The 142980-nt window shown below is 48.5% G+C and overlaps 3 protein-coding genes and 1 non-coding gene across 7 annotated transcripts; 1 reads left to right on the top strand and 3 right to left on the bottom strand.

Annotated features, from left to right (window-relative positions):
* Positions 1-9352: 9352 nt before the first annotated feature.
* On the top strand, positions 9353-30655 carry CYS1 (cystin 1). Its single transcript, XM_061154808.1, has 3 exons — positions 9353-9673; positions 21992-22044; positions 25259-30655. Exons 1-3 carry the CDS (start codon positions 9353-9355, stop codon positions 25362-25364), a joined length of 480 nt encoding a protein of 159 aa, XP_061010791.1. The 3' UTR covers positions 25365-30655.
* Positions 30656-30750: 95 nt separating this feature from the next.
* KLF11 (KLF transcription factor 11) lies at positions 30751-43500 on the bottom strand. 2 transcript variants are annotated; one of them, XM_061154806.1, is made up of 4 exons: positions 43384-43500; positions 41001-41270; positions 38487-39459; positions 30751-33376 (listed from the first exon to the last, which is right to left on the bottom strand). In XM_061154806.1, the coding sequence occupies exons 1-4, from the start codon at positions 43426-43428 to the stop codon at positions 33096-33098; spliced, it is 1569 nt and encodes a 522-aa protein (XP_061010789.1). In that variant the 5' UTR covers positions 43429-43500; the 3' UTR covers positions 30751-33095. The 2 variants fall into 2 exon arrangements, with proteins under 2 accessions (XP_061010789.1, XP_061010790.1); XM_061154807.1 differs by lacking the exon at positions 43384-43500 and adding an exon at positions 41601-42568.
* A 29642-nt stretch (positions 43501-73142) lies between these two features.
* On the bottom strand, positions 73143-73215 carry TRNAE-CUC (transfer RNA glutamic acid (anticodon CUC)). Its single transcript has one exon. It is a non-coding gene; the product is annotated as a tRNA-Glu (tRNA).
* Positions 73216-73592: 377 nt separating this feature from the next.
* On the bottom strand, positions 73593-126651 carry GRHL1 (grainyhead like transcription factor 1). Of its 3 annotated transcripts, none has more exons than XM_061154803.1 (16): positions 126505-126651; positions 123240-123426; positions 120662-120732; positions 117864-118251; positions 116722-116798; positions 115151-115307; positions 114322-114433; positions 113235-113329; positions 93979-94137; positions 90015-90102; positions 88603-88742; positions 87512-87549; positions 84558-84649; positions 84135-84220; positions 80429-80493; positions 73593-75170 (listed from the first exon to the last, which is right to left on the bottom strand). In XM_061154803.1, the coding sequence occupies exons 1-16, from the start codon at positions 126522-126524 to the stop codon at positions 75056-75058; spliced, it is 1890 nt and encodes a 629-aa protein (XP_061010786.1). In that variant the 5' UTR covers positions 126525-126651; the 3' UTR covers positions 73593-75055. The 3 variants fall into 3 exon arrangements, with proteins under 3 accessions (XP_061010786.1, XP_061010787.1, XP_061010788.1); XM_061154804.1 differs by having other exon boundaries at positions 90051-90102; XM_061154805.1 differs by lacking the exon at positions 126505-126651 and adding an exon at positions 124651-124750.
* Between the last annotated feature and the right edge of the window lie 16329 nt (positions 126652-142980).

Here is a 142980-nt window from a genome sequence, read left to right as displayed (position 1 = left end):
TGGATAAGTATTCCTGAGTAGATTAAAAATAACTCTTAACATATTCCTAGGGTTGATACTTGCAAAAACTTGGAAGACTTTTTTTTTTGTATAAAAAGATTTTTATTTGTCTCTAAATAAGAGAAAGGACAGGAAGGGAAATGCTGATAACATTTTATCTGTAGAGAAAAAATAAAATCTAGAAGTAGAAAAAAAGAGGTGACTTTCAGATCTCATTTCTGGTTCACACAAGAAGGAATTTAAATATTAAGATGGTTTATTTGTCTACAAGAACCTTTTCCCTTGGGTTTCATAACTCTACAATCTCACCTGGGGCCCCAAGTGAGCACGCTGAGTTAGGTATGAAGGCAGAAATAAGTTACTAAAAACTGTAGGTGGTTAATATTAACTTCCTTTTCTTTCATGAATAAACTCTATCATCTGGGACGAAACTCAGAGCACTTTCAACTAAACCAGGGCTCCACGCACTTTGTGTAAAGGGCCAGATGGACATATTTCAGGCTTCATAAGACAAATGATCTACAAGTCTTGAACCTATGCCCTCCATAGTGAAACCACAGAGTCCTAACCACTGGCCCACCAGGGAACTCCTTTTTTTTTTTTTTAACAAATGGTCTTTGAAGCAAACTTTCATACATTAGAAGTGTTAACCCTTTGAGAAATGTAGGAAGTGTTAATCACTCAGTCGTGTCCGACTCTTTGCAACCCCATCGACTGTAACCCACCAGGCTCCTCTGTCCGTGGAATTCTCTAGGCAAGAATACTGGAGTGGATTCCTCCTCCAGGGAGGAATGCAGGAAAGGAATCACTAAAAAGATACATGTGCGTGCAGTGCTAAGCCACTTCAATCGTGTCCAACTCTTTGTCACCCCATGGACTGTATGTAGCCTGCCAGGCTCCTCTGTCTGTGAAATTCTCCAGGCAAGAATACTGGAGTGGGTTGCCAACACAATAAACTGTTAACAGTGATTACCTTGGGAGACCTGGATGGCCTGTGGTGTAGAGCATGCTTTATTTATACATTTATCTTTCTGCACTCATTGTCCTTTTTTTCCTCTGACATGAGCATGCATGCTTTGTAGTCTAAAACACTAGTTAATAAAAAGCTATGTTAAAAAGTGAGAAAAAAAATGTAGGAAAGGAAATATGCCTCTTTTATTACTCAGAGATTTTATGTGACTTATTGCATTAGTCAGGCCTCTCAGAGTAACAGAAACAACAGGATACTTGTGCTCCGTCGTGTCCCACTCTCTGAGGCCCCATGGACTGTAGTCCACCAGGCTTTTCTGTCCATGGAATTTTTCAGGCAAGAATACTGGAGTGGGTTGCCATTTTCTCTTCCAGGGGATCTTCCCGACCCAGAGATTGAACCCATGTCTCCTGCATCTCCTGCATTGCCAGACAGGTTCTTTACCACTGAGCCACCTGGGAAGCCCAAAAGAATACATAAAGAAATGTATATAAGAGGACACATTACAGGAATTGGCTCACAGGGTTATAGAGAACAAGAAGCCCCACAATCTGCCATCTGCAAGCTGGAGACCCAGAAAAGCCAGTGATGTCAGTGAGTCTGGCTCTGAAGGCCTAAGGATAAGGATGGCTGGTGTCCACGGGCAGGAGAAGAAAATGCCCCAGCTCAGGCAGAGAGCGAGAATCTTCCCTTCTCCCACTTTCTGTTCCCTGCAGGCCTTCAACTGCATTGGTGAAGGCCTCGGCTATATTGAGTCCACTGACTCTTCTTGAAACACCCTCCCAGGCACAACCAGAAATAATGTTTTGCCAGCTATCTGGGCATCCCTTAGATCTGTCAAGTTGGCACATAAGATTAACCATCACAGCTACCATTAAAGTAACTTTTACTAAAAAAAAAAAAAAAAACCATACATATATATATAAGACTAACTTGATTATCAAACATATTCATGTTTTAAATCCCCAGGGAAATAGTAGTCTGTGAAAACTACAAACCTGACTTTTTACTCTCTAGGACACCGCCTCATTCACAGAACTGAGTGTCAATATCTTTTATATTTGGGGGGATTTTTTTTATTTTAAAATTATATATTTATTTATTTGGCTGCACTGGGTCTTAGCTGTGGCACATGGGATCTTCCATCTTTGTTGCAGCATGCAGGATCTTTAAGTTGGGGCATGTGGGATCTAGGTCCCTTATCAGGGAACGAACCCCCTGCCCTCAGCATTGGGAGCTCAGAGTTTTAGCCCCTGGACCACCATGGAAGCCCCAAGCGTCAATGTCTTTACTTTAGAGTATCATTGACGGTCGGCTGGATTATGTCACAGGAAGAAACAGCCCCAGTGGAACTGGCTTGGGACAACCAATAGTTATTTCTTAGAACTCAAGATGAGTTCTTTAGCTCATCCATCATGAGCAGGATGCTCCAAACGCTGACTGACAGAGCTGCCACCAACTTGAACCAGGTCCGTCTCCACAATGGAGAAAGAGAATTTGAGGGGCTATTTCAGCAGAATTGACTGCTCTTTTTCTCACACGAGATTGTCCCAGGACCATCCAGTCCCATGAGGGGAAGTCATCCCACTCCTACATCCAGGAGGAAGCGTTTGCAGAGCAGTACTGGGGACCACCAGATACTGCATTCTAGATCTACTATATTTCTCCAGCTTTCTTTCCTATCTGTGACCGGACTAGTTTGTGAAAACATGACTGGGACTTTGTGTTTTGATGCTGTGTGTGTGTGTGTATAGGGATTGGGAGAAATTCTTTGACAAGACAGGGTAAAAAGCTTAGTTTAAAATGAAGTCATTACCTTCATCACTGAACTACTTGAAGTTCTGGGTCAACAGTGTCAGAGGAGCTGGTGGAGTCTTGATGAGCCCATGCTGCCCTTGTCTAGGGGGATGCAACTCTGCTCCCCAGGGGACAGCTTGGCAAATGGAACGTCGCTGGATTGCAGCCTCGACATGCTGCTTGGTCTGGTATTTTTGTTCCATGAGCAACCTGTGCAACCCTACACGGAGGGTGATCTACTTATCTGCTTGAAAATTCCATGACCCGGAAATACCACAAGACCCAGGCAGGCAGGAATGGTTGGTCACCCTCCCTGCACGGTAGCCCTGGGTACCAGAGTAGTAGTTCCTTCTACTCAGAGGTCAACTTGTCTATTCTGCTAGGTTTCTCATTTATTTGGGCATAGTTAGCATAATGAAAAGACCTTGTGGACTAGAGAGACCTGGGTTCAAGTCCCAGCTCTGCTATTTGCTAGCTTTGAGAACTTAGGCATCCCGCTCTTTTAAGCCTCAGCTTTGCATCCATAAAACGGAGGACCTCAGAAGGTTGTTGAGAGGCTCCTTCAGTGAGTTACAACCTGGAAGGGAACTGGGGCAGCCTCTTAGGAAGAGGTGGTTGATGGCCTAGAGGAGGAAGTTGTGTTCCTGAGAGCCTTCTCAGCAGGAGGACTTGTGCAAACAGCTCACCGGTGTTCATCAGGAACAGTTGTGAGCAGGCTAGGACTTCAGCTCCACTTGACAAGTTAAAGAGCTATGAACAAAAAAGTCAAGAGATGTAATGTTTAACCTGAGCTTTAAGCAGAGACCTCTGTCCCTTCAGCTTATTAACCCACTAGTTCGTTCTCAGGTCTCCAGTGGGAAGTGGGGAACTGTATGTTTTTCCAACTCTCTGGGACCATAGGCTGTTTCTGTTCAGAATGGACCATCCAAATAGGAAAACTTCCACATTGCAGAATCGCCATTATTGGTGACAACGTTTGAGCTTAAAGTGGGACATTTCAAGTATGTTACTCTTTTTAAAAAGGTGTTGGAAAAAAAAATGTGTTGATTTACTGGCTGCATCAGGTCTAGTGGCAGCACACTGGGTCTTCATTGTGTCATGCGGGATCTTGGGTTGGGCGCATGGACTCTCTAATTGTTGTGTATGGGCTCAGGAGTTGTAGCACAGGCTTAGTTGCCCTGCACATATGGGATCTTAGGTCCCCGAGCAGGGATCGAACCCACATCCACTGCATTGCAAGGCGGTTCTTAATTACTGGACCACCAGGGAAGTCCCATGTTACACCCTCCTTCTAGCCAGTGGTATTGCAAAGGTTGACTTCTGTGATAAGCAGAGCATGTCAATGGCCACGTTTGCACAGGCTTCCTTGCCCCCTCCCCACCTCCCCTCCTGCTACACAATTTCCTCAGGGTGATCAGTTTAGTTCAGTTCAGCCGTTCAGTCGCCTCCGACTCTTTGCAACCCCATGGACTGCAGCACGCCAGGCCTCCCTGTCCCTCACCAACTCCTGGAGTTTGCTCAGACTCATGTCCATCGAGTCGGTGATGCCATCCAACCATCTCATCCTCTGTCGTCCCCTTCTCCTCCTGCCTTCCATCTTTCCCAGCATCAGGATCTTTTCCAATGAGTCAGGGTGATAAATAACCCTACCAAAGCCTGGAACCTGAGCGTGCTTTGAGTGGTCTCCAAATCTCCAACTCGAAACGATGAGTTCATGGAAAGGAGAGTCAGCCTGTGGCCTCTGGGCAGCGGCTCTGCCAGGAGAGGGGACCGGGCGCACCAAGGCCAGCAGATACCGAACTACGAAGTCAGGAGGCCTGCCCTGTCCACTGCCCCCGGGGAAGGACGGCCCTTCCGCAGGAGCCATCACCACAGTTCAGTGGGCAGGTGTGGGCACCTGAACCTGGGGGAGCCCGACTCTAGAGTGACCATCAAACACCCACCCCCACACACACAGCTCCGCACTCCAGGTAAAAGCTCAGCAGGAAGAGAGTCTTCCTCACACAGAAGCAGAGTGAGCCATGCCGGCCACCTGGTCCCCTTTCCTCATGCATGAAGGGGTTTGGGGGTGATGCACCGTCCACAGGAGGAGTCCCAAGCCTCGTCTGTTAGAAGGCCGACCCCTGTTTCCCCTCCAGCCCCAGACAGCATATCTTAGGTTGTCACTTCTCTTCCTGTTTCATCTGGCAGCTCTCTACCGTCAGCTTTCCATCTTCCAAAAGTGTGTGGAAATCTCTCATTTGTGGATTTCTCTCCCTTTTTCAATTCCTTCCCCAACTCCCCCTCCTTTTTATTCTTTTTCTGAACTTCCTTTTTTAAAACTTCAATATCTTAATTTTAGAGTCACAAAGAACAAGAGAAGCAAATTCTGCCTGCTCTGTCCTTTTGAACTAGAAGCCCGGAGATGTCTCTTTAAGCAGTGAGACCTGGTCAACTAATGGAAAAATCTGCATCAGGAATCCTATTTCCCACCTTTTGTTCAAAAGGATGTAAGTCACCCAGGTTTTACTGCAGGGGGTCAGAATCTTTTACAGTGTTATAGAATGGGCCAAAGCAATCGTGATGCTAACATGCCAGTTCTGAGGACTTAAGATATGTGTTTTTTTTCTATTTTTTAATTTAAATATATGTTTTAAAATTTTTTATAATGTTGTGTCGGTTTCTGCCATACAACAATGCAAATCAGCCATCATTATACACACATCCCCTCTCCCCCTCCCCTCCCCCCTCCCCTCTCCCCACCCCTCCAAGGACATTGCAAAATGCGACTGGGCTCCCCAGCTGGTGTTGCACAGCAACCTCTCACCAGCAAGATATGTTATTTCTGAGTAAATATTGCAAAAGGGTTCTGTAACTCATTAATAGTCCTTAATGAACGGTGTTGACCCTCTTTACAACTTTTCCTACCCCTCTCTGTGGGGAAGCCATGAAACAGGATGCAAATCCTTGGAGCTTTGCAAGAAGACAATAGCAATTATATGAGATGCTGCCCATTGAAAGGTATCAGCAATAATTGATAGCACTGTGGCTCTCTCAAGTTACTGATTAAGCATTAAAAACTGAAATCTGGCTTGCCTGTGTTTCAAATGCTGTCTCATTTCTCATCTGAATACAAACATTATCCTTCTGCATATTCATAATGACCTGCACCCACACAATATCTCTCTCCTATGTAATAGCTTGGGATGGGCAAGAATGGTATGAAATTATACTGGTTCTCAGGAGGGAGAAGAGATCTGGAAGGTCCCGGAGAAAGGGAACTTGAGTGTGGCTTTGAAAAGGAGGCAGGTTTTGGCAGCCTACTGCAATGAGGGTGGTCCCCAGGCTGCAGGAAGGAGGGGACCTCCTTCATCTCCAGATGCCAGGCTAGTCCCGTTGCCAAGAGAAACATCACTCAGGAAACATCTCCTGCAGAAAGTATCAAGAACTGCAGTTCTCTCCCGAAGTTTACTTTGTTCATTGCAGGAAGTTCTTATTTTCCAGGAGTTTAAGCAGACAGCTCCCAAGCCGGGCCTCATCTTCCACCCCCTCACCAGCCACCACTCCAGTCACTACATAAAGAAGTCATAAAGTAGTGACTGATACATAAAGTATCATACATAAAGTATCATACATACATAAAGTATCATACATAAAGTAGTGACTGATGAACCTACATGCTGGGCAGCAATGGAGACACAGACATAGAGAACAGACTGGACACGGCAGGGGGTAGGGGTGGTGGGGTGGAGGGAGGAAGGAGACGGTGGGGTGTATGGAGAGAGTAACATGGAAACATACACTTCACTGTATGTAAAACAGATAGCCAATAGGCATTTGCTCTGTGACTCAGGAAACTCCAATGGGACCTCTGTAACAACCTAGAGGGGTGGGATGGGGAGGGAGGTGGGAGGGAGGTTCCACAAGGAGAGGACATAGATATACCTACGGTTAATTCATGTTGATATTTGGCAGAAACCAACATGATATTGTAAAGCAATGATCCTTCAATTAAAAATAAATAGATTTAATTATATAATTATAAAAAAGAAGTTCTTTAGCTGGAGGAGTGTGGCTGCCAGGATGCTTCCCCGAGAGGGATCAGACCCATTTTCAATGTCCCAATATTCCTTTGTCTCTTTGGGACAGAGAGATTCTTGTTTATTTCTAAATATGATCTTAGACAGCCTTGGTCATGTGGGAAAATTCAGGCTGTTTGCTTGTTATGGGAAGGTGCTAATAAAATCAATCTGGGTTTTAAGCATGAATAAATGGAAGCCAGTCCTGGAATGTGGCTGATTTTAAATGCACTCTCAGAGTGGAAAGAACACAGGCTTTGGCAGTTATGCTCACTGAAGCCCAGTGAGCCAGAGAAGTCTGGGGAAACAGGGTTGGAATCAAGAGCCATCAGAAAAATCAATTGCCCTGGGAGGTGAACACAAGGAGCTCTGGATATATTTAAACTATGAGTCACATGACTAGATGCTACTTAGGCAGAAGTAAAACATGTTTTCCTTTAAATGATTAAACTTAGTTGAACTTAATACAAGAAAAATTTCTTTTCCCTGTGAATGTTTTTTTCCCCAGGCTTAAAGAACTTCAAGATGAGATTTGTTTTCTTAAAGAGAAAGCTTATATCCATAGCTTCAAACTAGATACATCTGTGGACTCAGAACACCCAAATGACACCAGATAAGGTAGCCCATCTCCTGCATCTGGATGGTTAAGACAGTACATTTTTAAAAAAGAAAAAAAAAAAAAAAAGGTGAAGAGGAGTTACAAATACTTCCTTAGTCTCTTGATAGTAAAACATGGATATGGACTTGACTCTCATGTTTATTCCATTTTCTTGGGCATAAAGTTTGCAATGCATACTCCTGAAGTGATAGAATAATAAAAGTTCCAGACTGCGACAAGGAGAGGTTAGCCAAAATTCACCTTAACAGTTATTCTGCAGCCCCATCTAGATTCAGGTTAATGTCAAGATGGGAGTTAAAACTCACCATGTTGGAGTTGTCTTGCTTTGGAGAGGTTAGATTTTTTTTTTAAATAAGTGACAAAGGGAGAGAAAGAAGTCTTAAATAAAATGCAAGCACAACCAACAATTACACCATCAGGTTTCTGTTTGAACTGGACACCTCTGGCCTGTTTGCTGTTCTTATTTTGGGGTTGGTTCACTTAAAAACAATAAACGTTTTTGTTCTTTCTTTTTTACTATCCAGTGACCAAAAGCTAGAATTAATGATGATCAGTACCTACTGGCTTTTTACCTGAGGGAAGAGAGAATACTTTCTGTGTCTCCTTTTAAATGTTTTCTTTCTCAAAAGTGGTTACGTTTCTGATGACGGTTTCTAACGAGGCTCGGCATTCAGGTACCAGATCGCCTTTGGGGCAGGAGCCGAGGGACAGGAAGCCCAGGGCCCCACTGCCTGCTACTCGCGCCCTTGCTGAAAGGCTTGAGGGGACAGTCGGTCCGAGAGACTCGCCCCCTTCCCTCCTGTCCTGTCTTAGGTCTGTCCGTGCGCGCGAGGGAGAAGGGCAGAAATGGAAGGGTGCGAGGCCCTGCACCTGTGTCGTCTTACCCCATCCTCAGAGGTATCTTTACCGCCCGCCCCCCACCCCTCAACTCAACCTTTGAGGAACAGGAGGCTGGGAGAGGTGACGTCCCCATGCGCTCCACACTGGAGCTGGGCCGGACCGTGGAGTCACCTCCGCGCGCATCACCACCGCAGGCAGGCCGGGTTGGCCTCTGCAGTGCTTTCCAAAAAGGAACGAAAAAGGCGGCCGAGTTCGCCGGAGCGCCGGTAGGAGCCCCAGGGTGATCAGTTCTTAACTGGTTGCGGGGACTAGGAGGGTCCCTAGTCCCCAGGAGCCAGGGACTGGAGGGCAGGCCCCCGCAAGGAAGCGCAGGACCCAAGGTGGGGAGGGGCGAGGAGGAAGGAGTCAGAGGAGGAGAGGACGCCGCGCACTAGTGCCCTCGCCCCCCAGCCAGTGCCCCCAGACCCGGCCCTCGCTCCCAGCCCCCGGCCGCCGGCTCCCCCAGAGTGCACACCACCCCGGGTCTCGGGCCCCACCACCAGGCCCAGGCCAGCATCCCGCTCTCAGCCGCCCCCGGCCGCCTCTTCGCCGCGGGATCTCGTCCCCAGCCCGGCCCTTCCTCCTGCCTCCGGCCCGGCTCAGCACCCCGGCCCCAGTCGCGCCCACTCGCACGTTCCCCCCGGTCCCGGGCTCTGGTTGCCCTACCGCGACACCAGGCCCCGCTCTCCCCGCACCGGCGGCTTCGCCCCGCCCCCGGCCTGGCTCGCATCCCCGCCCCCAACCGCGTCCCAGACCCGGGATCACCTCCACCCCCCGAGCCCCGGCCCGGCGCGCCCCCCGCACCTCCCCGCCCCCGGTCCGGCTCGCATCCCCACCCCGAATCGCGTCCCGGCACCGGGATCACCTCCATCCCCCACTCCCGGCCCGGCGCGCCCCCTCCCCTCTCCCCCGGCCGTCCCGCTCCCAATCGCGTCCCGGGCCCGGGATCTCCTTCCCCCCGCCCCCGGCCGGGCGGCGCGCCCCCAGACCTCCTCCCGCCCCGCCGCCGGTCCGCTCCGCCCGCGCGCCATGGGCAGCGGCAGCAGCCGGAGCGGCCGCGCCCTGCGGCGTCTGCGCAGCCCCGACAGCCGGCCGACGGGGCCCGGCGGGGCAGCCCCGGAGGGCGGGACGGGGCCGCCGGTCTCTGCGCCGGCGGTGGCAGCGGCCGGGGAGGAGGCCCCGGAGGCGGCGGCCGGCACCGATCCCGGCCCCGCGGCGCCCCCCGACGGCGGGGAGGAGACCCTGCGTCTGCTGGACCAGCTGTTGGCCGAGTCGGCGGGCTGGGGCCCCGCGGAGCTGGCCCCGCGGGGCCCGGCGCTGCCCAAACCCGCAGCCGGCGCCGGGAGCCCGGTGAGTGTGGGGGCCGCGGCGCCCGTTCCCGCCCGGGGGGGGGAGGTCCTCCCCGCCGGCCCGCACCCCGCGCTCTGTCCCCCAGCCCCTGGCGCCGTCCCGCCTTGCGCTCCCTACTCGCCCCCCTTACTCCCACCGCCCCCGGTCCCTGCCAGACTCCCTGGGCTTGCGCGGTGCCCTGTCCCCGCTGCCCTGTGTCACCCACCGTCTGGCCGTCCCCGAATCCCACCGGGGTCTCTTGCTGATCGCACGGCCTCTCCTTCCCAAACATCCCCTCTGAGTCTCTCTGCCTCCTCTGGGTGCTGGTTTAACTGCCTCCACCTTGGGGGTTGACAGGGAGCGGGACAGGGACCCAGACATCTCTTAGCAGAAAAGCATCTCCTGGGCTTTCTTCTGGCCAGAGGTCACCTTTTGTTGTTGTTGTTGTTGTTTTTGTTTTTTAAACTGTGGCTCCTTCCAGCCTAGGTAGGAGCTGGCCATGGGGCTGCTTGTCTCTTCAGTACCTCCCTCCTCAGCCAGCCTCCAGGGCACTGTCAGAGAAGGATCCTAGGAAGTGGGACCAGGAGCCAAACAGTGGTAGCAAAACCCCGCACCGCACCCGACAGGCGCATCAGGATCTTTGCCACTATGCAAGTTGTCAAGCAACTCGCACCCTGCTGGCTATTTTAAGATGCTGTGCAATTTCTTTTTGGCTTCCCTCTTCTTTCTTCCAGAACACTTGTAATAACATCCCTGCTGTTCTAGAAAAAAGACAATACAAATGAGCACTCTCTTTTGGCAATAGTCACCACTCCCGCAGAACTGAATGGAGACCGGTATAGCATCAGCTCTCGGGCTTGAGGAGGATGTACAAGACGGCCCCCTGCCCTGGAGTCCCACAGGCTCTGCTTAAGACTGTTGGGGATGGGAGGGAAGTATCTTGGGGGCAGCCACCAAGCAGGAGAAAGTGGGAAGCTCCTCCACGAGGTGGAGGTGGGGAGAGGTGGAAAGGACCGAGCCAACCTGGACAGTGCAGGGTCTTCCTCCCCTGATCCCCTCCTGCCCAAGCCCTGCTACCCTCCCAAAGTGAGCTGCAGCAAGAGGGACCGAATTATATAACAAGATTCCTTTAGGATTACATCAGCGTTCCGTTATATAACCCTCAAAAGGGATAACCGGTTGAGAAATTTGGGGGAAATTCTGAGGTGGCATGGAAGCAATCTTTGTGTTCAATTTTCAAGTACTTTGGAAGTTTCAGAAGTGAAAATGAAAACAGAAAGAGAGTTTCCCACCCCACCCCCTGTCCCACCCTCATTGGCTGAGTATTGTAACAACTCCCAGGGTGCTGGGGCTGCCTTATTCACCCTTTAAGTCACTTCTCAGGTATTCTTTGAGCATCTGCTGTGTGCCAGGCATCACTCTGGGTGTTAGAGATGAACACAGATGGCACACAGTCTTTGCCCTAAAGAAGTTCACAGTGTAATGGGCGAGAGAGATCCAAAAACAGAGTGGAACACCGGTGGGCAGTCCGTCTAGAGAGTCCCCTGGAGAAGTCACATCAGCATCCCAGCAGGACAAGACTTGACCTCGATCTGGAAGGGTCTATGGCACTAGCTGGGCAAACAAGCAGTGAAGAGCATTTGCGCAAAGAGAATCCTGAGTACAAGGGCAATGGTGGTCAGCTCACGTGGTACCCAGGGTATGGGTGCTAACAGTGGAGTTGAAGAGGGTGGGAAGGATGAATGCCAGGCTATAGACATGTCATGCTAGAAGTGCTCTGGGCTGAGGAGTTTGGACTTGATCATAAAAACCTTGGGTATTTTGAAGGGCTAAGAGGAGTGGTATTTTGTGTCTTAGGAAGGTTAGGCCAACAGCCATGGGGTGGACAAACTGGGCCCAGTAAGACAAGGGGCAAGATGGCTAACGGGACTGCTGCAGCGGTCCACAGGAGCAGGTCCTGAGTGAAGCAGGGCAGTTAGAGGGCTGAAGGGGAGATGGAGTCAAGAGACATTAGGAGGTGAAGTCCCCAGCCATGTTGCTCTTTTGTGTGTGGATAGTATGTATCTTCTGTGCCATAGATATTTCTTGAATAAATCCTGGAGTCCTAGATTACTATAGCTGAATGGATGCTCCCGAGTCCTATCCATTCTTTTCAGTTCTGGGGAGACTGAGTAAAAAGGCTGAAGGTTCTTCATGTCCTGGCTCTAGAGGTCTCAGGTAGAAAGTTAACTACCTGTATGGCCAAGTGTGGGGGCTTCCCAGGTGGCGTTAGTGGTCAAGAACCCTCCTGCCATTGCAGGAGACATAAGAGACTCAGGTTTGATCCCCGGGTCAGAAAGATACCCTGGAGAAGGAAATGGCAACCCACTGCAGTATTCTCACCTGGAGAGTCCCACAGACAGAGGAGCGTGGTAGGCTGCAGTCCATGGGGTTGCAAAGAGTTGGACACAAATGAAGTGACTTAGCATGCACATATGCATATATGGCCAGGTGTGGAGCCTTAGCCTTTCTGCTTTATAGTTTATGCCCTTTAATTGGGTCTCTGGCAACTGAACATTTTCTAAGACTCTGAGTTATTAATAAATAGGTAAATAATGCTTTCTCTGTTTTATAAACAAAGCCATTTCAGTCCCAGAGAATCATCATGTTCCCAAAACCACACTGCCAGTAAGTGGAGGGAGCAGAGTTTGTAGCAAGTCTGCCGGGCTCCATCAACAGACAACCTGGAATGTTCCATGCCTTTTTCGTTTTCCAGGTGTCTAGCACTTGCAATGCTCTACTCACAGTGATTCTAATGCCTGGCCCATTTTTCTTTACCAAATGACTTTTTTTTTAAACATTCAGTAATCCCGAGTGTTGCTCAAGCAATCTAATCAGAACCTTTATTTTGTCTGATAAAGGTACTCCACCTTGTCATTTTTGGCAGCCTCCTTGTTCATTCAGATGTTTATGTGCTTAGGGGTCATACCATTTTTACTAAAAGTTGTGAGACTCCCAATTATTTACTTAATACATCTGTTACGAGCATCCTTTTCTTTGAGTGTTTTCATGAGCCTGTGCGTGTAAGCATATTGCTGGTCACCCGGGGCAGAGGCAGAAGAACAAAGAGAAAAAAGATCCAGAATGAGGTCTGGTCCCCGTCCTGTACCAGTTTTGATTTCTACTAAACAGAGGGCTCTGCGATTCACTTACAGTTGCTCAGAAACTGTTCATATATTGTAATACAGCCACTATTTACTGGGGCTATTCAGAGAGCCCGCTCCTAACATCCAGTGTTTTACTTAATCCTTGTCAGAATAGGTCCTTGCCGAATTGCTGTCACTTTCCCCTAACTTCATGTCATAGGAGAGGGGAGAAGCCCCAGAGAGGCAGTTAACTTGGCCAAGGCCATGTAGTTGGAAAGAGCGAGTCCGAGTCTTTCTGAACACACTCTCTGCAGAGCCCTAATTGTATATTAGAATTTTTTTCCAGCACTCAGGATCTTTAGTTGCAGCATGTGAACTCTTAGTTGCGGCACATAAGATCTAGTTCCCAAACCAAGGATGGAACCCGGGCCCCCTGCAATGAAAGCACAATACTTAGCCACCGAACCACCAGGGAAGTTCAATTAGAGTTTTGACTGAGCCAATTTGCCATCAGGAGGGATTATCACTTGTTCCCCAACTCCTCTGGGGCTCAGTTTTTCTCTGAAATAAGTCTCCATTCCCTGGGTCTAGGAGCCTTCACCCATTTCCCTGACTGCATAAAATGTGTCCCAGTCACTGAATATGAGTCCAGCCCAGCAAAGGTTATGCTTACTTTTAAGTGTTTGTTTTTGAAGTTAGAATAGGTAATATACATGTGCATGAGAAAAATTTTGTTCTTGGCTGTTCTATCCAATAAAAGAAAAAAAAATTTTAAATGACCTTACTTATGAAAGGATTTCAATAAAGAGGTGAGCCCTATAATTAGCTTCACTTTACAATTGTAAAAGCATGTTTGCTCATTGTAGAAAAGTGAGAAAACTATATATATATATAAAATATATAAAGGAAATAAAGATTTCAGAATAGACTCTGCAGATATTACTGATAATATTTTGATGTAGTTCCTTCCAGTTTTCTCTGTCCCGTTTGTACATATCTTTTATGTCAGTAAGATCATAGTGTGTGTGTGCTCATTCCCTTAGTTGTATCTGACTCTTCGTAGCCCCATGGACTATAGCCCACAAAGCTCCTCTGTCCATGGAATTTTCCAGGCAAGAATACTGGAGTGGGTTGCCATGTCCCATACACATGTCAAAACCTATCAAATTGTATTATTTAAATGTCTACAACTTGTCCCATGTTAATTATATATATTATTGATATGTGTACATATATGCATATAAAACTGTTAAAACCTAAGAGTTAAGAACAAGAGAAGCAGGATATAAAGGTAGTGGTTTAGTCACTCAGTGGTGTCCTACTCTTTGCAACCCCATAGACTGTAGCCTACAAGGCTCCTCTGTCCATGGAATTTCCACATATTGTTAAATAAAATATGCACTGGATTTTCTACAGATACTTCACTTTTTTTCCAAAACCCCTAGTTGTAAGAGTCAGGGGAGGCTTTAAGAAATCATCTTATTCATTTCTTCCACATATGCTTCCTGCTTCTCATTCTGCTGTGGTGTGGTGTGGTTCAGCCTCCCCAAGACCTGGAGTGATGACACATCACACACTCGCACTGAGCTCAGTCCGGTTCCCGTGGCCCCAGCCCAGGTGCCACAGCCTCCCTGGGGTGGGACAGAAGTCTGTCCTACTGACCAGGAGAGGCAGGCAGGCAGGCAGCTGGCTGGAGGCGGCAGCTTGCATCTGCACTCGGCCTGGAGCAGCCACCAGGGGCTGCTGTGTCTTTGCTCTTCATCCAAGCTCCTGCGAAGCTTCCACCAGCTGCATCTTCTGGGAGATCCAGGGTGGGTCAAGCTGGGAGGGTGTGTAACGCGTTTTGCATCTGAGTCAAGTTACAGACATATTAACAAGAGAAAGAACCACACGTGCAAACCACAAGCACAGAAAGAAACACAGGTGAAAAAGTGAAAGAATAAAGCTGAACTGTCAGGAAAGTTATAAAAGAAAGAGTATGGTCTTCCGTTTGAGTGCAGCTTCAGGGTGTCCAGTCCTCGTACGCAATAGACCTCATACGTCTTTGCCATCTTGGTTGGCCAGCAGCATATCCTCTTTAGTATTGAGTAGAACAGCTCAGAGAAGTGGAAACAGGCTGATGATGCAAATGTTTGATTCCAATCTGAGCAGTCTTTCACTCAGTTGCCTTTTTTTTTTTTTTTTTTGCTGCACTAGTAGCTCATGGGATCTTAGTTGCCCAACCAGGGATTGAACCCAGGCCCTCATCAGTGAACGTGTGGAGCTCTAACCACTGAACCACCAGGGAAGTCCCTCAGCTGTCCTCCTGAGGGCAGAAACTATATCTGAACAACGCTTACAAAATCTGGTGATGAAACGGAAAGCTCCATCTGGTGATGACAAAAGCTGGTTCCAGCAGAAATGGTCAAGAAAGAACTAGGGTCCCTACTGGATGACTTCATGAAAAAGATCGCTGAAGAATGGTTGGGTAAAAAGCATTACTTTTCTTCTGTGTTGTCCCTGAGACTATAACTAAGCTCAGAGACTGAAAACTGCAGGGAGGCAGATTGGTGTCAGTAAAAGAGAGCTTTCTTATATGCCTGAGAGAACTGAAGGTAGTATCTCAAAGAGGCTTCATATTCATAAGGGCATTATTCACAATAACCAAAAAGTAGAAGCCACCCAAGTGTCCCTTGACGGATGAATGGATAAACAAAACATGGTATATACGTACAGGGGAATATTACTCCACCCTAAAAAGGAAGTAAGTCCTGGCATAGGCTACAACATGGATGAACCTTGAGGACATTATGCTAAGTGAAGTGAGCCAGTCACCAGATGACAAATATTGCATGTTTCCACTCAGGTCGGGTGTCCAGAGGAGTCACACTTGTAGGACAGAAAGCAGGATGGTGATTGCTGGGGGTTGGGGGGTGAGAGTTGTTTAGTGGGGACAGGTTTCAGTTTTGCAAGATGAAAAGTTTGGGAGGTTGGTTGTAAAACAATGTAAATGCACCTAGTACTGACACGTACACTTAAAAATGGTTAAGATGGTACATTTTAGGTTCTGTGTATTGCACCACAATTAATTTTTTTTAAATAAGTTTAAAAGAATTTTCAGACAGTCTGAACTGCCCGAGCTGAAATGGGCTGTTTCAGGAGGCAGAGGAGGTGAGCATGTGTGTGTGTGTGCAAGTGTGTGTGTGTGTGCAAGTGTGTGTGCATGCACATGATCTCCTCTGCTTGCTCTTGTGTTCATCACCCCCTCTTCCCACTGTGAATTCCTTGCTGATAGGGGAGACATCTCCTCTTCATCTTTGCACTCCCCAGAGGCACGGTGAATTTTCAAAAGACTCTTTGGGGAACACTGACTCCCCCTGGCAGATCTCCAGCGTCCAGCAGCCCCCACGGCCCCTCAGGTGTCCCTGGACCGAGTCCATGCACCTTTGCTGGGCAGCCCGACTCCACGTGGAGAGAACACCAGGCGGGCAGGGCAGGCTCTTATAGCCAGGGCATGGGACGCCCGCAGTAGCGGGTTGGCCACCGTGGACCACGCCGCGGGGCCTGTGTGGCCGGATATACCCAGGGTCAGCTCGCTTCTGTTCACCACCTCGGGTAACAGTTCCCAAGAAACCTAGTTTCTCAGGGAAGAAAGTGCTGTCCTGAACCTCTCAGGCCTCGAACACAAGATCTCCCCTGGGCTCTCCTCCTCTCATGCCTTCAGGTTCTCTTTTCACTGGGCTGGGTCAGAGGCTACTCTGGGCTGGACACTGGGTCAGATGTTTGTCATGGTGTTTGCAGGTATTATACTAAGGATGAGACAGACAATCTGCCTTCTCTCTGTGGCCCTCAAGGCTACGTACCTGTTACACAGATGAGTAAACTGAGGCTCACAGAGCCTCACAGTCCACCCAAAGGCACATCATGATTAAATGGCAAAACTGGGCCTTGAACCCTTTTCTGCATTGTGCTATTTTCACTCTTATACCAACTGCTATATAGACAAACCCAGGATTATGACTACCCATCAAAGTGACATTCAATCCGATTCAGGAACTATTTTATGTTTATTGTGTGCCCTGCTTAGAGATTTGTAAACTTTAGGAGAAGTGATATTCTTGTTGGGGAGGATTAACTGATGTTAATGATAATGGCGCTGGGTTTTTCTCTAGTTGTGTCCTCATGTTAGTTTTTCCTGCCCAGCTGTGGGCTGCTCTGGACAGGGATATCATATCCTGTATGGGCAATGGAACCCCGCGCCCACCAGGGCACGTGAGAGTTAATGAATGAAGACTTATTCATGGCCTTTGATGACTCCACGTATTTGCATATGCTCTTCCTCATCCAGGGTACCCTTCCCTTCCTTTACATCTGGTAAACTCCTGATCTTTCAAAACTCCAGCTAAAATGTTATTCTTGCCACTTTTCTCGGAATAGTTTTTCCCATTCAGAGTTGGTTTCCCCTCCTGTCGCAGAGTGAAGGCTTTCCCAGCACTTCCCAGCACCTTATAACTTGGCTATAGAATTCATCACGTGGCATCACATTGCATCTTTATGAGACTCGCCCCATGCGCTATGGGCTCCTGGAAGACTGGGTCCTTGACAGCCATGGTCTGTATTAAGGATGCTGCTTATGCCAATGGGGAGCTGTTGCACAAAGCAGGCTGACGTCTGGATGGGCCGTGGCCTTGCTCAGCTTCACGGGTCAAAGGCTGGAGTCCACAGTGCCAAGTGCCTTATACTGGGGAACACGGTGAAGAAGCTTATTCAGACAAGCCCCTCTGCTGAAGACAGTTTAATATTCTGGGTATAGTTAATGTGGTAAGAATGTCTTTGAAGCATAAAGTGGCTCATGAGACAGTGAGGAATTACCAGCCCAGATCTAAGGAAGGCAGAATCCAGAGAGGCAGGTGACCCATTGGGCTGTGCTTGCCTCAGGTGAACGTGAGCTCTGGGTCTGACAGTGTCCAACAGTAAAGGGGACAGAGTTTAGGGCCCAATGACAATAGAGACTAAGAGTAGATCCTTCGCTCGTACATTCAGGACCCTCACGGGACTACAAGACAAGTGTCACAGCACACAACAGTGCAGGAGGGTACAAAAGCCACAGTCTAGCTGTCCCTTAGGTCTGCAGCCCCAGTTCCCATCACCTGGCTGGTCCAAAATACCTGAATCCGTCCAGTGCAGTTCAGTTGCTCAGTCGTGTCTGACTCTTTGAGATCCCATGGACTGCAGCACGCCAGGCCTCCCTGTCCCTCACCAACTCGCAGAGCTTACTCAAACTCATGCCCATTGAGTCGGTGATGCCATCCAACCATCTCATCCTCTGTCATCCCCTTCTCCTCCTGCCTTCAATCTTTCCCAGCATCAGGGTCTTTTCAAATGAGTCAGCTCTTCGCATCAGGTGACCAAAGTACTGGAGTTTCAGCTTAAGCATCAGTCCTTCCAATGAATATTCAGGACTGATCTCCTTTAGGATGGACTGGTTGGATCTCCTTGCAGTCCAAGGGACTCTGAAGAGTCTTCTCCAACACCACAGTTCAAAAGCATCAATTCTTTGGCACTCAGCTTTCTTTATAGTCCAAATCTCACATCCATCCATGACTACTGGAAAAACCATAGTTTTGACTAGACAGACCTTTGTTGGAAAGTAACGTCTCTGCTTTTTAATATGCTATCTAGGTTGGTCATAACTTTTCTTCCAAGGAGCAAGCACCTTTTAATTTCATGGCTGCAGTCACCATCTGCAGTAATTTTGGAGCCCAAAAAGATAAAGTCTGTCACTGTTTCCACTGTTTCCCCATCTACTTGCCATGAAGTGATGAGACCAGATGCCATGATCTTAGTTTTCTTAATGTTGAGTTTTAAGCCAACTTTTTCACTCTCCTCTTTCACTTTCATCAAGAGGCTCTTTAGTTCTTTGTTTTCTGCCACAAGCGTTGTGTCATCTGCACATCTGAGGTTATTGATATTTCTCCCTGCAATCTTTTTTTAAAATTTATTTGTTTTAATTGGAGGCTAATTAGTTTACAATATTGTGGTGGTTTTTGCCATACATTCACATGAATCAGCCATGAGTGTATGTGTGTTCCCCATCCTGAGCCCCCCTCCCACCTCCCTCCCCATCCCATCCCTCAGGGTCATCCCAGTGCACCAGCCCTGGGCACCCTGTCTCATGCTTCGAACCTGGACTGGTGATCTATTTCACATGTGATAATATACATGTTTCAATGCTTTTCTCTCAAATCATCCCACCCTCACCTTCTCCAGCTTGCTGGATTTATTTCAAGTGGGCCCAGGTTGAGAGTGCCCCCTAGTGCCTGAACAGAGCAAGTGTATGTCCTCCCCAGAGGAAGGCTTCTTCCTCTCAGGCCTCAGAGAACACCCACAAAGGATTTTCAAGGATAATGAGCATCAGACAAGAAAAAATAATCAACCACCCAGAGAGTTGTTCCTGGTGGCTCAGACGGTAAAGAATCTGCCTGCAATGTGGGAGACCCAGGCTCGATCCCTGGGTCGGGAAGATCCCCTGGAGAAGGGAATGGCAACCCACTCCAGTGTCCTTTGCTGGAGAATTCCATGGACAAAGGAGTCTGGTGGGCTACAGTCCATGGGGTTGCAAAGAGTCAGCCATGACTGAGCAACTAACACTTTCAGAGAGCCAAGTGAAAATCAGAAGAAACAAAAACAACAAAAATAGACTCTTGAGGGCCTCAGTTATTTATTTGGATTACCAAAGATTATTGGCCAACAAAGGTCTGTATAGTGAAGCTATGATTTTTCCAGTAGTTGTGTACGGATGTGAGCGTTGGACCGTAATGAAGTCTGAGTGCCAAAGCATTGATGTTTTCAAACTGTGGTGTTGGAGAAGACTCTAGAGAGTCCCTTGGACTGCATGGAGATCAAACCGGTAAATTCTACAGGAAATCAACCCTGAATATTCATTGGAAGGGCTGATGCTGAAGCTGAAGCTCCAGTACTTTGGCTACCTGATGCAAAGAACTGACTCATTTGAAAAAACCCTGATGCTGTGAACGATTGAAGGCGGGAGGAGAAGGGGACGACAGAGGATGAGATGGTTGGATGGCATCACCAACTCAATGGACATGATTTTGAGCAAACTCGGGGAGATGGTGATGGACAGGGAAGCCTGGCAAGCTGCGGTCCATAGGGTCAAAAAGAGTCGGACACAACTGAGCGACTGAACAAAAATAACAATGTTAAACAATCCACCTGCACTGCAGGGGATGCAGGAGACACAGGTGCCATCCCTGGGATGGGAAGATCCCCTGAGGAGGGCATGACAACCCACTCCAGTATTCTTGCCTGGAGAATCCCATGGATAGAGGAACCTGGTGGGCTGCAGTCCATGGGGTTGCAATAGAGTCAGATATGATTGAAGCGACTGAGCACACATGCATGATTTGTGAAGAAGGACCTATAGAAAGTGACCTAGCATATTTGAAAAACAACCAAATAGAGCTTGTAGAAATAAAAGATACAATAAACAAAATTAAAGATTCTGATGGTTTGGGTGAACAGGAAATTAGAGATTTAGAGAAGATCAGTGCCCTGGAAGACAGAGCTGAAGAAATGACCAGCACAGAGAGACCGGGATCTGATGAAAGACAGCTTGAGGAAAAGCCACAGCAAAACTAATACTATATTTGAAATAATTAAATCTTTCCCTTTCACTACAGGAACAAGGCAGAGATGCCTATTATCATGACTTCTTTTCAAGGTAGTACTGGATGTCCTAGCCAGTGCAGGAAGGCTAGGGGGAAAATATGTAAGGATCAGAAAGGAAAAAAACTGAATGGCCATTATTCCCACATAACGTGAATGGGAAGAAATTAAGTCCAAAAGAATCTACAAATAAATTATTAGGGCTAATTAAGAGAGCTTAGTAAAACTGCTGAACACGAAGTGTATGTGTTTCAGTCGTATCTCTGCACAAACAAGCAGGTAGAAGATAAAATTTTATTTGAAAAAAGATATTATCAAGTATCTAGAAACTGGTTTAAAAAGAGGTGTCTGTGACTTCTCCAGGGAAAATGATTAAGATTTCTTAAAAGACATTAAAGAAATCCTAAATAAATGGAGAGATGTTCCTTGTTTATGAACTGGAAGGCTTGTTATTATAGAGATTATGACACAGGGAAGGGGGAAGGAGAGGGCAGGGTGAATTGACAGAGTGACATTGATATATATATATACACTGTATGCTTCTGTGCTTAGTCGCTCAGTCGTATCCACCTCTTTGCGACACCATGGACTGTAGCCCACTAGGCTCCTCTGTGCATGGGATTCTCCAGGAAAGAGAATATTGCAGTGGGCTGTCATGCCTTCCTCCAGGGGATCTTCCCAACCCATGGATCGCACCCAGGTTTCCTGCGTTGCAGGCAGATTCTTTGCCATCTGAGCCACCAGGGAAGCCCATATCTATACACTACCATGTATAAAACAGATGGCTCGTGGGAAGCTGCTATATAGCACAGGGAGCTCAGCTCGGTGCTCTGCGATGACATAGACAGGGGGTGGGAGGGAGGGAGGCTCAAGAGGCAGAGGATATATGTATACTTATAGCGGATTCGCTTCGTTGTACAGCAGAATCCAACACCACACTATAAAGCAATTATACTCCAATTTTTTAAAAAAGATATCAAGTCTGCCTGAAATGATTTGCATATTGATTCAACCCCAACAAAACCCCCAAGGGGGACAAGCTGACCACAACACACATTTTTGGAAGTGCAAAGAACCAGGACCAGTCCAGCTTCATCTGAAGCTGTGGTCATTGAGACGGGGCAGTGCTGGCGACAGGACAGGCATAGATCATTGGTAGAATTTGCAGACAGACGTGTGCAACGCCCGTGCACTCCTGACTCCGGACAGACAAGGTGTAGCAGAGCAGCAGGGCAGGCTGCCAGGCAAGGGCTTGGATGGAGGTCAGGACCTCCACTCCCAGAGTGAGAGGTAGGGGGCTTGCTGGACGGTAGCTCCCAGGGAAGAAGGTCTCTTAGTGTGAGCTGTGTAGGTCACTCCCCTCAGCCTCAGCTTCCCACCTACAGAACAGGCAGTTGGAGTTAGACACCGGGGGAGACCTTCCACTTTCCAGTGCTCGTTTATTAGCTGTGGGTTGAACGCAGTGGCTCTCTGTCAGCAGGAAGCCAGTGCAAAGGCAGGCTGCAGCACCGACAACCTTCTGATGCCTCTTCGGTTTGTCCTTCTCAAGGTGTCCCCAAAGCAGAGCGCTGAAGACCACCCAGAGGGCAGCCATGTCTCTGAGTAAGTATGGGGCAGGGAGGTGCATCTCTGCAAGAAATCATAGCTCCCCTCCCCTGTCATCCCCCAAGCACCTGCATCTCTGCGCCTGCCCTCACTCATTCACTCGGAAACTGTGTGCAGTGCTCATCTGTGAATGAGGCGCCGTCCTGGCCTTCAGGACTTTCCAGCCTAGAGGGGTGACAGGTGGGTCCCCAGTAATCCTATTACATGTTAGCAGGAAAACACATTTAAACCCCCTGGAAAGTGTCAGCTGAAGACTCCAGGCCTCCACTGTCGGCATGGCCCTGGGCTGTGTGAGGATTCCCAGGGCCTCCAGGGCACCCTGTACCCGGAGGCTGGGCTGGGCTGACCTGGGCCCCGGCCCATCTGCCCTTGCTTTCTCATCTCTAAGGAGTCACCATGATGGCCCTTGTCCCTGGGACGCAGGGGATGGTGGTGCTCAAGACTGTGGATGTGAGAAGCTGTGAAAACGCTGGCTCAACAGCTATTTTTATTACCAGTTCCAAATGGTTGCGGGGCCAGAACCTTGCTGGTTTCCCTTATTTAACAAACATTTGCAAAACCTTTTCCAGAAGAGTGGGGTCTCTTCAGATGGGCTCAAGGGAGGTCCAAGGGGGACAGAAGCAGCCGGAGGGCTCGTGGAGGAGCTGAGGCTTCAATGGCTTGGAGGATGAGTGGTTTCACTGAGGAAGGCAGGAGCGCGCCAGGTGCCGGAGCCACGAGCAAGGTGTGGAGGTGTGAACAGGACCCTGAACATGGGCTGGTGGCATTTGGAACAGGGTCTGGGGGAGAAGGAGGGCTGAAACCAAGAGCTGTGGGTGGCCTGGCCTGGAGATGGGCTGGATCACGGCGTTGAGAGCACCAGTTCCTGGCCACCAGACCAGTGGTCAGTGACAAGGACCCTGGCCCTTCAGCTTTGCAGGAAAAAATATCCACAAAGACGGAAAGTAGTGAAGCAAGTCAAGTATTTATTAACAGGGAAAAGAGTACAGTCCGTGGATAGATACAGGCAGCCTCAGCGGGATAGTCCCTGAGTTGCTGAGCGGTGCTCTCATAGTAGCTTGAATTACTTTTATGGGATGGTGGTGGTGGTGGTGGTTTAGTCGCTCAGTTGTGTCCGGCTCTTTGCGACCCCGTGGGCTGTAGCCCATTAGGCTCCTCTGTCCATGGGATTCTCCAGGCAAGAATACTGGAGTGGGTTGCCATTTCCTTCTCCACATAATAGTAATAATAGTGTAGTGTTAGTCGCTTGGTTGCATCTGACTCTTTGCAACCCCTGGACTGCAGCCTGCCAGACTCCTCTGTCCATAGGACTCTCCAGGCAAGAATACTGGAGTGGATCGCCAATGTTTTCTCCACTTTTATGGGATATTTTCTTCCAATTTTCCTTTGGCCAATCATGCTGATTTGCCTGGTTCACAGTCCATATTTTGTATATCTCAGGATCCTCCCATATGTGCACAGGTTTCTCTTAGCCAGGATGGATCCTACCAGAAAGGTGTCTGGGTAGAGCATCCCTTGACATTGCTCCTCTTTTGACCTCCAAGGAGCCTTTTCTATGCACGTTTGGTTGGGGAGGTCTCCTGACTTTGGGAATGAGAAATATGTGGTTTGTGCAAGGTCCAGCCTCCCCCCTTAATTGCCCTGCTATTCTCGTCTTGGAGTTTCAGAACATAGAGAATGTATCTCAATTGCTTTACCATGGGGAGGGGGCCCATCTGTTTCCTGCCTCAGGGCCACTGCTGTTAAGTAGGAGGCTGGGTGCACACGGGGCCTCCATCGTGGCCCTGGAGGTGGAGTGGTGAGAGCCTGTACACTGACTCAGCCTCCCGCCAAGGCCAAAGCCTCCCTCGGCAGAGTGGAGCATCCCTACCCATCCTCCCTGGCAGCCCCCTGCCCCTCACGCGTTCTGCAGACAGCACTGGCAGCGCCTTGCACACCAGCTCCAGGGGGGCTCGGCCCCGTGGGCTCACATACAGGACCGGGTGCCGGTCCCACTGCAGTGACCAGGTACCAGCGGCCAGCTCTGCTCAGCTGACCCGGAAACCTGTGCCTATGGCCATGCTGAGGACACGGGCCCATCCTGGTGCCCACACTGCTCAGTCCCAGCTGCGTATTTTTACTGATTGTAAAGATAACTGGCAGTGAATTTCAGTGAATTTCATCAACCCAAGGACGTTAGGAGGATTAAATTCCGCCTTGAAAGAATTAGCTATTTATTCTTATTTTGAAACAAATAGGTCCCTTCCCCTCACATGCACATTCCAGGATGTCCTTCACCAGGAGTACTTCATTCATTCATTCAGTCCCTCAATAGACTTCGGTGGGAGCGTGCTGAGTACCGCCCTAGGCCCTGGGCTCAGGGCTGGGTGACTCCCAGGCAGGTCCTGGCACAGTGACTGGAAGGGGAGAGTTTTGCAGGTGTGGTCAGGGCTGTGCCCTCGGGGAGCAGGCTCTGAAGCCACACAGGCCCTCCCCAGGGTCTGGACTGCCGGCCCCTTCCCTCCTCAGGGGAGTCTGGGGTCACAGAGAAGTCCAGAAAGCCGGAGAGGGCGTGGGCTGCGGGTCGAGGCTGGTGGCAACCAGAGTCCAAGCTGTGGGACGAGGAGCCAGGACTTGGTCACTTAATACACTGCCCAGTGAGTAGGGGGCCTGGTCATGATCCAGAGGACCCCGACGCCAAATCCTGTCCTATAGGGGCAGCTCCTGCGAGAGCCCCTGAGGGTGCAGACACAAGGAGTAAGTCAGCTGATAGAGAATCTCGACACAGCTCACCTTTCTGAGGGCTCTGCAGGGTGCAAGATTCAGGGTCACATGCCGTCCACGCATGGTCTCATTTATGCCTCAGAATGAACTTAGGAATGCAGTTCCATTTTAGAGAAAACTGTCACTAAGCTAGTAAGTGGGATGCAAGATGCAAGCAGAGCTGGGATGCAAACCAGGTCTTTCGACCCCCAGGCCCTCACCCTGAAGCACTGCAGTCACTGGCTTCCTCACAGGGTAAGGTCTTGGGTTACACAGCGGGAGATGAAACCAAAGAATGAGTCAGGAGCTGCTCATGGAAGAGGTTGAGGATGTGTCCCCAGGGCAGAGGTTTTCAGTCTGAGTTTGAGGATGGATCAGAATTCCATCCACGGCAACTGCAGCTGTCCAGTAGAGATGTGGAGTTTGAAGGTAACATCTTGCTTTCCGTGTCTGTGTTTCTCACCCACAGGGCCCCAGGCAGCTGCCACAAGAAGCCCGAGAGGCAGTCGGCCATCACATATGACTACTCCGAGGAGGAGCTGATGGCCAGCATTGAGCGGGAGTACTGCTGCTGAGGCCGGTGCAGCAGCAGCCTCACTGTCACCCAGCAACCAACCAACGTGCCATTCCTCCCAGACCCAGCCCCATCTGACCGGAACTGGGCTGGGGGCACACGTTCCAAGATTTTTCACAACTGGCCTCTTCAAATCCACATTCAGACAGTTCTGAACATGGCTGGCTGCTGGCCATCGTGCTTGCTGGCAAGAGATGATCAGCCGTGCAGACCCAGGCAGAAGGAAGGTGCGAGTGCCGGGGAGAGCCATCTACAAGGGTCTCTTGAATCCTGAAACACTTTCCCTTTCTGATGCCCACTCGCCATGTGCTCCAAGGGAGGCTCATTAGCTGAGTGTGGCTCAGACACGAGGCTACAGGGCCTCACACGTGTCCCACAGCGCCCCGGGGAGGTCTCCCACTGGAGGGCACATCTAGGAGGTATGCCTTGCGGAGCTGGAGGGAGTCACCCTCAGGTTTGCGAATGAGTCTCATGGAGATGTTGCAGGTTCTGATTCCATGGGTCTGGGACACGGCCTATGAGTCTGCAGGTCTCAGCAGTTCCCAGGTGAGACCCAGGCTGCTGGGTCCCATCTGCGCCCAGAGCGGCAGGGACTGAGCCCAAGCCTTCTGCCTGGCTGGATCTTCCTTCCCTGGTGCCGGAGGCCGCTCAGAGCCACAGCCCAGCCCCCTCCCCAGAGAGAGGCGTGTGTGCCTACAGCGTGTGTGTTGTGGGGGGACCAGAGCCAGAGTCCCCAGTTCTGATCCTTGCCCTCGAACTAACCTGCAGTCACTTCCCCACTCTGGGCCTCGGGGTCCCTCTCTAGAAAGTGAGTCCCAGAGGTGTGTCCCCCACCCCCCTGCTCTGACCATCTGGGATTACACATCCCAGGTGTCCTTGGTCTCCTTGTTCCCCTGGGGGCACGGGACTGCCTCCCCTGTTGGGGATGAGCCCCAGTCCCACGTGCTCAGGGCCACCTGCTCTTCCACCTGGTAGAAGGAAGAAAATCACAGCAGTGAGGCCAGAAGAGCCTTAGAACATCTCCAGTGGACAAATGAGGAAGCCAATGCCTTGTGAACCAGGGGGCCCTTGGGGGAGACCTGCAGCCTGACTGGAAGGGAGGCCCCTGCTGTGGGCCCAGCGTGGCTGCTGTCTGAAAGTTCAGGGTAGCAGGCGATCAAGAGCCCAGGAGGCGGGAGACCTGGGAGGCAGGCCCTCCAGAGCAGCTGGCCAGGACGTGGGTAAAAAAAGAAGGGCACGTAGAGGATACCTGTTCGCCTCCCGAAGCCAGAACGGGTCTCAGCTTGTCCAGTGTTCCCCACCCACGTACAGGTGATTCCTCCACAGCGTCACCTGCAAGAGCATCTCAGGGCTCGAGGAACGGCCACCTGGCACCGTGCCCAGGCCACAGGCCTGCTGCCCAAATGGGCAAACAGGCATTTCCACAAACCTCTGTGACTTGGCAAGGGTGCCTTTGATCAGATGTTTCATGGCAGGGAGATTTTAAACTTCGAGGCTTTGATGGAACCATGGATCCTTCCAGGAAATGCCCCAGAGGTTGGCTCAGAACCTCCCCCAAACCAGAGCTATTTCTCATCCAAGCCCAAACCATTTGTTTTGATATGAAGATTAAACCTGTTATTATCATAATAATACAGATACTTCTTTTTGAAGTTAAAATTTTGTTTCTCCCTACTAGACAGATCAGGCCTTGACTTTAACAATGTAAATGTTTAGTTTTATATCATTCATTTGGTGAATTAATTCAGCCAGAAAGTTGACACCCGGTACTTTCCCATGGAAACCTCATAAAACCCTTCACGAGACAAAAGCATTAAGGAAAAGAATTCCTCATGACATTTGATGTCACCGATGGGGTGAATACACTTCATCAAAGCTGAGCAGTCACAGCGGTCATTCTCAGGTCTTCATATTTTTTTTATTCCCCCAATTCAGGAAAAAAATGTGTCTTCTGGATGGTGTTTGACAATAAAGCGGCGTGTCCCAGCTTTGAGGTGTTGCCACCCTGTGTCCAGGGGAGGCAGGCCGATCACGCTTGGTGGTGGGGAATCAGGTGCCAGCCTGGTAGCAAGTGCTTCTTGCACTAGGCATGTGGACAGGGCCGCCTGGGTGCCCCGCGCTGCTCCAGGCTTTCTCTTGGTCGCTCGGTGTTGCCTCTGAGCTGCAGCTTTCTGCCGTGGAGCTGAGTGTGGGATCTTCTCATGGACACAGGGAATGTGGCTGAAACAGAGGCAGGAAGAAAAACGTCTCTGTGTTGAAAGTGACAATGACACTTTGATGTCCGGAAAAGTCTCAGTGCCACAGACATGCCTCCTGCTTTGTGTGGTGGCGGGTTCCTCTAAGAGGCTCCCAAGCGCAGGAATTTAGAAAATGCACCCCATCCCCGGCTCTGAGAAATGTCGTGTCCTTCCTCCTGGGGAGGGAGCCATGGCCCTCATTCTGCCAGCCACAGGCCTTCTCAAAGGGGCCCTGCCCAGCTCAGGCTCCCCATCCTCACCTAAAATAAATTTTTCCCAGGACACTCCCCTTGATGTGCCGAAGTCTCAGGTCTGATTCTCACTGGGCTGCCATTCTGGGTGGGCTGAGATTGCAGGGGAGGGTGGATGTTCCCAAGAGCATCTGTTCAACCCACATTCATTCTCATTTTCTGAGCCCCTGCTGCTTTGAGTCCGGCCCTCTATGAGATGCCGGGGTTCCGGTAGCAGTATCTGGTCCCCACCAGTGAGGACGCACTGATTCTAGTGAGGAGAGACACACTCATCAGTGCTCCAGAAAAGCTTGTTTTTCTTCAGTAGCTCAGCCATCTCTAACTCTTTGCGACCCCACGGACTGCAGCCCTCCAGGCTCCTCTGTCCATGGGATTTCCCATGCAGGAATACTGGAGTGGGATACCATTCCCTTCTCCAGGGGATCTTCCCAACCCAGGGATTGAACCTGGTTTTCCCGCGTCTTCTGCATTGGCAGGCAGGTTCTTTACCTCTGTGCCACCTGGGAAGACCCCCCTTGGTAGGGATGTCCCTCAGCAAAACCGTCTGGGCACCTCCTGTCCCAGCTCTCGTGATCCACACACACATAGCCATCTCCCCGGGTTCCAATACCGAGCAGGGGCCGCGAGGGGTCAGGTACCCAGCACACCAAGCCCGAGGCCCAGCCACTGCCCTGGCCCAGCGCCCGCGCCCTGTGGGCTTCTCCACGCAGCCTTAGCCTTGAGCCCCGATCCAACCACGTTGGGTCGCGCTTTGAGAAGTGATGCAAGTAATGACTACTCAGCCCAGAGGATGGACACGTGCCCCTGTGCACACAATTTGCCTTCGGTGTCAAGGTGTTCTCCTCCCCGCTAGACACACCCTCTGTAGATCTCCTGGGTTTTTCTGGGCTGTTTCTCTACCTTGGCACTCTGCCCCACACCCCATCACCTTGGCATCCCTGGACCCTCAGCTCCATCTGCTCAGCTTGGGGACTCTGCTGGGTCTCTCATGAGTTCCCGTCCCTGCATCACAGTCTGGCAATTTCCTCAAAGCCGCAAATCTGGGCAGTTACAGGGTGCACCCCATTTACATCCTGTCTCTCAGGGTCACTGTCTTTCATGAATGACCTAAGGTCTAGTTCCTAGAAAACTCTCGTTTGATAACTTTATTTTGGTTATGTTGGGTGTGAGAGTATATTTGGCTTTTCCTGTAACTCCATCTTGGGTAGAAGTGTAAAATTCCTATTACTATTACGTTCATCTTTAAACTGTCACAGCTTGGCCAGTGGGAGCCCTGTGCCATTTAGCAGTCCCTGACACCCTTGACGGCAGATGGCAACAGAATACTATAAGCCCATTCTGTTATATCTATGCTCCAAGCAGTTACTCTTCAAGGATCCCTGGTTGCTTTTGGTAAACAACTAGGGCTTTTTCTTCTATGTGCAAAATACAAGTGCCAGACCCTGAGACAGGCCCCTGCTCTCTACCTAGTCTTCACTTTATAAATAAGGAAACTAAAGGTCCAGTATCTTTCTCAGCCAAACACAGCTAGATGGAGTCAGATCTGCACCCAGGCCTGTCTCAGGTGCTCCAAGGTTTTGCACCTGAACAGCTAGAAGGATAGACTCCCTATTTTTAAAGACAGTGGGGTCAACTGTTAGAAAAGCAAGTGTCTGGGTAGGGGGAGTTGAGGAGTTTGATCATTTATAGGTTGGGATGCTGGTTAGACAGGTATCAAGCAGACAGATGGATATAGGAATTTGAAGCCAGGTGCACAAGTGTAAAGGAGAGACAAAAATGCGGGGGTCTTTATGGTAGAGAGATCATTTTGATCTAAATCACAAGGTTGGAAAAGCTCACCAAGGTTGTGAAGAGAGTACAAGAGGGGTCAGGGAGAGGAACGAAGACAGAGAAGGAGCGGTGAGATTAAGAGGACAGTAGGGTGGTGTGGTTTGCAGGGGAGCCATCGACCCTGTCCAGGGCTGCTGACAGATGAGCCTGAGGAGGACCAGGAACCGAGGCCACCGGGCCACCTCTCGTGGGGTGTGGACACACAGCCCCAGCACAGTGGCTTAGCAAGAACGTACTCACATTACTTTGCCAACAAAGGTCCGTCTGGTCAAAGATACGGTTTTTCCAGTAGTGATGTATGGATGTGAGAGTTGGACCATAAAGCTGAGCGCCAAAGAATTGGTGCTTTTGAACTGTGGTGTTGGAGAAGACTCTTGAGAGAGTCCCTTGAACTCCAAGGAGATCCAACCAGTACATCCTAAAGGAAATCAGTCCTGAATATTCATTGGAAGAAGGACTGATGCTGAAGCTGAAACTCCAACCCTTTGGCCACCTGATGAGAAGAACTGACTCATTTGAAAAGACCCTGATGCTGGGAAAGATTGAAGGCGGGAAGAGAAGGGGACAACAGAGGATGAGATGGTTGGATGGCATCACCGACTCAACGGACATGAGATTGAGTAAACTCCGGGAGTTGGTGATGGACAGGGAGGGCTGGCGTGCTGCAGTCCATGGGGTCGCAGAGTCGGACACGACTGAGCGACTGAACTGCACTGACTCCAGTAGCAGGCGTGAAGGCTGTGGCTCCTGGATGTTCTTTGGAAGCCTGGGCTGGGGGTCGGGGGAGGGCGGGAAGTGACTGCCTCCCATCCCCACTCTTGGCACACAGAGAGCCTGAGGACAAGGGTCGCGGGTTACCCGGCACCCATGGTCCTGTTCTGCCAAGACCAGTCCCGACGTCAGAGCAGCCAACACGGAAACTGCCTCTTCACATGATTTCTTTCAGAAAGAATCCTCCGAAGAACCCAAAGGCCGAACAGAATCCCAGAAAACAAAGATGGAGGGTGGTAGTCAGGCACTGGGTACATCACAGTGCAGTGAAACAGTATATCACAGTTCAGGACACAGGTCCAGTTTGCAAATCGAAAGTTTTATATGATTCAAAGAAAAGTGTTACATCACACATATTCATTTAAATAATATGTCAAAGTCTGTTACATAAAACATAATTCTGAAACATTTAAAATTTTATCATTGAAACTACTTTAAAAGGCTCAAAGTCAAAAAAAGAACAAGCAAAACTGCTTGGGCAGTAAAGTGCACTAGGGGCCGTGCCTCCCGCGTGCTCCTCCGACGCCATGGCACACGGAGGGACCTCATGATGAACACGCCCTGCGAGGCTCTGGTTCTCACGTTGCGTGTTTTAGGTGAAGCTGTTTCCCAACTTACAATCTTTCCATCAACAACAGAGGGCCCAAAATGTTTACAGAAGGTATTTCAAAGTCTCATCAGGAAATGGAAGTGTAAATCAAAACCTTTTTTCCTTTTTAGCACATGTATTCTTCAAAAACGACACTGTTCAGAGAATGAACTTCATTCAGTGTGACAAGCAACCAAACACTCAGAGATGTATTATGCACCAGAACCTTAGTCGGACCCATATTATTTTGTGTTAGCTATGAAAAATATCCGAATTTAATGCCATTTACAGCATACACATAGCAATGTTTATGCTGATCTAGGGCATGAGTGGGAGAAAGGATGGGGTGGTGGGGAAACAAGAGCTATGTACATTGAATTCTGGTTCTCTTGTAACTACAGTATGTCTCATAACCAGTAGGAATACTTAGCTATAGAAGTGATCAAAGACACGGAAGCCTCTGAAACACAGCCAGCACTTACAGACCTGTATGTCAATCAGCGGTTGATACTAAAGGGTAACTTAATGGGTATCAAGTGACATACAATGAATGACCAGGTGAGGGCTATCAGGACTAAAAAAGACCTGAACACAAAGCCTAATTGTACTTACTCAATATTTCACCTTACCATCATTTTAATAAAGGCAAATGCAAATAAATAAGCAGCAAAGACAGAATCTGATTACATACAGCATGATAAAAACCATTCCCAGGCTCAAAGGGCAGAGTGACATTGCCATGGTCCTTAGACATCTTCTCTTGCCTGAGTTCCCAAGGCTGCCCAGTGGAGGCAGTCTCTACAATGCTGGGACCTGTGCTCCCGGCTTCAGTGAGGCCCGTGGTCTCTTCTCTAAGCAAAATACCCCATTCCAAGTACTGTTCTGTTTGATCAAAACAACTCCCTTCCAACAATGTGAATGAAAGGACAGCTTGGTAGGATTATTGCTGTTTCATGTTACTGACATTCCTCATCACCAATACTTAATAAACAAAGAAATTGGAACACGGCAGCTGGATCGCACACACAGCTACTTCACCTCACATAAGCTTTCCTTCGATGGAAAGTTCCTCCAACCACTAAGGACATCTTTTTCTCTAAGAAGTGATTCTACCCACAAAACACTTGGGTAAGGCCACAGCAAAGGAAGTCAAGCGGACAGAGCAGCTGGGTCTGAGTGCTTAAGTCATCTTTTCTTGGTGTCTGAGGTACAGACAGGAGACTGTGAATTGATCACAGACACTTAGATGCTGCAGCAGCTCTCTGCTCACTGGATATCTACCGATTATTTTAAGCTCATCTCTGGGGCACAATCTTCACAAGTCACACCACAGACACAGGTGACTAAGTTCTACTTAAAGAAAATTCTAATTCCTTGGGCTACATAAAGCCTTAAAAGAAACTCTTGTCTGGAATTTCCCTTGAGAGTATTAGGAAGAAGCTGCCTGAAAGGTTTTCCCCCGCACCCATTTCTTTAAGAGGCCCCTATTCAACTAGTTCTGATTTTAAAACCTCATAGATCTAAAAGGCCTGATTGCAGAGCTATAAATTTTTTTTTTTTGCCTGAATAATGTGCCAACTTTACCAAAAGCAGGGTTATTCTAAAAATGTTAAACACTGAAAAGAAGACTGTAAAATCATCTATATAGAAATCGGTGATCTGAGAACCAACAATATAAGTATCTTTTTTATAAAAAACAGTATAAAAATTAGTACCCTGTCTCAATCCTACAAAACAGGAATAGGAAGGTTGTAAAAATCCAAATTTTGCAAAATTTATTGCCAAACTGTGTGTCTGAATGCTGGTGATTTAGATTACCAAATTTTCTTCCATTTCCTTAAAAGAACTTCTGAAACTACAAAAGATACTTAACAGGGTCCCAACCTAAAAAAAGACAAGTTAACATAACATTCATCAGAACCAGCTCCCCTGGCCCTTAGACAACTTTTTGTTGTTGTTTTTGGAGAGAAAACCATCACTTCCATGATTCCTGAAAAAAAAAAAAAAAAGGCTTTGGAAAATTCCCGTCCATCACCCACCCTTCTGCGGCCCTTTCAGGCGGAGGCCAGCGCACGCTCCGGCGGGCCCCCAGGGTCCTCCGCAGAGGCCACTCTGTTCAGCCTGCCGACAGCCGCCTGCCAGCCGGGGACCCTCTTGGTGGCCACGTGGCGCCGGGCGTGTTTCGTCAGGTGGTCGCTGCGCATGAAACGCCGGTCGCACACTGGGCACACGAACTTCTTCTCCCCAGTGTGAGTTCTGCGGTGGCGAGAGAGTTCATCCGAACGAGCAAATTTCTTGTCGCAGCCGTCCCAGCTGCAGCTGAAAGGCTTTTCTCCTGAGGGGCGAGAAAACACATGAGAAACGTAAATGCCCAGCACCTTAATGGACACGTTAAGTCATGTCGTTTTAAAATTCTGTTCATGAAAACCTAAGAGACAAGTAATCCCTATTATTCCGGTAACAGGTTATTTGGAAGAAAAGAAATTGTCCAAGACGTGTTTCTTCCTGCCACACCTAAGACGCAACATGTCACGGCCCCAGGATGTTGAATTAATCTAATCTTTATTGTTATCTTTGAACATTTATTTTGCATTGGGGTGCAGCCGATTAACAATGCTGTGATGGTTTCAGGTGAACAGCAAAGGGACTCAGCCACACTTATACATTTATTCATTCTCCCCCAAACCGCCCTCCCATCCAGGCTGCCACGTAACTGAGCAGAGTTCCCTGTGCTGTCCAGCAGGACCCTGGTGCTCATGCATTCTGAACAGAGCAGTGTGTACATGTCCATCCCAAACTCCCTAACCATTCCGCCCCGCTGGCAACCACAAGTTCCTTTTCTACGTCTCTTTCTGTTTCGTAAGTAAGTTCATTTGTATCATTTCTTTTCAGAATCCACATATAAGGGATGCCACACCATGTTTTCAAATTAAAATCTTTGACTGTGAACTTGGGGTAGGAAGAAGATTCTTGAAAACAATTCCTAAAAAAAATAAAAAAATAAAAGAAGAATTCCTTTGCTCACTGAAGCTGCACATCTTTTAAAAAAACCCTCCCAGGACCTTCACGACTTCTCAGAATCATTAAATCCATCTTCATGTCTGTTATTACACTGATGATGAGGTTAATTACAAGACTGGTTAGAATTCTAATAGCTAACTTCTTGTTGTCACAAGCCTCATGCTTCTGTCATTCACTTCATTTCAGAGCACCCGGCAGGTGTCCCACCTATACTGTGTCTCCCTGGAGGTACGGAGGTGAGCCAGGGAGCACCTGTCTGCAAAGTCCTTCTGGGCCTTTCCAGCCAGCAGGAGTGCGCCCTTTCTTGCCTCCCGAAGCCCTCACCTTGACCAGGCTGTGACCATCATACACTGCTTGTGCATCCTTGTGAACGGATATGTTAAATGATGTTGCGTGCTGTCATGACCTTCCTCCTTAGAAGGTTTACGACTTGTCTAGTTCGTCCATCTATGTAGTTTAGCCCCCCCGCACAGCAGTTTGTATGATAGGTGGTGAATAAATGGTTCTGAGTGAATGAGTGCTGAAGAGACATCAACTAAATATTTGGTATTTTCAAAGCAGATTTAACAGGAAAATTCGGCATCCCAATGGTTTTTATGAACCACTCTAAAAAAAGGGCTCACACTTGGATTTCAAAGACCCCGTGTTGAAAACATAAATAAGGTTACCCGTTTCCAGGAAACCACCACCGGTGGCAGCGTATCAGGTGGCCAGATGTTGGAGACAACCCTTTGGTGTGGGATTTATAAAGTGTCCCATGTTTTCAACTTAGCAAAAATGTAGCCTTTGCCCACTCTACCTTATGCTAAGGAAAACATTTTCAGGTTGGTACAGTGAAAAATCATCTTATCTAATGTAAACTTAGCCAAGGTTTCTATTTCTTACAAAAACTCCAATTCAGTGTGTACAAAGTAGCACCGGAACTTGATTCTTCAGAACCTTTATGGTTACTGACACTTAAGAACTTTGGGAAACCTGAAGACAGCTTGCTTGATCACCTTATTTCATGCCATCCTGTCAGTATTTCTACCAAGGGAAGCTGACCGAATGAACAGTAAGACATCATCCCACTGCATCCCCAGATGTGGAATCTGTGTTTGGACGTGATCTGAAGCTCACCTCAGTAGTGTCAGTGAGAAGTAGAGCTTGCCAAGTCAAGGAGCCCCTTAGAGATACCTGTTCACACTGACCCTGCAGCACCAATAATCAATCATGACTTACTAGAGTCAGGCTCCTGTGACAGACACCGAGTGTATATTCAGTGAGATCAGACAAGTACACAAGTAACTAAAACACAAAGGGAGAACATGGTAAAAAACACAGCAAACCACTAGGGGCAAAGAAAGGCGGAGAGATGAGGAAATACTTTAAGAACTGGCTCTTACAGGGTTTTCAGTAAGTAGAGATGGGCAGAGGGTGAACAGGGGCATTGTGGGGCTGCCACAATGAAGCCAGAGAGGCAAATTCTTCATGGGCCAGGTGTGGGGCTCATCCCTGAAGCACACAGCCCCTCCACAGCAGGAAGGGTGGTAGAGCTCCTATAAGGCCTGCGTTCCAGATGCAACTTCATTCTACAAGTGGGAGCTACCACGGTTAGACTTTTAATGTGTGAATTACAAACCGCTCTACCTCAAATGCATCTCAGAGTAAACTGCCATAACCACTCTCTTCAGTTCAGCTTTTCCTCAGCTGTATTCCACAATTCACTGCCGACCCCCGGGCCACCAGCAGACACCTGGGTTCCATGATCAAGAGCGCTTATGAAACACATCTTGACTACAGAACCTGTGACCTCTTACTGTGCTTTCATGTATGAATGTGTGTGAATCTTTGTAAGCTGAGTTTAGTGAGCAGACTATTTAGCCACAGGACCCTTGAAAACAGAACTGACACTAACTCAAAGAGTAAGAGAACCACTGAGCCACTCAGGTCAAATCAATCAAAAAACAGAAGTTCCATCTACCAGCAACCTCACACCCCAGGTAAACAACGTGGTAGCCATCAGCGCCATGCTGCTGCTGCTGCTAAGTCACTTCAGTCGTGTCTGACTCTGTGCGACCCCACAGACAGCAGCCCACCAGGCTCCTCTGTCCCTGGGATTCTCCAGGCAAGAACACTGGAGTGGGTTGCCATTTCCTTCTCCGATGCATGAAAGTGAAAAGTGAAAGTGAAATTGCTCGGTCGTGTCGGAACTCTTCGTGACCCCATGGACTGTAGCCCACCAGGCTCCTCCACCCATGGGATTTTCCAGGCAAGAGTACTGGAGTGGGTTGCCATTTCCTTCTCCACACCAGCGCCACATAGCTATATAAACGCAAACTCCATGAAAACGTAAAACTAGGTTCCTCAGACACATTGTTCACATTTCAAGTGTGTGTCACTGGTAGCTACCCTCCTGATGACCAGAAAACTTTCCATCACTGCCAAAAATCCTTCTGGACAGAATGAACAGGACTGTAGAGGCAAGAATATACAATGGAAAAAAGACAACCTCTTTAACAAGTAGTGCTGGGAAAACTGGTCAACCACTTATAAAAGAATGAAACTAGAACACTTTCTAACACCATACACAAAAATAAACTCAAAATGGATTAAGGATCTAAATGTAAGACCAGAAACTATAAAACTCCTAGAGGAGAACATAGGCAAAACACTCTCCAACATGAATCACAGCAGGATCCTCTATGACCCACCTCCCAGAATATTGGAAATAAAAGCAAAAATAAACAAATGGGACCTAATTAAACTTAAAAGCTTTTGCACAACAAAGGAAACTATAAGCAAGGTGAAAAGACAGCCCTCAGATTGGGAGAAAACAATAGCAAACGAAGAAACAGACAAAGGATTAATCTCAAAAATACACAAGCAACTCCTGCAGCTCAATTCCAGAAAAATAAATGACCCAATCAAAAAATGGGCCAAAGATCTAAACAGACATTTCTCCAAAGAAGACATACGGATAGCTAACAAACACACGAAAAGATGCTCAACATCACTCATTTATCAGAGAAATGCAAATCAAAACCTCAATGAGGTACCATTACACACCAGTCAGAATGGCTGCTATCCAAAAGTCTGCAAGCAATAAATGCTGGAGAGGGTATGAAGAAAAGGGAACCCTCTTACACTGTTGGTGGGAATGCAAACTAGTACAGCCACTATGGAGAACAGAGTGGAGATTCCTTAAAAAACTGGAAATAGAACTGCCATATGACCCAGCAATCCCACTGCTGGGCATACATACCGAGGAAACCAGAATTGAAAGAGACACATGTACCCCAATGTTCATCGCAGCACTGTTTATAATTGCCAGGACATGGAAGCAACCTAGATGCCCATGAGCAGACGAATGGATGAGAAAACTGTGGTACATGCACAATGGAATATTACTCAGCCATTAAAAAGAATTCATTTGAATCAGTTCTAATGAGATGGATGAAACTGGAGCCCATTATACAGAGTGAAGTAAGCCAGAAAGATAAAGACCAATACAGTATACTAACGCATATATATGGAATTTAAAAAGATGGTAACGATAACCCAATATGCAAAACAGAAAAAGAGACACAGATGTACAGAACAGACTTTGGGACTCTGTGGGAAAAGGCGAGGGTGGGACGTTCTGAGAGAACAGCACTGAAACAGGTATACTATCAAGGGTGAAACAGACCACCAGCCCAGGTTGGATGTATGAGACAAGTGCTCAGGGCTGGTGCACTGGGAAGACCCAGAGGGATGGGATGGGGAGGGAGGCGGGAGGGGGGAGGGGGGATCGGGATGGGGAACACATGTAAATCCATGGCTGATTCATGTCAATGTATGGCAAAAACCACTACAATATTGCAATTAGCCTCCAACTAATAAAAATAAATGGAAAAAAAAATAAAATTACCAAAAAATGAAAAAAAAAAAAAAAAAAAGGACTGTAGAGAGATCACTAGGTCACTACAGTTAGTTTTCTTCTGTGACTTCTGAGCTAAAACTATGTATTTTCAAAAATAAAAAACCGACATTTCTTTAAAGTTCAAATATTCTAGAATTTTCCACACTTTGGCGAGCTCTTTCCCCACAGTAAGCCTAAGTCGCACTGATAAGAGTGTTTAGTGAACATGAACAGACATTTTCTAAAATGCAAAGAAAAGCGTCCATTGCAATATGAAGAGAAAGAGAGTACGTGAGCCTCACCCTAAAAGCCTATCAATCACAGGTTCAGAGAACGACACTACAGATGGAAGGTTCTAGAAAAAACACTGACAGATGTACTAACATTCACCCTAAGACGATGAAGGCTTTTCAAAACCAAAGAAAAATGGTTACTTCCTCCAATGGGTTCCAGCTTTGCTCCCACTAAGAGAAGGCTGGATGTGTGTTTCCTAACCACAGGATCTGACCTCCCCACGCCCTACCTACCCTGCAGTACTCACCTGTGTGAGTGCGGAGATGAGCCTTGAGGTGGGAACTTTTGAAGTAGGTTTTCCGGCAGCCTGGGAAGTGGCAAACATAGTTCCTCCTTCGGGAAAAGTCTACCTGAGGGGCACAGCTCTGACTGGATGCAATGAACACTGGAGCAGGCGCAAGGGGCAGGAACCTGGAGTTCCCAACAGGCATGCTGCTGGCTGAGCACGACGTGGCAGGTTGGGGGAGGGCCCCCTGGGGCAGAAGCAGCATCACGGTTCCCTGAGGCACAGACGGTCCCACGAACACAGGTGGGGGCGCGGGAGCCACGTGGGGCAAGACGGGCTTGACAAGCCCCCCAGACACCTGGGGAGGTGGCTTTAGAACAGCTGGTAACAGGCCACTGGGTCCAGTCACAGGGATCATTTGGCAGAGGACAGGGGGACTAGGAATGGGGATGGAAATCAGAGGGGTGGCTTTCCTTGCCAAGTCGTTTTCATAACTCTTTGGTGAGCAGGTCTGAACTGCAATGGGCCACCCTGCCTGCTGGCCTTTATCGGTGGGGATCAGGCCACTGGACTTGTGCGAGCAAGGTTGACAGGACACTGAGTTCATGCTAAGTAAACTGTCTGTGAGGTGCATGTCCCGCAAAGTTTCAACGTGCCCCAGGAACTGTGCTTCTCCTTCTGTGCAAGCTGGAAGCTGGTGTTCTTGAGTCTGGGCGGTGGGACAGGAGTGGTGGGCAGGAGCAGGACTCCCGCCAGCGTGGCCAGTGATACCCGTCACCGTGGCCCTGCAGGGCGGGCTGGCAGCTGACTCCAGCAACTCCGGTTTCGGACCAGGCAGGCCCCCATCCGCCATCCTGCTCAGCACTCTGGCAGCCCCAGCAGAGGCTGGGGGGACCACCATGACCACGGGGGCTTTGGAAGCAGTTACTTGGGAAGGAACAACTGTCCCTGTCAATGGTTCCAGGAGGTCAGGGCTCTGAGGAGGAGTCATGCACTTAAAAAAAAAAACAAACAAAATTACCACGTGAAAAGGTTGTTCTGGTTAAATTTTAAGAAACTTACTTTGATCATGTTGGCTCCCCAAGGCCTTTACAAAGACGTATCTAGAAAAGACTGGTCGAGGTCTGCTCACAGTAGCACCCAGTGGATACAAAGGCTGCATCAGTGCTCTACTTCCTAGCTTTCTCCCCTTTTCCTGCCCTCTCTCTCAAAGGCATCCATTTGCTCAGTTGTAGGATAACCAATGCCATGCTTGGCCTCGCACATCAACAGAAATGGACAATTTAAATATTAGGACTACAAATGAGAGATAAAAATCTATGTTCAAGATGAGTGCTTTATATGATAATTCTAGATTCTCAAGAAACTTTTAAAAATTCTAGTGGAAATCATCACACTTATCCATCAATCACACATGTATCCTGTGCCTACTGAATGCAAAGTAAAACCTAACTGAATGATCCCTAAAAGGTCATGTTCCAATCAGGGGTTCTGTCTAAACGAAGCCTCTCTTTGTGTAACAGACCCCTTGCTGCAACAATTTCCACTTATTTTCAGCCTCCGAGTGGAAAATTCCAATGCCAAATAACTCTGAGAGCATGTGGCAAGGCACCTCAACCCAGGTGGGTGGGTGTGTGTGTGTGTCGAAAGGCTTGACGGAGAAGTGGTATCTAGGTAGAGGTGGAGGAGAAAGGAGAAGGAACCAGCATAAGCTAAGACCTGTATGTCTGTCATGTGGATACACATGGAAAGGACAAGAAAGTGGACACAGGGGTGACCAGGCATTGGGGGGCTGAGCCAGAGGAACTGTGTGGGGAGTTGGGGGCCCAAGGCAGACCAGCACTTCACCCTAGAGTCAGACCTGTCTGGGTAGCGAGGCCCACTACCTGGACAACCCTCTCTACTACCCACAAGTTCCTTCTCATCCCTCCATGTCAGTTTTCCACGCTCCTTTCAATACAAGCTTCCAGCCCAGGACAATCAGATTATAACCTTCAGTTTTGTTGGCAACTGACAGCTCCCAACATCTCCAAGTTGACAAGCAAGTTTTCTCCGGGAACTTCATAGCTGTAGCAAGTTAAGAAAACCAAAACCAGTGCCTGACTGCACCCAACTCACCCAAGAAAGAAGCTGGCTGCCACAGAGAGGCCAGGCTTTCAATCCAGCTAACAAAGGCCACCTGGCATCAGAGCACAGGCCTTCCCCAGCTGCAGCAGTCGATCCTGATCCTGGACTGGGGTTATCTGCGGGAACCGAAGCCCTGCCCTGTAGTTTCCCAGGAAAATCAGTACACTTCGCTTTCTCCCATGAAACTGCAGGTTTCAGTCGCTGGACATTTTCACCCCATGGCTACAAACTACCATCAACAGAAAGCTATTTTCAAGAGAAAAAGGAAGTTTTCACCCTCTGGACCCACATAGCGGGAAGACATGAACTTGCTAGCCAGCATCAGGCAAATCTACCTAGGATCTCTTCAGCACATTTAATAAACGTACTTCAGTCATTGCAATAATTGCTCCTCTCCTTCCGTCTTACCAGAGTTGATAGAGAATGGAAGTCCTTTGGTAGCTCGGATGGGGCCGTGTCCACATGCACTGACGTGGTGACATCCCCAGAGTCAGAGACAGGTGTGAGGGGTCTGATCTTCAACAGGTCGGCTTTCTGGGATCTCTGACCCCAGGAGCTCATGCAAACAAGAGCCTCCACAGCTTCCATATCATTCTGCTCCAAGATACTGCATGTGGACCTCTCGCTGTCGTGTCGCTTCCTCTCCAGGATTGACTCACATATGTCCATGATGTCAACCTAAAGGCAGAACAACAGGATGGCTCCTCAGTCCCCGGAAACACAGGGAGGGGCACCCCGACAGACAGGATGGGGACGCGCAAGGCAGCCCGCCAAGCACCACGGGCAGCATGTGGATGCACACTGGCTTTCAGGAAGGATGCCCACAGAAACACCCGAGGACCACCGAGCCCCAAGATAGCATTCTGCCGAAGGGAGGAGGAGGAATGAACTCAGCTGGCCAGTGGCTTCCACAGGAAACTCTGAGGCTTAACAAAGATTAAGTTCCTGTCTTCCGTCAGTAAAATGAATACTACGACTTATTTCTAGAGGTGTGAGCCTGTCTAGTACCTAATTGTCCCCGGCCGAGAAGAAAGGACACCCACGGCTCAGGTCGGCTGAGATGAGAGCCACAGCTGGCGAAGCCATCCGAGTATCCCCGCAGATGCATCTGTGACAACCCTGGAGGATCCACACCAGGCAGGGCATCCATTGCTCAGCAGAGCTCGGGGCAGGACAGCCTGTGCTGTTCGGCTTGGGTCCCCACACCCGGGGGCACCGAGTCACTTCTGAGGCCACCAGGCCAGCGAGGGGACGAAAGAAAGTGTAAGATCCGCCACCAGCCCGGGGCCTGAGGGCTTTCCAGCGCAGCACCCTGTCTTTTTAAGCAAAAGAGGGACAGGAAGAGACTGGAACGGATCTGTTCCCAAAGAAACTTTACATCTAGGAAGATACACACTTCTAGTCATTTCAGTTGCTCAGTCATGTCCGACTCTTCGAGACCCCATGAAATGCAGGACGCCAGGCCTCCCTGTCCATCACCAACTCCCCGAGCTTGCTCAAACTCATGTCCATCACACTGGTGATGTCTTCCAACCATCTCATCCTCTGTCGTCCCCTTCTCCTCCTGCCTTCAATCTTTGCCAGGACCAGAGTCTTTTCCAATGAGTCAGTTCTTCGCATCAGGTGGCCAAAATATTGGAGTTTCTAGTCAGTTTGCCTCAATATCCCACCTGTCCTGCCCAGGTTGCCCCCCACCCGACCGCCAGGACCCAGGTAACGCTGCTGCCTTTTACAAAGGCCGCTCTGGCCCCGCTTCTGCCCGAAGCTTCGGCCCGCCGCTCCGGGCCTCCTCGGAAAGAGCTGCAAACTCACAGACGTGGGGCCTGTCGCCTGCTTGGCGAGGAGGAACAGGGCGGTGCGGGGCCCCCGGACCTCTCTCTCGGCTCCTCAGCGGACCGCGCGGTTCGACGACTAGGCCCCAGGTGCAGCCAGCGAAATCCGCGCGACCCTCAAGCCTGGACGGGAGCACCCCCGGGGTAGAGGCGCAGCGCCCCGCCCCCCGCGTGCTGCCTTCCCACCAGCCCTCGCCCCGCCTCCACCTTCCCGCCAGCTGTTGCCCCGCCCCCTCGGCCTTCTCACCGCCCAAGGGTCGCCTTCCCACAGTCCCCGCCCCTCCTCCGGCACCCCGCCCCCGCAGCCCTCTCCCCGCCAGCTGTTGCCCCGCCCCATCGGCCTTTTCACCGCCGGCGGGCCGCGTTCCCAGTCCCCGCACCTCGGATAGCACCCAGCCCCGCTAAAGCCTTGCTCCGCCCCCTCGGTATTGCCCCGCCCCTTTCCCCGCCCCACCCTCCGGCCAGCTTTTGCACCGCCCCCTCGGCCTTTTCACCGCCTGCAGGCCGCGTTCCCACAGTCCCAGCCCCTCCACCGGCGCCCCGCCCCCGCAGCCCTCGCCCCGCCCCTCGGCATTTCCCCGCCCCTCCGCCGGCGCCCCGCCCCCCGCAGCCCTGGCCTCGCGTTCCCGCCGGTCGCGCCCTGCCCAACGGCCCCCTCCTCACCGGATCTGGTGACGTCATGGCTGGAAATAGCCCCGCACCTGGGGGCTGGCAGGGCGGGGCCGCTGCGGCAGCGCCGGACAAAGCTGTGCGTGGAGCAGCGCGAAGCACACGCCCCCTTCCCGCCCCTCCTGCCGCGGCCTCACACGGCCGCCTCCCCTCCCGGCAGCCGAACCCGCCGGGGTTCCTAGCTGTGCGCGCGCGGCGGCGGCGAGGCCCCGGGCCCTCCTCCACTCGGCGGGCCCCCACAAGGCCTCGCGTCCCCGCCTCGCCCCTCGCACCGATGGGCGGCCACTCACCACGCGCGGCGCGTCGCCCGGGCCCGCGGAGTCCGGCGTGTGCATCGTGCCGGCGGCCCGGAGGCAACAAAGCGCCCGCGAGGCAGGAGCTCGGGGGCTCGGCAGCTGCCGCACGTGCGCGGCGGGCGGCGGCGGCGACCACCCGGAGCACCGGCGGCCGGCGCGCGCCTCCGCCCGCCCGTGCGTCTCTGCCCTGGCGCGGCCCTCGCGGCGCGGGCGGGGCGGGGCCGGGGCCGGGGCCGGGGCTGGAGCGGCGCGGGGGCGGAGCGCGGAGGCGAACCAAAACACGCCCCGCCCTGGAGGGGGCGGGGCCGCAAGAGCGGCAGCCAATCCTCGCCCGGCCCGTTCGCCGCCGGCCAATCGGCGCCACGCCGGGCCGCGTGATCAGAGCCTGGCCTCGGCGTGATCGGGCAGGGCGGGACGCGGCACGTGTTTTGGTCGCGGCGACGGGGCGGGGCCTGAGGCCCTGGAAAGTAGGGGAAAGGTCCCGGCGGCGGCGGCGGTGCTGGGATGCGATGTGTCTGCCACGGCTGCGGCGGCCCGCCGGGCGAACAGGCGCTGGGGACTGACCGCGCAGCTGGGGCCGGGGCAGTCCCTGAGCCTAAGGAGCTGGCTAGGGAGAAGGTCTGGGCTTAAAGGCGTGGGAGGTGGGGCACTGCCCGCAGCCTGCTAGAGCGCAGGTCCCCACCGAGTGAATCCGCACTGTGGAGGCGGCTCACCTAGAGGCCTCTACCCAGATTTTGCTTTCTTGAGCCCCAGGTTACGTTTCCTGCATCTGCTCTTTGCAGCAGATGTCCAGAGCCCAAGCTTCTAGACTTGTGTCTGCTGGACGCGCCACCCTCCCCCCATCCCCTGTCTCCAGGCAGCTCCGTGCTGCAGCTTCCGCTTAGTTCAGGGGGAGTGGGGAATTGAGGGCAAGACGGATGCCCACCCAAAAGTCACCTGGTGAAACCCATTCTCCCCAGACCAGGTGTGAGCGTCACTCCCCTCTGGGACGTCTTCAGGCCTGAATGAGAGATGCCAATCCCCCACCCCCACCCCCGCTCCCTTCGCCTACCCCACCTCCCACCAGCATTTCGGTTTCCTGTATCTCGTTGGGTGTGGTTTATCCATTCGGCAGCTCAAAGTTCCTTAAGAACAGGCTCAGTTTATTTGTACTCCCACCCACCCACCCCCCCCGCAGCCTGCAGCGAGGCATGAGACCACCTTTCATCCACTCACGTGACCCATGCTTGCTGAGCTCGGATATGGGTTGGCACAGTTCACGGTCCAGAGGCCACGGTCGGGAAACCTCGGCCCTAAAAGCTGAGAGCAGGTGAAAGGAAAGAAAACCTTCCCAGTGGGGACTGGCTCCTAGGAAAAGAATCCCGGAGCCTAAGGAACAGGCCACCAGAGCACCAGGCCCTCCGGCTTGTACGGATAAGTAAGCAGATGGGGCCCAGGGCTCTGGCCAGCTTGTTCCGCGACAGGCCTGCTCTGTTGGGCAGAGGGATGATAAGCTGGCCTCCGGCTTCTGTCCATTTCATCTTCAGGTCATTCCCAGTACCTTTCATGGCCTGTAACCTTTCTGTTTCTTTAGTTATTTGTTAACTGTCTCTCGACCAGAAGGAACCCTCCTCCCAAGTAGTTAGGGACCCTTGTCTGATTCACCATGAACCTCCGGTGCCAGGTTCAGTGCAAGCACAGTAACCATTGGTTGAATGAGTGAATGAAGGCCAACACCATCCCCACCACACCCACTCGAACCTTGGACATCCTGCAGACACCTCTAATTAAATGTCCTTGAAACAGAATTTCCGTTCTACCACAGTCTGGATTTCTCATCTCCGGAAGGAAACCCACCAGGTACCTCATCCCTTCATCCAGAAATCTGAGAGTCACCTTTGACCCTTCCCTTACCTACACTTGCTTTCTTCTGCCAGTTACTTTGTGTTGTTGTTCTTTCTAAATACCCCTCAAACTCTTAACTTCTCTCCATTGCCTACTCCTGCTGTGGTTCAAGCCACCATCTTTTCTCCTTTTCTCACCTGAATTATTCCACTGCTTCCCACTGGGTCTCTCTGCCCTTAGCTTCATCGCCTGCAGCCTGCCTCTCGTCTCACTGCCAGAATGATCTTCCAGAAGTAGAGATGTTATGAAACCCTCAGTTTGGAATTCAAAGAGCTATGGGACTGAGGCTTACTCCTTAGGTGGGACTCCATGAGTCTGCGTAACCAGGCCCTTGCCAGAGCTTCCTGCACCATTCAAACCAGTTCCCCAAATCCTTTTCCCTCCTGACCCGTAGCCCCAGTACAGAGTCCCGTGTCCCCTACACCACATGAAGTCACTCTCTTCTACTTTGTAAGTGGCATTCCCTCTGCATGGAACACCCCTTCCCTTCTCCACTTTTACTTTCTAAGACTTCAGTGTGACTCCTCAGTGAAGCCCTTCTTGACCCCTGAATGGCAAGTCAGCTCAGCCAGGTGCTAAGTGCAGGATTTTGAAGTCAAACCTGGATGCAAACACCAGCTCTGCCAGTGTGGCCAGGCCACATGGCTGGGTGTGTCGCTGTAGAAGAGGAGGTGGCAGCCGCCCTCTGGAAATCTACAGTAGCAGCTCCTCTCACCAGCAGCTCAGTGCCTGCTCCCTGGACAGCAGGCTGGCACAGGGCTCTGCAGGCATAAGGCATTGTCCTTCCTATGTGTGTCCATGTGACGGACAGACAGGTCTTATGCTCGTCCCTCTTCCTTTCTCCACCCCCTTTACCCAGTTGCTGCTTTTCCATGAAGCATTTGTATTCATCCCCGCACACACGTGCATAAGCACGCGCGTGCACACACACAAACACACTCACCCCAAGCTGAGGTTGCTGCCAGACCCCACATTCTGGTCCTTCTTATAGTCAGTGAGATATTGACATGCTTATAAACTGAAGACAGGCACAAGTCATTCACTCTGAGCCATCACCAAATCCCTCATTGGCACCAGGCCCCACACTGTCTAGGGGAGGGCGCAGTCCAGCAGGCAGACTGGGCCTCCTGTATACAGCGGAGCGTGTTGCCACCAGCTAGACTCCCACCACTTCTCGTGGGTCCTCCCAGAATCTGTGTATATACAGAAATACTTTTACACAGAGGATAATGATCTATGCACCTGCTGAATCTTGCTGGCTGATTTCACAATGCGTCTTGGAGGCTGTTGCATGTCTGTGAACAAAGATCACTCTTGTGTTTTATCATGGTTAAGTAACTATTCCGTTATACGGCTGTTGTACTTAACCACTCCTGCTTAAATCACCAGGGAATTTAGGCTATTTCCAGTTTTCCAGGACATCATCCACATGCAAGAATAATTTCCTAGAATTGGAATTGCTGAACATGCCCTTGGATTTCTTTTTTAAAATAATTATTTGGCTGCACTGGGTCTTAGTTGCAGCATATGGGATCTTTAGTTGAGGCGTGCTAATTCTTAGCTGCGGCTTGTGGGATCTAGTTCCCTGACCAAATATTGGACCTGGGCCCCCTGCATTGGGAGCGTGGACCCAGCCAGTGGACCACCAGGAAAGTCCCTTGCATTTCTTTTCCCATTTTTTTCCCCTTTTGATAAATTTTGTCAAAGTATAGCTTAGATATCAGAAAATGCAAAAACTTAGATGTATGAGGCAAACACACATGTGTCATGGCATGAAGCTCAAGAAACAGAGTGTTAGCAGAGTTGTGGATGCCCCCTCCCTGACTCCACCCAGGATAATGCCTGTCTTGACTTCTAACACCATCGGATGCCTTTGCCTGTATTGAAACTTGTATCAAGTGAATCATAACAGTTTGTTCTCTTTGAGGTATGGCATGGAGTTGTGTGTAGTTGAGATCATTTATTATTCTTGCTGTAAAATACAGCACGATCTATCCACCTGTTCTTCTTCTTCTTTTTTTTTTTTTTTTTGTTATGTAGGAATTTTATTACTGACTTGACTTGAAGGCAGTTGTTTTATAGAAGACTTTTTCTTTGTAAGATCCCACTTCCCACATCTTCCTTTCTTGGCTGCATACTTTCTCATGTTCTTAATGATGTATTCTTTTTTTTTTTTTATTAGTTGGAGACTAATTACTTTACAATATTGTAGTGGTTTTTGCCATACATTGACATGAATCAGCCATGGATTTACATGTGTTCCCCATCCCAATCCCCCCTCCCACCTCCCTCTCCATCCCATCCCTCTGGGTCTTCCCAGTGAACCAGCCCTGAGCACTTGTCTCATGCATCCAACCTGGGCTGGTGGTCTGTTTCACCCTTGATAGTATACCTGTTTCAATGCTAGTCTCTCAGAACATCCCACCCTCGACTTCTCCCACAGAGTCCCAAAGTCTGTTCTGTACATCTGTGTCTCTTTTTCTGTTTTGCATATTGGGTTATCGTTACCATCTTTTTTAAATTCCATATGTATGTGTTAGTATACTGTATTGGTCTTTATCTTTCTGGCTTACTTCACTCTGTATAATGGGCTCCAGTTTCATCCATCTCATTAGAACTGATTCAAATGAATTCTTTTTAATGGCTGAGTAATATTCCATTGTGTACATGTACCATAGCTTCCTTATCCATTCGTCTGCTGATGGGCATCTAGGTTGCTTCCATGTCCTGGCTATTATAAACAGTGCTACGATGAACATTGGGGTGCACATGTCTCTTTCAGATCTAGTGTCCTCGGTGTGTATGCCCAGCCACCTGTTCTTCTGTCCATTGGCATCAGCACTGTTTCCAGTCTGGGGCTGTTATGACTAAAGCGGCTTTGAGAATTCTGATACCTCAGTTCAGTTCAGTTGCTCAGTCATGTCTGACTCTTTGCAACCCCATGAACCGCAGCACACCAGGCCTCCCTGTCCATCACCAACTCCCAGAGTTTACCGAAATTCATGTCCATTGACTCAGTGATGCCATCTAACCATCTCATCCTCTGTCGTCCCCTTCTCCTCCTGCCTTCAATCTTTCGCAACATCAGGGTCTTTCCAAATGAGTCAGCTCTTGCATCAAGTGGCCAAAATATTGGAGTTTCAGCTTCAACATCAGTCCTTCCAATGAACACCCAGGACTGATCTCCTTTAGAATGAACTAGTTGAATCTCCTTGCAGTCCAAGGGACTCTCAAGAGTCTTCTCCAACACCACAGTTCAAAAGCATCAATTCTGCGCTCAGCTTTCTTTATAGTCCAACTCTCACATCCATACATAACTACTGGAAAAACCATAGCCTTGACTAGACGGACCTTTGTCGACAAAGTAATGTCTCTGCTTTTTAATATGCTGTCTAGGTTGGTCATAACTTTCCTTCCAAGGAGTAAGCGTCTTTTAATTTCATGGCTGCAGTCACCATCTGCAGTGATTTTGGAGCCCCCAAAAATAAAGTCAGCCACTGTTTCCACTGTCTCCCCATCTATTTCCCATGAGGTGATGGGACCAGATGCCATGATCTTAGTTTTCTGAATGTTGAGATTTAAGCCAACTTTTTCACTCTCCTCTTTCACTTTCATCAAGAAGCTTGTTAGTTCTTCTTCACTTTCTGCCATAAGGGTGGTGTCATCTGCATATCTGACGTTATTGATATTTCTCCCGGCAATCTTGATTCCAGCTTGTGCTTCTTCCAGCCCAGCGTTTCTCATATGTACTCTGCATATAAGTTGAATAAGCAGGGTGACAATATACAGCCTTGGCGTACTCCTTTTCCTATTTGGAACCAGTCTGTTGTTCCATGTCCAGTTCTAACTGTTGCTTCCTGACCTGCATACAGATTTCTCAAGAGGGAAGTTAGGTGGTCTGGTATTCCCATTTCTTGAAGAATTTTCCACAGTTTATTGTGATCTACACAGTCAACGGCTTTGGCAGAGTCAATGAAGCAGAAATAGATGTTTTTCTGGAACTCTGTTGCTTTTTCGATGATCCAGCAAATGTTGGCAATTTGATCTCTGGTTCCTCTGCCTTTTCTAAAACCAGCTTGAACATCTGGAAGGTCATGGTTCATGTATTGCTGAAGCCTGGCTTGGAGAATTTTGAGCATTACTTTACTAGCATGGGTAGGTGCACTTTTAATTGAGGGAAATTGTCAAATTGCCCTAGCAAACATGCTTTTGTGTCCATTGACCCTGTCAAAAATAAGCTGGAAAGACGTTCCCCTATGCTTCACTAATAATGGGCCTTCTCAAATATTCTGACTTCTACCAAGCTAAGTTGAAAAAATGACAACTCGTAACAGTTGATTGCATTTCTTTGGTGGAGTTTTCTTGACGGTTTTTCATGTATTTAAAAGCCATCATGGACTTCCCTGGTGGCACAGTGGATAAGAAAACGCCGGCCAGTGCAAGGGCTCCATCCCTAGTCCAGGAAGATCCCACATGCCACAAAGCAGCAGCCCATGGATCACAACTGCTGAGCCCCATGCTCAAGGGCCCAGTAGCTACAACTGATGAGCCCCTGAGCCACAAGTGCTGAAGCCTGAGCACCTTTGAGTGTGTGCTCCACAACAAGAAAAGCCACCATAATGAGAAGCCTGTGCACCGCAACGAAGAGTAGCCCTCACTATCCACATCTCGAGACAAGCTCGCACACAGCAAAGAAGACCCAGAACAACCAAAAGTTAATGAATTTTTAAAAAGAGTCTAAAACAAGATATTATATTAAAAAAGCCATCTTGATTTCAAAAAGCTCTTTGATTCTAATCAGCCGTGAATTGTGATCAAGTTAGTTTTCATTGTTTGGTTATGAATGAGAAAAATAAGTGCAAGAAATGCATTTTTTTCATATAGTCAAGTACAGAAGGACTATGGTTTATTCAGACTATCATTAATTTGTTATTAAACCTGTTTTTTTTCTTGTGAGATGTCATGTCTTTTAGGAAGAGCTGCTGATAGTAGATGGTACATCATACTCTAACTTGTGAGAACAAAACACTGGCAACCCTAAGACAGCGCCCTCAAAATTGTTCTGAAATTTTATGGTCAGTGAAATGCCCACATCTGGGAATTTCTGGACTAGATGCTTCCGAAGCACCATTCCACCTTGGGTAACCATGGTTCTACAAGGGCTGGTCCTCTTTTCATGTTGAAATGGAAGGAGCTGATTTGAAGGCCTAGTCAGAAACAGATGGTTGGCACTTCACCCTGCTCTGGGCCTGGCAGCCACGAAGAGTCAAGGACCCACAGCAGAGGCGGTGGGGGCGTGGACTCTTTCTTTCTCCTGACCCTCAGCATCCCCTCCTTGGGTTGCAGACTGGCTGGTCCAGGCTCTGCCAGCCCTTGAGTATTTCAGTCTTTGGCCTGAGCCCAGCTGCAGAGCCAAGAGGAACAAAGCAAGTCTGGAGACTGCTCTCCCTGCCCGCAGTGCGGCAGGGTGGGTGGGAGGACAGGGAAGAGCAGACTTGGGAGGGGAGAGCTGGCCGCCTGTGAGGCCTGAGTCCAGCCCATCCTTCCTGCTTTTCTTCCTGGCTGAGCCCACTGGCTGGAAGCCACACAAGGACCAGAACATGCTATAAACTGACCAGTAGCTTTACCCGCAAGCTGGTTGACCAAATGACCTCATTGATGATTGACTAGTGGATGATTCATGAATCACTGACCCACCAATCTCCCACCTGTTGAGTGACTGACCCACCAACCTGACAGCAGGCATCTAACACCTTTGGTTTCTTCATCTATAAAATGGGGCAGAAACTGAGGACTAGGGACGTGAAGCAGCCGTGGCTGGCAGAGGTGGAGCCAGGCTCATGTCTCAGACTCATGGCCCCTGCTTCTTTCTCCCAACCATCTCCTCCTGCAAATGGGCCCTAAGAGCACGTGTGAGTTCAATGAATGGACTTGGGAGGGGGCCTCTGCAGCTCCCAGCAGACAAAGGGGACAGTCAGCTCCTTCTGTACGTGCTTGTGCGCACACGCACACACACACGCACACACACACACACACACTCCTTCATGCTGTGCTCTGTCGTCTCTGTGTGTCCTCAGGAGGCCAGGATACACCTCTGTGTATTGCATCTTCAAACCTAAGAGGGAGAACTGGGCTCTGTGTATGTCAGGCCCCTGGTCCTGGGGTAGAGTGGCCACGTAGTCTACAACCTGCACCATTTGCCAAAGGAGAGCTCCAGGGTGGGACTGTGGGCACACTGGGCCCTTGGAGGCTTCCCTTAGGAGACGGTGGTGGGGTCTTGAGAGAGCGGGCTGGGCAGCCTGCGGAGCCGTGGGGAAGGAGGGCCCTGCTGTCTGCCTGGTGCAGGGGGACCGTCGGGGGGACCAGACCCACCCCTGCTCTTTGGTCCCACCATTTGGCAGGAAAGACTGACCCATGAATGAGGACCATGTGGGGAGCGGGGGAGCGGGCAGGCAGAGGGGACCCTGCAGGCTCTGCCTGCGAGCTAGCGGGAGGGCTGTTTCCGTAAGAGGTTATCGGAGCTGGTGTTAAGGGACACGGGGGAAGTAGCTGTCCAGGGAATGGAGGTGCCATCTCACTGCTGATGACACACCTCACCTGTGCATATGCAGAGGGTGCTAAAGGTGGAAATAGGCTTGGCAGAAGGCCTGAGACCTGGGGAGAGTGGCCAGTCCAGCGGCTCTCACACGTGAGCAGCACCGGTATGCCCTGGGGGCTGTGTCAAAACAGAGTGCCGGGTCCACCCCATGTGTCTGATACAGCAGGTCTCCAATGGTGTCGGAGAACCAGCATTTCTGATAAGTTCCCGGATGTTGTTGCTGTCACTGGTCCAGGGACCCAGCTGCGAGAAGCAGTCCTCTTGTCCACCCTCCTCATTTTGTAGGAAGAGAAACAGACCCAGAGAATGGAAACCACTCATCCAGATCACTCTCAAATGACCAGAACCCACACATCCCGGCTCCATGCCCTCCACCACCTTACAAGGCCCCCTGCATGGATGCCACAAGGCCACTGTCCTGAGAACAGCCAGCCCCAGAAAAAAAGCCCTCGGAGGTCAGTGCAGCATTAGGCAACAGCACAACGAACCTGCTGGCCGGGCAGGCAGTCTCCCAAGTGTCCTGTGGCCGCCCAGCCTGTCTGCCTGGCCAGCGGCCTGTACCTGGGTATGCTGCCAGCCCGGCTTCCCCAATGGTCCAGTGTGATGCTGGCAACAGCCCAGGTGGGCAGCAAGGTCAGCTGGACAGCAGCTCGACACGTTGGCAGAGTGGCCAGTTGAGAAGTGTCTCACAGGGGGCTTGTGTTGGCCCTGCAAGGGTCCTGCCCGGATGCCCGCTTCTGACTGCTGCCCTCCAGCAGTGCCAGATCCAGCCTCAGTTGCATTATATCACCTCAGTGGTCCCAAGCTGGCATGACTCAACATAGGAATGGATTTTAATCCTCGAAGGAGTTGTCAGCTTCCAGCTCAGAGCTGAGTACAGCGGCACCAGGGGGTGTTGCCGCCATCCCTCAGGTGGGCTGGCCCCACTGCCAGCCGCTTCCTGGGGAACCAGGGGACCCCTGGGCGGCAGCTCCTGCTCCCCATGGCTTCTTCTCTGCCCTGAAGCCCCTCGTCTCCCCCATGAAGCCCCTGACCCAGGTTCAGGCAGTGCCCCTCCCCCTCAGTGTCCCGCATGGCATCTCTTTGGTGACAGTTGCTGTGTTTACCACTTCCCGTCTATCTCTTTCCTGAACCCAGACCTCTGACCTCACAGCAGGCCCATGTGGACGGGGCTGAAACAGGAGTAAACTGCTTATCCAGGATGAGTTAGAAAATGCCTTGTGCTTGGTTTGCCTGGAGCCCCTGCCCCGACGCCTTTCCAGTTCTGTGTCACTGTCGGATCCCCCGGCTCCCTTGCGTCCCTGCCCGTCGTGGGCTCTGAGGGACACACTGGCTCAGGCTCACAGTGTACGAGCCATCTTCACTGCCTTTCTATCTCCCTCCTGCTGGGCAGGGATGCTGAGTGGTGGGAGCCTTCTCTCCCGGAACCCTGACTCTGCTGGGGCCAGCGCCATGGGAGCCTCCAGAGACCCAGGGCGGGGAGATGGGAGGACTTGACCCCTGCGCTTAGCTCCCCGGGGCAGGGACAACAACAGGCTCAGAGTTTTGCTGTTTCTGTTGAAGTGCAAGCAAGTTCACATTGAAGCCTGATGCTCTGTCAGCCACTGGGAAGAGATGAGTGTGACACACTTCCAGCTCTCATGGACTTAGCTCAGTACCTGTGTGACCTTAGGCAGGTTGCTTAGCCTCTCTGAGCCCCAGGTTGCTCTTCTGTAAAATGGGGATGGTAAAATATTTACTTCTAGGAATGTCTTGGGGATTACATGAGCTGATGCTTATGTAACTATTCGTCAAAGATGCCTGCCACATGACTACTCATAAATGGTGATTAAAAAGCTGTCTTGTGTCCAACCAGTCGATCCTAAAGGAAATCAGTTCTAAGTATTAATTAGAAGGACTGATGCTGAAGCTGAAACTCCAATCCTTTGGCCACCTGATGTGAAGAACTGACTCATTTGAAAAGACCCTGATACTGGGAAAGATTGAAGGCAGGAGGAGAAGGGGACAACAGAGGATGAAATGGTTTGGATGGCATCACCGACTCAATGGACATGAGTTTGAGTAAACTCCGGCAGTTGGAGATGGACAGGGAGGCCTGGCGTGCTGCAGTCCATGGGGTCGCAAGCAGTCAGACACGACTGAGTGATTGAACTGAACTGAACTGATAAAGGAGGCTCACAAGGAAAGTGGTGATAATGGTGTTGCTGTTTAGTCGCTAAGTCGTGTCTGACTCTTTGTGACCCTTGAACTGCAGCATGCCAGGCGTCCCTGTCCTTCACCATCGCCCAGAGTTTGCTCAAACTCATGTCCATTGAGTCGGTGATGCCATCCAACGGTCTCGTCCTCTGTCGTCCCCTTCCCCTGCCTTCCTACAGCGAATGGGAATATGTGTTAGGATTGTAACAAATGCAGGAACTGCCCTGCGAAGGGTGAGCTCCCCAACTTGAGATGCACCCACACCAGACAGGGCAGAAATCCACTGGGGTGTGGATTCCCGCCGACAGTGGGCTGGCTGCTGGGGCCCCAGGGCCAGTCCTGAGATTCTAGGGGCTCAGGGCCACACTGACTCCACAACCTTGGGCGGTTCCTCCCAAGGACCCCTCGGTGCCTACAGACTGTCTTACTGCCCACGGCAGCCCTTCCTCACAGGGAGCAGCAGCCTCCGCATCAGCGTGTCTTTACCAAGCTCTTGCCCAAGTGGCCACACTGTCTGCTGTTAGCAGGTACCACAAGTCCTTGAGAGGCAGGCTTAGCTTGGCACCCCCACTCCAGCATATGTGCCAACCGTGTAAGTGCAGAGCCTGCCAGGGAGTCATTCTGAAGGTCATGCATGGCCTCACTTCAGGGGTCTACCAAGTTGGTGGCCCCACTTGCTGGCCAAGGATTCTGGGAGAAACTCAAGTTCCTCCTCTGCATTACTTTGACCGGCTCATGCAGGGGTTAACCCCCAGGGAAGTGAGCCTCAGCAGGAAATCCTAACTCACCGGCCCAGCCAAGCCCTCCGGGGCCTTGCTTGCCTTCACACTTCCGGACTGCATCCAGCATGTGGTCCACTCCGCTCGTTTCCTCCTGGGCTCCTTTACGGGGCTTCCTGAGGGCTCGGGCCCTCCAGGCACCTGGACGCCTTAGCTGTCGGGCTCAGGAGGAAATTTGAGGAGCCATGGTGTCTGCCAGGTGACATAGCTCCTCCATCCCTGTGGGAGGATGGCTTGCCAGGGTCTGGGCCCCCGGCCTGGGCAGTGATCACAGACTTAAGGAGGCCTGAGTCTCTCCTGAGAAGGGACCTCTTGACCTCTGCTTTGTCTGATCTCCAGGCCTGACCCCAGATCTTAGGCCGCTTGAGTCAAGAGTGGGGCATGTGGGCTGTAGCGATAATCTCTTATACACACACATTTACAAATGCTTTCCCCTCATTTTCTCCTCGTGATCCCCTAGGCAGGGACCACTGTCTTTAGGAGGTCAGTTTCTTCAACTAAAATGGGAGCAATCACACTTCCCTAGCAGGGTTGTGTTAGGAATTAGAGGTGATGCTCACAAAGCATGGTCCTTACAGGGCGTCAGATGAGCCCCCATCCAGAGAGGTGATTTCTCTGGTTTGGCTGGGCCCAAACTCACCCTCATGTCAGACCCATTTATGATGCTGGGGGAGAGGGGGAACTTTTTATTCTATGTCTGGGGGAGAGGGGGCAGCTGGGATCCCCACACTGGGCCAGCACCCATCACCCTGGACGCGGGACCCCCAGAAACCCTGGCAGGGGCAGGGGCCAGAGTCCCCGGGGATAGAGGAAGGCACCGAGATCCCTGGTGTAGGGCAGGAGGCCACTGAGCTTGCATCCCCAGGGTGGGCGGCCTGGTGGGGAGGCCAGGGTGTCAGGCCGGCCTCAGCTGGGATGGTCCCAGGGCACTCTCGGAGGGCACCCCATCCTACAGCCAGGCCTTTGAGCTGTTTTGGACACACATGCACTTCATTGCTCAGCCATTTCAATTTCTTTTTGGCAGCGCCATGCAGCATGTGGGATCTTAGTTCCCCGACCAAGGATCAAACCCACGCCCTGTGCACTGGGAGTGTGGAGTCTTAGCTGCTGGACTGCCAGGGAAGGCCCTTAGCTGTCTCAGAGCAAAGCTGGGAGATCATGTAAGCTCCCCACCCTCCGGCTTCCTGGCTCCCTTCACAGTTCCGGGCCGGGAAGGAAGGGAGGGACAAGGGTGTCACAGGCCCAGAGCATTACTCAAGGCGGAGGCAGGTGGGAAGGGGCCCTGGAAGCCCCTGGTCCCGCAGGGCCCTCTGAGGGCTTTGTCTGGTACCCCGAAAGCAGGAAGCGCCCCACCCTGGGCAATCCCTCCGCAGCCTCTGGGTGGGCTTGGCCCACTTCCCCTGCCAAGGGACACACCCGGGCTGTTGGGCTCTGCAGCCACTGGGGAGAGGTTAGCGAGGCAGGCTCCTTTTGGCCTCAGCCTCTGGGGTTTCCCTCTCTGGGGTAGGAGAGGACTTGGTTGGTATGGTGGTAGTAGACTGGCAGAAGCACAGATAAAATAGTCCAGCCAGCCTCTGTGGATTCCAGCAAGCATCAGCTAAACCCCAGATGCTCTGGCAGTCCGAACAGGAGAGGAGGGTTGGGAAGCATTTGTTCCCAAGATCATACTCCATTCACATGGAGATGCTGTTCTTCCTTCAGAAGACACAAAAGGGTTCAATGACCCCCACTCCCATCCAGAAAGTGACACGTTATTCATTTATTCATTTCAACAGACCCTTGCTGACAGCCAGCCCGGAACTGGTCTCAGGGTTCCGGAGAGTGAGCCTTGCTGGTGTCCCAGAGTCCACAGTCTGGAGGACACGGGGTGACCAGGTGTTGGAGTCTGGGCCAGAGGAACTGTGTGGGGAGTGTGGAGCCCAAGGCAGATCAGCACTTCATCCTGGGGTCAGAACCCTACCTCTTGGCCTTGTTTGAGCTGAGCCTCAAAGAGGAAAGAAAAAAGGAAGCATAAAGGAGTGTGTGTGTGTGTGTGTGTGTGTGTGTGTGTGTGTGTGTGGTTGGGTATGGGTGTGTTGGCGTGGGAGGGAGGGGTGGGAGACAGACAATAATTTGGGCTTTTTTTTTTGTTTTCTGCTGAAAAGTATACCAACATAAGGGCTTTCCAGGTGGCACTAGTAGTAAAAAACCCGCCTGCCAATGCAGGAGATGTAAGAGACATGAGTTCAATCTCAGATCTGGGAAGATCCCCTGGAGGAGGAAATGGCAACCCACTCCAGTATTCTTGCCTGGAGCATCCCATGGACAGAGGAGCCTGGCGGGCTGCAGTCCATGGGGTGGCAAAGAGTCAGACACAACTTAGCAACTAAAACAACAACGAGTATGAGATTTCCACATACAGTATATTATTATTAATATGTATTATCATGTATGATATATATTGTGTAATATTACATATATATATGGAGAGAGAGAGAACACGAGAGATATTTGTTACAAGGAGGTGACTTGCACAATTGTGGGGGCTGGTTAAGTGAGTTAGAAATTCACAGGATAGGTGGCAGGCTGGACCCTCTTGGGCACGACCGACCACTGCAGACACAGGTGGAATTTCTTCTTCTTCAGGGTGACCTCAGCTTTGCTATAAGGCCTTTCGCTGGTTGGAAGAGACCCACTCATATTACGGAGGGCAACCTCCTTTGCTTAAAGCCACCTGACTGTGGACATTAACCACATGGACAAAATCCCTTCCCAGCAACCCTCTAGGTTAGTGTTGATGGACTAACTGGTGATGAGAGTCTGGCCAAGTTGACAGGGAAGACGAACCATCACACCCAAAGGCCGAGAGCTGCTGAGGATCTGGTGGCGAGAGGCAAGGGGCAGTCTCAGCCTCAGTGACTGCAGCTTTCAGGGGCCACCAGCCTCCCCCAGACCGTTGCCCTGGTTCAGTCCTCCCTGCTCCTGTCCCTCTCCCTTTAGGCCTCTGTGCCTGTGTGTTGGGCAGTGGTGGTGGGGTCTGGGGGTCAAGGCAGGCTCCCCCATCTCCAGGGCTTCACACAGATGTGTGCCCTTTGCTCCCGCAGGCCCCATGGAACCCAGGGGCTGAGCTAACAGCTGGTGCTCAGAGCTGCCTCCTCTGGGCAGCCCTGGCACCCTGGCCTTAGAGACCGCCTATCTGCTGCTCCCTAAGCATCTGCCTGCCCACAGGGGGCGAAGAGGAGCCCCAGTTCTCACGCCGAGGGCCCTGCTTCCACACCACAGAGGGCAAGAAGCAGCTGATGCAGGGCATAGCCCAAGTTCTTTCCCCATGTGCAACAAAGAAGCACAGCAAACAGACAATACATGCCAAGACATGCGGGCTCCACTTTCTAAGGTAAGGCTGAGCGGGAACTCTGAGTGCCTGTGAAAAAAGGGCTCCTGGCCACACACGTCACCTGCCTGGAGCCCACTCACCTCAGACCTCTGCGGTTGTCGCCTGCCAGAAGGAGGAGAGCCACGGTGGCCGGAGCCAGCTGGCACTCCGAGTGTGCACACCCCCTCCAGCCCACGTTTGGTGATGTCATATCGTAGCTTGAGGTCAGCCCTCATGAGAATACTTACACCACAGAAACTGGAAAAGTGAAAAAAGTGTTAGTCACTCAGTTGTATCCGACTCTTTGTGACCCCATGAACTGTAGCCTGCCAGGCTCTTGTGTCCATGGGATCCTCCAGGCAAGAATACCGGAGTGGGTTGTCATTTCCTTTTCCAGGGGATCTTCCCGACCCAGAGATTGAATTTGCATCTCCTGCATTGGCAGGTGGATTCTTTACCACCGAGCCACCTGGGAAGTCCTTGAGCTAGATTTAGGAGAAAATAAAAAGACAATTCAAAAGTCAGAAATTGACTAGAACATCAGCAGTGATCACATTTGGGTAATGGGATTGATGGTTTTATGAGTGATTGAAAAAACTATTCTTAAAACTTTACTCATAAAAACAAGTAGTGGGCTGAACTTGGCTCTTAGGCTGTAACTTGCTGACCCCTGGTCAAATGGGCATTATTGTAGCTAGATCATGGTTACATAGTTCACCACACTGTTCTGTCTACTTCTGCGTATGTTTAGTGTCTTCCTCAATAAAGTATTTAAATCAACAACAATTAACAAAAACGACTTTCCTTCCCAACTATCTTTAAGTTTAATTATATATTTTTTATCCAATTTTATGGAGGTGTAAGAGAGTTGGGACCAAATCCATCCCGAGTCCCCCACTCCTGCCCTGTGCTTCAGGGTCCAGGCGGGTGTGGGGCTGCGGTCACCAGGCTCAGGCTCTCTGGCTCCTGCTTACCTCTATGTGCCTCGGTTTCTCCATCTGCATCTCAGGCTGTGGCTGGGGCTGTGTTTTCACCTGGCCCTGCCGCCTGGTCGTGGCTCTCTGGCAAAGCCCCCCATCCCTGAGGGGTCACGGGCCTGACGGGAAGAGAATCACTGTCTCTGTCTGTCTCAGGGACAGGGTCTGGACAGTGAGGATTTGGGGAGCCCTGCGGCGCTGTGACCCTGGATGAGGAGCCGAGAGTTGGGCCTGGGAGTGTTCAGGGAACTCTAAGCAGATGACAGAGGCTCGAGCCGCCGGGAGGGTCCTAGGAGGAGGACCACCCACAGCGTGGGCAGCGTGAGAACATGGGTCACTGAGCCCGCCCTCAGGACTGACACCCGAGAGAGGAGGACTTCAGGGGCCGAAGGAGCCCAACGGTGGTGGGGCAGGTGCTGGATGGAGGGGGGCACTGGGGTGGTCCAAATCCTGCAGGCCTGCGACCAGGCCCTTCCTGTTCACTCGTGCCGCCGCCAGGCCCAAGCCTAAGAGGGGAGGCAGGAGCCGGCCGCACGTGATTCCTGTTGGCTTCGGGGACCTGGAAGCATCTGGAGGCTGGATCGGGAAGTGGGGGAAAGGTCAGAGCGTCGCGCCGGCGATGGCCTCACTCCAGGGCCGAGGTGGAGGATGGCTGGCGGCCAGCTGGGCCAGACACCCACAGGCCGGCCCTGGGCTGGCTGTCAGCCACCCAGGGGAGGCCGCGCGACCTCGAGGAGGCCAGGGCTGCATCTGCTGTGCTGGCGGGCAGGTGGGCGGAGGCCCCGGGGCTGCTGCTGTCTCTGACCCAGGCTTCTGCAGCCTCGGGGACTGGCTTCACAATGGGAGGGCTTTCTGGGGACGGAGACTCAGGTGGATGGGGGTGCGATAGGGGATCCATGGATGTGAGGCCCCTCAGAGCTAATCATCCATTCCTCCATGCAAAGGGCAGAGGCTCTTGGCGGAGATACGGGACAGAAAGGAGAGGTGGGTCAGGGCTCAGTTTGAGAGTTTCCCCCCAGTGGGTCTGTCCACCTCTGTTTCCCTGCTAATGGGCCTGCCCACCCCTTCCAGGCCACTGCGCGCAAGGAGAGGAAGCTGATTGCCCAAGGAACCAAGTTTTATTATAAAAAATGCTCAGTTTCAGCAACAAAATAAATTGTAAGACATGAGAAGAAATAAGAAAGTATGGCTCATACAGAGGCCCCCAAAAAAGAAAACCCATTCGATAGAAACTGTCTCTGGGGAATCCCAGGCTTCCCAGGTGGCACTTGTGGTAAAGAACCCGCCTGCCAATGCAGGAGATGAAGGAGACATGGGTAAGATCCCTAGTCAGGGAGATCCCCCAGAGGAGGAAATGGCAGCCCACTCCAGTATTGTTGCCTGGAGAATGCCATGAACAGAGGAGACTGGGGGGCTGCAGTCCACAGGGTCGCAAAGAGTCGGACACGATGCATACAATCAACTGAGGAATCCCAGACGTTGGCCTGACTAGATGGAGACTTTCGCTCAGCTATTTCAAATACAATCACAGACCTTCAGGAAACCCTGTCTAAAGAGTAAAGGCGGGAGGATCATGTCTCCCCAGACAGCACCCTCCTGGGGTGGGCGGCCCGGGGCCACCTGCTCCTCCTGCCGACCCGCACCCTCTGTGGGCTACCCAGAGATGGTTGCCATTGGAAATCAGAGCTGGGGGTCACTAGATACCCCTCACGGCCCCCACGCAACCCAGAGGGAGTGGGAAGGGAAGCAGCTGGTTCAGACTGAAGGGGCGTCCGGCCCGCTTCTGCTGAGCTGGGCCCACCCAGGTTGGAGGACAGACTCCATGAGAATAGAAATGGAAAATGGGAGTCAGCTATGGGGAGCAGGGTGGAAACTGGAGAGGAGGGTCACAGCCATCTTCAGAAACCCGGTGCCTTGTGGCTCTGGGGAGGGCCACAGGCTGGCCAGCCGTGTCCACTGCGGTGTGGTGGGGCCTGGCCGCTGAGCCTCTCTGAGCCTGTTGGTTCCTCTGTGAAGTGGATGAGGACGCCTGCCCTCCCATCTCACAGCATGGCCTGTGAGAATCAAAGGCAGAACCGACCCTAAGGGTGGTTCCTCCTCTCCCATGGCTTCTACCCCGGGGAACCCTCCTGGAGGGGAGGAGCCTCTGTCCCTGGGGCACCTTCTCCCTTGGGAGCCGCAGCCTCCAGCCGTCGTGGCCTGCAGGATGTTTGCCTACTCTTATCACAACCCACATGCACACAGCAGTGGAGAGTTCCATGTGGGCGCCTGGTAACTGGGCCATCCGTGCTGGCTGCCAGGCTTGGGCTGGCCACTGCCCCTGTCTGGTCCAGCAGGATGTGGACATGGCAGGGTGAGGTTCGGGGGACCATCTGGCTTGCTGAGAGGTCCGGAACTTCAACAGAGAGCTGACTTAGCCTCAAAATCCCAGGAGGCCAAGAGGTTTGTCCACCTGGACCACCTGAACTGTTGAGCCCAAGATCTGGGTGCACAGGCCGGCCGCAGTGCCCACCTTGGGGACAGGGTCACTCCCGACACCGCCCAGGGTGGGGGCCCAGGACAGGCGGTCAGCACAGCCCCAGAGGAGCGTTCTTTGGCTTTGGCTGCAGGTCTGTGCATTTTTTTGGGTGAACAAAAGTTTTTTATTAGGATTTTATTTTTTAAGAGCAATTTTGGGTTTGTAGCAAAACTGAGAGGAAAGTACAGAGATTTTCCATATATTTGCCCACCTGGCTCACATATGCCCAGTCAACCCCTCACCCCCATGATTAGTGGGACATTTGTCACCATAGATGAGCCTCTATGCTACATCATTGTCCCCCTGCGAGTCTATATGATGATTCACACTCGGCGATGTGCATTCCACAGGCTTGGACAGCCTATAATAGCATGTCAACATGTATCCATCATTACTGTATCACACAGAATATTTTTGCTGTCCCAAGCATCCTCCGTGTTCTGGTTTTTCATCCATCCCCCGGAAACCCTGGGAACCACTGCTATTTTTACTGTCCGTATTGCTTTTTTCTTTTCCAGAATGTCATACAGGTAATGTAGCATTTTCAGATTGACACCTTTCCCTTAGTAATGCATTGGTTTTTAGCGCCGAGTAACACTCCATTGACTGGATGTATCACAGCTGATTTATTCATTCATTTGCTGAAGGACATGTGGGTTGCTCCAAGTTTTGGAAGTTATGAATAGAGCTGCTGTAAACATCTATGCACGGGGCTTTGCGTGGGTATGTTTTCAGCTCTTTTGGGTAAATACCAAGGAGTGTGATTGCTGGATCATATCTATGCTAAGAGTACGGTTTCGTAATAAACTGCCGAACTGTCTTCCCAAGTGGCCGTACCATTTTGCATCCCCGCCAGCAACATCTGGGGGTTCCTGTTGCCCTGCATCCTTGCCAGCATTTGGTGCCGTCCGTGTTTTTCTGGATTTTGGGCATTCTCATGGGTGTGTGATGGCATTTCTCGGTTGTTTTAATTTGCACTCCCTTAATGTCAGATGATGTGAAGCATCTTTTCCTATGTGTATTTGCTGTTGACATGTCCTTTTTTGGTGAGGTGCCTGTAAAGGTCTTTGACCTGTTTCTTAGTTTGGTAGTTTGTTTTCTTCTTATTGAGTTTTTAAAGTCCTCTGTGTATTTTAGATAGCAGTCCTTTATCAGAGATGCTTTTTGCAACTGTTTTTCCCCCAGCCAATGACTTGTCTTCTCATTCTCATGACATTGTCTTTTGCAAAGTCAATGTTTTAAAATTCAATGAAGTCTAGCTGATCAATTATTTCTCTCGTGGTTCATACCTAAAAATTCATCATCATATCCGAAGTCATCTAGATTTTCTCCTGTGTTGTCTTCTATGGATGTTAGGGGTTTTTTTGTATTTATATTTAGGCCTGTGATCCAGTTTTAGCTAAATTTTGTGAAAGATTTACAGTCTGTGTAGATTCATCTTGGGGAAAAGATTCTATATCCATTCCAGGGGGCAAAATCCACCCTCCTGCCCCCCTTTAAAGTGGCCTAGACAGAGCAGTCTGTGTGCTAAACAGCCTGGTGAATTTTGAGCTTCTGGGATCAGAAAGGTTCATGCCTTGCCCCTGCAGAAGGTTATCTCCAGGGAGAGACCTCTCTTCCCGCTTAGGTAGCAGGTCAGGGGACTCTCAAGCGTTTTCTCTTCCTATAACTAACCCCCTGGTCAGCAGTTGAGTTCTTAACATATGGGATGGAATGAAGGAAAGAAAGAAGGAAGGAAGGAAAGAATGAAGGCAGTGGGGAGGGAGGAGGAGAGGGGAGAGAGATAGGAAGGAAGAAAATCCTCAAAAGAAATCAAGAGTAAAAAAAAATTTTTTTTGTATTACTTTAGTTTTTATCTTCTATGCTTTTCCTGAAAAATAAGTGAAAGTGAAGCAAAAGTCACTCAGTCGTGTCAGACTCTTTGTGACCCCGTGGACTATACAGTCCATGGAATTTTCCAGGCCAGAATACTGGAGTGGGTAACCTTTCCCTTCTCCAGGGGACTTTCCCAACCCAGGGATAGAACCCACTGGGTCTCCCGCATTGCAGGCAGATTTTTACCAGCTGAGTCACCAGGGAAGCCCTAAGTAAATGTGTGGGTGTTTTTTTTTTCAGAGGAGAGACGTGACCAGGAGTGTCTGTGTCATTTGCTGTCTGGCCTCAGAGACTTCTGATCGCAGGGGCTGGTGTACGCATGAGTGTGAGGCGGCTCCCCAGGGCCCTGGACTTAATTTTCCGTAAAAAGCAACAGGAGAATCACGCATGGAAAGGAGTAGAGGCCAGCAGTAAAAACCCACTCAGACCCTTGAAATGATCTTCTTTCAAGTACATAATGAAACCTGAACACAGGCATGCTGGCTGGGAATATTTCTGGGAAAGAAAGTCAAACTTTCTTTTCTAATCCCTACAAGAATCGCACCCCACCCCAGGCCCCAACCCCAGGTGCATGACTCTCCAAAAAACCTGCCTAGCCTTCCTCAGCATTTCATACTAGAGATCGCGAGGGAGCACCTCTTCAGTAGTATCATACAGGAGAACATGCAAAGGAAGAACAGTCGGAGGACTTCCCTGGCTGTCCAGTGGTTATGAATCTGCCTGTCAATGCAGGGAATATGGGTTCGCTGTCTGGTTGGGAAACTAAGATTCCCACATGCCTTGGAGCAATTAAGCCCAAGTGCCACAACTACTGCTGGAATCAAGATTGCTGGGAGAAATACCAATAACCTCAGATATGCAGATGACACCACCCTTATGGCAGAAAGTGAAGAAGAACTAAAGAGACTCTTGATGAAAGTGAGAGAGGAGAGTGAAAAAGTTGGCTTAAAGCTCAACATTCAGAAAACTAAGATCATGGTATCTGGTCCCATCACTTCAGGACAAATAGATGGAGAAACAGTGGAAACAGTGGCAGACTTTATTTTTTTGGGCTCCAAAATAACTGCAGATGGTGATTGCAGCCATGAAATCAAAAGACGCTTAATCCTTGGAAGAAAAGTTATGACCAACCTAGACACGCAAAGAGTCAGACACGACTGAGCGACTTCACTTTCACTTTTCAGACAGCATATTAAAAAGCAGAGACATTACTTTGCCAGCAAAGGTCCATCTAGTTAAGCCTATGGTTTTTGCAGTAGTCATGTATGGATGTGAGAGTTGGACTATAAAGAAAGCTGAGTGCTGAAGAATTGATGCTCTTGAACTGTGGTGTTGGAAAAGACTCTTGAGAGTCCCTTGGACTGCAAGGAGATCCAACCAGTCCATCCTAAAGGAAATCAGTCCTGAATATTCATTGGAAGGACTGATGTTAAAGCTGAAACTCCATTACTTTGGCCACCTCATGCGAAGAGATGACTCATTTGAAAAGACCCTGATGCTGGGAAACATTGAAGGCAGGAGAAGAGGTTGACAGAGGATGAGATGGTCAGATGGCATCACCAACTCAATGGACATGAGTTTGAGTAAACTCTGGGAGTTGGTGATGGACAGGGAGACCTGGCGTGTTGCAGTCCATGGGCTCGCAGAGTCGACTGAGCGACTGAACTGAACTGAACTGCCACAAATACGGAAGCCCGCATGCTGTAAGTAGGACCCGTCACAACCAAATAAATAAAAATTTTTAAAAAGGAAAAAAAGAAAGAACAGTCAGGATCACAAAGTCCCGTGGTCTGTGATCCAGTTATCTTACGGCAGTGGAGCCTTTCAGTCATTCAGTGGAAGTGTATTGATCATTGTATCAATCGGGGTCTCAAGAGGAATCAGATGACACATTCAAAATAATGCTATTCAAAGACAGACAGTGGCAGCCTGGAGGGGTAGGGAGTCTGGAGGAGAGTGGATACATGTAGATGTATGACTGAGTCCCTGAGCTGATCACCTGAAACTGTCACTGCATTGTTAATCAGCTATACTTCAGTGTAAAATAAAAAGTTAAAAAAAAAGGGATTGTTTATCAAGATGGAATGTAAGCGGTCCTGGGGGACAGTTTGTGACCTGCAGTGAGTAGCAGCTTACCCCTGAAGGAACAAGGAAGTGATCCCATGCTTGAGAGAAAGAGCATGTGGAGGAGACCACGTGCTTGGGGGTCAGCCTGCTTGAGGTGGCTTGTGGGGAGTCAGAAATCGGTCCCCGACCTTAAGGTTCCTGCCCGAGGCTCTTCTCCCTGACCATACAGGCTGCGTGTTCCCACAGGTGTGTCCCCGGGAAGAGAGCTGGGCGGGGGTGAAGGATGGGTCTAGGATGGCTGATACAAGACCCCCGCGTAAGGGTCCACAAGGCACCAGCATTCCTGGAGGCTCTTGGAACTCATTAGGGACCAAGTCAGACAAAACCCTTGTTCTGATGGAGGGGACATTCTAGTGAAGGAGGTGAACGACAAACAATAAGCATAATAATCAAGTAGAATATATGGTAGGTTAGGTTACTTCCCGGGTGGTCCAGTGGCTAAGATTTGGCACTCCCAGTGCAGGGGGCCTGGGTTTGATCCCAGGTCAGGAAACTAGATCCCGCATGCCACAACTAAGGTCCTGTAGGCCAGACTTTCCTGGTGGTCCAGTGGTTAAGAATCCGCCTGTCACTGCAGGCGCCACAGGTTCAATCCTGGTCTGGGAAGATTCCACTTGCCTGAAATGTTGAGTTTCCCCAGTGGCTCAGTGCTAAAGAATCTGCCTGCAGTGAGGAGGCACAGGCAACTCAGGTTCGATCCCTGGGTCAGGAAGATCCCCTGGGTTGCATGGCAACCCACTCCAGTATTCTTGCCTGGAGAATCCCCATGGACAGAGGAGTCTGGTGGGCTATGATCCATGGGGCTAGAGAGTCAAACACTACTGAAGCAAATGAACACAGCACCTGGTAGGTTAGAAAGCAACAAGTGCTATGAAGAAAGAAACAGAGAAGGAGCCTGGGGGGCAGGGGATGAGGGGTGGGGAGCATGAACGGGGAGGACCTTCACCCTGGAGGGGTGTCTTGTCACTGGATCACTGGACCCCGAGGAATTTTAGAGACAGACCCCTGAATTCCTGTGGTTTTCTCCCCTTTGCACACAGGTACTCACCAGTTTTCCGGAGAAGCTATTTCCTGCCATTTCTATTTCATCAATGGAATGGCAAGGTGAGCGAGGTCCCTGTAGACTAGACCTGACTGAGGGCTGGAGACTCAGGATACCCCTGAGCTCCACAGCAAAGGTGTGATGTTGGTCCTGGCAGCTGGAAGTAAAGCGCTTCTGACGGTCTTTTCTAACAGTTATGGAGAAAAAAATACTTGCTGACAAGGGCAAGCCTGACACTCAGCCTGCACTCATTTTATTAATGCCATGACATCCCTTCGGGCTCATAAATAGGTCTTTCTTCCTGAGACTGAGATTGGGCAGGTATCTCCAGTGGAGATGGGCGGAATTTCAGCAGTGGAAAACTGGTGGTTTATTATCTGTGTGCTGCTGACATCACGTAACCTTGTGAGACATTGCTGAGCAGTATCTTCGGCAAGAGGGCCAGGATGGCTGAAGAGGAATGGGGGGCGGGGAGTAGTGAGAAGTGAGGTCAGAGGGTGAGGGCCGTGGACCCCATCCACATTTAGGGAACTTGGCTTTTCCTCTGAGTGGGACAGGGAGCCGCTGTAGGGTTTTAAGCAGAAGAAGCTTAATCTAGATTCATATTTTATTTTATTTATTTATTTTTTTTAAACCACAGTTCATTGGCCAATCTGCACGCATTCAGTATTACCGTGGAGCTGGGGTTCTTGCTGGAGCCCCCAGCAGCAGCACTGGGCAGCGTCCTGTACGGGATGGCCCTGGGCCCAACCATTGAACATTTGGCCCTTGGCCCTTATGGGGGAGTGGGGGCTGGGCACCCACAGTCCGCTCTCCTCTCTCATCTTTCTCTTCTTCCGATCTTGCGGAAGAAGGGTTTTCAAAACCCAATTTAGTTTCCAAAAGGTGTACATTTGTGGGGAGGGAGGGGGGGTCTATTTGAGAGAGAGTGTGTATGTGTGTATGTGTCTGTAAGTGTGTGGATTTTTTTATCATTTTTTTAAAATGCAGTACTCTTTGTATCTGTCTGTCATGGGGCTATAGCTGTTTCAGATTTTTTTCAGCTGTACTTGAGCATCTGAAACTGCAAGAAAGAAACTCATTAAATGTGATTCTTCTTACTAAACAGGCCTGACTGCTGTAGCTGTGTAACTTCTCCCCCACCTCCTCTTTCCCATCACCTTCCCACCTCGGAGAAATCTCCCCAGTTTGGCCCCTACCCTGTCAGCTGTGTCCTGGCAGGTGGGAGGGAAGCCCATGCTAGGTACTAGGGAGGTACAGGTGTCTTGCTCAGCCTGTGTGTTCAGCCCACAGCTTCTTGGCTGAATGTAGAGTGTGTCTTTTCCCCACCCCATGTACTTGTCTCTTCCTAGTGATTCTGTTTTGCCGTTTCAGCAAGAATAATATTTTGTTCTGTTTTTTAAGAGAAAGTATTCAACATGAATGTGGAGAGAACGAACACAAAGATATAGGTTGCAGATGTTACAAGCATGTGCAGTTCTGTGTGTGTGTATACATATATATGGTAAGCATATATATTGTTGTGCAGCTAGGGTGAAGCCAGCAAAGAAGTATGTATGTCTTTATAAAATGTTTGCAAAGAGATAAGCTGACTGCTTGATAATCATTCTCAGGTGTAAAGCTCCAAGTGTAAATAAAAGTGGCATTTAACAAATCTTTTCAGAACAAAGTACAGCTGACTATATAAAACAAGAACTAAGCTAAAGGAACAGCTGAGAGCTGCTGATTCCCACAAGAGGGAGAGGAATCTCAAAGCCCTGCTTTGTATCTCTTCACCCTACTTTCTATAAGAAAGTGGGATGATGGGAAATCATGGATTAAGTTGTATTTAAACAAAAAGGAACTTGGTAACTCTTCTGGGTTTAGTAGAGCCTCAGTGTTGCTTTAACTTAGTTTACACTTTTTTTATTTAAAAAAAAATAAAAAGCAGCAATCAAATGTTTTTTTAAAAAGAATTGTGACTGTAAAATTGATAAATATGACTGTAACACAGCTATATGGTGGCTGTGACAGTTCAGTTGGGCAAAGGAGTGGAGGTGGACTCATTAAAATCGTATATACTTGAATAGATTCATATTTTAGAAGAATCATTTCTTTCTAGATTGAAAATAGAATGAATGTGGAAACAATGAGTCTAGTTGTGTTGCACTGTGCTAAGTCATTTCAGTCATATCCAACTCTTTGGGATGCTATGGGCTGTAGCCCGTCAGGCTCCTCTGTCCATGGGATTCTCTGGGCAAGGATACTGGAGTGGGTTGCCATGCCCTCCTTCAGGGGATCTTTCTGAGCTAGGGATCTAACGTGCATCTCTTACGTCTTCTCCATTGGCAGGCTGGTTCTTTGCTACTAGCACCACCTGGGAAGCCCCGATGAGTCTAGTTAGGCTACTGCAGACACAGGTGAGAGTTGAGGTGGTGAGAGATGGTTGGACTCTGGATATATTTTGAAGAATATAACAACAGGGTTTGGGGAAGAGACTGGATACAGGATGTGGAAGAAAGGGAAACTGATGATGACTTCAAGGCTTTTGTTCAGGGCAACTAAAAGCATGAATTAGCATCACTGTTTGCTAGGGAACTTCTTTATGCCAAGCACCGTGCTAGACTTCAGAGTGGGGTAAGAAAGCATGGTGTGTACCCCTATCCTGCCCCCCCGGCCCCTTGCCCCCTGCACTCCTGTGCTCTGGAACAGGGCCAGAGAGGAGAATGGACAGACATCTCAACAGGTAACTACATAGGATGCTGGAGAGGCCAAAGGAGGGTGTCCACACTTCAGCGGGGAAAGTGGAATGCCAAGGAAAGGTCTGAGTTGGTGATGGGTGAGCTGAGTCTCAGAGAATGGGTGAACATGCTCAGCCAAAGCAGAGAGGAGGGCTCCAGGAAACGGGACAGGGAAGGACTCATGTGCTCGGAGATATGCAGATAGCGTGGACTCACGAGTCAGTCTGGACAAGCCGTCCGTTGTTTATCCTGACAACTCTGCACTGTTGAAGAGTGGCTGAGGGGTGGGTGGGCTACATACCGGTGGGCAGGAAGCTGTTTCAGCAGTGGAGAAGTGGAAGAAGACAAGCCAGGCCCAAAGGTCTGGAGTGGATGCGGGAACGAGAGAGGTGGCAGAGTCAAAGGTGACCCTGCTTTCCAGCTTGGGTGCCATGTACAACAGGAACCATGACGAGGAGAGGAGCTCAGTTTGGGGTACGAGCCGGGCAGAGAATGTCCAATACAGTTTGGATCTGGAGCAAAAGGGGGAGGCTGGATTAGAGAAATCCGGGAGAAATCCGGGAGTAGTCTGTGCTCAAGACATTAGAATCTGAGGATGGAGAGGAGATAACAACAGCACTTCCAGGGCAGGTGTGGGGTCACAGAGAGTCAGCCAGATGTAGGAGAATCAGAGGATGCTGCCTGGTAAGCGCGTCTTATTCTTTTTCTGACCCGTGTCCCCTCTCCAGTCTCCCCAAAGCCCTGATTTCAATTTTCCAAGCTGTGTGGTTGAGGGGAGGAGACTTTTTTTGGGGGATCTAATGACAGTTCACCAGTGGATGGATAAACTGAGATGTTCTGATCCAAATGAATTTCAGGACATTTGCTGGGAGTCCTGCACCTCTGGACTTGAACCAGGAGACACACGGATTTAGGAATTGTTGGCAGTCATCTCGAGACCACACAGGGAGAGTAAAAGTTAGGATGGAGCCCCTAAAGGAGGCAAGAAATTAGGCTGCCAGTGACATCAAGGTCCAGGACTAACCTGGGCCACCTTCAGTTTCAGCGTTAGGAAAGCAACACATTTCCTTTATTGTTTAACCAGCTTGTTGTTTCTGATTTTGCAACCGAAACTTTCTAGCTGATATACCCATCCCGAAAGCCAAAGAAATTGAGAAGGTTTTCTTTATGGTCAAATATCCGAGAGAGAAAGAAAAGATGAGCAGCTAGGTCATCCGCAGCCTTGGCTGGAGCATTTGCAGTGGACGCAGCCATGACAGTGGACAGAACTGGAGGTTTGGAGTTGGACACACTGCTTCTCTCCCTAGCAGTGAGATCTCCTGGGCCGCAGCTGTGAAATGGAGCGACGCCCGCTCACTGGCCCCGGGAGGATTAAAGGAGACCATCCAGCATCCAGCACTGAGCTCATTGCACGGTGTTGCAGGGACGGACGTCAGGCTGCCCCGGGCTGAGCGCGTAAGAAATGAGGAAGCGGGACCATAAACAGACTAGTCCTTCAAGGAGGTAAACACAGTTCACAAAGAACAAAGAACAAACAGCCCCCGAACAAGAAGTTACGCTCAACTGCCCTCCAACAGACACAACGAATCAAAGCGCTGAGACGTCAAGAGAGACTCATACTCAGCCGTCAAGAGATACTCATACTCAGTGGGCAGGAATGAAAGCGATTCTCTCTGGATAGCAGTTTCATAGTCTCTACAGAATGTTTACTGACCACTGTCTTTGACTCGGTACTCCTCTGCTAAGAATTCACTGTGCAGTTCTACTTCACAGGTATGGAAGGACAGACCTGTCCACACTTTTTTGTAGCAATGTTTGCAATGGCAAAATCTTGGTCTAAATGTCTGTCGGTAGGTACTGATTTATTGTTCAGCCACTCAGTCGTGTTCCACTCTATGTGACCCCATGGACGGTAGCCCACCAGGCTCCTCTGTCCATGGGATTCTCCAGGCAAGAATACTGGAATCTCCTCTAGGGAATCTTCCCGACCCAGGGATCGAACCCACATCTCCTGCATTGCAGGCAGATTCTTTACCATTTGAGCCACCAGGGAAGCCCTGGGTACTGATTAGATGGTGGTCATTTCTATAATGGAATACAATGCAGTCACTAAAAAGAATTCATGTCTAAAGAATAGTGATAAATGAAAACACCTGCAAAGAATAGCATGACCCTACCTGCAAAATAATATGCACAGTGCACCTGAGTTTGCTGGAGGACTCTGGTGTGGCTTTGGAGAAATGGATGGCTGGTTCTCTCTGGGGCGTCGGACCGGGTGTCAGAAAACTCACCTCTCAGAGAGATGCTCTCATGGAGCTCTTCTCATTCCTTCTCATGGCATGTGTTTTTTTTTTCTTGGCATGAGTTACATTTATAAAATTTTCTAAAATTTGACTAAAAGATTTGAAGGGGGTCATGGCTAAAGGAGTTCAGGATCAAAGGTGTGTGTGTAAGACAGGAGTGATCGGAGCAGAGAAGGGACTGTGGCCTGTTGGTGCACACCCGCTGTGACGCCCTCGGGGCAGCGAAGGTATGGGTTCAAGGCCTGGTCACACCGCTCACCAGCCCATGCTTGTACACTGGTGGCAGTGCTTACAGGTGAGACGCAGATGTTGCTGATACCAGATGACAGTAATATGCCAGCTCCACAGGGTGGACAGAGGACAGTGACCTTGAACGACTGCACACCTGGTTGGTGGGAGCAGGCATGGTGACCCCACCTCTGCACCTGTGGGCCGCATGCACCCCCTGCGACTCTGTCCCCATGACGTCCAGTCAGCTCCTTGAGACCCCCTCCATGATGTCCAGTCAACTCCTTGAGACCCCTGCTTCTCGGGCGCTGCTTTGCTGACTGTCACCAGGTGAGGCAGACCATCCCCACTGTGTGCCGTGGGGCCAGGTCCAGCCACGCTCACTTCTGAGCTTCTGACTTCTAACCCGTCTCCCTGCTGATGTCCTGCAAGGGGCGGGGCTTGTCAAGGGCACCAGCTTGTCACCTCATCATCGCAGGGTCATTGACTGAGCACCTGCCACGTGACCAGCACCAGGCGGGGTGCCAGCGATCCAGGGAGACAAGAGGCTGGGGAGGGCGGCGGGCAAGTTAGGGTCACCAGGTGCGGGGGGTGTGTGTGTGCAGGGTCAGGGGACCTGGGCTCTCCACTGGGGAGACGGGAGAAGCCCCTTGCCTCCAGGGCAAAGCCAAGCTCTGAGACAAAAGGCAAAAGCTAAGTGACCGAGGGAGAAAGAAAAAAAGACGGAGGGAAGGCAGGAAGTGTGAGGGGCCGGGGCAGCAGAGTCCAGGAAGGGTCCCCTGGGGAAGGACACACAGGCCCCACCCCATAGGCTCTGGGGCCTCAGGGGACCACAGGCGGGGTCTCCCTCTCAGGAGTTCTGACCTGTGGCCCCAGGATTAAACCTCTTCGGGAGGTTTCCTGTAACGCCTGTGGACCTCTCACTCTAATCCTGGGGCCACAGGTGTTGCAGGAAACCTCCCTGGGAGTTACTTCATTTGTGCGATCATGTGTTCACTAGGAATATACTTCAGTGTCTATCACATTTAGGCCCTGGATTACCGGCGTGTACTTAACAACAGCCGTTTGATTTAGAAATTCTGATGATCTGAAACATTACTGGTAGATTTTTGTTCCTTGTTTTTGGCCAAGCTACACAGCTTACAGGTTCTTACTTCCCTGACCAGGAATGGAACCTGGGCCCTCGGCAGTGAGAGTGCAGAGTCCCAACCACTGGACCACCAGGGAAGTCCCTGGTAGATTTTTAAACCAAATGTTTTCTGTTAAGCTTTAAACTAGGAACCCTGAGATGTCAGGTCTGAAAGCATTTACCTCAAGCTTTGGTGGTTAAATTTTGGTAGTAGTTAAAAACTCAGTTGGGTCTCCCTCGGTTAACAATTACTCAGATCGTTTCAGACCCTCTAAGGCAAGACTAAGAAGGAAGGAAGAGAGTTTTCCCAAGTTTACATGCTGGGAAACAAGGAGAAAACACGAAGGTGATTCTTTTCAGGTCTGCTTTTTAAGATCACAGATTCTGCTTTTACTGACTAACGAAAGGAAAAGCCAAGCTAAATAACAGGAAAGGACGTATTACGAAATAGACATACAAAATTTAATCCCTTTGGTTTAAAATACATCTTCAATTATACAATTAAAAACAAGACAAAATCAATTTCATAAAACAAAATACAAAATATTGTTATATGACCCGTGTCCCATAACATCTTATCTTAGAAAGCCAGCAATTTAGTTCACATACTTCATTAGAATATTTTAATGGAAGAATGTAACTATCAATCCTATGTATACAAATAGCCTATTCTACTTCCCTGAACCTAGAGATACCTGCGATTTTTATTTCCATTACAAAATTACACTCTTTAGTATTTTTATATATTTAAACACGTATAAAAATGTTCCCCATAGTAATACAGTCTCATAAACTCATGAATGCTTTTTAGAGATGTTAGCATACAAGACCATCAAAGCCTGGAGGTTCTGAAACGTGATAAAACAGAAGTCATTTCCTGTAGCACAGAGATCTGGAAGCACTCCATCTCAAGTTGCATCTCCTGGTTCACGGTGACGACAGTATGTGCCGTGATCACTGTGTTTATTCCCACTCGTATCAGTCGGGGACACCTGACTAATAGGAGCAGACACAGCAGACGTGAGCTGCAGTAGTGCTTTTTCCTTTACTTCATTTGTTAAACAGTGCAGACATCCAAATAACAACCTTCTCAAGAGCGTGCAGCATCTCTGTCATCTGAGGTTTTGCTATGCTACGGAATGGTGGCTGTGTTTGGGAAAACCCAGAGAAAGCGCATGAGCGGGGTTCACGAAGCACAGCATGCTACCTGCTGGGTGTAGGTGGTCAGAAATAACTTATCCTCTCGTCTCAAGAAAGTCCTTAGGGTAGATCTCATCGCGTCTCTTCACTGTATGTACAGACACCACATGTATATATTATCTATTTATATAAGACAGGTATGTACACATTTACAGACACAGGCCTTCAAGACGTATTGCACTTACATACACGCAGCTTTAGCCTGACGGAGGCACACTGTCACCGTTCGGGTTCTTCATAAGAGAGGCAGTTGATATGTTCAAGACAGTCGCAAAGGAAGATGTCGGTAACCTGCCCTGTTGGAGTAAACACTTACTGGGGAATGAGAGGCCGAGGAGAGAAGCGCCCCTGTCCGTTGGGGGCACCCCACCCGTGACCTGAGGCGGTCAGAGTCACATCGAGTCTGACGTGCACCCGTGCTGAAGAGACAGTTCCATAAATAATGTAGCAGATATCCTAAAGGTACCCAGGTAACCTAGCAAATCTTGGAACAAAGTTCCACTTTTAATCCTAAGTATTTATAGCAGAAAATTCAAATATGCTTTCTGGGGTCATCTGAAAAACGCCAATGCAATACATTCAATGCTATCTCCAAGCCAAAAGCAGCGCCACCTCCAATATCCACTGACATCCACCCACATTTGGAAGGTGGCTGACTGGCGAACCTGTGGCCTGCCAACCCCAAAGGCCCAGGTGACAGCTTCGCTGAGCTTGCTGGGAGTCATGGACGTGGCGTCCTCAGATCTCAGTGAGGGTGAGCTTGAACGATCCCCCAGACTCTTCCATCTGCAGCTGGAAGGTGTCTTCGTTGGAATAATGCTTCACGATATTGTCGTCCATGTTCACCAGGATCCTGGAAAAGGCAGATGAGACAGGCCTGCTCACTCCTGCCTGCTCTGCAGTCACACCCAAACTTCACAGCTAGCGCTGCCACTTGCTAACTGTACCACGTGAAGCCAACTAGTTACACTCTCTATGCCTCACTTTCCTCATCTGTGAAATGGGTATAATAGTAGGGTCAATCTTATATTGTTGTTGAAGGGGTGAAATGAGCAGCTCGGGTAAAGCACCTCACGTGCAGGGTGTATGATAAAGAAAACACGCTAGCTGGGTTATTATTTCCGTGTGCAGTAATCATTCAATAAACAGTACTTATTACAGTGAACAAAGTCAGTCTACAGAAGAAGCACATGGTCCAGCTACAGAAGGCACATCAGTCAAGTCAACCTATGCTATTAGAAGCCATAGCTCCCTGACGACTATTTTCCCCAGCAAGTTACCCTCAAAGTTTAGTCGATCTACTATCAAGGCCAACCCTTCCCACTAGACCCATCGAAGACATTCCACATGCTTTAGAATTAAGCCAAAGAATGCTTACTCTGTACCCTGCTTACCCAGGCCAAACAGTACTGACACTTAAGTAACACAGTTCTAAAAATATTAACTTCTGAACAAAGAAGCAACATTCCATGATTGAAAACATGACTCTGGGCAGGAGGGTGGAGGGAGACGGAGCAAAGGCTTTGATGTTGGTCAAAACAGAACCTGAAGCTTGGCCTTGGCACTAAGATGCCCCCTGATCCTGGAAAAGCCTCCTAGGCTCTCTGGGCCTCAGCTGCCTCATCCAGAAACTGAGTAGTAATCCCTGTCTTAGAGTAATGGTAACATGAGAATTAAGTAACACACGTGTGCCTGGTCCAGCACCCGACTCATGATGGGGGCTCAATAAATGGGACAGCGACTGTTGTCACCCTTGGTAAATTTTATCATGCGCTCTGGAATTCGGAGCCACTGCACTGCTGCCAAGCATGGGAGAAGCAAAGATTCTACTTGGAAAAAATCCACAAAGATGCCCTAGAAAAGCAAATCAACTTTATGTGGATAATCTAGTAAGAAAAACTGTAGTTTTGCACTGATATTTCTATAACTCGTTCTTGACTGGGCACAAATTCAGGTGGACAAAATTAATTTTCTATGACACTGACATTACTCAGAGGTTCTGTTCTATGACACTGACATCACTCACAGAGGTTGTTCTACAACACTGACATCACTCAGAGGGGCTGTTCTGTGAGACTGACATCACTCAGAGGGGCTCTTCTGTGACACTGACATCACTCAGAGGGGCTGTTCTGTGACACTGACATCACTCCTAGTCTCTGTTCTATGACACTGACATCACTCAGAGAGGTTGTTCTGTGACACCGACATCACTCAGACGGGCTGTTCTGTGACACTGACATCACTCCTAGTCTCTGTTCCATGACACTGACATCACTCCTAGTCTCTGTTCTATGACACTGACATCACACAGAGGGGCTCTTCTGTGACACTGACATCACTCAGAGGGGCTGTTCTGTGACACTGACATCACTCATAGTCTCTGTTCCATGACACTGACATCACTCCTAGTCTCTGTTCTGTGACACTGACATCACTCAGAGAGGTTGTTCTGTGACACTGACATCACTCAGAGGGGCTGTTCTGTGACACTGACATCACTCCTAGTCTCTGTTCTGTGACACTGATATCACTCAGAGAGGTTGTTCTGTGACACTGACATCACTCAGAGGGGCTCTTCTGTGACACTGACATCACTCAGAGGGGCTGTTCTGTGACACTGACATCACTCATAGTCTCTGTTCCATGACACTGACATCACTCCTAGTCTCTGTTCTGTGACACTGACATCACTCAGAGAGGTTGTTCTGTGACACTGACATCACTCAGAGGGGCTGTTCTGTGACACTGACATCACTCCTAGTCTCTGTTCTGTGACACTGACATCACTCAGAGGGGCTGTTCTGTGACACTGACATCACTCATAGTCTCTGTTCCATGACACTGACATCACTCCTAGTCTCTGTTCTATGACACTGACATCACTCAGAGGGGCTCTTCTGTGACACTGACATCACTCCTAGTCTCTGTTCTGTGACACTGACATCACTCCTAGTCTCTGTTCTATGACACTGACATCACTCCTAGTCTCTCTTCTATGACACTGACATCACTCAGAGAGGTTGTTCTGTGACACTGACATCACTCAGAGGGGCTCGTCTGTGACACTGACATCACTCCTAGTCTCCGTTCTATGACACTGACATCACTCCTAGTCTCTGTTCTATGACACTGACATCACTCAGAGGGGCTGTTCTGTGACACTGACATCACTCAGAGGGGCTGTTCTGTGACACTGACATCACTCCTAGTCTCTGTTCTGTGACACTGACATCACTCCTAGTCTCTGTTCTGTGACACTGACATCACTCAGAGAGGTTGTTCTATGACACTGACATCACTCAGAGAAGGTGTTCTATGACACTGACATCACTCCTAGTCTCTGTTCTGTGACACTGACATGACTCCTAGTCTCTGTTCTATGACACTGACATCACTCAGAGGGGCTCTTCTGTGACACTGACATCACTCAGAGGGGCTGTTCTGTGACACTGACATCACTCAGAGGGGCTGTTCTGTGACACTGACATCACTCAGAGGGGCTGTTCTGTGACACTGACATCACTCCTAGTCTCTGTTCTGTGACACTGACATCACTCAGAGAGGTTGTTCTATGACACTGACATCACTCAGAGAAGGTGTTCTATGACACTGACATCACTTCTAGTCTCTGTTCTGTGACACTGACATGACTCCTAGTCTCTGTTCTATGACACTGACATCACTCAGAGGGGCTCTTCTGTGACACTGACATCACTCAGAGGGGCTGTTCTGTGACACTGACATCACTCAGAGGGGCTGTTCTGTGACACTGACATCACTCCTAGTCTCTGTTCTGTGACACTGACATCACTCAGAGAGGTTGTTCTATGACACTGACATCACTCAGAGAAGGTGTTCTATGACACTGACATCACTCCTAGCCTCTGTTCTATGACACTGACATCACTCAGAGGGGCTGTTCTGTGACACTGACATCACTCAGAGGGATTGTTTATAACACTGACATCACTCAGAGGGGCTGTTCTATGACACTGACATCACTCAGAGAAGCTCTTCTGTGACACTGACATCACTCAGAGGGGCTCTTCTGTGACACTGACATCACTCCTAGTCTCCGTTCTATGACACTGACATCACTCCTAGTCTCTGTTCTATGACACTGACATCACTCAGAGGGGCTGTTCTGTGACACTGACATCACACAGAGGGGCTGTTCTGTGACACTGACATCACTCCTAGTCTCTGTTCTGTGACACTGACATCACTCCTAGTCTCTGTTCTGTGACACTGACATCACTCAGAGAGGTTGTTCTATGACACTGACATCACTCAGAGAAGGTGTTCTATGACACTGACATCACTCCTAGTCTCTGTTCTGTGACACTGACATCACTCAGAGGGGCTGTTCTGTGACACTGACATCACTCAGAGGGATTGTTTATAACACTGACATCACTCAGAGGGGCTGTTCTATGACACTGACATGACTCAGAGAAGCTCTTCTGTGACACTGACATCACTCAGAGGGGCTCTTCTGTGACACTGACATCACTCCTAGTCTCTGTTCTATGACACTGACATCACTCCTAGTCTCTGTTCTATGACACTGACATCACTCCTAGTCTCTGTTCTGTGACACTGACATCACTCAGAGAGGTTGTTCTGTGACACTGACATCACTCAGAGGGGCTGTTCTGTGACACTGACATCACTCCTAGTCTCTGTTCTATGACACTGACATCACTCAGAGGGGCTCTTCTGTGACACTGACATCACTCAGAGGGGCTGTTCTGTGACACTGACATCACTCAGAGGGGCTCTCCTGTGACACTGACATCACTCCTAGTCTCTGTTCTGTGACACTGATATCACTCAGAGAGGTTGTTCTGTGACACTGACATCACTCAGAGGGGCTGTTCTGTGACACTGACATCACTCAGAGGGGCTGTTCTGTGACACTGACATCACTCAGAGGGGCTGTTCTGTGACACTGACATCACTCCTAGTCTCTGTTCTGTGACACTGACATCACTCCTAGTCTCTGTTCTGTGACACTGACATCACTCAGAGAGGTTGTTCTATGACACTGACATCACTCAGAGAAGGTGTTCTATGACACTGACATCACTCCTAGTCTCTGTTCTATGACACTGACATCAGAGAGGTTGTTCTGTGACACTGACATCACTCAGAGGGGCTGTTCTGTGACACTGACATCACTCCTAGTCTCTGTTCTGTGACACTGACATCACTCCTAGTCTCTGTTCTATGACACTGACATCACTCAGAGGGGCTCTTCTGTGACACTGACATCACTCAGAGGGGCTCTTCTGTGACACTGACATCACTCCTAGTCTCTGTTCTATGACACTGACATCACTCCTAGTCTCTGTTCTATGACACTGACATCACTCCTAGTCTCTGTTCTGTGACACTGACATCACTCCTAGTCTCTGTTCTGTGACACTGACATCACTCAGAGGGGCTCTTCTGTGACACTGACATCACTCAGAGTGGCTGTTCTGTGACACTGACATCACTCCTAGTCTCTGTTCTGTGACACTGACATCACTCCTAGTCTCTGTTCTGTGACACTGACATCACTCAGAGGGGCTGTTCTGTGACACTGACATCACTCAGAGGGGCTCTTCTGTGACACTGACATCACTCCTAGTCTCTGTTCTGTGACACTGACATCACTCAGAGAAGTTGTTCTATGACACTGACATCACTCAGAGAAGGTGTTCTATGACACTAACATCACTCCTAGTCTCTGTTCTATGACACTGACATCACTCAGAGGGGCTGCTCTATGACACTGACATCACTCATAGTCTATGTTCTGTGACACTGACATCACTCAGAGGGTTGTTCTGTGACACTGACATCACTCAGAGGGATTGTTTATAACACTGACATCACTCAGAGGGGTTGCTCTATGACACTGATGTCACTCACAGGGGCTGTTCTGTGACACTGACATCACTCAGAGAAGGTGTTCTATGACACTGACATCACTCATAGGGGCTGCTCTATGACACTGACATCACTCCTAGTCTCTGTTCTGTGACACTGACATCACTCAGAGGGGCTGTTCTGTGACACTGACATCACTCAGAGGCTCTAAGGCTGCCAGTCAGCACTCACCCTTTTTTACATTTCTTGAAGATTTTCCCAATCTTTTCTTGGGGAACATCATATTTGTCAGAGATCTAAAAGAACAAAAAAAAATATTACAAAGTTCTATGTTCATGACTTGACAAAACAATACATTCACAGAGTGGTACAGACACTCAGCTTTCTGTTTCTCACATATGCACACACAAAGACACCGATGAGGACCTGTCTATCCTGGGGAAGGGGGGCTACCTGCCTTTGGAGAGAGCTGGAATCAGGGGTCTGTTGCTTCCCAAAGTCACAGGTGTCACAGCTCTATTATATGGCCATGGTTTTTTGAAATTAATACCTTACAGAGCAGTGTTAGGTTTACAGAGAAAGTACAGAGCTGCTCTCTCCACCCAACATCCGTGCACTGCACTTGTCCTGTCTGCTGAGCGGATGCTGCTGCAACAAGAAAACTAAAGTCCTCTGCCCACCTCTCTGAGCTGAGCACTGCATGCGTGCTGACATCCATGTGTGCCCCTCTCTTGAGCTGGGAGCTCCATGCGTGTTGACATTCATGTTGGCCCCTCTCTGAGCTGTGCGCTCCAAGTGTGCTGACGTCCACGTGGGCCCCTCTCTGAGCTGGGAGCTCCAAGTGTGCTGACGTCCATTTGGGCCCCTCTCTGAGCTGCAGGCTCCATGCATGTTGACGTCCACGTGGGTCCCTCTCTGAGCTGTGTGCTCCAGGTATGCTGACATCCACGTGGGCCCCTCTCCGAGCTGCAGGCTCCATGCTTATTGACAAGCATCCTGTCCAGGCACTTTACTCAGCACACAAAGGCCTCACTCTGGAGTCAGACACGCCTAAACGGCGTCAGTTTTGACTCAGTTTCCACTGGCAGGTGACCGTTCTAACCCTTGGCCTCCTCTCAACAGGAAAGAGAGACCCTCACCTCACATACCCCATGACTATCGTGGGATTAAGGCGTGTCCAGCACAAAGCAGGAGTTCATTTCAGATATGGAATCACCGGAAGGAAGGAACTGTGATTCTACAGCTCAGAAGGAACATCCAAGGGCCCTGGCCACAGCCAGGCCGGCGCCTTGCCAAGGGCAGAGCCTCTTTGGAGGGCAGTGGGCTCTGGCTGAGGCGTCGCTGCGGGCCCCAGTGCCAGCCCACCTCCCCTCCTGACCAGGGGCGCGGGGTCCACACAGTGCAGTGAGCTCTGGAGGTTTCCTCTCGGACATGGAGCTGGTCTGCACAGGGAGGGGACAGCTACTCCAAGGACCAAGGGCTGATCCAGTCTAGGTCAGACACTGTCATCTGAGCAGCTATCTAGACTGCTCCCACCCAGGGGTCACCGCCCTGCCTACCCTCAATCTGAAGAGCACGCCTCTGGGCGGCCCTGAAATCAGGGCCTCAGAAGACCAGCCTGTAGATCACTTTCAATCTAACAAATATATACCATACACATCGAACCACATCCAAGATGCCATCATACACATTCACCTCTTTTCGGTACCACTGAACAATCACTGTGTTTAAGAAACCCCCAGCCCAGGAGATGGGAGGCTGGGATGAATTCCTTAAGCGCTGTGAATGAGTTATATTTGGCACAGTGAGTCCCAGTCTTTTCCACACTCTCCTCTCTCTCCATCATCAGGAAGTGAGGAAGGGCTGTCAGGAGACAAGAAAGTCGGAGGAGCTGGGATAAGTCACAGGAAGCCGAATGACCCAGAGCAGAGGGCGACAGGTGGCGCTGGGGGCCGCTGGGCACCGTTGGCTGAGGTGTAAGCGAGGAGCCGCCGTGGCGCCCGGTTCCCTGAGACTGAGCAACAGCACCCCCTGGCGGCCATCCCCTGCACTGCCTCAGTTCTCCCCTCAGCGTCCGTGAGTTCAGTCCAGTTCAGTCGCTCAGTCGCATCCGACTTTGTGACCCCATGGACTGCAGCAAGCCAGGCCTCCCTGTCCATCACCAACTCCTGAAGCTTACTCAAACTCATGCCCATCAAGTCGGTGATGCCATCCAACCATCTCATCCTCTGTCATCCCCTTCTCCTCCTGTCTTCAATCTTTCCCAGCTTCAGGGTCTTTTCAAATGAGTCTGTTCTTTGCATCAGGTGGCCAAAGTGTTGGAGTTTCAGCTTCAGCATCAGTCCTTCCAATGAACACCCAGGACTGATCTCCTATAGGATAGACTGGTTGGATCTCCTTGCAGTCCAAGGGACTCTCAAGAGTCTTCTCCAACACCACAGTTCAAAAGCATCAATTCTTTGGCGCTCAGCTTTCTTGATAGTCCAACTCTCACATCCATACGTGACCACTGGGAAAACCATAGCCTTGACTAGATGGACCTTTGCTGGCAAAGTAATGTCTCTGCTTTTTAATATGCTGTCTAGGTTGGTCATAACTTTTCTTCAAAGGAGCAAGTGTCTTTTAATTTCATGGCTGCTGTCACCACGTGCAGTGATTTTGGAGCCTCAAAAAATAAAGTCTCTCACTGTTTCCCCATCTATTTGCCATGAAGTGATGGGACCAGATGCCATGATCTTAGTTTTCTGAATGTTGAGCTTTAAGCCTACTTTTCCACTCTCCTTTTTCACTTTCATCAACAGTTTCTTTAGTTATTCTTCGCTTTCTGCCATAAGGGTGGTTTCATCTGCATATCTGAGGTTACGGATATTTCTCCCGGCATCCATCAGTGCTACCTGGCAAATTACACAGTGGCCTCTGCCGATTTCACTGTAGCCATCTTCCTAACCAGAACCTAAACTCCATTCAGTACTGGGTCACGTACTCCTGTACCTCCAGTGCCAAGAACAGTGCCTGGCACAAAGTAAGCCCCTCAGAAACATTTGTTAAATGAATTCAACATTTGACAGTAATCAGGGGAAACCTGCTTCCAGCCAAGTTACAGACTCACTTTGAGCTCAAAGATTCTGATGATTTATAGGGGCCCGAGGTGGATACATATCAAGATACAGTGCTGATCCCTTGAATTTCACTCTGGGGCAAAGCCAAAACAGGGATCAGCCTGGCAGCCTTCTTGTGTCTTTCTATGGTGTCCCCAAGGGCAGGCTGGGGTCAGTGTGCTCTTGGGCCATTTGCTGAGATGCTGCAGCAAAAGGATCTCCAAGCCACCAAAGTCGTATGGGCCCGTTCTCAAGCTACACATGCAGGTGATCAGAAGTGTGCAACTAGTGACTTCACTTTAAATCACCTGGCTGTGGTCACCTCTGGTCACAACTCTGCCTTTTCACAAACAGGCTTCGGGTAAGATCTTGACACAAATTCAGTCATTCCCCAAGATCAGGAGTTCCAAAGGCCGATGTGAGGAGCCACTTTTGTTTTATGTGTGGAAGTTTTTAAGATTTTGATAGAAATAATTTTTGTTGGCTTCTAAGTAGTCTGTTAAGTGACAATCTCTCTTTAACCAAGCAAAGGAAAGTTAAACCATTCCAAGGGTCATCACAAATCCACTCAGTTCAGTGGACTAGACACTGCTGGGTGATTACTATCTACCAATGGGTGCGCTGGGCACAGTGATGTGAGGTAGGCACAGCCCTGCAGCTGCTGAAGACTAAGTTGGGGGGTGGGGTCGGGGTGAAACGTGGCACATGCCTCGGCCACAGACAAGGTGCTGGGACTCAGGAAAGGCTTCAGCACCACCAAGGAACCCGGACAGGCTGGTAAAATTTGTTCTGATCGAATTCTATGCAAGTAAAAGGATTACAAAGCTCCTACTACTTACAGCTTCCATCAGGCCTTTCAAGGATGGAGTCTTGAGCATCAGGGCATCGAAGACTTCTTCTGACTCCTTCCGCACATAGAGAAGCACTGATCCCCAATGGGGAAGAAGGAGGGAAAAGTGTAATTCATTGATGGGAGCAAAACAAGAAAACAAATTGTGGGTATTGGGAAAAATAAAAAGAGACATCTACATTAAGGACGGCAAACATGAACCAATATAAAAATCTGTCTCAAGGAATACAGCTTTCAGCTTCTTTTTAACTCTGCTGGAAGTCCCAGCTCAAGTCAGGAGGAGCTGCTCTGATGGAGGAACACTCAAGGGAAGTCAACACCGATGAGGTCTGTTTGAGGAATTCATGCTTTGTCTGGATTCAGAGCTCACTTTCCACTGAAAACTCCCACTACGAAACGTAAACCAACACACCTCTCTTTGGTTCTTCTACCCGGGTCAGCTTAGCGGGAGGCGGGATCACAAAGTCGTCTTCCGAGCTGTACGGCCCCCTCTTCAGGCTGGACCTGCAGGCGATCCGAGGTGTGCAATTAGTGACTTCACTTTCAATCACTTGCAGAAGCAAAAGGAGTTTCGGGGTGTTATCACTGGATTTTACATTTAAAATGTCCTTCGTCCTTTACCTGGGCCAGCTGCCTTTATTTTGTGGATGAAAATCTGGGGCTCAAGGGAAGAAGCTGACTGACCCGGGCTCGTGCGACTGAATGGCAGAGGGCGAGCACACTCAGGAGCCTGCCAGACACCCCTGCTGCTCCCACACAGCTCCAGCTGCCCTCCCGGGAATGCGGTTTCTCTTCAGGAAAAAAAACTTACGAAGGAGGTGGGATGTGAGATACGCGTGAGGGTGGTAACAGAGGAGAGAGCATGTCAAAAGAGGGAGGACGTGTGAGCAGGAAAATGTTAAGCCAGGCTGGCTGAGACAGAAAGTCCCAGAGGAAGATGAATCTAATCTGGAAAACCTCCATCACTCAGCTCTCAGGAAGTTTAGACTTTTATGTTGCAGTGATCAGGCAGTCGATCGTTCTGAGCATCAAGAAGCCTACATTGGGGTATGGCAGAGACTGAAGTGGACACCAGGATCTACCAGCAGAAGACGAGCGACTCTGGAGACAATCACAGCATCAAACCCCAGAGGATCGGAAAAAATATGGCAGTGCCGGCGGAAATACAAAGGGAGGGGAAACATTTGCAGTTGCATATGAAGAAAGAAGGGCTTCCCTGATAGCTCAGTTGGTAAAGAATCTGCCTGCAATGCAGGAGACCCTGGTTCGATTCCTGGGTCAGAAAGATCCCCTGGAGAAGGGAAAGGCTACCCGCTCCAGTATCCTGGTTTGGAGAATTACATGAACTACAGTCCATGGGGTCGCAAACAGTGGGACACGACTGAGCGACTTTCACTTTCCTGAAGAAAGAAGTGAAGAGAGCGGCGGGACTGGCTGTCAAAGGCTAAGTCACAGTGAGCTCACTGTTGTGAGGTTCAGTGAGTAAGCAAGAAAATAGTAAAAAAAAAAAAAAAAAAAAACCAAAAAACTGAAAATGAAGTAAGTGCGAGCTTCTGAGCAGAACCATCACTTTAAGAAAAGCAGCTGGACCTTAAAATGCTGTGTCTCAGCTTCCAGCACAGAACAGGCCTCCAGTGAAAGCACCTGCAGAACTCAGGTCTGAGAACACGAGTTAGAGAGGCTGCCGAGAGCCCGCCTTCTGCGAGGCCCGTGGCTCATGCGGGTCGGCGTGGGGAGCCAGGATGGCCCGCAGAAGGTGACCGCACCGTCACCTGGTGGAGCGCTGGGCGGGAGGGCTGCCGGCGAGGCTGAGAAGGGTGCCCCTGGGGGCAGGGGGCATTGACACCATCAGAGCAACCAGCACACAGGGGCCTCCTCCAGCGTTCTGAAGCCTGATCTCTACAAGGAACCCGGGCTTCTTAGAGCAGAGGCTGATTTTGGGGCCAGAGCAGGGGAGAAAAACAAGTGCCTGGAACACGCCATGCCTGAAGGTGAGGAAGTGCTGGAGCGGTGAGGGCAGGACGGTCGTGCTGTGCTGGAGTGATCCAGGAGCAGGCGAGAGGGACCCCGCTGGCCCTGGGACCAGGTGAGCAGAGCAACTGACGATGGCGAATCACAGTGTATTGAATCCAGTGGGAAACCACAAGCCGCTGATGTAATGCAAATGAGAAATTAAAAGCTTGACAAGGAGTGAGATGTTTACAAAGCACCTCCCCTCAAAACACCTACTATAAAAGGAGAAAGAGTTTCACCCCACAGCAGAGAAGCCTGGCAGAGCATGCCTGAATCAAGTGACCAGAGCGAACATCGCCAGCGGGGGTGCCCTGAAAACACGTGCCCCTGATAGGATACGCTGAGAGCAGGGCCTCGTCCGTGCCAGTCATGCCCAGACGCATCATCCACCTCAAGAGAAAACCACGGCCAGACCCAGACAGAGGGACAGCCTACACAATGGCGGGACTGTGACCTGCAGAAGCTTTAGCTCAGGAAAGCCAAGGAGAGGCGGAGGTTGTTCCCGATGGAAGGAGATTCAGGAGCCAGGACAACAAAAGACCCTGTGTGAGTCTGAAAGGGACCCTTTTTTGCCATAAAGGATGTTTTTGGAACAATTAGCAAAGCCTGGACTGGCTGGTACTGTGCTAAGGCCTTGATGTCAACATTCTGACTGTGTTCTGCAGGGGAACATCCTCATTTGTGGAAACATACAAACCTAGACAGAGTATTAAAAAGCAGAGACATCACTTTGCCTACAGAGGTTCGTCTAGTCAAAGCTATGGTTTTTCCAGTAGTCATGTATGGGTATGAGAGTTGGACTATAAATAAGGCTGAGGGCCAAAGAATTGATGCCTTTGAACTGTGGTGTTGGAGAAGACTCTTAAGAGTCCCTTGGACTGCAAGGAGATCAAACCAGTCTATCCTAAAGGAAATCAGTCCTGAATATTCATTGGAAGGACTGATGCTGAAGCTGAAGCTCCAACACTTTGACCACCGGATTTGAAGAACGGACTCACTGGAAAAGACCCTGATGCTGGGAAAAGATTGAAGGCAGGAGGAGAAGGGGATGACAGAGGATGAGATGGCTGGATGGTATCACTGACTCAATGCACATGAGTTTGAACAAGTTCCGGGAGTTTGTGATGGACAGGAAGACCTGGCGTGCTGCAGTCCACGGGGTCGCAAAGAGTCGGACACGGCTGAGCGACTGAACAACCACCACCACCAAGGACTCAGGGGTGTTGGGTCACTGCCAGCAACTTACTCTCCAGTGGCTCAGGCAAAAGCGAGTTCTTTGTACTGGAATTATTCTAGAGGTTTGAGAATGTTTCAAAATAAAAAGAATTTAGTAAAACAAAACATAAACCTTACCCTTCACCCTCTAGTTCTTCTGAGGCAATGGGAAGGACCTAAGACCAAGGGAAAAAAAAAAAAAAGATTGCTTTTCAAGCATATGCTAAAATATTTCAGACTTTAAACAAATTATTCCTAAAACGAAAGTAATTTGGAATGTGACCAATCTCACACAATGACCAGATTCTTAAAGATGTCTTGAACTCCTCCAGTTCAGGAGCTGGCAAACAACAGCCCATGAACTAAGTCTGGCCTGATGCCCGTTTATGTAAATACGGTATTTACTGGGGCACAGCCACGCCCATTCCTGGCACAGTGTGTACAGTGATTTTGGCCCCACAACAGCAGAGTCGAGTCACAACAGAGAGCCCTCAACCCCAAAAGCTTAAGATGTTTATTCTTGGGCCCTTTACAGCACAAGATTACCGAGCCCTGCTCACCCTAGACTCGTGAGAAACTGAATACCCTGATAGTGCCTTTCCTGAAGAATGCTGCAAACACATCTGTCTGTCAGAATCTGTGTACAAAGCTCCTGGCGTACATCTCTGGGGCATCTACCTGAACTCAGGCGGAGGGCATGCTTTACTTTGCCCGAGTCCAACCTCCACTGAGCTTCTACTCCAAGAAGAGTGTAACTGCACCTCTGATAAATTTCAGATTAGTGGCCGAGATTTGACCAAACATGTGCCTGTGACGGTCCCCTAACTGAAACTGTGAGGAAAGCGCTCAGACATCCTTCATCCTATTAAGGCTCCCACGCCTGGTATTCCTCTGGCTTTCCCCTCCTGTCCAGACGCATGGAAGTGAAATTCACACGATCACAGACTCAACTCCACATGTTATTATTCCAGTGTCTTTTAAAGAGCTGAAGACACCAACAGATAACATCCATACAGAATTAAGTCGGCAGGTCTGGGGCTACGGTTCCACGGCAGTGATGCTTACACACAGCTGACTGTGAGGACGTCACGTCACCCGAACCAGACACTCCAAAGAGCTGACCCCTAACCCTGGCCAGACCTCATCAAGCTCTGGCTTCTGTTTGCCAAAGACTCTCCTTCTGTGGCCTGTCACCTCCTAGCAGCCACTCTGGGATCCGGGTTACCTACGTGAGCACCCCGCTGAAGGCCTGCAAAGTGCACATCGGGGATGAAGAGGACAGGCTGGGTGTCGAGATCAATGAAGGGCTTGAAAACCGTGATGTCCATGCGCTTGTGAGATGGAAGAAGTGGCACTTTGACGTCGGAAACTGAAAAAAAAAAAAAAAATAACACAAAGACACCATAGTCAGCAGCTTCCATTCCCAGACTGCAGGCAGGCTACAGAGCATCTTCCTTGTTTAAGAAACTTAAACTATAGCAGAACAGCAGATACAGGTCATGCTGCCTGAACTGCGAAAAATTACACTTAATGTGTTTGCATTTGCACTAAAATCAATCGCACATCTTACCAAAGGCAGGAGAGAAAAAGCCATGTTTAAACACAAAGACACACATACACAGAAAGATCCAGAACAGAGGCAAAGCACGTGAAGTTTCTGCCTGAGAGGCTAAAACTTAACGATTGTATAAACATAATTTTTAGAGGTAATTTCACCCTGGCTCTCCTCATTAGATAATCTGTTCTGATAGTGGTGTACTCTTGACATCAGAACAGGCACCTCAACTCCAGACCTTCGGCTTCAGAATCGAACCCCAGGGAGGCGGAGAGACAACGTGAGTGTCTAACTCTTTATTTACTGAATTACAGACTCCACCGTCCCCCAGCCCCTGGCCCTGAGGTGCTTAGCAATGAGCTGTCCGAGCCGCTGAGTGGCTCTCTGAAGGGGACATCTCCTGAGCTGCAGTGTGAGGCCAGCAGCAGAGCCCGGACGGGCGTCCTCAGGCCGGGCGCCGGCCGGGCAGAGAGCAGGTGCAGCCGTCCGCGCTCCAGCCGCGCAGAGCGTGTGCCCCAGCTCCAGCTGTGCCGAGTGCGGGCTTTTTTCCTTCCTTTTAGCTGAGAGCTATGGGATTCTGTGAATATGAATGCTGGCCATATTAAAAAGGAAAAAGAAAAAAAAAAAAAGCTTTCCCGGCGCAACATCCAAACAGAAGCCCTATAGATTCTGCATATGTTAAGAATATCTGATAGAAGAACACCACGCTTATTTCAAATTGAGACAACCTGAATTCCAAAGGGTGTTACTATTACTCTTAAAAATCTAGGCCAGTTCCAATCTCATCATCAGCTATTCGGGTGGAACATGTGTTATTTGTCAGGAACGGGAGCCAGCAACCTGAACCAGAACTGAGGGCCAAAAATCGTCTGACCTCTGGAAAAACTCAGGACTCCTTCCTGGAGTTCCCTGAGCACGACTTAGTCCAGGCCCTCGTTGGGTCTTTGCTTCCTGGTTAAAGGAAGCAAAGCTATCACTTCACAGCAATAAGAAGAAAATATCCACTACGCTAGCTTCTGTTTACAAACTTGAGTTACTGTTGGAACGAAAAGGTCTAAAACGCTTGGCAGAAACACTTCTACTTACAGGCGTTCAACTGGGAGCTGGGGTCAGTGCACTTGCCTTTTCTTTTGCTTTGTTTTCGTTCTTCATCTCTGATCTTCCGTTCGGCTCCCTGGGCGGAGAGAAGACAAGATGTGGCTCTGTTTACTGACCCTCTTGAAAATGCTTAGCTCTCATCCTGACCTTCGGTGGGAAAATACCTCCTCTTTGGAGATGAGTGCTTTTTATACTTGTGGAGCTTGTCATGGTAGTTTCCTCTAAAAAAGCCCTTTCTTAAAACTATTTTTAAACTAGAAAAGAATCACAGGGAAACACTCGTTTAAAAAACTAAGAGAGCAGAATTCCCCTCAACAATGGATGAGGCCAGGTCAAATGAAAGCCAAGAAAATCAGCTAACGTACTGCACACTGGCTTCCAAGACACAAGTGACTTTTCTTGTCGTCTAATAACAAGAAAATTGAGAGAAAAATATACAAGCTGATCCCACTTTGAGTATACTGTCCTGTACAGTCAATGTGGTTATTACTGAAAACTGTGATTCTGTCCAAGGTCTTGGCATTGACTAAGTGATAGAGCCAACCAACTATGACTCACAAGAGCAAATATTTAGCTAGAAATCTGTAGTCACTTAAAAGGAAAACTTTACTCCCAGGCCTACAAAGAGGATATACACATACGGTGCACGGAACTACACAAAGAACAGCAGTGCTGCACAAGTGGACCCACATAGGAACAAACACAACCTGAAATCAAGCAAGTAAGCAAAACGAAAACAAAATTATTCATTAGCTATTTTGCTTGACTTACTTGCATTTATTTCTAGATGGTGCAGATTTGTTTACAAAGTTATTCAGGTTCCCTGGTAGCTCCACGGTAAAGAATCTGCCTGCAATGCAGGAGATCTGGGTTTGATCCCTGGGTTGGGAAGATCCCCTGGAGAAGGGAATGGCAATCCACTCCAGTATTTTTGCCTGGAGAATCCCACGGACAGAGGAGCCAAGCAAGCAATAGTCCATGGAGTTGCAAGTGAGACACGACTGAGTGAGTAGCACTTTTATGTTTTAAAGAACTGGTTATTTACTCTTCAGTAAATACATTCCCTGACAGCAAACAGTGGCGATAAAAATCATCCTGTTGATTTGGCACGATTATACAATAAAACCACATTTTAAAATATGGAATGAAAAACCACCTTCTACATTTATCGATACATCACTAATGTATCAGTACACACAAACTTGCCCATCACCACTGCTACGTGACACTGATGCAAACACTACATCCCTGACAGAAAAACAGGCAATGGTCACCAGGCTCCTCGCCGTTACCGTCTGGGGTTGGTCTGGGTCTTGCTCAGTTCCTTCTGATGGTCTAAAAATAACTCCATGTCAGTCTTTGTACCCCAAGGACGGGAGCCTGCCAGGCTCCTCTCTCTGTGGGATGTCCCAGGCAAGACTACTGGAGTGGGTTGCCATTTCCTTCTCCAGGGGGATCTTCACAACCCAGGTATCAAACCTGAGACTCCTGCCATTAGCAGGAGGGTTCTTTACCACTGGGCCATCAGGGAAGCCCCCAGACCTGCCTAGCAGACCTGGAAGATCCAAGAGAAGACCTGGAAGATCCAACTGTTTCCAAGAAGGTTCGCCAGATCTCAGGATAAGGCTCAGGAAGACTGACGGCTGACAGGCACACCTGACAGCCAGCAAGGTCAAGGTCACAGCCTTTGGTGTCCTCTGAGATCCCAGGAGCCAGGAAACCCCGAGTGCGGAGGAGGGTGGAACCACTGCAACAACCCAGAACTGACACGGGAATCCATGGCTAGGCTACCGAAGCCACGGTTCATGTGCTAAGAAAGCCTGTGGGAAAAACTGAACGTGGTAAGCAGAGTCTTGGAAGACATAAAATAGATCCAAACTGACCTTCCAGAGATGTAAACTACACAGGCGGGACTGCAGCAGTGTGGACAAGACACAGGGAAAGATGGTTAGCACACGTGAAAAAAAATTTTTTTTAATTAAATGGATAAAACTTTAACCTCTCCCTACAATTTTTAGGAAAAGGACATGATAACGATCGTTTTTCTTTGGGCTCTAAGGAAGAATGTGGCATGAAGAAAGAAAATCTGAGTCAGGGTCAGAGACCTCTGCTCCAGAGCAGATGTGACTTGCCACCAGTTAAGATGCAGCATGTGAGAAAGCAGGGGGCAGGAGCCGGGGAAAGGAGGAGGAATGAGTCCCCTAAGAGATGCCCACGTCTGATGCCCAGAGCTTGGGCCTCCATTGCTTCTACAGCAAGAGGAGGAGGCTGGGCTGACTGCAAGACAGGGAGAGTCACAAGTGTCCACACAGCGGAAGAGCCAGAGGAGGAGGAGGCAGGATGGCTCGCAAGGCAGGCGGGGCCACGAGCCAAGAACTGCGGGCAGCCCTAGACAGAGGAAAGGCAGGGGAACGGGTTCTCCATGACACTGCAGACGGAATCAGGCTTCTGGCGCCCTAACTTTTGCCCAGTAATACTTGGGTCAGACTCCCTGACCTACAGAACTGGAAGATGACAGACGCGTGTCGTTTCAAGCCACTAAGTCTGTGGTCATTTGTCAACAGCAAATTAGAAGACTAATACAACTGATACAACATGACAAGTCACACGGCAGGTACTCGATAAACATCACTGGACCTGCCCTCTGGACCTGGAAGGTCTCAGGCTCACCCCCTGGAGCCGACGCAGTGCTCCATGCACCCAAAGCACAAGTCAGGACACCAGACCTCTGATGGCAAATTCACTTCCGGGTTCTTAGCACCTTCTAAAAAAATCTTCGTAACACAGAGGTTCAAACAGGATGAAAAGAGGAGACTGGCAAGAAAAAAAATACAACCCGGGATTTCTGAGTGGGAAAAGTCAGAGTCATCTTCAATCTTAGTTCAGTGGACAGTTCTGCCCCATTCTGGAGGACACTACTGTCTCCAATCCCCAGGGCACCAGGGACTGCCAGCTTCTTTCTGGATTTAATCCAGCTGAGCGCTGCACCCGGCAAAAGTGCCCATCGATCTCCAGAAAACAAGGAGTCACAGCAGAGGAAAGGAATGACACTGACATCATGTGGGCCCGTGCTCTTGCTTCCCACCCACCTGCTGCTGTCAGCAAGAATCTGAAGCTCACCTTCCCCTGCCTTAGTGAGCTGCCGGACAACCTGCCAAACAGCCTGGAAGGAGTTGTGCCAGTGACGACGCAGACCGGGGGGCCTCGGACACAGAACTCGGGAAGAGCTCCACCTCCAGGCCACTGCCCGCAGGCCCCTGCAAGCTGAGGGCCCACCCAGGACTGGGCGCAATGTCCCTGCATCCCACCTGTCAGGCACGGCCAACAGAACGCGCTTATCCACCCTTCTGGTTTTTCAGTCAAAAGGAGATTAGTTTTCTCTCCTCTATAATGTGACTTTGCATGGCTAAAACATGAACTGCTAATTTAAGATCAGCTTTTTATATTATCAGCAATACATGCTTCAGTTCTGTTAGTTGCTCAGTCGTGTCGGACTCTGCAACCCCATGGACTGCAGCACGCCAGGCCTCCCTGTCCATCACTAACTCGCGGAGCTTGCTCAAACTCATGTCCATCGAGTCGGTGATGCCATCCAACCATCTCATCTTCTGTTGTCCCCTTCTCCTCCTGCCTTCCATCTTTCCCAGCTTCAGGGTCTTTTCAAATGAGTCACTTCTTCCCATCAGGTGGCCAAAGTATTGGAGTTTCAGCATCGGCATCAGTCCTTCCAATGAATATTCAGGACTGATCTCCTTTAGGATGGACTGGTTGGATCTCCTTGCAGTCCAAGGGACTCTCAAGAGTCTTCTCCAAGACCACAGTTCAAAAGCATCACCACTTCTCCAACACCACAGTTCAAAGTCCTCACTGGACTTAAGAACAAGGAAGGCCCTGGTCTTTTCCTATAAGGAAGGGTGTATTCTAAGTGTCCACATCCAGTCGATGGCCTTACCTTGTCACAGAAGACCTTTATCTGGCAGTATGCCCGATGCACAGGCTTGTTGCTGCGGTTGTTATAGCTATAGGTGTCAATCTGGATGTTCAGAGGCAACCCCTTCACACCCTTCTGAGAAGAGAAGTCTGTGCTCAAGCAGTTCACAGAGATGAAAACCTGCAAACCGAAGAAAAGGTTCTGTAAGCAACAGGCACCAACAGTAACCCTTTGCACAGCTGGTAAAAATACTAATACCATGGAAATGATTCAGATTATGCTTGAAACGAGAGTTCGTCTTCCCATTTAAAAGAAGTTTTATTTTTTTTTTTAAAGGGGTAATAAGGGGTTAATTTAAAACCACTTTGGTCATAGGAATGACAGCTTTGACCCCTGTCAATTCTCCTCCCAGAACACTTATTTAATAATCGGAAGGTGGATGGGGCCGGTTGTCCTTCTTGACGTCATCTTTAAATGTTCCAAGGGGCACAGGTGCTCTTTGCAGCTTTTTGAGAGCCTGTTGCAAACTCTTTGGGGATCTGCCTGCATTTGTGTCTATACTGTCCCCTAGGATAACCTGTAAAACCTATGTTTCAACATCCTGGAGTTTATGAAATCAGTGAGTCACATGATTGAAGTGGCACTGAAGGATGTTACTCAGAGAGACTCAGGTCTACCCTGTACACAAGCATGAACATGCTCAGCCCCCCCCCCCCCGCCCATGTCTGTGAGTCTGGATTTTAACCCCCCCATAGCCGGTCCACAGGTGTTTGAGCTCCCAGTCAGTGCTTTTGTTTTAGAATTTATTTCTGATGCATAAGCACCACATGGTGGGTATTACTGGAACTACAGTTTTTAAAACAGCGTGACACATTGCAAAGGCCCCAGACCCTTATTCTAGATTCCAGCCGGTCCTAGAGGTGACAACCCAGCAGCCCTAACAACTAAACCCAGCCCTCACTACTACACTGGTGCAGGCTGCTGCTGGCTAAAGCAAGACCCAGAAAGAGAGAAGTTTAAGTCACAAGACAGGGAAAACCTATAAGACGGTAATATGAGAGTAGGGACTGTGGACAGAGTGTAAGGAGAAAAGACAGTCACGAGGACAAACAGCGCTCTCCAGAAGGTATGCAGGACGCTGAAGCAGGATGTCTACGCCTGCTCTCGTCCACGTACTGCTTACAAGTAGAAGAGACCAAGACACCCTGAAAAGACTGAGGACTTGTCCATGTAAACAGGTGGAGCGGTCGTCACTCCCCTCACCCCTCCGCTCAGCCTCGCCACTCCCCGCACCAAGGACGCGCCGGCGGCGTGGCCCTGCCCCAGCTCCGCGCTGGTCCCTCGTCCTCCGGCTGACCCGTCCAGTGCCCCCCGCGGCTCCTCTCTGCTGCTCTGCATCTGAACGTCCAACCCCAGGCCCCACTCCTGGAGTGTCTGCATTCGGCCCGCACTGTGACACAGATCCCGCAGCACAGAGCTTTACACATGGGAGTGTAAGCAAGCCTCACGCACAGGGTCTCGTGTCCCCACCACTACCTGGAGGGACTGCTGTCCTCCGCTTACAGGTGAGGCCTGGACAGACCTTTAAACTGTCCCCCGCATAGACAGCAAAGGGCTGGGAGTCATTTCTGGGTCTTTCTGCCTCTATTCCCTGCTGCCTCTCTTTCCCAAAGCAGCTTCCCCCCCCACCCCAAATTCAGGAAACTTCTAAATTGACACAAGACGATTATACAAGTAATATTCCATTTTAGCCAGTTACCTCGATAATATCCATTAAGGCAATTCCCCCCACTGGCCCACTTGTGATGGTGTATTGCAGTTTTCTTTTTAAGTGTGTAAGTTTTTTTTTGTTTTTTTTTTTTAAGGAGGACCACTGCTCTACAATATTGTGCTGGCCTCTGCCACACATCAACATGAATCAGCCACAGGTACACACATGTCCCCTCCCTCCTGAACCCCCCTCCCATCCCCCACTCTTGGTTGTCAGAAAGCACTGGGTCGAGCTCCCTGGGTCACCCAGCAAATTCTCACTTGCTGTCTCTTCTACATATGGTAACGTGTATGTTTGCACGCTGTGTTCTCAATTCATCTCACTCTCTCCTTCCCCTATTGTGTCCACCAGTCTCTTCTCTGTGCCTGCGTCTCCACGGCTGCCCTGCAAATAGTTCCATCAGTACCATCTTTCTAGATTCCATATGCATCCAAACCAGCTATTTATCCTAGACGATCCCCTGGATTTTCTTTACGACCTGGAACGGTCTGCCATTTTTAGATATGTATGTTTTATGTCCCAAGTGAAAGTGAAAGTCGCTCAGTCGTGTCCAACTCTTTGCGACCGCAAGGGCTGTCCATGGAATTCTCCAGGCCAGAATACTGGAGTGGGTAGCCTTTCCCTTCTCCAGGGAATCTTCCCAACCCAGGAATCGAACTGGGGTGTCCCACACTGGAGGCGGATTCTTGACCAACTGAGCTATCAGGGAAGCCCCAAACTAGATAGTAAATACTCAGTAGGCTAGGTCCATTTTCTCCATTTGGCACCTTTTTAAATAAAAACTTTCTATTTTGTGTTGGGGTCTAGCTGATTAACAATGCTGTGATAGTTTCAGGTGACAGTGAAGGGACTCAGCCACACATACACACGTGTCCATCCTCCCCCAAGCCCCTTCCCACCCAGTCTGCCACAGAACATCAAGCAGAGCTCCATGAGCTGCTGGCACCTTTCTTAATGCTTGGCACAGTTTCTGATCTAGTACTGCCTTATCCTGCCTATCGTATTTTTCTTTCTGTTTACCTAATTTTCAGCATATGAACAAACTGCTCTAATTTCTTAAATACATACATCTAGATACATAGGCAAAAGTAGCACATGTGAATTTCAGATCTACAGAAACTCAAGGCTTTGACTTCATATCTTTTCAAATATGTTTTTTTAAGAAAACATTTCACATACAACCTGTAAGTCCAACTTGAAAAGTTAGTCTATGGAATAGATGAAAGAAGGACAAACAGAATCGCAGACAGAAAGACAACAGTTCATGCAAACAACAGAACACATACAGTAACCAAACAGTCACATTTTTTATTTTACAACTCGGTAGAAAATCTAAGCTTTTCTCTATCACTCTAGGCTGCAAGGCTCAATTCCTAACTCAAAAACAGCTGCCTGGGAAAACTACACTTAACCCTCCACAATTCCAGGAAGTCTTTGCCCCAAAGTGATATTCCCTTTACAAGAGGATTTCACGGTAATCCAGCCTAAAACCTAACCTCCCCTGGCTTCCCAGCATCAAGTTTCTGTTCAGAGCAGAAGTAAGCAGGCGCCAAATCCCAGGGTCAGTATAAACATAGAGGCTTCAGAGAGACACCACTCTCCCTGCCGTTCACAACCACTTTCGATCACTTTCTTGTATATGTTCTTTTATCTTTTATCACCGACTCTTTCCAAACCTGGCAGTTTTCTACATGGAATCGGAGAGAGTGGACAGCATCCCTAACTCAGCATTAAAAAATGCTATCTTGTCTCGACAGATATGCAGACATAGTGGTAAAAGGTGAACAGCATATGCAGTGTCTGATCCAAGAACACGAAGTTCAGAGTCAGTGGGCTGAAGGCCCGCAGGATAAAGAAGAGGGCGGCACGGGAACACGCCGGACAGTCACGGGGACAGCCGGCCCCGAGGGGGGACACCCCGGCCCCGAGAGGGACACGCATGCTGTGTCTAAGCCTCAACCCAAGGCTGACAAGGGGGCAAGATGCCGTATGTATGTCCTAGCAGGTGGTAATGTGGTCAACAGGAAAGGCTTTGGTCTGAAAATCACAGCATCCAGTGTTGGTTTCAGCTCCGTCACTAACTGCGCTGTGATATGGGCCAGGGTCCACTGGTCAAGCACAGGGCTGTTGAGACCACCCCTAGCTGACTCTTCACTGCAGTGCCAGGTTGGTATTTATACTGAAAGACGATGAACCCTACATTCCTACTCTGTAAGTCTAGTAACAACAATTTTGTGTAACATGTTGATCAATCAACTTTTATATATCATACTCTTAAAAGAGTACCATGTAAGGTTGCCACTTAAAGCAATCACACTAACTACTTGTATAAAATCTTGTGCAACACTGGTTCTCAAAGCGTGGCCAGAACATCGCCTGCCTGGAAATATGAGCGCTGGACACCCGGACTCGCCTGGAAGTCCAGGCCATCAGCCTGTACCGGAGACCGCGGGGCCGCCCCTGCTGTTCCTGCTCCCACCGGCCCGGGGTGGGTTTTGGGCTTGAGGACGGTTTCAGGTCCTCTCTGGTCATTCTCGTGACTGGCCAAGACAAAACCACTGCTGTCAAGTAATTAACTGTTTACAAACTTACACACTTTGAGCCCTAAAAGAGCTCCTTAGGCTCCAAAACTCTGAGGTTAGTAAAACAAGTTCCAATGTATGATTTCCTTTCTTTAAGAAGTTCAGATGTGCTTACATGTGTTTATATGTATCCCATTAGGCATTTTTATATATAAAAAAAATTTTTTTACAGAGATACAGTCCTATCAAATAATAATATTCATTTAATCAATAGAAAGATAAAGATTAAAGCATCTGCTCAACCTTACTATTCAACAAGGTCATGCAAATCCTCAAGAATTCCTAGTTTAGAAGATAAATAGATCAGAGAAGAGTGTCTGTCAGACTGTACTTCTTATGTTTATGTGACATTTGGTTTTCACAGGGGCTGACGTGTGGGGATGGGTTGCGTGTCTGGATGGGGGTGTCAGGCTGACTGCTGGTGTAGTCCCCAAGGAGGACAGAGACCAGCCTTTCTGTTTCTGGTGCTGGGATACAGCACACGCTCAGCACGCAGGGTTTTAACAAGCGAAGGAAAATGTAGAGAGAGGAGTGAATAAACACAACCAAGATACATGAAGGAGTTCTCAAGTATTCATCTAAACCAGGAGTGGGCTAACTTTTTCTGCTGAAGGGTCTGATAAGAGTTTTTGCCTTTGGGCCAAATGCAACCATGCAGCTCTGCAGTGATGGTGCTAAAGCCGCCGCCACAAACAACATGTGAGCAGAGGAGGGCGGTGGTATCTTGAGAAAACTACTCATGTGAACAGGCTGCTGGATGGCCAGGGCCTGAGGGGCAGTCTCCAAGCCGCTGGGACGTAACTGACCTTCACCTCACCACAATGTGGGAAACAGTGAGGAAATGTCAGGCCCTTTTTGTGACTCAGCATTTCCACTTTCCACACAAGTGGCCTCCTGAGAAGACAGGCGCTAGGGACGTCTCACCAGTGTGACCTCTCCCGGGGACCCTCCCCCTCTATCAACGCAGCCCAGGCTCGCCGAGGGGACTCCACCAAGTACTGAGGGAGAAGCACGGTGTCAGGGAACCTTTATTTAGGAAAGTGACACTCTTTCATCAGTGGCACCCACGACAGGGAGATGGCAAATGTACGAGACAAGACAGAGCTCTGCCCTGGGTCCTGAGGCAGCAACAAGACGGTGCGTTCTGTTCCTCACCCGGGTCAACCCCAGGGGCCGGTTCTACCTGGTGGCTTGGCCTTAACTTGACCTTGGACAACAGGCCAAGTCACCCACGTCTGGATAAGACAGACTGTTCAGACCATTCTCACTGTGTAGAGAAACACTTTCTACAATGAGATTACAGGAAAACACCAATATCTGCTAAAGAAGGTGGGAAAGAGATAGAAAGATGAACTATTACACATCCAATCCCTCCTCTATAAAACACAAGTATGTGTGCATGCACACAGATACACACACTTTAAAAAGTCTTAAATCTAAAATCTGAGAGTAGGCTGAATGATACACAACCTTCCTTCTTCAGAATGATGTAAAGATCTTTAAGAACTCAAATAAGACCCTTTCTCTATTTTCATATTTCCTTACCACTGATTTAGAGGAAAAGTTAGATTTTATTCAAATAATTGGAACATAAATCTCAAAAGATGAACAATCAATGTCCCCATCCAAAATCACTAGAGAAAAAGAAGAAAAAAACCCAACCACACACACACACACACACACCCCTGCTAAATTAGGTGGAAGATGCTTGGCAAGATTCCTCTTTCAATGTCCAGCCCATTTTTCTAAGACAGTTCCTCATTAGTGGCTGAGAATTCATGAATTTAGAACTTCTCAAAAAATCTAATTTTGTTTTCATGTACTTAGAATTTTTCAAAAGATTTAATCTTGTCCTCAAAACTCAGTTGGAAAATGAAAACAAGAGAATAAAGAATTGCATCATCGAAGAAGTAACTTGCATAGGTTTTTTTTCGTTCCAAATGTTGACAAGCACAGAACCAACAAGCAATCAGACCCTGAACTAGTTTACGATGATTTTCCCAGGAAGCACTATGGCAGCCACACAATCGAGCTCACCAGCCAGCTGCCGTGCCCACAGCCAGCCCTCAGATGAAAGAAAGAGAGGAGGGAGGAAGAGGGAACCAGTGTGCTCAGAAGACAGCTGCGGTCAGCACTACACGTTCCAGCAGGTGGACAGAGTGCGGCTGAGAACAGATTTTATGAACTCCCAACTCGCCTGCTCTTCGGGAGCTTCATCATCTATACCACCAAGTGAGACATAATTCCAGAAAACTTGCTGACTCTCTAGTCTAAAGGGAGTAGTCAGATGTGTGAGCTGAAACAAGTGAATTTCATTTGTAGGGAGAAGTTCTAGAAATATTGTTCATCTACCTAATTCACAGAAAGAAAGCACTAACAAAGTAATTAGAATTCATAAGGCGAAAGTTACAAAAATTATAAGCAGTTTAGTCAAAAGCTGAGTGATGAGACTAACTTAAATATGTATAATAGGTTAATTTTCATAAACAAAAAGGCTGTTTCTTATCCAAAATCTACCACAACAGTCATACTCACTCCATATTACTCTTCACATACAAGGAAAGAAACTGAGAGCCAGATAATATAGTTTCAATTTTTTCCCCACTGATTTAGGTGAAATTTTACCCACTATCGTATGACAATGACATTGCTGCTACGCTGGTGAAAATCATTTCCTCTGACTTTCATAGTATGGTTTTCTCAATGAGAGGAAAGAAAAATTTCAAAATGTGAACCTTTAGATTCAGTGAGAACATTCTGAACCACCCTTATGACAGCTTGGATCAAGTTTTCTTAATTAAACTTTTTTTTTAAGGAATAAACTTTTCATTTTAAGGGCTCCAATTTTTACATTATGATAAAGTATCAAAGCAACGCTCATAAGTGAGAGGTGAGAGGTGAGCCACGTGACGTCACCTCGGTGACGGGGACAACTAAGAGCTTAGAGAAAAAGCTTGAAGGAACGGACCTGAGTTCTCAAGGCCTCCAGTATGCCAGCTCCACACTATTCTAGTTCCGCACCTCCTTCACAGGACTTTTTATGCACACTTTGGCAGGGGGGCGGGGGGTCTTATTTTTGTGGCTCAGCTGGTAAAGAATCCACCTGCAATGCAGGAGACCTAGGTTTGATCCCTGGGCTGGGAAGAGCCCCTGGAGAAGGGAAAGGCTACCCACTCCAGTATTCTGGCCTGGAGAATTCCATGGACTGTATAGTCCATGGGGTTGCAAAGAGTCGGACACGATTGAACGACTTTCACTCACTCAATTTATGATAACCTTTATTTCATTCTCTACTGACATCTCTCTTATGACTAAAGACCTAGTAACAACTGAAAGGGCTTCTCTGAGATGCGTTTCCCCAGCTGCCCCCAGAGAATCGCAGCTCCATTTTAGTATCTATCACATGGTAGTTAAGTAGCCTCCCTGGACCCCTGGGGCCTTTTTCAGGCCAAGGGCCTCTGCACCCATCATTGAGGTCATGGAAAGGAAGGGACAAGAGCACCAAACAGGCCACCTCTACCGAATCCCTTGTCACTCTGTCACCCTGTGAGCGCTATAAGCCAATGGTCCCCTACTGCTCGACGATCTGAGATGGAGCTGATGTAATCACAATAGAGAGAACGTGCATAGTAAGTGTCATGTGCCTGAATCACCCTATCCGTGGAAAACCCTCGGAACTGGCCCCTGCTGCCAGAGGGCCCAGGGACTGCTGCTGTAAGCCCCTTGATGGCAGGGATTATGTGTGATCCATTAAAAAAAATTTTTTTCCCAGTGTTTAGTATATTTTTTGCGTTTCTCCTAACTGGTGCTGAATTAAAAACTGTTAATAAGAGACAGAAAAAACATAGGTAGATACAAAATCCACCTATTAGCTCCAAATTTTAACAAGTTTCAAATCCTAACAAAACTTTAAATACATGTAACAGTGCCCTGCCCTGTGTTTTTGTCTACACACAACCAAAAAAAAAAAGCTAATGTAAATTTACATAAATTAACCCACTTTCTTCCAATCCCTAGGAGAGGACTGTCTAAACAATAAAATGGACACAAATCAGGAAATGAAGAGACAGCCTGCTTCCCTGACATTAGGCAACCACCGAACACCAGAATCACTACAGAACCTTAATCATTTATTCTTACTCAATGGCATTCAATCACTCACCTCTGCCTATGTGATAGACTAAATTCCTCAGCAGTCAAAAGCTGCCTGTGATGCAACCCCCCTGTCCAGCTGTGTTTCCTACCACCTACAGCATGTTTCTCAAACATGAATAATACATGCATCCTTTTTGATAGAGAAAAAAAAGTTCCTTGCCCCCTAAGAACATATCCAATCCTAGTCTGAGACATAACTACTCTATTCAAACAGCTGAATGCATAATGTTTGACCACACAGTGCCCCCAGGGACTCACCTGGCCTGTGTCTGGCTCTAACTTAATATCTAAGCACAAACACTAGCGATGAAACCTCCTGGCAGCAACTGGCCACCAGAGTATACCTGTGAATTTAAAGTCTTATCACTGAATTAAAAATGCAAAGAAACTCCAACCCTGATCTCCTCAGTCCATAGCCCCCAAGGGTTTGAGACACCTTGCTTAAAGGGTGACGTCCAAGGGCCTTCAGGGTCTGGACTCACCTCCTCACCCTACCCCTCACTCGCCTTGGGTGTCAGGTTCTGATTTGAGCTCTGCACTCACTCACATCACAGTCACAGGCTCATTCTGGGCTCTGAACACTTGGCTCATTCCTAACTGATCTTTAGGACTCACTCAAGCGTCGCCTAAGGGAACCTTCTCTCATCTTCATAAGTTCTACTCTTTTGGGTTTACTTCTATGACTGCACATACTAAAGTAGCAACCATCTCCACTAAATTCTGAATTTCCTGAGAACTGGGCCATGTTCCACTCAGCTTTACACTCCCAAAGCATCCTGGCAGTGCCTGGCCAATAAGAAAAAAAAGCATTCACTGAATGGATGACCCCCAGATTCCTAAAGTCCAGCCAAACAAAACTACATGCTGCTATGATATGTGAGTTACATTTGCTGTACTCTGACAATGTAGCTCACTCTGGCCCTCAAAACAACCTCTGAAACTGGCTCTCTTCTGCCCCCAGTGCACAGATGAGACTTTGCAAGGTTAGGTAACTTGTTGCCCAAGTTCACATTCACATTCACATCTTTTTTCCAAGCACAGGTGAACACTGAGGTCATCTTTTGAATCCAGGACATCAAGCGGTCTTTCATACACACTGGATATTAGATAACCATAAAATGAATGACTACATATACCCCTCAATCTGGAAAAAAATCATGGAATTTCGAGGCTCAATCATACACAGAGAGGGACAGATACGGTTAAGTTCTAGGGCAGGGGTAAACCCACAAATTGAGCTGTGAGGTGACTGTCTACTGTACTGATTTGCTTTTACACTTTAAAGTATTAAGTACAGTGACATCTTTCCTTTACAGCAACTGCAGGTACCTAACAGTGGGGTGTGATAATTAGGCATGTGATCCCCTCACACGGAGCTTCGTGTCGTACTGACAGGGTGGTAACGTCTACGACTTTCTTACAAGATTCGAGCATCGCAGCAGCTAAGTCCTGGGGCTGCTTCCCGTGCTATAATACATCAGAGCACCTCTGCAGACTGAGCCGTTGCAGGTGCCTCTGAAATTCACAGGAGCTACTCTGGGGGCAGGAATAAGGGAGAAGAAAGGTCCCATCAGATGGCCTTTGCACAAACACTCCGCAGCCGCCATCTCTCAAAGCACAGTGCCTGGTGCTGTCTCTTTCATAAAGCCTTCGCCTCCCTTAGCTGAAGGGACGCCCTTAACCTGGAAACCTTGGGAGCATTTTTTAAACCTCACTTATGACCTGTACATCACATAGAGAGTTGTCCCCTCTTTTGAGGACAGGCTTTCTGCTTGCACTGTTTTTCACTCCCTCGGAGTGATCCTAGAGAGAAAAGCACAAGGAATAATTTGCTGAATGAATGGACCACACCGTCCACACAGTAGCAACAGATTAACTACCTTGCATAGAATTTCCTAGAAGGCTGTTAGAAATGAGTTAAAGGGATTGATAATAACATAAACAATTTGTCAAGGGAGAATGGTGCTTTCATCTTTGAAGTTAAGACTGTACACAGTAAGAATTTTGGAAAAGCATCAGCCTGCTGGGCTGAGAGCATGCCTGATCAGAATTCCATGTGGGTCACTGTGAATTAAGTGCACATTCAGACAGTGCAATGGAGTTCTAACTGCCTGGTAAATACACGCAAGAAAAGAGAAGACTTCTAATAGAAGAAGGAAAAGAAAAAGAGAAAAATGGGCTGATTTAACTATGGAAGATGCTTCAGAAAGCTGATAACCAAAAAATGTCTTATATCCCAAGAATGCACTTCTCCTCGTTGCGCTCCCCAGAAACATTTACCTTGAACATGAGCATCACCTGGCTCAGAATCTGGCTACTCAACACCTTAACTCAAGAGAGACACAGCATCCAGTTGTGGCTCAGGCTCTGAAGAGTCAGGCAGTAAAAGACACACGGGACACAGATGACAAAGCCAGAGCCAAGACCTACGCCTCCTGCACAAATCTGTGCTCTTGAAATCACAAGGACACAATGAACACAGAAAGCCTGAAGAAGTTCCTAATGGAAAACTGTGTGTTGCAGCAGAAAAACAGGGGAAAGAGTGACCCTCAAGGGGCTGCGAGCAGAAGGTTCTTTTTTGATCAGGGGGCATGAAATCAAAGGTTCCTATATTCCAAATCAAACAGGGCTTCTATGCCCAATTTCCATGTGACTTCCTGTTAACTCATGAGACTTAGCTGATGCCTCGGCCCCACTAGGCAGTGGCAGCCCTTGTGGGTATTGTCCCAGCTGCCTCTAGGAGTCATTACTGCTTTAACTCATTCTAGTATTAAATTCAACTTAGTCAAAGAGATCATATTCATAATCTCATTCCTGGGATGTAACTGATCTGCTAAGTTGAAAGCAGGAATCCTAGAACAAGCTTTCATTTAACACATTTCCATATCAGTCAAAAAAAAAAATCACTTGAAAATATTTCTACGTCGCTTTTCTTAGTTAGAAACCTCCTGACAAATTAAATTACAACGTGAGATCAACAACATAGGTTTATTCTCACCCCAAATCTAACAGCACTACTTCAAGATAACAAAATCCCCAGTTTTCCAATATGTGTATAGGGAAGTTACGCCAGCTGAAACCAATGGAGTAGGAAACGGTTTAAAGGAAGGAATCAAAGTCCAAGTCTAATCAGACAGGAACATCTATTGAGTATTCTACAGCAGACACTTAATCTTCAACATTCCCTCTCCCACAACTGGGTGGGGGAGCCGGTGGGAAACCCAAACCCAACAAATTCTGATTATCTTAGTTCTGCAGGAGCCTAGTTGCTCCCCTGCTTACTCCCGATGCACAGGCCTAATTAATTAATTACACCCCAGAAGGTCTCAGAGGCTGAGTCACAGCCCGAGACGCAGAGTCCCGCTCCACCACTGATTCATCAGCTAATCCCAGGAAAGTCACACCTCCCCACTATGCTGATGACATGTGGGGAGTAAAAAGTCCCACTACAGAATTAACATCAGCATGAAACAAGAGCCTGCAAACGTGCGACCAGTTGTGTGTGTGTTCTTTCTCAGACGATCAGATGGCCATCAGGAGAGGAGAGAAAGAACAGGAAGGCTGGGCGGTGAGGGGAGGGGTGTGGGGAGAGCAAAGCACTGACTTGCAATCTTCTGCCAGCAACGTGGGGCGTCTCCCCAAAGACAACACAAGGGTCTAGTCATCGCCCCAACTGCAGCCACAGCGCTGCCTTCCCACGCCGCCCACATGTCAGCTTTGGTCTCTGCAACAGATTGCAGAGAGCTGGGAAAAGTCCCAAAGACAAAGAAAGAGAAGGACAGACAGAGAAGCTTCCTGGAGGCACCGGCGGGCCGTCTTCCCTCTGTCACATCCTACAAGCAGGGGCTGGTGAACCTAAGGACACTTGGCAGAAACAGAGGCTGGGCACCTATTGTCCCAAATAAACAGAATGATTGTTTGAAATGCGACGATCTGGATGCAGGTGTGAAGCAAGGCAAACACGGACCACAAGCCAGCATCTCTAGTACAGAGCTCAGGACCGGAAGCAGATGGCCACAAGGGCAGGGCAGGCTTGGCCAGCAAGCTGACTTCCAGTCAAAATCTAGAATTAGACATTGGAACTTTTCTTTAAAAAGCTAAAGAAAAAGTGCCTAACTGGGTAATTAATATAGAGTCCACTTATATTTACTAGCAGATTTGGAGTCTCGCATGAAGAAGACCTGCCTTATAAAAAAAAAGAAAACCTTAACTCCCATGTCCTACACTGCCCCCAAATCTCTATTCCAGGTAAATTCAGTTACGACTAATAATGTCCAGGCAGAGTCAATCCTCTCTGGCTGAAGTGACAGACTCAGAATACCACTTGAGATGGAATTTCCAGGAAGGACCCAGGAGCAGGTGGGTTAAGGTGACAAGTGTCAGAGAAGAAAGCTCGAGAGACAAGTTCACAGATCGTGACCGCGGCAGGGCGGAGGGAGGGGGAAACTCTGACCCGCCTCGCTCCAGAGAGACGGAAAAACAAGTTCAAGTGACAGCACTTTTTCATAGCGGCTGACACGGTGCCTCAAACCCGTTTCACAAGAGGCAGGTTTCACTACCAAACCGAGGCTTTCTTCAGCTGCCAAGTGTCTCCCTCGTCCAACCAAAACCATCACGGCCTGGCCCTCACCCGCAGGCGTGTGCGGCGATGAACATGTGCTTTTGTTACCTGCAGGTTCGGAAGGCCCACCGGGAATCGGCGCATTTGGTCTCACCACGGGGCTGACCTCCTGCCTAGACACTAGGATAACACGTGAAACGCTTGCAGCCCAAGCCCAACAACCCTCGCTCTAAAAAGAGAAACCTCCCTCGTAGTCAGACCCAGGGCGGTCTCTTCAGAGTCAGCTTTCCAACTGCAAAGTCAAGAATTCATCCCGTATCAGCTAGTGAAAGGCATTCCCCACACATTTCCATTCCGGAAAAATTTCTCATCACTTTCAGTTCTGATCAAACCACAGCTCAAAGACTATTCATTCCCTGTAGTGGAGAGTGACCTTCTGGGACCAACATTTTTTATCTTTCACTTTAATAAACCAGTACTTTCCAACTGCATGGAGTAGAAGGAGGGTCAGCTCAGAAGCCCCTAGGCTCCCTTGGTTCCTCTAGGGTCTAAAGGCAGGATGCTCAGAGAGTCCAGCCCGCATCTGGCTAGACTCCTTAAGTCTCGTACCTTCATTTAAAAAGTAACAATGCTTCCTGGCTTCCTCCAGTATTTAGGCCAGGGAAGATACACTTGTTTGAAATCTCCTGCCTACACTTAATTGCAATCGCAAGTAAGACATCTGACTCACCTCTCCCGCCTCCCGCCCATTCACACTGGAAATTTCAAGTTGAGAAACAAACCAAACCTGCCCCATGCTTAATGCAACCAGGGGTGGCAACACCTTCTTTTACTGGAGCGCTTGCTGGGTGCCTCACCAGGATGGAATCCCTCTAAATGCAAGCAGTAGGCTCAGTCCAAACAAACTAAAGACTACTCTCATGATGAATTCCAAATATTATGCTTAGATGAAACAACAAACTGTTATTACACTCATAAACCTGCATCCCACAAGCACACACAGAAAGCCTTAAGTTCAAGTCACCAGCACGGGTCCACCCCTCTGTCATCCCGCGGCAGGAATGCTGTAGCCCTCTGCTGAGACAGGGCACAAAGGGAAAGACCTCCGTGCTCCAGCCCAACCCAGGCTCTCGGTGCTCCTGGGGGGCTCTGTGCTCCACTTCAGTCCTCTTTACTTCATAACATGAGCCTCTCGGTGACACAGAATACATTCAGCTCAGAAGGACAACCCAGCAGAACGCCTTGGCGTTTCTCCTGAGAGCTGGCACATTAGAATTCAAAGCACACAGCGCTCTCCCACGAGGGAGAGGATGCTCCGATCTGGTCCTGTCTCTTATCTGCGGGCCCCGGCCCTGCCCCGAAGGTGAACCGGGCAAGGGAACTGAACCAGGAGGAGACGAATGGCATGTTGAAACAGGCTCTGACCACCCCCCTCCCAGAGATGAGATCCTGCTACGAGGAGAGGCAGGCACAGCTCCATCCGCCCGTGAGAGCCCTCCTCCCACCCGACCCCGAGCGCCTCCTCCTGCGGGTCCGATGAAGACATCAGGAAGCATGGCCCACAGGACGGACTCTTCCGAGTCTTCGGGTGGTTTTCAGCCATGAAGGCAAAATCCAAGAAAGAAACCCGAACTCCACACCTACTCCTCCTCTGACGGTGCTCACTCCAGCAGGAGCTGAGGTGTGTGTCTGATGGCAAACTCTTCACTGTTAGCGTTTAGAAGGTGAAATTGTGTGATCGGCAGCTGCACCCCAACCCACCTGGCAGTAAGGCTTTAGAAGTCACCTCTGGAAAAAAACATGTGAGATAGTCCACCTCCCTGGAGTTTCATCACATCTTTAAAAGGTATGCTCCATACCCAGGAGCTCAGAGCACATATAGACGATCAAAGCAACCCTGAGCTCTGTTTGCAGTGGCTCCTGTGTTCCTTCCCACTTCCTACACTGTCCAGTTAACTATAACCCAAGTATGTCCTGTCTCACCAGCACGACCCCTTCCTGCCAGTGGGGCTCCGCTGGACGCCAGGCTCCCTCAGAACTGGCTGTCCTGTGTCACTTAATTCCATACGGGGGATTTTTGGTTTATAATTTCCACTCCTCTGGAGGCAGACACCACGCATCCAACAATCAGTATAAACTGTTTCCTTGTAGCAAAAGTGCTCTACTTACCAAGGCAATCTGTATTAGTGAATCCATAACGCCTCTCTATTAATAATTAGGGTTGACACTTTTAGATGTCTCCCCCTGCCAGGACCACTTCCTGTCCATTTCAAGGTGTAGATGCCTGCCTCCTTGGGTGATCTCACCTGGATGACAAGCAGCAAACGTCTTCCCACCTGGAGGAATGAGCGCCTTTTTCTGGGTACTGGGCAGGTGGCAATGCCCGCTAGGTGCCAACACAGGGAAGGCCCCTCAGCACAGTGCCGGGCCTAAAACTGATACTTAGACAAGTTAATTCTCTCCCCCTAACTTCTTTTTTCCTCTATTTATTTTAGATCTTCGGGCTTTGAGAGGCCCTTACTTCGTATCACTATCCAAATCTCAATGCTCTTATAAACTCCTAGATCTATAGTCCAAGCAAAAAAATTAAACCTTGTTCCAGGACATGAAGGCTATCCAGAACGACTCACTTGACTGGAAACACGGAAATTGGTGCAGAACAGATAACCCCAGCCAATAAGTTATCTGTGTCTCCAAAGTTCATTGGTGAAGTTTCATTTCCTTAGAAACATGATGCTATATTTAGGATCTCAGGCCACAAAAGCCCATTTAACCCCAATACACCTGAACTACACCACCAGTGTTTTCAGCCAGGATGGAGCACTGGGCCATGGGCACAGCAGGTGGCTGGATATTTGGAGGATAAAGTTATGAATTCTTGGAACTAGGGGCAAGGGGCACAGTTGGCTTTGGATGAAATCTTTACAGAGCCCAAGTCTGTGTTTATCTTCCTCCCACATTCCTTTACATCTCCCCGCGACCCCTGCAGCAATCTCCTAATCCTCCAGGGACCACTGCCCTCCTACCTGACAAATTCTAAACTCCACCAGAGCGCCCTGTTTTAATGTTTTGCAGGGAACCTCTTCTCCCTACCAAAATTACCTCAAGCATATGATCTCAGTCATAAATCAGGAAGGAAGAAATCTGATGAAGTCATTTCTCAATGAAGTGTGAATGCCAGACAAACTTTAATTTGTCTGGGTTCTCCTGACTCTTGAGAAGATGCATGGCTACCTAAACAGACCTAACTTTGTGTGGAGTACAGAAAAATGAACGAACTGGGTCTAGACACAGGAGAGACCAGGGCTGCCACGGGGGCTTGTTTCTAAGACATTTCTGCTTTTCCAAGCAACTTCCTTTTCCCCTGATGTTCTGAAGTCTAATAAACTTTGTTTAAATATAAATTTCATAATTTCTTTGCATTTCCATGGTAACAGCAAGTACATGCTTACATTGGTAAGCGAAGTATGGACAGGGACAGGAGAAGATGAGTCTAGCTTAGACAGGGCTTTCCCCAAACTAGAACCTAAGCCAAGGTGCTCAAGATAAAACCGGATGAGTCCTAAAAGCAATCATCCCTGAAGAGCAGTGGAATCTACAGAGAAGATGCTCATGTTGACCCTGGGCTAGAACTCTGGTCTTACTCCTCCTGGCGTGGCAAAAAGGGTATATGTTAGGTATCTTTTTTAAAAAAAGTCAGGGGAGAAAGGAATGCCACATGTCTCCAAGAAACCCTATGTTTGTTGGGGAGAATGAACTGGAATTAAGAAGCAACAAACATGCATCCCAAATCAGAACAAGAAAGTGGGATGATTTCAGAAACTGAAGTTCAAAAAAAGCCACCTGTACAGAAGTCTGCATGTCCATCTGTTCACGCTAGTTACCCTGGGGCATCCATTACTTCAAGTGTAAAGACAGAAAATATTAACTTGGCCAGGGGAAGCAAAACATCTACAGACTTCATTCCAACAAACGCTTGAAACTGATGCCTGATACCGCTTCAAAAGGCAGCAGCCTCATTAAGAAACGACACCAGCACCATCCAGGAGCTGGCAAAGGCTGAAAAAAATCAAGTCCGCGCAGGGGTCTGGAAGGGGAAATGAAACTGAATTTACCTACATCAATTAACAACACTATTAAGACTACTTAGGGACATGCCTCTGACAATACTTCTCTTTAATACAAACATGCTGAAGGCCTTCAGAATGAAACCAGCCATTATCCCCACCCGTCAGCTGGGCTTTCATTACTCCCACCCTGAAGAGTGACATAGCGAACAAACAAGCCGCCCTGCCCACACGCAGGGCCTTTCCATCAAGATCTCCCTGCACCCCGACAAGCGCCTGCTGAGTCCCGATGACACCCCAACGAGCTGGCCACCGCGAGGTTTTCATTCTCCAAGGGGAATGGGGTGGGGGGGAAACTGAGTCAGTGAATCAAGGGACCAACCCGAGATCACAGATAAGTCAGAAAAGTGAGTTCAGGACTTAGGGATGCTTGATCAGCTCCTTCGCAATTTCCTCACAGTCCTTCGTGATCAGGACGGACTTCCCTGGTTCAAGGACAGAAGCACCCGGGGGTGGGTGGGCAGGGGCACAGGGCCCACTCTTCCCATAGGCTGCCTGCACACCGAGCCCTATTATGGCATCTCATTTCAGAATAACTGCAACAACTATATAAAGTGGAAAGTTCATTTTCCCTTCTACTAGCTTCTCTGCAGTGTTTGTTCCAAACTCTGGGATAAGCAGCCTAAAGACGTTTGCACAGGCTGGAGGTGGTCAGCGGGAAAACCTTGGGGCATCTACAAGAACTTAAGCTTCCTAACAGACTGGGGGACCCCACTGACTATACCCTGCACTCTTAAGACGCACCTTTACTTTAGACAATAAGAAAGGAAAGCAATTGTAGTACAAACTTAAAACGGGTCTCAAGAATCCAGTCAGAGGATTTTTTACAAGCAATAGGGTGGGAAAAATTAAACTCTATGATATTTAGTACTTACTGTAGTGTCTTACTCCGCAACTGCTAAAGTCTTGTTGAATAAATAAAAGAGAAGTTGAGAAAAAACAGGAAGGTGAGGATAACTTCAAAGGTGGACCTTGATAGAGAAAAGTATTCTTACTACTGCCACAAATATTAAGATCAATCTTACGTTAACAACTGCCCCAAAATTCATGTTTCCACTGTGTTACCTGAGCTCCCAAACTTTAAAGCAATGAAAAGAAATAGTGGAACACTGTTCAGTTCAGATGCTCAGTCACATCCGACACTTTGCAACCCCATGGACTGTAGCACGTCAGGCTTCCCTGTCCGTCAACATCTTCCAAAGCTTGCTCAAACTCACGTCCATCGAGTTCATGATACCATCCAACCATCTCATCCTCTGTCGTCCCCTTCTCCACCTGCCTTCAATCTTTCCCAACGTCAGGGTCTTTTGCAATGAGTAATGATTAATATTTTATACTAAAAGAAAAGAAGGCTGTGGGAAGGGCAGGAATCATTTTAAAATATACTTAGTTTTTCACAAAAGGTACTAAAACTTCCAAATGACCATCTGAATTAGAGGCAGTTCTTCACTTGTCAAAGCCCAAGAGAGAAGAACCGTAATTAACCAAGTTGCCTTCACAAGGCATCAACATGAGACAGAACCTGCTGATGACAACCTATAGAAACTCCCCCAGCTTCATAGCCCTGTTCCGACAACCCTTACAACATGCCTGGAGGAGGAAGCAGAAATGGATTAACTCCACTTCACAAAGGAGGAAGCAATGCCCAGGCTGAGGAGTCCAAACTGAAGCCGGGTGGTGGCTGCCAGCCCTGCCAGGGCCCTGCTACCCAGGACACGGAGGGTCCACCAAGACTGTATTTTGGGGAGGAAGAAAGAACAGAAAGGGGAGAGGGATGGTTTTAGAACATCTGGGAAGATGCTGTGCTTCCAGAAAATGTGCACTAATGAAAAGGCAGAAAGTGAGACCCAGCTGGCTACAGGACGCAGGGACAGGTCAAGGAGGGGACTGTTTATTCTCCTGGAGTCCCGTCCTGCTCCAAGCCCCTCAGGACCACGGCTGTGACCTGCCTTCCTAGCCCCGCCTGGTCTCCCTCCTCCATAGCAAAGGAGTGAAAACGAGAAAAACTGCACACACAAAAGAAAAAAAACAGCTGTGAAATCACTAGGCCCCTCCCACTCCTGCAGGAGCTGGTAACCTACCTTTGCTTCATCGTTAATGTCCCAAGTGAAAGAAATGGCATTATAAGCGATCTCCTCAATGTTGCTAATGGTATTGAAGCTTTCTTTGTAGTCAGCTGGGTGAGGGATGAGAGAGAGAAGTCATGATTTCCAGTTTCCAACGTGAGATTATACAGTTATTATACAATGAGATTATACAGTTCACTGTAAGGTTCAGCTTTTCATATAATCATTGTTGGATAATTTAAATTAATATTTTGTTGGGTTGAAAGAAGTTCAAAGAAGGTAGAAAAAGAATCACAGAATCTTTTTCACAGAGGCAAGCTTAGATGTATTTAATTTTATCCCATTCTGTCAAAATTAGGACATTTAGGTCTAAAAGGTTTAAATAACTGTCCCAAGGCCACAGAACTAGTCCAGAGAATCAAGACTGGAACTTGATTCTTTTTATACTTCTGAAAGAGAACATGAACACTTCCAAAGGCAAAGAAAAGAAGTAACTCAAAGATTAAGAGCTGTTCTGTGACCTAGACAGTGGTTTCACATGAAGGTCATGCTCACTTCAAGAACAGGGTTTTCACTAAGCTACTTGACAAAATACGACATGTGTGGGTCTGCTGTTGTACCGCGAGTGATGATGAATCTTTGGGTGTATTTACAGACAGAAGAGACTTGCAATGCAGCTCAGCGTGCAACTAGCGAAGATAGTATGTGTTACTGCACAAGAGCAGTATTTTCTTTTACTTGTTGGTTCTTTACCTCCACCTTACAATTATCTCCAAAAACTTCAGAATGTCTTAAAGCATCATCCCTCAAAAAGAATCTGTAGGCTGCAAAGCAAGACGCTCTTCTGTGAGCCAGGCTCCGCAGCTCCGGGCCCCGGCGTCACGTGGGAAGCCTCTGCACGGGGCACCTGTCCTCATGAAGGAAGTAACGTTAAGAGCACCGATTCCAGGAGGCCAAGGACAGGGTTTGGAAGGGAGCAGTGGCTGGCAGAAAAATTCAAATGCGTTCGGCAGGAAGCTGATCACTGCCAAAAATAACTGGATTTAGAAAAGTCTGGACTCGAGCGCCTCTGGGAATGGAAGCGAGCTCCGGGGCTCCTTACCTATGTCAATACACCTTTGTTTTGCCGTGTGCTGCCGTGAGTGCCAATATTTCCAGTGCCTCAGCTGGTCTTCTCTGCTCTTGTCCTCAGCAAAAACCACCATGATCACACTCTGGGAGAGAGGAAACGTTACCAGGTAAAGACACTATGGGCTGAGTATCTTTCGGAAAACCTAGTTTTTTGATTTTGCAGTGAATTAAGACGGCAATTTTATGATACAAATGAACTTACAAAACAGAAAGAGACTCATAGACTTAGAAAACGAACTTCTGGGTGCCAGGGTGGAAGGGCGGACGGATAGTTACGGAGTTTGGGAAGGTCATCTACACACTGCTATATTTAAAATGGAAAACCAATGAAGACCTACTGGAATTCTGCTCAGTGTTATGTGTCAGCCTGGATGGGAGTGGGATTTTGGGAAGAATGGATACATGCATATATATATGGCTGAGTCCCTTCTCTGTTCACTTGAAACTACTACAACATTGTTTTGTTTTCACCACAACATTTTTATTTGGTTATGCCCTAATACAAAATAAAAAGTTTAAAATAAAAAAAATTTTTTTAATTAAAAAAAATTTATTTTGAAACTGAAATTTTTTGAAATGAAATTTCATTATTTTGAAATGAAAATGCAATTTCATTATTTTTAAAATTTATTTAATTTTTTGGCCACCCTGTGCGGCACGCAGGATCCCTCTTCCCTGAGCCTGGATGGATCCCAATCCCCCTGTAGCGGGAGCATGGAGTCTCAACCACGGGGATCTTAATTTAGATCTACCTCAGACCTGGAAATAATGAGCTCCAACTGGCCCAGGGCAGGACTCACGCGGACTTTGCTGATTGGGTGGTGGACGCCCTCGTTGCCGCTCACTTCCTTCAGCGTGACGGGGTAGAACTGGCCTTTGTTCAGGTACGTCATGGTGCTGTCTCCTGGCTTCTGTCGGAGCGATTTGGAGGCTTCCAGGGTGTATTCAAAGTTGTTCCTAGAATACAATAAAAGTCACAGACCTCTAATCTACCCCCTTGGAAGCTTTCCCTATGCCTGAGCTCAGACGTGAGATGCTGCAGTGTGGATGCATGCACACAGCAGGTGAAACATCCCAACTGACAGCATCCTGTCACCACCGGCATTCGCTGATCTTCCCCAGATCACCTCAAGCAGCCCAGAGGTCCTCCTAGATGTGGGACTACAGACCACCTCTAGAGAACCTATGAAGCCATGTTAACAAACTAGGGGTTTGGAGGCTGAGGATACTAAAGCTACGAATGAGTGACAAGCACTCTGGAAGATCTCACAGGACATGCTGCCAGCCCGGTGCTTACCCAGCAAGGGTTGCAAACAGGAGGCTGGCAGGCCTCTGACGAAATCTGACTTGGCCCATGTAGCACTTTTTTGATGTTTTTACCTATAATTTAAATGTCCTCGGATGGTACTCCATGGTCCTCTACATTTTCTATTATTTTCTAGCCCCACCTATATATCCCCCTGAAGCTGTTTAACAACCCAGTCAGGCCGGGGGTTGGCACATTTTCCCTATCTTTATAAATAAAGTTTTACTGGAATGTTGCCATGCCCTTTGATTCTGTATTACAACTGCTTCTGTGATACAGCCCAGAGCTGGGCAGAGCTGGGCAGTTTCGACAGAGGCCGTATGGCCCACGTTGCCTGAAATATTTGTTATCTGATCCTTCAAAGAAAATGCCTGCTGACCCCTGCATCTCAGGTCCTGAAGGGACCAGAGTTTGTGACTTCTGGACCTTGAGGCAGGTGTGCCTTACAGATTCCTGTAAAATCCGAGACTTTTAAATAAAACTTTTATTTTAAAATACAGCACTCATAAAAATGCATAAAATGAAATTACAAAATGAAATCCTAGACTCCTAAAAAAACCTGAAGATGTTTTTATATAAAGTTGAAAATATTCATATTTGCAGAGTGAGATGCAATTCCATGATGCATAAAAGAGGTTGTCAGCCCAGTAAACAGTTGGCTTATAGTGAGACTAATAAAAATACAAAAGCCTTTATCCACTTGATGCTATCCCTAAATTCTCACAGGATTATATACTTTTGGAAACAGAAGGGACCTCAGATCTGATTTAATCTTTCATGTCTTCTCTGAGATTCCACTCCACTACATCACATAAAGAAACCAAAGGGAAGGAAAAGCACCAACACCAAGCATTAGGGAAACGAGAAACACAGTCAAGAGATCAAAAACGAGTGCACTAAAACAAAGCAAATGTCCTCCAGCGAAGATGTCACCACACTAACTGCAAGAAGGTAGAGTTGAAAGCCGCCAAAAGCCACCTCTGATTTTTCAAGATCAAATTAATAATAGAAAGTTAAGTCGCACAAGTTGAAAGTTAAAAAATCAAATTGAAAGACAACTATTACCCAGAAACACTGTCAAAAACATAGTCCTCTGAATTCATGCCAGGCATCCGCAGACTGAGATCCGAGGGGAAGAAAACCTGAAATACCAATGTGATAAGCCACAAGGATGTAACTGGTGATCAGGCTCACCGAAGACCGACGTCGGGCACAGCAGCAGAGTCTGTGGCTTAAGGCAACCCACCGCGCTTTTAAAACTTGTCTAAGACAAAAATTTTAACTCTACAAAAAATTTAAAGAGAAAATTAGAAAGAAAAAAATGTCTATTTTATACGCCACTTGGTCAAACTAAGACAATCTATGTAGGTGCTCCCACTAAGCGCTGCCTTCTCTCTTCTCCCACCCTTCCCACACATCCCACTTCTGCCCAAACTCTGGGGTCTACACCCCAGATCTCATGACCCTTAGGGGTCAGCTCCACCACTGCACCAAGTTCCGACAACAGTACCAGGCTGGCACTGTGGCTGGCTGGAGCAGGGCGCCTTCTCAGGAAAGGCTACTGTTCTATTCACTCTGTAAGCGGGGAGGGACTCTCTGACCCCACCATGAGTCATTAAACACAGTTCCAAACATCCTCAGTCCCTGACTTTGACCTGAGTGATGTGTTTATCACCCTGAAACCCTCGGAAGTATTGGAAGTGATGGGTAAATGTCACACGGTGCATTTGTCATTGAGATCTACCTGCTCCCCGACAATACTGCCAACCAAGAAATATGAGGCAAATACATGATAACTCCTTTTATATTAAGACCGGTTGAGGGGAGGTTGATTTGGCTGAGGACCAAAGCCAAAAACAGACTGTGAGGCTGTGTCTGTTGTCTGTGGAAGATTATGTATGCGGCTTTCCTTCTTACTCTCCAGCAAAGCGCTTGGTTGAAATCATAATTGTTAACTTAGCTGCTGGTAAGATTAGCCATGTGCCCTTGATAATAATTTCTGGTTTTATAGGTTTAGTTTACAAATTATACCTGTGGATCTTTTCTCTTAAAAAAAAAAAAGAAAAGAAAAAAAAAAAGAGAAACCTGTTTTGTTCCCAATCCACTCACTTCAGGCTGAGTTTCAAGCTTACATAACAAGGAAGAGGTGGAACCCAATACTTAAACAAACATGCAGCGTCTTAGGAAGATGCTTGCGTTTCCTGTACCTCCTGAACGCCTTCCTTGAAGGTCTCTGAGAAGGTAGAGTCTGGAGTGCGCCTTTGCGCGTTGGGGGGTTGAGCGCCGGAGCCAAACTGGTCAGCGTTCAGGTTCCGGTCGAAAACCACTACACGCTCCGTGGGCTCGGGGTGATACACTGCTGGGGGGATGCCCACAGCGAAGCCGTGGGGCTGGCTTTCCGTCTTGATGGAGTGGGTGGGCATCGCCGCGATGGAGACGGTGACCGTGGTGTCGGGGGCTGTCAGATGTCCTCTCTTGTCGATGCCCAGCTGGTTGCCGTGGGGAAGGACGATGTTGAACGGCACGTTCTTCAGCACCTGCACTCTGTTTTCGCCAGCAGAGATGAGGGGCTGCTCCGTCACGTTTGGTATGTTTCTTTAAGGAGAGAGAAGCGTGTTTTCAAACTCAGAGCTGATACAATTCCGGGACAATTTTAATTTTCCAAATGGCACTGGGCTGTTGGGTCCTGGGCAATAATAATAACCACACACTTGGTAGAAGCCAAATGAATAGGCAATGGCATGATAACCCATCACAAGAGAAAGGAAAAAGCCCTCTAGTTACAGGTCAAAGCACTGAGTAAAACTTCATTTGGAATGCTGAGAACTCAGAGCTTTCCTCTATTATATTTTATTTCCAATAACCCCCATAAAATTGTCATATTTTACTAGCAGTCTGAAGCTACACTCGTGATTAACTGCAGCAGTATAGGCTGGAGGTTAAAGTACAGATGCCAGAGTCAGACAAGGTAGATTCAAGATCTCTCAGTAACTACATGCTCATCTATAAATGAGGATAATGACGGTACCTATCCTCACAAGGTTGTGATGAGGATGAAAGGAGAGTATGCTGAAAAGCGTGCAGTGATGCCTGGCACACGGGGGCCCACACCCGTCAGTTTTCCTGGGGGCTTCCGGGATGGCTCAGCGCTTGTAAAGAATCTGCCTGCAGTGCGGGAGACCTGGGTTCGATACCTGGGTGGGGAAGATCCGCTGGAGAAGGGAATGGCTACCCACTCCAGTATTCTGGCCTGGACAATTCCATGGATAGAGGAGTCTGGTGGGCTACAGTCCATGGGGTTACTAAGAATCAGACATGGACTGAGCGAATAACACTTTCGCTTTCACCAACCCCACCCCCCTCCACCCCATGATTATATTGAACCATCATATACATCAACATAGAGTTACTTTTGGCTCGACAAATATCCTGGGCAATATAAGATGATATTTAGCTTAGGGTAAAATTCATACATTTTGAAAGTTCCCTCAAATCATACAGGCTTATACTTACAAGGAAAAAACAATTTGGTAAACTGGCAGATTTCAAGATCAATAACATATTCAAACTTAAAACCATAAATTCACTCCCATGACTATTTTAAAGAAATTTCCTTAGAGAAAAAGAAGAAAAAAGAAAAAGCTATCTAGAAAGTTGTTCATTAAGGCTTTGTAACAGCAAAAAATCAGATATAGTCCTGATACTAAGGATAGCTAGGGTCTGATTTAAAATAAAATACTCCAGCAAAAATAAATAAAATTTAAATATTAACTAATTAGAAAGTTGGAGAAAGGGAAGAGTAGATCAAACAGATACCAGTCGATCCTAAAGGAAATCAACTTAACTATTCATTGGAAGAACTGGTGCTGAAGCTGAAGCTCCAATACTTTGACCACCTGATGCAAAGTGCCAGCTCACTGGAAAAGACACCAATGCTGGGAAAGATTGAGGGCAGCAGGAGAAGGGGGCAAAAGAGGATGAAATGGTTAAATAGCATCACTGACTCAATGGACATGAGTTCGAGCAAACTCCAGGAGACAGTGAAGGACAGGGGAGTCTGGTGTGCTGCAGTCCGTGGGGTCACAAGAATCGGACATGCCTTAGGGGCTGAACAACAGCAGCAACAAGGATCAAACAGCAGGAATTAAGCTGATAACAGTTGAAGCTGAGTATCTATTGGCTTATGCTACTTCTCTACTTTTGTTATGTTTGAAAGTGCCTATAACAAAAAGTAAAAGATAAAAGCTATAAGCCCTTTTCCAAATTATGAAGACTAAAACAGCAATGTAGAAAAACTTATGTAACATATTAAGTAGAAGAAAATCCTACCTGTGAATACAACCACAACCACATAAAGTGCACCTGCCTGCCCAAACAATAAACAAATAAACTGTCAGCAGAGTGGGATTCCAAGTGATCATTCTTTCTTCAAAAATGTTTCATTCTTGTACTACTAATAGAACTCAGAACAATTTAAAAGATATATTTAGCTTTTTTCCCAGGTCTATAAAGTCAAGACTTAATTTTCTGAAAGTTTTAACTTAAAATATTTCAAAAATAACCTCGATAGGCATTTGGAATACAGCTGAACATACTCTATTAAGTTTCACATAGGTACTTATTTAAGGTCACTGGTGATGACTTTTTTAAATGGACCCCTGCCATTGCCTTAAGTCACACTGTTCTTAAGAGAACCTAAAAGACAAATAAGGAAACAGTGCAGTCATGTTGTTAATAATGAAAAAAAAAATCCCTTTGGATGAGGAGACAGTTAATTGTTTTTGTTTTCGAGAAAAGAGAACTTCTCCTACAGAAACTGGTGACTTCTCAGTAACAGAATCAGAGTAAGGGGCAGATCAGTAATGAAATCTGTGTTCAGATATAAAGAGTCCAAATTATCCATGTCTTCCTCTAGTTCCTGTTCACTTAAACAAGCTCTTGCTTTAACTTTCACAGAAACCAGGAATTTGTAGCATACTGTTCCACGCTCTGTCTTAAACCTTACCTTTTGCTATGGTCCGGCTCAGGATGCTCAACATCTGCCTTTGCTGCTGATGACCTTCTCTCTCGCGGAACCTGAGATATCAACACACAGGACCACAATTTAGTTCTCACTCCCAAAGTAGAGACACAATCCCTACTTTTTAGTAAGTGCAACCCTTCAGGTGACTATGGACTGCCTACCGAACCCCAGGCTCCAAGGAAGCACAATGAATAAGAGAGTGTCTGCTCTCCAGGAGTCCACAATCTGGTCACTGGGTTGATATGCAAAAACCAGCTTCTATTCAGTTGCCAAAGAAACTCAGAACATCACAAATCTACTTTGTCATGAAGTGTGGGTTTCATCTCTTAAGAGAAATACCTCTGGTCGGGCTTTGCCCATTTATCTATGTAACATGACAGAGAAGAAGTTACTGAAAAGACACCCAGGCTCTTTGAGCATTCTCCCTGCTCTTCTCTGCTACCCTTCCTTTCGGATCAAATGCAAAATCAAAGGCATCAGCCACATTAACAATTCACTCCAAGATCCAAAAGGTGGCTCCAAATGATACATTTTGTCAGAGACGCTGGGATTCACAATGTCTATCACTCAAAGGACAAAGCAGACTCTGTTGGGTCTATTCCTTTTTCGAGTCTGCTTCTCTGCACAGGGGAGAGCAGGCCAACATTAGTGGATGTCCTGCAGACATCAACCCAACTGAGACTTCTCTGCAACACATACTCCAAAAACTAAGACGTTTGAAACTAGTTTTCAATGTAAAAGTAGAAACTCTATTTCTACATTCTTATTTTACCCTTACAGGCAGAATGAATTATTGTTTCTGGTAGTAACAACGTGTTTTTTAAGCTTTACCAAGGTTATTATGGAAAAATGACTGAGGGGTACATCCCCTTGTTTCAAAGAATTGAAACAAGTAAGTCAGTTTTTAAAAAAGGAAAATAAGTAACCGGACATCTGTTGCAAGAAGGCTGACATATAGTACTACTAAGACTGCCACCCTTGATGGGCAGACATGAGGATTTATCTCCTTCTAAGATGTATAATACTTTCAGGACCCTTTATTTAAAACACACGCACATAAAATCACCGCAACTAGTGTTATTCCACAGGTTTTTCTGGCACTAAACTTGTTGGTTTCCTCCCATTCTCAAGTTTCAGTTAAAAATATCTAACTTCAAACTTCATAATTAATACTTAAGAACTTACAGTTTCTATACTGAGTCAATAAAACAAGCCACAAGAAGAACAGATATATGAGTTCTACTTCAAAGGAAACTTTTGTGGCTACACTTCCCAGGCAAAGTTTCTTCTAGCATCCTTGGTTACTATGTAAGTTTCCATTCCTATCTAAGGGGGAAAAAAAACCTTATCTCATTCCCTCAAACACAACAAGCTGGACACATGGCCTTACATCAGAAAACAGAGCTTTGGTTTAGGTTCCCCCTCCCCACCCAATTTTGATAATCAAGCTATCTTCTTTGCTTTTTACCCTGTGCCTTTTTTGTATTCCACAAAGAATACAGTGTCAGAAGGTAACAAAGAGCTGGAAACTGGTGAATTTGGGTGAAAGTATCTGAGAATTAGCTATCTTTTTATTTTAAGTTTTCTACAGGTATGGAAGTTTTAAAGACAAAAAGATGGTGAAAATAAACTGTAATATATAGCCATCCCTGCATGTGGGTTACTGGTTAAAAAGGATGCCACAGTGAACACAGCAAGCAAAGCCCCGCCCCCAGGAGGCAGCATGGCATACAGAAGAGGGGGCCTGGCATAACCCGAAGTCCTGGCTGCACATACTAGTCATGTGACCTGAGAACCTTATTTTTTATCACCCGCAAAATGGGGATAATGGCACAGATCTTGCAGGGTTCCTAGAGGGATCAGAAACAACATGCATTCTGGTAACACGTCTAGCACATCTAGTATAGGTAATCGGTAGGTGGTAGCTAGTATCACTGGGCTAATGATGACGACACAGACCAGGGGTGTCAATCCAGACACAAACACCAGGTAAAGCCTCAGGCAGAGGACAGACTGCACTGAATTAAAACTAATCCAAACCTCAAGGAACAGACAGTAAAACACATCCTGAACCTTAAACTAGAAAATCTAGAAAATATGAGTTTTTTTTTTTTCCCCCAAGAAATCTCACAATCAAATCAAATCAGATGCCCGCAATACCATTTAGAGGAAAGGAAACCACGCGGACTACCTAGGAAGAAAGGGCTAGCACACGGGCAAAGGGAACCCCTGTCCACTCTAGATGGTGATAAGAGCTACCTCTGAAGAAATGATCGACCTCATTAAGGCACAGAGAATTTCTTCTTTCGCAGTAACTTCACCTTTCAGATAGAGCCAGAACAGTTGGCTACTTCATACATTTTAGAAACCACCTTTTGATTCTGTGATTGTAGATTTTCAGCTTTGAACCACAGTACGTCAAAGCACTCATTAAACTATTTATAGTCACTACAGAAGCAACTTGCATTACAGTCTACCAGCAAATTACTGTTTTATATGCTGTTGGATCAAGTGCACCTTGGACAGTAGTTACGGGGTTCTGAAGAGCAAGCAAACCCACCTTGTAGTAGTCATAGAGCAAGCCCAGCGCGGCAGCACTGTCCTCATCACCATTGATACTCATCATCGCTTTGGTTGCTGCAGTGAGCGGGTTTTCCAGGAAAGACTTCCAGGCTTCATCCTCACTAGTATAGGAACGCCGCTGTGAATAAAGTGCTTCATTCTGAAGAACCAACACTGGCCGTTTGCTTGGGAGAGATTTTTTTAAAAAGAAAAGAAAAAAACAACATATATGTGTGTGTGTGTATATATATATATATCACATCTTCTTCTATGGCAAATCATCATAAGCTAATTTTTGAAAAAGCAAACAGCCAATTCTTGATTTTGCAATAAAACAGTCCACTGTTTCATCATTTCATCATTAGTAAAGTAAGTTAAGACACGATCAGAAGACAACCCACTTAAATGTAGCCCAATGGGTCACCCAGGAAGATGTACAATATTTAGACAGCCAGGGAACCTGCAGTTAACCTTCACGTGGAACCCAGGACACACAAAAAAACCCCACTAAAACCAAAAGTCAAAAACTCACTCCAAGAAAATGTGAAGCTATTCAAACGCTTTACATAAACAAACACAAGGACAAAGTAAGGCCAAGAACATGCACTCTCCTCAAACACAGGCACTCAGGACTGTCCCCTCCAGCAGTACATCCGGTTCCATCCTCAAGCTGCTATACTGCTATTTCCCTCCTTCTCTGGGTGATGCCATGCCTCAAACTACCAACAAGGGGGAGAGAAGGGGGGATGGAAGGAAGAAGGGATAACTTGGTTTAATCCTCGGGGGTATATGAGAAACTTAGAATATTCTACTGATTACCAGCAGATTGAGCATGGAATGTGGCCAAAGGGGACTGTAAACCAATAAGGAGACACAATTTTCTGGCTTGGGAGTTCACTGTTTATCTTAGAGATAAACACTTAAGAATCTACAATAATAAATGAAGCCGCTGGACAAAAAGAGATTTTTTTTTAAGGAAATAAGATTTTTTTTTTTTTAGGTTGGGGAATCTGTCCTCAAAAATCTTTCCTGGTTTTTCACTTGGGGCAAGAACTGCTTCATATTAATGCTGTAGTTTGGTGGGAAAAATCCAGAACATCAACAGAGAACTTTAGTAGAGTCTTATAGAAGATTTAACTTAAAAGAGTAAAGCAAACATGACTGATTCCAAAAACCTGAAATGTAAACAGCCTCAACAACTGCTCAGTTGGCTCTGTTGAGTAAGTCAATAAAAAGAAAAAAGTGGAAAACTACCTCCAGCAAAATTAAGCACTTTTTTTCTTGAAAAAAAAAAAAGTTTAAATATTCAGAACTACTCCGAATTATCACTATTCTAACAAGCAAATTAAAAGAGCTATTCTCATTGTAACACACAAATGAAATATGTAAATTGCCTAAAGGTGACCTACCTACTCTAAAAGTGAATGTAGAAAGACTGATTATCTTCTCAAGTAATCAACAAGGTTAGGGTTTGGCAGTCACCTAGGCCCTTTAAAAACAGAGATTCTGAAAAAGGAGCGGGGGAGGAAATCCAACAACTTAATTCATCCTCAGTCAAAATTAAATCTTATTTCAAGGAGTGCACATTTGGTAGGAAAAGAAATCTTGAAGGTGGTATACTATTTTAACACAAAACAAACACAATGGGTTGTTCAAAGTGCATGTTCAGTTTAAAAATGAAGACTTCCTACAAATCTCAAATTTTACAAAAAATTAAGAATATACAAAGGGGTATTCCTTGTGCCACCAGGAGGACAGAACAAGAGCTGCTGAGCCAGTGGTACCCCGGGATGACTCTCTGGGGTCTTGCTAAGCTGTAATATTAAGAGTGTAATAGCTACTTCCAGAAGACTATATGGCAGCACTTGGCTCATTCAGTTCTCCTCATGCTAGTTCTTCAGCTTCCCTTCTTCTCCCACCCCCATCCCAAATCTGCACAAGCAACAGAAAATAAATATTTCTTTGCAAATGATTTTGTGTGTGATCACCCTGAAGGTGTCTTAAACTATTTCCAAACTGTGCCTCAGGCCAAAATTTTAGCTCTGGAAATATGCCTTATCTAAACTATAAGTCAAGAAATAAACACGAAACCAGCTGCCTTTTTTAGTCTACTTCCTCATGACAGTCCCTAAAGGCTCATCACTGCCCTCTCCTTGAATTATATATTTTCAAGCAATAATTTATCTGCATACTGTACAACACAAGGTTAAGTTATTCCACTTAAGCTGTTCCATACATAATACTATCTAAACCTCTCCTCCAGAAAAATAGCACCCTTACACAAAATGATTCTCAGCAAATAATTACAAAACTGGGAGAAGTACTGCTGTGCCCCGGATTCACTGATCTCAAATATAACTGATTGGTTGGGTGCGACTTGCATTTTTTTCTGAACAATTTTATATTTACAGAAAAGCTGCAAAGGATATACAGAAGCGTCCCTCGCCCGGTGTCTCCTAATGTTAACGGCTTACATTACTGCCTTACAGTTTATGAAAACATTTCTTCAATCACGAGCTCCATGAAAGCATTATTAGTAAGGACAAAGCTTCCTAGTTTACCACCCTGATTTCAAAGTCTCATCCTTCTTGATATTTCTGAGCATTTTTAATTACAGCAATCTGTAATTACCACCAATGATGCAAGCGGCAAAAGAACTCCAACAGCAATTTTCTCACTCACACAGTCAGCCAGGGGAAAAAAAGAGAAAATGCCAGGACACCCGAGCACTTCAACTTTTCCCTAGATCTCTCGGTTCCGAGGTTCTAGCAGGCGGCCGAACGACACGGTTGAGCGACGAGAGACTTGATTACCTGAGAAGGCTCCCCTTTTGCAGCCGCGAAGCGCGTCCCAAAGAGCAAAGCCGCCCGGGTTGGGGGCGCGGGGGCGCGAAGCCCCCGCGCCCCCCTACCCCGGGGAGCAGAATCGGGGCGCGCCCGAGGGGTGGCCCACCCACCCCAGACCAGGACCCCGAAGCTGCGGGCGGGGTGGGGGGGTTCCACTCCGGAGAGCAGGCCCGCACCCCCTAAGGCAGGGGTCTCCCCCTAGGTGGGGGGGGGGGGGGCTTTGGAGGAACAAAGGCAGGGCGGGGGTGCGGAGAAGCGGAGTCCGCGGACGGCGAGCCGAGCGCCCCCTCCCGCCGCCGGGCCCCTCGCCCCCCGCCCGGCCTCCCGGCAGGTGCGGCCGGCCAGCCGGCCGGCCGGGCGGACAGCAGCGGCCCCGGCTGCACGGCCGGCCTCGCGGACGCCGGCGCCCTCACTCACTTGTCGTACTCCTGTGTCATCGCGCTCGTTCGCCGCTGCCGGGCCGCAGAACTGGACTTTCGGGTTGGGACAGTACACCCGATCCGGGGGGGAGGAGGTGGCGGCGGCGGCGCGGCGGCGGCGGCGGGTCCGGAGCAGCGGCCCCGACGGGTTGGGTCGGCTTTTCTCGCTCGGAGCCGGCCGGGCACGGGCAGCGCGCACAGGGCGCCCCGCCTCGGCCTCCCATTGGCTGGCGGCGCCGGCACAGGGCGGGGCCTCGGGGGCCAGGGGGCGGGCACCGCGGTCTGATTGGCCGGCGGGCCGGGCCGCGGGGCGGGGCCGACGGGCCCCGGGGGGCGGGGCGGGGCCCGGCCGCTCCGCGTGGCCGCGTCCGTGCGGCGCGCCCGGAGCTCCGGGCCCAGCTCCGGCCCAGACTCCGGTCAAGCCGCGAGGCCCACGGGCGCGCACTTGCAGCCGCTCGGCGGTTCCTGGCGCGCCCGCGGCTGGGGAGGCCGGGCGCTGCGTACCCGCTGTGCCCCGCGGTCACCGTGCTCGGCTGCCGCACCCGCCGGACGGGCCGGGCCCCGGTGCCTCCTTCCCGGGTCCCTGGGCGCTCTTCCAAGCCCACCGCCGCTCCAGTGGTGGAGCCTCCCCTCCCAACCTAGCGGCTGCATCTTCACGGCGCCCCGCGGTCCGCTGCTCTGCCGCCTCGGGCATCTCCCGGCCTGGGGCCGGTGGAGCCGGGGCCCTGCACCCTCTCGTCCCTCTCACCTCTCCGAGCGCGTCCCCCTTCCTTACGAGGCTCCTTTGCCTTTTACCCGAGGGAGCGCAGACGTGTCCCTCCTCGCCTTACCCGCCCCCACCCCCCGCCGCCCGAAACTGTCCGGCTTTAGAACCACACCCCCCACCCCGTTCATCCACTTTAAGATTGTTCGCTTTCTGACAGTAGCCGCAAAGCTGCCACGACCTCATAAGACGGCGCTTCTCTCCAGCTTCCCCGCCTTTCCCCCGCGCGGCCAGGGTGGGGTGGGTGTCCGCCGAGTGGTCACCCCAGCATCACCCCAGCCGCCCGCATCCCAAGTGCCTGTCCCTTCCCCCTCTTCTGTGGCCCCCCCCGCAACTCCGGACGCCCCCACCAGCCTCGAATTTCCATCCCTGCCCACCTCTTTAGCCCTCTGGGAAGCGCATCTGGACGTCCCCGGCCACCCTGTATTCTTCCTCCCCGCCCCCCACTGCCGCCCCTCCCAGCACCCCCAAGCCGCATCACTCCTCTGTCACTCCTTTGCCCCGCTAGCTTCTATGCATTTCCACCCCTGCCTACTCCTGGCCCCAGCTGGCCTTTCCGAGTGGAAGCTCCCTTCTCCAGGGTCTGCCCTTCCTTCCGCAAGTATTTATTGAGAGACTGGCCTCTATGCCAGGCACTGCTCTAGGTGCTGGGGATACCTGCAGTGAACACAGGGGACAATATTCCCTGCCTTCTTCCAGCATCCGACTTGGGGGTAACAGGCCATAACAAAATTAATTAATTGTACTGATAGTTTAGAAAGCTATGCGGGAGGGAAAGTAGAGCAGCTGGGAGCAGAGGGTGGGATCCACTTGAAGACTTGAAGGAGGTGAGGCCTTCAGGAGGTGGGGAGGGGTGGTCCAGGCAGAGGTGGGGAGGGGTGGTCCAGGCAGAGGCACCGCACGGCAGAATTTGGGGATACCTGGTGTGTTCAGTAATCCCACACTGAAGGGCTGGGGTGCTGAAGGACAGGGGAGATGGGGACAGGGAACACTGCGGGCCTTGTGGGCCTTTGTGCAGACTTGGGTTTCACTGAGTGAGGTGGGGAAGCATCGAAAGAGTTGGAGTATGGCAGGCACGTGACTCAATGGACATGAGTTTGAGCAAGCTCTGGGGGATCTTGAAGGACAGGGAAGCCTGGTGTGCTGCCGTCTGTGGGGTTGCAAAGAGTCCTACAGGACTGAGCGACTGAACAGCAACAAAGGCACGTGTTGTTTTGCCTTTGTTGTTTTAAAGTGATGAAGCTGGCTGTTGGGTGGTAGGGGACAGATCTGGGAGCAGGAAGACCAGGCCAAAGAAAACAGTTGCTTGGCTTAGGGTGGTGGGATAGAGTAGTGAGAAATGGTCAAATGCTGGATCTATTCTGGAGGTAAAACCAACAAGATTTCCTAAAAACCAGATGTGAGGTGTGAGGAAAAAAAAAAAAAAAAGAGAGAGTCAAGGACTACAAGGTTTGCAGCCAAAAACTGAGAAGAATGCTCAGCCATCGCTGAGACGGGGAAGACTGCAGGCAGAAGAGGTCTGGGGGAGGTCAGGAGTTGCATTTTGAACATGTTCGTTTCAAGGCTTTTGTTGGAGACCCAAGTAGACGTATCAGGAGATGGTTGGATATGAGTCTGGAGTCGTGGGGAGACGTCTGGGTTGAAAAGACATCTGGGAACCATCAGCACAGAGATGGTGTTGAGAGCCTGGAGATGGGGTGAATCACCATGGCCGTGGGGAGGAAAGAACAGGACCAACACTGGATCCTGGAGCCTCCAACACAGAGAGGGAGAGGACTCTGCAGAGAAGACAGGACGGGGGGATGGGTGGCGGTCCCTGAGGGAGGAGGAAAATGGAACCAAGGAGGAAACCGTGGTCAACCAGGTCATATGCTGCCAGGATGTCAAGGAAGATGAGGATTTAGCAACATGGAAGCCATCAGGACCTCTACTTAGCCCCAACCCCTCATCCACTCCCACCATCTTCCTGCTCCCTGATCTCCAGGTCTCCTGGGGCCTAAACAGCAGCCACAGACACTTCTCACTGTCTCCTTCCTGGTGGCTAAGACGGTAGAGAGTCTGCCTGCAGTGCCAGAGCCCTGGGCTCAATTCCTGGATCATGAAGATCCCCTGGAGAAGAAAATGACAACCCACTCCAGTATCCTTGCCTGGAAAATGCCATGGACAGAGGAGCCTGGCAGGCTATGTACGGTTCATGGGGTTGCAGTCAGACATGACTGAAGCAACTTCACCCTCACTTTTTTCACTTTTCTGCCATTGCCAGCTTCTGTCCTCTAGCCCTGAGTACCAGGCTAAAGCCAGAGAGTCTCTTCTTTTTTCTTACTCACTAACTCATTTAAGAAGGCAATGGCAACCCACTCCAGTACTCTTGCCTGGAAAATCCCATGGATGTGGACGGAGGAGCCTGGTAGGCTACAGTCCATGGGGTCTCAAAGAGTCGGACACAACTGATCGACTTCACTCATGCAATGGAGAAGGAAATGGCAACCCACTCCAGTATTATTGCCTGGAGAATCCCAGGGACAGAGGTGCCTGGTGGGCTGCCGTCTATTGGGTCGCACAGAGTGGGACACGACTCATGCGACTTAGCAGCAGCAGTAGAAGCAACTCGTTTAAAGAAATTTTATTTTTTTAAAGTGGTCTAACTTTAAAAAGAAATTAAGTAATAGTACAGGTGGTTCCCAGGAATGGTGCAGCTCTGCAGAGTTGTGCTGCAGATGAGACTCAACTTGAGAAACAGTGTCTCTGTACGTAGTCCTTCCCTCTTCTTCCTCTGATCCATCTCCAGATATGGCCAGAGGGACCTATACAAAGCACAGATTTTAGATCACATCATCTTATTACACTCAGGATATAAGTCCCAATGCCTTTGCATGGAGTGTGTCTGATCAGCTTGCCTGCCCTTTTGCAACTCTGCTCCTGGCGGTGGTCCTCTTCCCTGGGAACCTCCCCTGCCCCACCCCACTCCCAGCCCCTACTCATCTTGCTGCTTGGGAGACGCCACTCCACCCTCCAGCCTGGGCTAGGACTCCCTCCCCTTCCTTCAGGTGGCCTCCACAGCCTTCTGGGCTGGGTTAAGTGTCCCACGTGCACACACAGTACTTAAGCATCACCCCTTTACCACACTTACCACTTTCTGTCTGTAGCAATTGATTCTCTACTTGTGTCTGTCTCCACCATAGTGGGAGCTTTTCAAGGGAGGGCAGGGATTGTACTGCTTCCATTTTCCTGTCCCCAGCCTCCTGGTATCCACACAGAAGATGTCCAGGAAGTGATCCCTGAAGAGATAATGTTCCTCTGCAGGCATCCATTCTGCTTCTCCCTCCCTCCCGTCCACATCCATGGGATTTTCCAGGCAAGAGTACTGGAGTGGGTTGCCATTGCCTTCTTAAATGAGTTAGTGAGTTAGCCTCCTCCCATCAGTACCACATCTGCGACTGGTTTAAATGACCGTCCTATTGCAGGAGATGCACAGTCTCATGCTTCCATTCCCCTGTCTGATACATCAGTTCAGTTCAGTCACTCAGTTGTGTCCGACTCTTTGCAACCCCATGGACTGCAGCATGCCAGGCCTCCCTGTCTATCACCAACTCCCAGAGTTTACTCAAACTCATGTCCATCGAGTCGGTGATGCCATCCAACCATCTCATCTTCTGTTGTCCCCTTCTCCTCCTGCCTTCAATCTTTCCCAGCATCAGGGTCTTTTCAAATGAGTCAATTCTTCGCATCAAGTGGCCAAAGTAGTGGAGTTTCAGCATCGGCATCAGTCCTTCCAATGAATATTCAGGACTGATGTCCTTTAGGATGGACAGGTTGGATCTCCTTGCAGTCCAAGGGACTCTCAAGAGTCTCCTCCAGCACCACAGTCTGATATGTAATAGGCGCAAGATCAATATGGGATGAATGAATGAACACCAAACCACAAAACCAGAAACAAGAACAGTAAAGGCCAGAGGTTGTTATAAAACTGGTGTATTAATAAAAAACATTGGGTCCATTTTATAAATCTGAATGCCAGCTTGTTTCATTTGTCTTTAAGTGCTCTCTAAAATGGAAGTTAAAATCCATATCTGTATAGCCAGTTGGAATTTGCTGTGTCAATCAGGGAGCTCAAACTGGGGCTCTGTAACAACCTAGGGGCGGGGAGAGGGGAGGGAGGTAGGAATGGGGCAGGGAGGGGGGAGGGAGGGAGGAATGGGGCAGGGAGTGGGGAGGGAGGGAGGAATGGGGCAGGGAGGGGGGAGGGAGGGAGGAATGGGGCAGGGAGGGAGGAATGGGGCGGGGAGGGGGGAGGGAGGGAGGAATGGGGCAGGGAGGGAGGAATGGGGCGGGGAGGGGGGAGGGAGGTTCAAGAGGGAGGGGACATATGTGTGCCTATGACTGATTCATGATCCATGGCAGAAACCAATTCGATATTGTCAAGTGATTATCCTTCAATTAAAAACAAATAGTTGTTTTAAATGTAAAAAAAAATCTGTATTTGTAAGATGTTGACAATATCTTTTTTAATTTAAATTTTTCTACTGTTCTTGAATTATAAAAATAATACATATTTATAGTTTAAAAAAAGGAGACGTAAGCAATACAGAGGGTTTAGAGCACAGAGCTGCTCCCTTCTCCATCCTGTCCCTCCCCCCCAGAGATAACCACTGCTACCAGTTTTCCTATAACTTTCCAGATATTTCCTGTGTATATATACAAGTAATATACATATGGTATATTTTCTTATACAATGGAGTCCGTACAGTGTACGGCCCTCCTCAGCTTGCTCACTTTCACTTACTATAGAGTTTTCCATGTCAACACGTATACATCGCCTGTATTTTAAAAAATGGCTGTTGTGGGGTCGGTTGAATTGGGAGATGGCGACTGACATATATACATATATATATATACATATATATATATATATACTATTGAGACTATGCATCAGCTTCCCTGGTGGCTCAGTCATTAAAGAATCCGCCTGCAATGCAGGAGACCCACCTGAGTGCAGAAGATCTGACTTCGATCTCTGGTTTGGGAAGATCCCCTGGAGAAGGAAATGGCAACCCACTCCAGTATTCTTGCCTGGGAAATGCCATGGACAGAGGAGCCTGGTGGCTCCTCTACAGTCCATGCGGTCGCAAGAGTCAGGCAAGACTTGCCTATGAATTAAGGTGTGATTAAAATCTATGCAAAATGTGAAATTCTTTACTTGAAATAACACAGTATTAAATGTTTCAATAAAGAATCTCTCTCTGAAAAAAAATGGCTGCAGATTATTTCTTTGTATTGATGTGTGATAACTAGACCCTACCTGCAAGCAATTAGTGTTTTTATCTCCAGTTTTCCACAATTACATTCTGTAATACACATCCCTCTATCTACACACTCTGCACACTTGGTCAAGTACAGACATAGAATAAATCTCCAGAATTGCTGGTGCTGTGAAAAAGGCGTGCACAGTTCCAGTCTGTATAGATCTTACCCAACTGTTTTCCAAAAGGCTGCCCCCATTGGACTGCTACCAATGGGTCATGGGACCTCCCCAGACAGGCGCATGCTCAGAATTTGCTAGTCTTTAGATGAAAACCAGTATCTAATTTTTTTTTAATTTGCATTTTAAAAAATCACGAGTGAGATTTAGTGTCCTTTCAGTTGTTTGGCAATGACATTTTTAATGTCATTAAATTTTAAAGGGTAGGGTCATTTTTTTTTTAAGAGAAGGCAGATTTCTGAGGTAGCTTTCCAAGTCTTGGGCTTCAGAGTAGCAAATGAATTTGGGGCCGCGCTCCCATAGGAGACCCCTGGGTTCTAACAGCCCCGTGGAAGTAGAGAGACAGACTGGAAGGTGGATTGGGAATGTCACAGGCCTAGGTACTAGCCCAGATCCTACTGACCTGCTGGGTGACTTAGCTCTGGGCCTCTGGGAAAGGACGAGGTTGGATGGGTTATCCGGTCCCTTCCAGCTTCAATGTCTGCTGATTCTAATAGCGGTTGCTAAGAATAGTTCTGATCTTACCTGCCCACAGTTTACGGATGGCAGTCCAAGCTCCTAAGCCTGGTATTCAAGTTCCCCAACACACAGTCACAAATGTTTGTCCCAGTAAAGAGGGCCCTGCACCCTGGACCCCATCACAGAGTCCCCTGAAAGCGTCCGGCAATTTCAGGCCCCTGGTTGCCTATGCTCTTTCTTCTCTCCACCTCATCTCTTCCGGTCCCTATTCTTCTTTCAAGGCCAGCCTCCAATGTCATCTCCTCCAGGACCCCTTTCCCTCCCATACAAATTTCTCCCCCACCTCCTCAGCTACCCTTCATTAAACACTCATCAAAAGCATCTCCACCTTTTAGGTAATTAAGTTTTGCAAGAGTTTGAGGGGATGATTTCGAGTCCATCAGATCTGGATTCCAAGCTCAGATCTGCCTCCTGTTCTTACCTTAAGCAGTCTACCTCACTGCCAGTTCCCAATTTCCTCATCTGTAAAATGAAGAAAACAGTATCAAGTTTTGAGGAGTTGAAAAAACATAATACAATTAAAGAATCTCATGCGATGCCTGGCTCAAAGACCCTGGACGGGCGGCTTTCATCTTCTCTAGAGACCAGCAGGGCCTGAGCCCTGTCCAGTCCCTCCAAGTGCTTGTTTGTTGGCTGTTTGACCTAGCTGTAGCCTGACCAACCATTCACAGGTAGTCTCATCACATACCCTGGTGAGGCAGCCCCTATTGAAGGGACAGCGGAAGTAGTTGCAAGACAAGGGCACAGCCTCCATGCCTGACTTCCAGGAATCTGTACCAGCCAGTTCACCAGAGCCACTGTGTCTTGCCCTGTTTGCTAGTGCCTCCTGTGAGATGAAAGTCATCTACTCTGTACAAACGAGGTGTGGAAGGGAGAGTTTGACATCTCCACCCTTGTCTCCCAGGTCTATGACTTGGGAAATTATGGAACCCCTGGAGAATATGGGCTAATGACCCCTATCGCCCAGGGCTGATTGGTTTGTTATGTTTCATGATTCCCTTCTCCAGGGGATCATCCCAATCCAGGGATCAAATTCACACTTCCTACATTGGCAGGCAGATTCTTTACGGCTGAGCCACCTAGGAAACCCCACCAGATCTTTTAGAACTCAATAAATATTAAATCTTCCATCTCCTCATTTTCCTAACTGTATTATAAACTGCTTAAGGAACAGAAACTATGTATCATATTTTTAAAAATCACTCATCATCTAGTGTGGGGATAAGCATATTATAGAGGTGCTTCCTTTGTAGCTCAGTTGGTAAAGAGTCTGCCTGCAATGCAGGAGACCCGGGTTCATTTCTTGGGCCGGGAAGATCCCCTGGAGAAGGAAATGGCAACCCCCTCCAGTATTCTTGACTGGAGAATCCCCTGGACAGAGAAGCCGGGCAAGCTACAGTCTGTGGGTTCGCAAGAGTGGGACACAACTGAGCAACTAAAAACACACACACAGAGGATCAACGATTATTATTATTCAGGATGGTAATGACAGTCACCTTCTGGAGGCGTTTCAGATTCAAAGCGTACCTGAGTCATTCGATTCTTAAAGCAACCCTGTGAGACAGGGTTACGCCCATCTTGTAGATGGATAAACAAGGTCCAGAGAAATCAAACATTTTCAAAGTCTCATAGCCAGTGAATTTGGGGTATGAAGCCAGGCGTCTTGTTTCCAAATCCCACACTCTCTCCCCAGGCTTTGGTGCTGCTGGTACGTATTTCTGCATGATACCTGGTGTTTCTCCTATGCCCCCACCATGGAGCAGCCTGGACACTCGAAGAGATGTGGCAGAGTCATGGCTGGGGGTTTCTTGTGATGACATCTGTCTTGGGAGATGGCGTTTGTTCATTCTCTAAGGAAAGAGAAGGAAATGGCAACCCACTCCAATATTCTTGCCTGGAGAAGCCCGTGAACAGAGAAGCCTGGTGGGCTACAGTCTATGGGGTGGTGAAGAGTCAGACATGACTTAGCGATGAAACAAGCATAGTTAGTTCCCAAGCTTGGAGAACACGCCGACCCCGAGGACTCTCCGTGGTTTGGTCTCCATGCCCTCGCTTCTCAAATATCCTCAGTGGCATCACTTGCTCCTGGAGCCTCTGCCCCTCCCCTGCCTGCCCACCTGTCGGGCCAGGACAGCTGCAGTCTCAGGTGAGTCTTGTCAGGTACCTGGTACTTGACGCAGACGCATTTCTAATGGAGGCCGAAGAGCCAGGTCAAGCTGGGTGTCACCCTCTTTCTGGCAACTTGAACCCAGATAGCTCACATTCTTTTCTCATGGCTTCACTGTAGATCAATCATTCCGGTGAAGGCTCAATAGTTGCAACAGAGCTGTCAGAGCACTCTCAGCTTAGGAACACTGGCCTTCACCCCTGGGAAACCTCTCTGGCCTGTGACTAACATTCTTCGAGGTGGAGCCATGATGCTTCCTGTCATTTCATGAAAACGCCCTGATCAGGGGAACTGGGAGGCCCTGACTCTGCCTGCTGGCTCACATTTGCATATTCTCCTCTTTGAAGAAAAGGGTTCCAGTGGTAAAACACCCTCAGCTAAGATCCATTTAAAGGTGTTGTTGCATCTCATCAAATTTTTAAAAATTTATTTCTTAACTGAAGCTTAATTGCCTTACAAAATGTTGTTTTCTGTCAAACATTGACAAGAATCAGCCATAGGTACACCATGTTCCCTCCCTCCCAAACCTCTCTCCCATTTCCCTCCCCATCCAACCCTTCTAGATTGTCACAGAGCCCCTGTTTGAGTTCCCTGAGACACACAGCAATTTCCTGTTGGCTGTCTATTTTACATATGGTAATGTAAGTTTCCATGTTACTATCTTCATACATCTCACCCTCTCCTCCCACCTGCCGTGTCCATAGTTCTGTTCTCTATGTCTGTTTCTCCTTTGCTGCCCTGCAAATAATTTAATCAGTACCATCTGTCTAGATTGCATGTATTTGCATTAGTATACGATATTTATCTTTCTCTTTCTAACTTACTTCACTCTGAATAATAGGCTCTAGGGTCATCAATTTTTATTTTAAGAGAAGAATTACCTCACGTATAGGTAGGAAACTGGGAACATGATTAAGTCACTTGCCCAAAGTTGACAGTTCATGAACTCTGTTTTTATGTGTAGATACACTCACTTCTGTGTATCTTCTTTAAGCCATGACGCTATCCATTCCAGTCTCTGGAATTTTGAGTTACGTCTTTGGTGATAATTAGAGAAGGGAAGATGTAGAGGTTGAAACGAGAAGAAGGGGAAAAAAGCCAGGAGAACTTTGCGACAAGCATCAAGAGAGAAAAAGAAGTAGAAGCAGGTCCTGGAGTTTCATAACTGATGCGCGTTTGGTCTGAAATTATCGTGGGCATCACTATGACTGTATTACTTGGAGACTGGGAAATAGCTGAGGATTACTTACGTAGGTATCCTTTAATCCTTTTAATAAAGGTTCCTTAAAGCATCACAAAAAATCCATAAGTCTCTACTCTGGGGCTATAGTGGGAATCAGAGGATGGAGATGCTAATTCAGAGACATGAAACCAGAGGGCTGCTGACAAGTAGAGGGAAGGACCAGGCAAAGCACCACAAAATGCTTCTTAGTTGACATACAATCCTTAGTAAAGCAAAACCGATGTGCAGGCATCACCTCGAAAATGCATAGAGGAAAAGTCCTGCAAAGTTTCTGATGAGCTATGGTAGGAAGTGGACATTAGCTGCATAAACCTCATTGTCACCAATTAGATGTGTGAAATCTCCTAAATATGCTTTTTCTTTCACATGTTACTTTTACCTTTGTCAACTCTGTTCTTCACACAAGTTCTCAAGTGTCTTCCCCCAGCCCTTACTCACAGTCTGGTGGTCAAATAGCTCAATCTAGAGACCCGGGCACCTTAGTACAAATGGTATAAATACCCTAACAAGAAACAAATCTCCCTGAGTTGGGAAGGATGGATCCTGCCAGGAACCGAGGCGGGGAAAGTGGAGGAGGTAGTATTTGAGCAGGGTCATCACAGAAAAGTAAACGTCCTCCTGACACAAGGGAGGAAGCTCCTGAGAGAGAATACAGCAGGGGCAAAGGTATTGAGTGTGGGGGTCACGGCTCACCCAGGAGCCCCTTGCCCTCGATGCAGGGAGTGGGAGCAGGGCCCATGGCAGGGCTGGTTGTGTGGGAGCCACAGTCTAACGGGCCCCAGGCCAAGCCATCGGCTTTCAGGCAGCAGGAAGCCATCAAAGGGTTTTGAGCCTCAAAGTGTTTTGGCCTACTTTTGGAAAATAACTGTTGGCAGAGGGAATGAGAAATTGTCAAGGTGAGAGGTTTTGAGACTTTCCTGTAGCTCAAATGGTGAAGAATCTGCCTACGAGGCAGGAGACCATGGTTTGATTGCAGGGTCGGGAAGACTCTCTGGAGAAGGGAATGACAATCCACTCCAGTATTCCTGCCTGGAGAATCCCATGGACAGAGAAGCTCGGCGGGCTACTGTGTTCGTGGGGTCGCAAAGAGTTGGATAGAACTGAGTAACTAACACACACAGAAGCGAGACGATGAGGGCCTGACTTGGGCAGTCACTGTGTCACGGAAGACGGGAAACAGACCAGAGAGGTACTTGGTGGTGGGACTGCCAAAGCTGAGTGATGGATGAGATGTTGGGGGTGACACTGAGGGGGGACGACTTATAGCTTAGGGGTTAGTTGAATGGAGCTAGTGATTGAGAGATGAGGAGCAGAGAGTACAGGCAGGGTTAGGGTGGAGGTTAGGAGTGAGTGTCCGTGAGGGTGCACTCCACTCATGCAGGCTAATGTTGTCTCCTTCTGGGTAGCACTGGGGTTCCTTAGCTTCCACACTTAGCTTCCACACTGTGTCTTTGAGACACAGCGCTGCAAGCTGGCAAAGCCTACAGATTCTGGAGCTAGGCTACCTGAGATCAGAATGTCTCAACATCCTTATTTGTGAGATAATCATAGCACCACGTCATCTGAGATGAGATGAAAGGATCGAAAGAGGTTATTTGTGTCAAGTGCTGAGGACAGTGCCTGGCACCTTGTGAGCATCATATAGTTACGGGGTGAGGCCACACGTATACTTGGGCAAAAGCTATGTCCATTTTTCCCCCTTCTGTCTTAAAATTACTTCAGTTTGTTTCACAACCAGTGTCTGGAAGGCAGACAACTAAGTTCATCCATTAAGTGGTGACCATTGCACTGTGGTAAACTGATAAGAAGGCAGGATGCTTTTTGTAATTTTGCTTTTTAAAAAAAGTAATCATTACTTTCATCGAAGACATTTATTAAACAAATATTGGAGGTAGGGTTCTGTATGAAGCCATGAGAAATGGCCCCCAGCTTCAAAGGACAATAAAGCCTAGTCAGGACAACAGTACACACGCAGAATCAGGCGACAATAAACGCCAAACATAGGAGGTGCTGTGGGTGCAGAGGTACCAAAAGAAAGGAGCTCTTCTTGACACCTTTTCAGACAGAGGGAAGATGAAGACGGTTGAGGTCAGGGGGTGGGAGGTGGGTGGTAGGGGGTAGTCCCTACCCTCTGTGCCTGGGGATGGGCAGTGGGGTGCCAAGTGATGAAATGCAGACTCTGAGGCCAACCCTCCCCCCCCAATTCTGATCATCAGGCAGTGGTGAGGAGTGGGCAGGCAGGGGAGCCCCTGGTCTGGTCTGCACGAGCCGTGGCGTGAGCAGATTCGGATCCCTGGGCTGTGCTTTGAGAAAGAAAGTGTGTCTAGATGGGCGTGGAGAGGGCTTGGCAGGAACACACTGCATTTGGGGTGGCTGGGTGGGGGGTGGGAGAGGAGGTCCCTGCCTTCGGGCCCCAGTAGGGTGACTGCTTAGGGCACCTGGGACCCCAAGCAGAGACCTTTCCAGGGAGACTGTTCATTCTGGTGTGAATTTCTAAGGAGGGAAAGGTGAAAATAAGTAAACACATTTTATAATATTTCTCTGATCCTTTCACATGGTAAAGAACACATTTTTCCTACTTTAACCTTGGGAGTTTTAAAATTCAGAGACCACCATTTTCATTTTAGGTAATATTTAACTTAATCACTTCATCTGAATTAACATGGACAACAATGGTGACACAAAGATAATTACATTTAAGTGGTATTCTAACTTAAAAATTTCTTTGGGAATATCTGTGAGTCACCCTGTTCAACTCAAATATCCATAAAACGTGTACTAATTGTTCCAGAAGGAAATCATTGTTGCAGAGGGCAAAAGGCCAAGTGAGCTGAAATAGCAGGTTCTTGATTTATAGTCAATAAAAGGACTCTTTTGTAAGTTCTTCTCAAGTCATAGCGTATTATCAGGCAAGTCTGGCACTAAAGTCACTTCATGCTTAAATACTTCACAAGGGCCCCAAACAAGGGAGCTCCGTGAAACATTCTGTGAGATTTGATACTGTGAATTCACTCAGCTTTCAAGATTGCAGAGGCATTTTAAATTTTATAAAGTTACCAGCAAAAAAAAAGTTACCAGCTACATACTCAAGATAAAAACATACATTTTAAAACACTTTTAACTACCTACAGTATATAACAGGGGCTTCCCTGGAGGCTCAGATGGTACAGAATCTGCCTGCAATGCAGGAGACCTGGGTTTGATCCCTGGGTTGGGAAGAACCCTCAGGGTTACCTGCTCCAGTATTCTTGCCTGGAGAATCCCATGGACAGAGAAGCCTGGCAGACTACAGTCCATGGGGTCGAAGAGTCGGACACGACTGAGTGACTAACACAATAATAATACTCGCAGAACTCTTTACAGCTGCCACACTTTGGAGATTCTGCTTGAGGTTTTCTTTGAGACTCAGAAATAATGGTCCTTCTTTCCTTCTGAGCAGTATAGCTTCCTGTGTCAATCCAGGATTGAATTAATACTGCTTTTTTTTTTTTAATTTCCTTAGGTGGCTTTGTGCCAATACGGGGAAGGGGGGCACCCAAAGAGATAACAAAGAACTACAGATACTCTGCCGTCAGTGCTAGGCCTCCTTCCTTTGGGCTGTAGAAGTGCCACTTTGGAATGTCAGTGACAGGTCTGCTGCTTTTAGGCCGGAGGAAAAAGCCACGCTTCAGTAGGATCATGCACCCAGGGCTCCCCACTGCGTGGCTCCCCGCTGTGAGCCATCATTATGTCCTCATGACAATGATGATTGATCTGTTGCAAGAGGAGCCCCGGCTGGCAGGGAGGAGACAGTCCCGTTGCTTTTAAGTCTAACAGAATCTCAAACTGCCTAAAGAAACCTGCATTTTTTTTTTTTTTTTTTGGCAGGGGAAGGATTGAAAAAAAAAAGAAACAAGAACCCGAACTAACAAAACTATGTTCAAAATGTATGAACGCTCCCTGTAGACTAATGAACTGTTTGGGCCAATGTTCTGTGTTCTGGTAGGAACACAGGCTCATTGTACTTTCACCAGATTTAAATTTTCAAAGAAACATGTTTAACAAGTTTAAAGTTTTTACTTTAGTCAGTTCAGTTGCTCATTCATGTCCAACTCTTTGTGACCCCAAGGACTGCAGCACGCCAGGCCTCGCTGTCCATCACCAACTCCCAGAGTTTACTCAAACTCATGTCGGTTGAGTTGGTGATGCCATCCAATCTTCTCATCCTTTGTTGTCCCCGTCTCCTCCTGCCTTCAATATTTCCCAACATCAGGGTCTTTTCAAAGGCTTTTCAAAGGTCTTTTCATCAGGCTCTTCACATCAGGTGGCCAAAGTATTAGAGTTTCAGCTTCAGCATCAGTCCCTTCAATGAATATTCAGGACTGATTTCCTTTAGGATGGACTAGTTGGATCTCCTTGCAGTCCAAGGGACTCTCAAGAGTCTTCTCCAACACCACAGTTCAAAAGCATCAATTCTTCAACGCTCAGCTTTCTTTATAGTCCAACTCTCACATCCATACATGACCACTGGAAAAACCATAGTCTTGACTAGATGGACCTTTGTTGGCCAAGTATTGTCTCGCTTTTTAATATGCTATCTAAGTTGGTCATAACTTTCCTTCCAAGGAGCAAGTATCTTTTAAGATCATGGCTGCTGTCACTATCTGCAGTGATTTTGGAGCCCCCCAAAATAAAGTCTGTCACTGTTTCCACCAGATGCCATGATCTTAGTTTTCTGAATGTTGAGTTTTAAGCCAGCTTTTTCATTCTCCTCTTTCACTTTGATCAAGAGGCTCTGTAGTTCTTCTTTGCTTTCTGCCATAAGGGTGGTGTCATCTGCATATCTGAGGTTATTGATATTTCTCCCAGAAATCTTGATTCCAGCTGTGCTTCATCCAGCCCAGCGTTTCTCATGATGTACTCTGCATATAAGTTAAATAAGCAGTGACAATATACAGCCTTGATGTATTCCTTTCCCAATTTGGAACCAGTCTTTTGTTCCTTGTCCAGTTCTAACTGTTGCTTCCTGACCTGCATACAGACTTCTTACTTTAGTCTACTATGAGCAAAACTTCGTTGCTATAGTTATAGCAGATAGATTTATCTAGATATATTAAATGAGAAATATTATATTAAAGTGTTCAGTAAGTAGATAGGCAGATGCATATTTAATACATGTTACACAGCTGTGCTTTTCACAATGTTTTGATGATCTGCAACTAAAAACTTGAAATTTTTAGCATTTTCAGCACATGTGTGCACTATTTACACAACTATCAGCTGAGACTGATCATTCAAAGACACAAAATTATTTCAGGACTCTTTTTTCCCCAGAAATATCTGGTGTATTCTATTTTCATCTCCTAGAAGTCTCTGGTTTCACACTATTACAATATTTTCCAGATCTGAGACCGTGTGAAATCCTACTTGGTTCTATCATACTTCCTTTTAGGTGTATGCGCTCAGTCGCTAAGTCACGTCTGACTCTTGCAATCCCATAGGCTGTAGCCTGGCAGGCTCCTCTGTCCACGAGATTCTGCAGGCAAGAATACTGGAGTGGGTTGCCATTTCCTTCTCCAGAGGATCTTCCCAACCCAAGAAACAAACCCAGGTCTCCTGCATCGCAAGCAGACTCTTTGCCGACTTAGCCACAACTGAGCTACCATGGTGACCTAAATTATAAAATTGTTTCCCTGCAGTGCTGATTTAATTTAAAAACTAAGTAAGATTTGTTCATAATACACAGTCCATCCAAATCAACAAGTATAAGTCACTCTAGTGGCAAAATAGTTTATCACTTCCCCTGAATGGGCATGTTCATTAGAAGGACTGATGCTGAAGCTGAAACTCCAATCCTTTGGCCACCTCATGGGAAGAGTTGACTCATTGGAAAAGACCCTGATGCTGGGAGGGATTGGGGGCAGGAGGAGAAGGGGACGACAGAGGATGAGATGGCTGGATGGCACCACCGACTCGATGGACATGAGTTTGAGTAAACTCCGGGAGTTGATGATGGACAGGGAGGACTGGTGTGCTGCAATTCATGGATTCACAAAGAGTCGGACACGACTGAGCGGCTGAACTGAATTGAACTGAACAGGCAATCAGTTTGAAAAAAATTTGATTCCTCAGGGGCAGCCTGCTGGGGAACAAAGGACCTCCTCCACCCGGCGGTGTGGGTCTCTTCCCCTTCTATGCTCCTATTGGGCGCTGTTTGTACATCCATTGTGGCACTGTGCCTGCTTCTGCCGTATTTCCTAATCATATCTCTTTGTCCTTTAGAAATAGCTGAGGCAAGTTTTTAGGCAGAGAAGGCTTGAGGAG

This window comes from Dama dama, chromosome 11 (assembly GCF_033118175.1).
Source record: "Dama dama isolate Ldn47 chromosome 11, ASM3311817v1, whole genome shotgun sequence".
In the NCBI taxonomy this organism is placed as follows: domain Eukaryota; kingdom Metazoa; phylum Chordata; class Mammalia; order Artiodactyla; family Cervidae; genus Dama; species Dama dama.
Note: the sequence above shows the minus strand (reverse complement) of the source record. Positions and strands in the feature narration are given on the sequence as shown.

What these genes read in the sequence shown, in the direction of transcription:
- CYS1 (XM_061154808.1), top strand. Translation starts at nt 9,353, where the DNA reads ATGGGCAGCGGCAGCAGCCGGAGCGGCCGCGCCCTGCGGCGTCTGCGC. An exon ending in CAGCCGGCGCCGGGAGCCCG is followed by an intron (nt 9,674 to 21,991) that starts GTGAGTGTGGGG and finishes GTCCTTCTCAAG; the next exon opens with GTGTCCCCAAAGCAGAGCGC. An exon ending in GAGGGCAGCCATGTCTCTGA is followed by an intron (nt 22,045 to 25,258) that starts GTAAGTATGGGG and finishes TCTCACCCACAG; the next exon opens with GGCCCCAGGCAGCTGCCACA.
- KLF11 (XM_061154806.1), bottom strand. Translation starts at nt 43,428, where the DNA reads ATGCACACGCCGGACTCCGCGGGCCCGGGCGACGCGCCGCGCGTG. An exon ending in CGGGCGACGCGCCGCGCGTG is followed by an intron (nt 41,271 to 43,383) that starts GTGAGTGGCCGC and finishes TTCTGCCTTTAG; the next exon opens with GTTGACATCATGGACATATG. An exon ending in TCCATTCTCTATCAACTCTG is followed by an intron (nt 39,460 to 41,000) that starts GTAAGACGGAAG and finishes TTTTTTTTTAAG; the next exon opens with TGCATGACTCCTCCTCAGAG.
- GRHL1 (XM_061154803.1), bottom strand. Translation starts at nt 126,524, where the DNA reads ATGACACAGGAGTACGACAA. An exon ending in GAGCCGGACCATAGCAAAAG is followed by an intron (nt 118,252 to 120,661) that starts GTAAGGTTTAAG and finishes CTCTCCTTAAAG; the next exon opens with AAACATACCAAACGTGACGG. An exon ending in ACATTAACGATGAAGCAAAG is followed by an intron (nt 94,138 to 113,234) that starts GTAGGTTACCAG and finishes TTCGGTTTGCAG; the next exon opens with GTTTTCATCTCTGTGAACTG.